The 135548-nt window shown below is 38.0% G+C and overlaps 1 long non-coding RNA gene across 1 annotated transcript; it reads left to right on the top strand.

The window, feature by feature from the left end:
- The first annotated feature begins 13101 nt into the window (after positions 1-13101).
- LOC138921976 (uncharacterized) lies at positions 13102-86567 on the top strand. The gene is made up of 3 exons (XR_011435034.1): positions 13102-13226; positions 33126-33199; positions 86308-86567. It is a non-coding gene; the product is annotated as an uncharacterized lncRNA (long non-coding RNA).
- The last annotated feature ends 48981 nt before the right edge of the window (positions 86568-135548 follow it).

The following is a 135548-nucleotide window of genomic DNA, read 5'->3' on the forward strand; positions in this document are numbered from 1 at the left end:
GCCTGGATTTGGAATGAGGTGGACAGACCCTGAATGCAAGCTCTCGATCCTTATACTACCCTATGCTGGTGGAGCTTGCAGCCTGCCCCTTTTCTCTCTAGTGTGTATTTATATTTTTCGGTAAAAGTAGATTAGAGAATCATAGTTTCTTGGTAGATACCCTCATCCAAAAAAAAGTGCTTTATCAGTTACAGGCTATTTATTGAATATGTGTCCTGAGTTATTGTTAGATGTTATGATGCATATAAAGTGGGGTGTTCGATAAGATTTTTCCCTTGAATAGAACCTGTAAACTTCCGAATTCTTTTTCATTGATCGTCTCATTTGATCCTCGTGAAAGTTAACTGAGGAGAGAATTTAGGACTGAGAAGTTAAGTGAGTTGCCAAAGGTCAAATGGTACATTCATGGCAGAGGCAGAATCTGAGCCTAGATTTCAGCCCTGGGCTTTTCTGATGAATTTTAGAATCTAATGTACAGAGAAGAATTTGAGCACAAAGTGAAAAAAATGCAAAGGGTAAAATTTTATGTATTTCAGGGGCCTGCCCCGTGGCAGAGCGGTTAAGTTCACACGTTCTGCTTCTCGGTTGCCCCGGGTTCACCGGTTCGGATCCCAGGTGCGGACATGGACTGCTTGGCACGCCATACTCTTGTCGGCAATCCCACGTATAAAGTAGAGGAAGATGGGCACGGATGTTAGCTCAGGGCCAGGCTTCCTCAGCAAAACGAGGAGGACTGGCAGTAGTTAGCTCAGGGCTAATCTTCCTCAAAAAAAAAAAAAAAAAAAAAAAATTGCATGTAATTCAGGCCAAAACTTCCTGCAGGTGCAACACAGGAATGAATCGATTAACTCCATGAGTCAAAATCATCTATGTTGATTTAAATTTGCATTTGCCATAGCATATTTTAATTGATTTCCTCCCGAAATTTCTGGTCTATATCTTGGAGGGTAGGTGTTGGGTTTTTAGTAGTACTGATATTTAAATGGGTTCATAAAGACCAAATTTAGTGCTTGAATTACTAATGAACTTAAATATAGAAGAAAGTTTGACAATACTGAAGGAACCAATAATCAAAAATAAATAGTACAGTCCTATTGTGTTATTTGAATCATAAAAGTCTACTCTTTTAGATTAATTACCCCAGAAATCAAAAGAAGAATCTGTTATTAGTGACTTTTATGCCATCCAGTGGACAACACTGTAATTTTCATAAGACTTATTCACTAAAGAAAACAACCCTAATTTCCATGTGCCACCATGTTGATAAATGTTGACTCTAAAAAGAGCATTTAAGTATTTCAGTGCCACCCACCATATAAACACCTATGTCATATGTCGCTTCCACACATATGTCTGTAATGTTGATGGAGAACCAGAGTCAAAATTAAAATGTGAATCTTGCTGACTTCACCACAGTGATCTTCTGTTTCCTTGCAAGGACTTCTCTGAAATCAGAGAAGCAAATCTTCCCATACTTTCCCCACATTTTCCAAATTGCTCGTAGACTTTTGTTCGAACTTGATAGCACACACTTTGCTCCCGCGGACTCCAGGAATCACCCACTCCTTTTTCAGATTTGAGACTCTTCCAGGATATTAGCGGGTTGTGAAATAATTTAGGGGGGTGTAATCAGCATTTAAAAAGTAAAATGGAATATTTTACTTTTGCAGCAGCCTGGGCACATTGATAACCAATAAACAACACCAATCATCGATGATAGAAAGCTGCTTGGCTCATTTTGTTTTTCCCAAAAGGGAAAAAAAAGGAACAAAAGAAAATATGCACAATATAGCAATAGAAAAGAAGGTATAGTGCATTCCACTGGTACATGAAACTTGCTTCAGTTGGACGTGCATGCAAGTGTTGTGTATTGAGTCCCGATGTGAAACGTGTTGCTTACTGTGGTTGTGTCTGTGCCAGTTATTTGCCTTCTGTCTCTCAACTCCAAATCCACCCGCTATACACTGCTCTGTGATGTTGGCCTTGGGATTCTGCTCTGCCAGATTCTGCTGGTTCTCTGTTAGCTTCTGCAAGTAGGAGGCACGAGAGGGAGATGAGAAGGTGGGATGAGGGGAGAAGGAGCTTCCTTTCCGTTTTTCTGCTTCCCTTGGGATGGCTCCAGCAACAGCAGTGGCTTCAGCCTCCAGCTTCTTTCAGCTTCTTTTAGGTCTCCAGCAGCGAGGTGCCAACCAAAATCAGGTGGTGTACTCTTCAAAGATGTGAATGTCAGCTCCTCGGAGCCCCTCCTTCAAGCTCCTGGTTCTAGCAACCCCATCTCTTATTATCTGTTCTCCTCCCCAAGGCGTGGTAGCTAATTCCTGCAGTTATTATCTGTAGATATTGTTTTAGTGCTCCCTTTCTGCTCTATTTGCCTTTCAACACTTGGGTAACCAATTCTTTGTTTCAAATCCTTCTGTTTGAAATACCTAACGTGATTTTCATTTTCTTGTCTAGACTCTGAATGATGCATAGGCAAAAAACAAAAACCAAAACTTTAAAAGCCATTGCTTTGGGCATTGACTGTCAGTCTTACCTCACTCATACAGGCTCTATTGCAGCAGCCTGGGCACACTGATAACCAATAAACAACACCAATCATCGACGATAGAAAGCTGCTTGGCTCATTTTGTTTTTCCCAAAAGGGAAAAAAAAGGAACAAAAGAAAATATGCACAATATAGCACATTTAATTTTAGGGTTTAAGGCATCTCAGTGCTTATCTTGGTGTTGTAGGCATGGATATAAGATTATATCTAGGAAGGGGCTAGACAGGAACTGGCACCAGCTTTCCTGATACTTAGGTTATCCTGGCTGCAAGATGCAGTGCTGTGTTGGAAATTTTGGTGTCTGTAACCTTCTGACCCCTCACCCCCGTGCACACGCAAATTAAGTGATTTGTCATTTACGTTCACCCTGAGCAGTGGTTAATGTTTGGTTATACAAAGTGAGGACACCAAGAGAGGGCTACTGTGTTCCCCTTAGGAAGAGGACCAGGCAGATCTAGAGAAGAGGTCACAAACTGGTGGCCCATGGGTTTCATCTGGCTGGCAAATATACTTTGTTTGACTTACACACTATTTTTTTTAAAATGTGAATTAGTTGCCAAAATGTGGAAAAGATCATATTTCCAGGATCTCTTAACAATTGGAAACTCAGGGAATATGGGTCCTCATTCTCACATGGGGCCAAGTACTTTGTGGGGCATTTGCTGTCTAGTTTGCCATAGTCCCCACCAGGTCTTTATACCTAGACTTTGATTCTTTCCTTTGTGTTGCCTGCCTGGCTCCTGTGGGCATTTGTGTTTTGACTCTTGACCTAGAGGAAGCAACCTAGGGTGGTAGGAGCTAGAGGCAATGTGGCTTCAGAAGGGACGGAGGAGGAGAAGACAAAGATAAAATGGACACAGACTATTTTTTTGCTGAGGAAGATTCACCCTAAGCTAACGTCTGTGCCAGTCTTCCTCTATTTTATATGTGGGTAGCCACTGCAGCATGGTTGATGAGTGGTGTAGGTCCATGCCCACGATCTGAACCAGTGAACCCGGGCTGCTGAAGAGGAGGGCACCACACGTAGCCACTACACCAAGGGATTGACCCCTAAAAGGGACACAGACTTCTTGGATGAGTGAACCAGGAAGTATGAGACAGCTGCCAAGGGAAAGGGTGTTTGGGCAATGTGTGAAGAAGGTAAATGTGCTGTTTATAAAGTTGTGCCATATGATACACCCCCATTCTCCATCTGTCCACAAGAATGTCAATGAAACTACCTCACTAGGGGAGCGTGTTTGTGTGTGTATTGCTTAGTTTTGTGGAGAGATCGTTGACAATGGGCTAAGACTGACACACAGACAGGTGGGACTAGAGGAGAAATGGCTCAGAAAGCCTAGGCACAGGCCAGTTACACCACATCTTCTTAGTGATTTCTTTTTAAGAAATAGGGTTTTTAAAGTCCAACACTATGACTATCTAAACATTTGGTAATAGAAAATTAATGATAATTGATGAGATCCATTAAGTTCCATCAGTCAGAAATATTATTGCCAAGTAACATTTCTCAACTATTGCTTGATGAGGCCACTCTCTTTTCATTAACTCTCCCGTGGTTTTAAACACTACATAGAACCATTCACCCACTTGGTCTCAAGCTATTAAACGTATATTTATTTATGAATAAATAAATAGATAAAATCTATAATCTATCTACATATAACTATAAAACTATACAGAGTTATAAAACTATATATGATTATATTTAACTATATAAAACATAACCTGGCTTTAGTGACATCATGAAGCTTTGTAATTTCTTTCTCAGATTATACATACTTATTGAACTATTCTTAAAAAAAATAAGTAATACTGTAACGTCATTTAAGATCATCTAGAATAAACTTACCAATTTCAGAAGTAATTAGTGTTAAAATTTGGTTATTTTCAACTAACATCATAATCAATGGGGAAAAACTGAAAGCTTTTCCTCTCAGATCTGGAACAAGGTAAGGACACCCACTCTTGTCGCTTCTATTCAACATGGTACTAGAAGTCCTAGCCAGAGCAATTAGACAAGGAAAATAAATAAAAGACATCCAAATCAGAAAGGAAGAGGTAAAATTCTCTCTCTTTGCAGATGACATATCCTATACGTAGAAAACGCTAAAGGCTCCACACGCACACAAAAACGGTTAGAACTAATGAATGGATTCAGTAATGTTGCAGAGAACAAAGTCAGCATACAAAAGTCAGCTGCGTTTCCATACACTGACAATGGATTGTCCAAAAAGGAAATAAAAAAAGCAGTTCATTTATAATAGCACCAAAAAGAATAAAACATGAATACGCTGAAAACTATAAAACGTTGATGAAAGAAATCGAGGAAAACATAAATAAATGAAAAGATATCTCATGTTCATCGATTGGAACATTTACTATTGCTAAAATGTCCATACTGCCTAAAGTGGTCTACAGATTCAAAGCAAAATTTCACTGGCATCTTCATAGAAATAGAAAAAACAATGCTCAAATTTATATGAAACCACAAAAGACCCTGAACAGCCAAAGCGATCTTGAGAGAGAAGAACAAACTTGAAGACATCACACCTCTTGATTTCAAATTATATTACAAAGCTAGTAACCAAAACAACATGGTACTTGGGGGGGAAAAAAGGACTCATAAACCAATGGAGCAGACTAAGAGCCTATAAATAAAACCACACACATATGGTCAAGTAATCTTCAACAAGGGCACCAAGAATAGGGAAAGAGAAGCCTCTTCAATAAATGGCGTTGGGAAAACTGGACAGCCATATGCAAAAGAATGAAATTGCACTTTTATCATACACCAAACATAAAAATCAACTAAAAATGGGTTAAAGACTTAAATGTTAAGTCCTGAAACTGTAAATTCCTAGAAAAAAACAGGGGAAAATCTTCTTGATATTGGTCTTGCAACAGTTCTTGAATATGACACCAAGAGCACAAGCAACAAAAGCAAAAATGGACAAGTGGAACTACATCAAACTAAAATTCTTCTGCAAAGCAAAGGAAACAATCAACAAATGAAAAGGAAAGCTACAGAATGGGAGGAAATGCTTGCAAACCATATATCTGATAAGAGGTTACTATCCAAAATATATAAGGAACCCATACAACTAGATAGCAAAAACCCAAACAACTTAATTTGAAAATGGGCCCAAAAAGACATTTTCTGAAAGAAAACACACAGATGGCCAATATATACCAAAAGGTGCTCAACATCACTAACCATCAGGGAAATACAAATCAAAACCACAATGAGATATCACCTCACACCTGTCAGGAATGGCTTTATCAAAAAGACAAAAGATCACAAGTGTTGGCAGGGATGTGGAGAAAAGGGAACCCTTGTGCACTCTTGGTGGGAATGTAAATTGGTGCAGTCATTATGGAAAACAGTATGGAGGTTCTCCCCCAAATTAAAACTGGAACTACTGTATGATCCAACACTCCCACTTCTGGGTATATATCCTGTGATATTGTGATTTATAATAAGAAATATATACTTGGTTTTGCTCTCCATTCCTGATAGAGACCCTTGGAATTTCCTGTGGTGAGAATTATAGAGGTGTCTTTTGTTATATTAATGAGGTGGCTGTTGGAGAGCACCTAAGGATGGGGGCTAGTTGCTAGTAGAGTCAACCCTGTGATTAGAGGGTTGGAACTTTCAGTCCTACCCTCTGACCACCAGGGAGGGGAGAGGGGCTGAAGGTTGAATCAAGCACCAATGGCCAATGATTTAATCAATCATACCTAAGTAATGAAGCCTCCATAAAAACCCAGAAGCTCAGGGTTTGGAGAACTTCCAGGTTGGTGAACCAGAACACATCCACATGTGGCCATGCTGGGCCCCAAACTCCATGGGGACAAAAGCTCCTTTGTTTGGGTCCCCACTCTATGTATCTCTTCATCTGGCTGTGATTTGTATTCTTGGTAATAAACTGCTAATCTAGTGAGTAAACTGGTTTCCTGAGTTCTGTGAGCTGCTCTAGCAAACTAATTGAACCCAAGGAGGAGGTTCTGGGAATGTCCAACCTATAGCCAGTCGATCAGAAGTGCAATTAACAATCTGGACTTGTGACTGGTGAAGCAGGGGGCAGTCCTATGGGACTGAGCCCTCACACTGTGGAATCTAATGCTATCTCTGGGTAGTGTCAGAACTAAGTTGAATTGCAGGATACCCAGCAATTCTCTAAGTTGGAGAATTGCTTAGTGTGGGGGGAAAAACCCCACGCATTAGAGCTGGTCTCAGAACTGCATAAACAAAGGAAGCGAAATGGGTATCTGGAAGAGATATTTGTACTCTCACGTCATTGCAGCATTATTCACATTAGCCAAGATACGGAAACAACCTAAATGTCCATCCATGGATGAATGGATAAAGAAATTGTGGTAAATCTATATAATGGAATATTATTCAGTCTTAAAGAAAAAAGAAATCCTGCCATTTTCAACCATGTGGACGAGATTTACCTCATCTCTAGTTGTGGGAGGGTTGAGGGAGGATAAGAAGCGTCACACTCTCTTGGCTACAGCAATTGGTCCAGGGCTGGGAAACAAGAAACAAGTCAAACAAACCAGGATCCCAAACTGGTGTTTGTTCAGAGTTCTCTTCCCCTATGACTTGAATGAGGGTGGATATAGCCTCAGGAAGCTCTCTCGGGTAGGACCTACTTGAGAATGGGAGCAATACCACAGAAGCAGATTGGAGAAATGTAGGGTAAGAAACTAGGTCCTGGCACAGGTTTGAACCTTGATCAAGCCTTGTCTGAAGCCAGTTCTATCCCTGAATTGTTCGGTTATATTGTCAATCATTCCCTATCCTGCTCAAGACTGATTGCTTTAATTTTTCATTTTTGTATCTGTAACATAAGGAGTCCTTCTGACACAGTGAGCATATGTGTGTGGTGTGTGTTTTTGTGTGGGTGTGTCTAACAAAACTGCTCCTTTCCTGAATATGAAGTTTATATCCTGCTTTCTCTTTCAATCAACATTATATCATGAATAATTTCTGGTGCCACTAAATAATCCTTAAAAACACGACTTTAAGGGTGTATAATATTGCACAGAATAATGTGCCATCTTTTATTGAAATAGATTTTACTGTTGAGTATTTAGGTGGCCTCACAAGCTTTCAAATATTGGTGTCCATTTCCTCAACCTCTGTCTACAATATTATATAATTCACTTGTCCAAAACGGCCTTCTTCTTGTTTCTGTCTGCTCTTATGAGCCTTGTGCTTTTTCACAGGCCTGAGATAAATCTATCATTTTCTATCCATCAAGTAATCCTCGTTTGCTTACAGTTTTCTTCAAGTGTCACTTTCTGCGAGAAGCCTAACCTTAAAAAATATGACTTGAAACCACTCATTACAGTGTCACTGACAGATGATCAGTCTTTGCCAAATCAACCAAAGAAAATGACTTCTTACTTCAAAGGGAGAAAAGTATACATATCTGGTGAAAACATTCTTCTTGTGTTTCCTCGCAGGGCTGGTGCGTGGTAGGTATTCCCTCAATATAAGACAACGGGGAGTCTGTGATTGCTTATTCTAACTCCTAGGTTGATGACTTCCTCCTTCTAAACTCTCACCATTAGCCCGTTTCTCAAGATCCCTTATTAACTCCAGAGGCAGTTTATTGAAAGTAACAGAGGACCATGGCATCAATTCATTCTCCTCGCAGAGCAGACGCAGAAGACTCCAGAAACCAACTCAGAGCCCTGGAATGTTGCAAATTGGTGCTGTTTCCTTTACAGCCAGAGGTTTCGACTGAAAGATTTGCAGCAGTGGATGGGGTGGGCTGCTTTATTTTGGCAGGCGGCTGCACAGCGTTGGGATAGACGAAGCTCATCATCTGTGCTGCATTTCCTTGCTTTTTACCTTACAAGTTTAGCTCCAGAGGAAGGCAACTGCCGTCCTTGGTCCCCGTGAAGCCCTTTCCTCTCTTCATCATGTTTTTAATTTTCATGTAGACTGCTAAACGTCCTTTTAGTATTTGAATCATTCGTCCCTTTCTAACTGTGTCTAGTTTCTGATTTGTAAAATGGAGATAAAATGCTTCACAGAATGTTTGTGGAAACCAAACGACACAACGCATGTGTAAATGCTTAGAACCGGTGAAACGTTAAAATTTTGTGAGTTAACTTAGGGAACGGAAAGCTATAATGGTTCCGAAGGGTTTTTAAAATTTGTCCTTTATTAAGGCAAAATGATCTAGAATGGACAAATTCATAAAGTGGAATAAAAACTATATTTTATTAAATAATTAGCAAGATTAATTTTAAATGCTGCAAACTACAAATACTCCAGTATAAGTGTGGTTCCACTCTACTGTCCCTCTTATTTAGGTATAAACTGAATGAAATCTCTGTATTGACCAGGTCACATTCTTGATTTATCAAAGGGGTGAATGATCCTCTTCTTGGAACCTATTTTTGGTGGTGGTGTAACATTGTCACTTGCTTGGATGAGTGCCCTCTCAACTTCTTTGTCACAATTATTTAACATTCCTCACATGACTTTCTGAAGAGGTTTCCCTTCTTAGATAATACGCCTAGCAAACCGCCTACGGCTGCTTTCAGGACTTTCCTGCTCCCTGCTCTAGCTCTGGCTAGTTCTACTCAGAGGTAAGCTTGATGAAGGCAGGGCCCTCACTAGTTGGTTTCTTGTGGGATCTCAGTACTTAGAACAGTGCCTGGCACCTAGTAGGTCCTTAGTAAACATTGTTAAAGATTGAATGAATGATTATAGTTGTAATAATAGCAATCGCATCAATGAGTATATTAGATTTAGCTTTCTATTGCTGCTGTAACAAATTACCACACACTTGATGGCTTAAAAGAGTATAAATCCATAATCTTACGGTTCTGTAGACCAGAAGTCCACAAAGGGGCTCCGTGGGCTAAAGTCAAGGTGCTGGCAGACTGTGTTCCTTTCTGGAACCTCTGGGGAGGAATCCATTTCCTTGCTCAATCAAGTTGTGCAGATTTCCGTTCCTTGCATTTATAGGATTGAGGGCCCCATTTCCTTGCTGGCTTTTAGCCAAGGGAAGTCTCAGCTTCTAGAGGCTGCCTGCAATTTTTGGCTCATGGCCCCTTCCTCCATCTTTAGCCAGCAATGGCAATTTGAGTCTGTCTCATGCTTAAAATCTTTCCTTGTTTTTCTGTCGGTGCATCTCTCCGACCTCCTTTTCTGTCGTCCTCTTCTGCTATTAAGTGCCCATGTGATTATACGGGGCCTATCCAGATAACTCAGGACAACATTCTTATTTTGAGGTTGGCTATTTAGTCACCTTGATTCTCTCTGCAACTTCAATTACCTTTTTTTTTTTTTTCCTGAGGAAGATTTGCCCTGAGTTAACATCTGTGACCCACATTCCTTTATTTTGTATGTGAACTGCCACCACAGTGTGGTCACTGATGAATGGTGTAGGTCCGTGCCCAGGAACCAAACCTGGGCTGCCGAAGCAGAGCACACCAAACTTAACCACTAGGCCACCAGGGCTGGCCCTGTAAGTGCCTTTTCTCATGTAACATAACATAGTCACAGGTTCTGGGGGTTAGGATGTGGATCTTTGGGCATCATTATTCATTCCACTACACTGGATTAAGAACTTTTTACTATTATCCCACTTAATATTTGTAACTATTCTATAATGGAAATCATTATTTTTTTATTTGATAGATGATAAAATAAAGGACCAGAGAGTTAAATAACTTGTTCAAGATTATAAAATTAGTAGATGGTAGGCCAGGATTCCAAAATAGTCTATCTGAGTTAATAGCATACATATGAACCTCTACCTAGTCATGTGGTATTCATATGATTATAATGGCAATAATTGCTCTTAGAGTTGTTCAGTGCACAGTATACATAACTGTACATGGTAGTTCTGACTACTGATATATACTGTCTCTGATTTTCCCAGTGTTGTGGTGGTGGAAGTGATGATATCCCTCTTTATTTTCTGGAGGAAAAGAGGAACTCCAGGCTGAAACTAACATGAAAAGTCCTCATTTCCTAAAAGACATTAAACTCCATCACTGACAAACATTCTTTTGTGTGGCTTTACATTTTACTGTTTTACCAAATCATAACAGCTATTATTTAGGTTATACTTGCTGGTAATACAGCACAGTACTCTAGTCAATGGTTCAGTCATAATTTGGGTGTGTTCTTTCTGTGGGACTTTCCTAATTGACCTGTAAAGCAGCTCTAACTGTAGTAGGGGTGTCTCTGGCTTTAAACGTTGTTTTTTCCATGGTAAAATATCCAGTAATTAACTGAGTAGATGTGAAATCCTAATGCAAGCAGTTTCAGACTCGTAACACACTTACAGATGGACAGCTCTTCTTTAAAACCTGCTGAATTAGCTAGGTAGCAACTGAGTACCACGGAGAAATACCGTTCCCATTCATTGTCCCTCCTACCCACTCCTTTCTTCCTCTTTGAGTTGTGTTCAGGAATTCCTCTTCAAGTTCCCTGTTACCAGAATAGGCCATCAATGAGAAATTGTATGACATTTCAGAAACAGTAGTGATTAGCACCAATCAGCCAGAGAGCAGGAACATTCCAGGGCACAATACGGGAGCCTCCCCCCCCCACCCAAGATGTTAGTTCAGCTCTACATTGCAACAATGAGGGAATCAAGGCTGCTTTTCTTTCTTTGCACCCAAGGCCCCGGTGGGCCAGCTCCTTAGATTGGACTGTGCTGCATTTGGGAGGAGTCAGTGGACCCAGGGATGCAAGAGCGAGGGGGAGAGGAGGCATGGGGATCGAGGACGTCACCTACTCCCATGTGGAGGGAGAATGGACAACATTTACTACAACAGTCATCTGCAAGTTGGGGGTGCTTATCCAAGGATTGTGCATGATAATCCCACGGAATATGGGAAGAAAGCATAAGAACTTCTAATTGTATTTATTTTTTAAAATATCATATCTTAAAAAATATTTCTGATTTTTTGGTGCATATAGATATACTAGGGGTTCATTATTATAGAAGCAAGGAATCAAGAAAAGTTTGGAAATGACTGTACTCCAGCTTGGTTTTCAGTTCCTCTTCACCAGTTTCTAAGATATATTTCAATGAAGCAGAGGTTTTCTACTTTGTTTCTTTGAGTCCTAGCATGGGATCACCACAAGAGCAGAGAGGGTGGGTCTCGTTACTCATACTTGTTCAATTAAACAGTTTCTCGCTTCGTTCTTTTGTATATTGTGCTTTTACATAAGATTTATTTTAATAGATGAGTGACACTGATTAAAAAATGTTTATTTAGCACATTGAACAGAGAAGTATGCTAAATTATCAGCAAGTTTAGCCTAAATATAAGCATATTAATATAAGACAATCACAGAATGCATCCATTAATGAGGCAGAGGTTTGCTTTAGTCGAGGATGTAGAAAGCTGTAAAGAATACCACTTCCAACCTCACATCACAATGAGAAAAAGCCAGATAAACTGCAAACTTAGAACTTTTCTGGAAGCCAGAAAACTCTGTAACTGAGGTTACAGACTAATCAGGCAATCTGAAATCTAAAGAGGCACACCTTCCCAACCCCCCAGGAAAGAGAGGATGCCAGAACTGGCTTACCTGTGGTTGGCAAGGCATGGAAAGGAGATGCAAGTGGGTAAGAAGAAATCAGCTCAAATTTTGATGAATTTCTAAAGGTTGAGTGTGGGTTAGCCTAGACACAAGGGCAGTTCACATTCATTGGCAGACTCTTTTTCTTGAACTTTTTCTGGATGCTCCTGAGAAGGATTGGGGGCACGGCAGGGTACCAGAGAGAGACTTTCTTGGTGGTGCAGATTTGGTGGAGGGCATCGGGCATTACTGTGGGAAAAGACATGAAGCCCTTGACCTTGTTTGGACCCTTCTCTCAAAGGGAAAAAACGCCTTAAGCCACTGGGGACCGGGCAGCAAACCTCTATGTTTGACTGACTTTAGCCTCGTTCACAACTGGATCACCATCAAGGAATTTTAGCGTGATATTATCTATTTTTTTAAAAAAAAGTCATAAGAATCTATAGGAAAATTAACAAAAAATAAACTTCTATTCCTGTAACAAAAATTATCCCGTAGGACATTACTAAGTCTTTATAAATTACTTTTTAAAACTTAATGGTAATTTCAACAAGGAAAAAATCTAACAGGAAAAAAATTAAGATTTTCAGAGGAAATTTAGAAAAGAAGATTAATAAGAGAAAACTTACCCTAAGAGATTTTAAAATATACAGTTACAGGAGCTAATGCAATTTAATGTTGACACAAAAGTAGACATCAAAATCAGGAGTCCAAGAGGAAATCTACATATATATTGGAATTCACTGTTTGATGAAGTTGACATTCAAATCAGTCAGGAAGGCTGAAATGGCAAATTAGAGAAAGGAGATAGTTAAAATAAGGGGACAGATATCTACTATAGAGGCTTTTATTTTACATGGTATCCAAACTCATAGCCCAACCCGTGTGATTATTTTGACCTCGTTCCTGGCTCAGTTCTGAGAGTGCAAACAAATACTAGGTTGGCCAAGGGAAGATAAATAGCAAAGTTCTGTTCCCATAGTTTACCTGATTTCCACTAGAATCTAAATTGTGTAGATTGTAGACTCTGAAACATAAGCACCGTAGAGGCAGGGAAAATGTTGGTCTTGTTAGTCATTGTGCGCCTAACTTAGTAGGAACTCAATACTGGTGAGTACTGAATAAATGCCTGGAAATGGTCTGTCTTTTCTCCACTAAGTAGTAGGCCTTACTTTGTGTTTCTTTGTTTCTTTGCGTTTTCAAATTGACTACATTTTCATTAGCAGAGGTCTGATTACTTGCCTTCCATTGTATTTTACTCTTTTCAGTCTATTTGGTCAGTTCCCTAAAGCTGGATGACAGACCAGTGTTATTTGTGATAGACTTTTCACTTGTCTATGATCAAAAAAGGGGAGAGACTATTCTTCACTTATTTTTTCATGTTGGTAAAATGTTGCCAAATATCTTTTTTGGGGAAGGATTGATATATTTTACTTGAAATTATATCCTTTATATTTTTTGTTATCAAAATCATGGTGATAATAGATAGCAATTATTTTTTAAACTCTGACTTAAACATTGGTTAAATGTTGACCGTTATATATAAATCCCAGTTGAAAAGAGAATTGTACTTGAAATGTAACTGCTGAAAGAGAGATTAAAAGCTCAGAGTCTTGAGTCACAAAGCCTTTGCTTCTTGTCCTGATTCTGCCACTTACTAGTTAAATGACATCGTGTCTCAGTTAAACTCCTTCAACTTCTCTTTTAAAGTGAGAATGATAATAGTATTTAGAATAGCACTTTGGTTCAAGAGAAGGAGGAAACAGTGTTGTTTGCCTCTGGAAACATTCTTGTGTTAGACCATAAGCTCCTTTAAAGGCAGCAGCCGTGTCTCTCTGTTCAGCATTATATTATCAGCACTTCCTAAGTTGCTAAATACATATGTGATTTGTTCCCTCTTTTAATTCTGTCAATTTTTGCTTTATACATCTTGAAGATATGTTATTAGATATATACAAATTTATGCTTGTTATAATTTCTTATTCAGTTGATCACTTAATCATTTTGAAATTCTCTCCTTTTCCTCTAGTAATACATCTTGCTTTACATCAACTGTGTCATACACAGCCACGACATTTTGGTCAACGAAGGACCATATATACAATGGTGGTCCCATAAGATTAGTATCATATAGCCTAGGTGTATAGTAGGCTATACCATCTAGGTTTGTGTGAGAACACTCTATGACATTCACACAATGACAAAATTGCCTAATGACACATTTCTCAGAACACGTCCCCATTGTTAAGTTAACATTGTTAAGACAACTGACTATAATAGCACAGCACACCAGGTTTCTTTGTGCTGGATTTTGCATGGCATATCTTTATCCATGATTTTACCTGCAAACTTTCTGAATTAGAGTAAAAGTGTGCCTTCTATTAATAGCATATGATTGGGGCTTATTTTTATACAGTCTTCTGTCTAGATTGTTTAGTCCATTGTCCAGCTAATGTGATTATTAATAGAGTGGAGCACATGTCTCCACTTTGCTATTTGTTTTGTTCGTCCCATCTCTTCTGTTTTCCTTCATTCCTTCTTTCTTCTCTACTTTTGGATTAATAAAATTTTCCATTATCCCATTTTTATTTCTCTATTGGCTGTTTAGTTATAGATTTTTTAAAAATCTTTTGTTGGTTATCCTAAGTATAAAAATATGCATTCTTGACTTACTATAGCCTATATTAAATTAGTACTTCATCAGTTCCTGAAGAATGTAAGATCATTTCCTTACTTCGACTCCATTCACTCCCCTCTTGCCCATTGTGTCATCACATGTTTTATTTCTATCATGTGGTATGGCCTGTACACAAGATTATTATTACTTTTATTTGAAACTGTCCTTATGTGTATGTGTGTGTGATATATATACATGTTTTTTTTTTTTTAGAAATACTCATACCTTTTTTAGTGTTCTTTGTTCCTTCCTGCAGTCTCATGCATCCAACTAGAATAATTTTCCTCCAGCCTGAAAAACTTCTGAAGGATATTTTCACTGGGTATGGAATTCTAGGTTGGCAGCTTTTGTTTTTTTTTTTCTTTCCACAGCTTCAAGATGTCATTCTCTTTTCTTCTGGATTCCCTGGTTTCTGGTGAAAAGTCAGCTTTCAGTCTTATTATTGTTCCTTTAAAGGTTGTGTGTTTTTTTCTATGGCTGTTTTTAAAATTTTCTCTTTGTTCTTGGCTTTCAACAATTTGACCATGAGGTGCCTAGGTGTGGTTTTCTTTGTATTTATCCTGTTTTGGGTTTTGATAAAACTCTTGAATCTCTGGGTTGATGTTTTTCACCAAGTTTGGAAAATTCTTGGATATTATCTTTTCAAATAATGCTTCTGCTCCATTTTATCCTTCTCCATTTTTGTCTCCTTCTGGGATTCTAATTACATGTAAATTCACCATTTTCACTAGATACCAAGTCTCTTTTTATACTCAGCTCTATTTTTCCCAATCTTTTTTCTTTCTATGTTTCAGTTTGGGTATTTTCTATTGATCTATCTTTTGATGCAATTATACCATCTTCCATAGGTCAGTCTGCTGTTAATCAAGGACTTCTTATTTTCAGATATCATATTTTGTAGTTCTAGGGTGCCAATCTGATCCTTTGTAATAAATCCCAATTTCTGTCATTATTCTCCATCTTTTTATCGGTTTTGCCCCTCTTTCTCTTTAATTTCTTTGATATATTAGAACTGATTATTTTAAAGCCCTCGTGAGCTAACTCCCATATCTGAATCATTTAAAGATCTTCTACCATTATGTTTTATTTCATTGATTATCAGTTATACTTATTGGGCTCTCTACAAATCTAGTAATTTTTAATTGTATGACAAACATCATGTGTAGGTATTTTTAGAACCTCTAGATGATATCTTCTACCAATAAGTTTTCCATGTTAGGAAGAGAGTGTTAGGGACTTATTGTCTCATTCCCACCTACATTACACTGAGTTGGAACTGGATAGCAGGTACATATGACTCAGTTTGAATCAGTTTACCTCTCTTTCTCAGGCATGTGCTTCTAAGTCTTTTTATTGAAAGCCTAGCAGGTCTCCACCACTTTGACCTTGAAACACTATGAGACATTCAGTCTGCACTTCAGAGGTCTGAGACTTTGGTCTTTGGCCTCCTGCTTTCCACTGCTTCCAAATTGGGCAAACATATTGAGGAGGAGTCCAGCTGTGTGTTTGAGGCAGGTCGCAAATTCAAGCGGGACTTTGTCTCTTAAACACCATCGTACTACAGGAGATTTCAGTTTGCTTTATAAAAGCTTCCTAGTTCCAGAATTCAGCAAATATACTGTGGGAAAAACTAACCATGTGTTAGGATGTCTGAAATTTCCAATTGTCCCGCCAACCCCACACGACCACTAAAAGCTTTGTTGATTTCTCATTCTCCCAGTGAAGTCCCTCTGTGTGGGCCAAACCCAGTCATCAGCCCATGTCTAGAACTGGCAAATCTTCCACAGAAAATAGTCAGTGACAGACTGCTCATCTTAGAAGGGCTTTCCTTTCTATGGATTATTTAATTCTCCTTGATTTCTCAACTTTCCAAGGACTTTTAAAATAAGCCTGTCTTTTTTTGAACTGTAGCTGGCTTATGAAAGTTATTGTTGTAGAAATAGTGGTCCTCATCACCTACTATTTCCTACTTGGAACCAGAAGACTAAATAAATATGTTTGAATGAGTGAATGAATTTCTCAAAAGGTTGCTGTGAGAAATGCAATGCTATAATACATGCAAATTATATAGCATAATAACATTTATTGATATATTAAATTTATGTTAGTTATTGTTATGATTGACTTATGGTCTTCAACTTTCCAATATGTTGGTCCTAATTTTCATTTTGAGTGTAGACACATTTTTCTCCTTAGGCCTATAAGATCATTTAACTCTGCTTATATCTTGTGTTTTATGGGTCAGAGTAATTTTGTAACATTGCCTAAACTTTGCATAATTTGGAAATGTCTTACTTTCTTAAATCTTCGTTTATCTTTTTCTCTTTGCACCTTGCCATAGAGTTAAGATCGTATCTGCCATGATGTGGTCCCCACACAGGATGGTGGGTCACGTATCACAATGGTTATGGCAACATTTTCTGCATGGAAATCTTTGGCAAAGCTGGTAAATGAAAGGACCTGGTATGTGGCTCTGTTTATTTTTTAGGAGTAAACATACTTTAGAAACATTGAATCTATTGCAGTACTGGATGCAGTCTGAGAGAACAGAAGTGAGGTCAAGCTCTTGACTTGTGGGACATGGTGAAGCCAAGAATTCAAGGGAACAGAACTCAACGTCAGTATTCATGCAGCATTAAAATATTCTTGGTGTACTACCTATGCTGATTATCTTTTGGTTCTGTGACTAGCTTGCCGTAGTCATAGAAGGTTTTTGATTAGCCTGATATCTTTAAAGACTCTTTTCCTCCCAAGCGTCAAAAACAAACAAGAAAAACAAACAAGTAAAAGCCAGGAGATCAATGACTGCATTACTCCTGCTCTCGGTTGGCCTTGTTGCTACATTTTCAATAGCATACAGAAGTTGCAGGCTGCTTATAGTCAGGAATTAGCTATCTGTGATAATTATTTCAAATTATTTAGTGTTATGTTAGGCTTCTTATGAAACCAGCAAACAGTTAGCCATTGATGATTAAGCAGCTAGGAAGTAAAGGTTTTTTTCCTTTTTGCAATTACTGATTATAGCTTTTAGCTGTTTACCCACCCACTGTTAACTGTGCTCTTTAGGCAATATTTTGACTCCCACTAGGTTACTATAGATAATGTTTCCCTAGAGCCTGGGTCACCATGATAGTGGATACATGAGCTGTTTTTCAGGAATTAGATCCCCCTTGTCCACTTCACGCCTGTTGAGACCACCAACTCATCAGCTGGGCCCTTGCAGATGTCTGATAGGTGACTTTTTGATGTCAAGAGGCTAAAAACTCACCCTCTGATTGTGTTTTTGCTGACATTTTGTGAACACGTGTCCTATGAAGACACATGAAGTCTGACTATGCTTGCACGGATCATCAATTACCTCACCTCTCCTCACCTCCAATCATCTATCTCATTTCAGACCACCTTGCCCCCACCCCATAAATATTCCTGAGTCCATATTTTTGGGGAAGTGGGTTTGAAACTCATGCTCTTGCTTCCTCCCATGGCTGCCTTGTGATTAAAACCCTCTCTCTGCTGTAATCTCGTCATCTCAGTGTTTGGATTTCCGGGTGAAAATGAACCTGGCATGATAACGCTTACCCCTTTGGTTGTCAGTAGGGTAGAACAATGACAACATTAAGGAAGTGAGCGAGGGTTTGCTTTCTATCATCTTCAACATTGGATGTGATATGAAAATCTCACTGCACTTTAATTTCTTTCTATGTAAAAGTGGTTTAATATGGCATTCCTACTCTGTAATATGTCACCATCATTTATGAGCATTTGTCTCATACACTGTGCTTTCAACACACTTTATAATCACTAATTGTCCATTCCACACAACACTCCTATGAAATAGGTGAGATGAATTATCTCCACTTTATAGACATGCCAATTGAGACACTAAGAGATTTAGAGGCATGCCTAAAGACATACAGCAAGGCAGAATAGAAAAACAATTCAGAACCCATGAGTTCTTGATGCTCGGTCCCTGCAAGACACTAAGTATTTTATGTACATTTTAAGATCCTGAAACAAAAGAACTTTCTTACGAATGCAATGGCAGAGCAATGCCAGAAAGTTGAGAGGAGGTGGCATCATGTCTGTACTTTGATTTTAAATCTGACTGCACTTCAAGGCAAATGCAAGCTGCAAGTTTTTCATTAAAATATGATTTTGAAAGATTGCATTGATTTTTAAAATGTGCATTGCACTTCTTCTGAATTTTAACATTATCATCTGTAGGTCACAGTAGCCCAACCAGGAAGGAGAATGGAGGGCCTTCACAATTTCAGGTTCAGTGATTAGTATAGAATGTCTCCAACTCAAACTCCAGTTTTGATTTTCCCAAGAAAAAGTCTGTTATGACTGGTCACCCATTCAAGGGAAAAGCCAGAAACCCATTTACTCATTAACAAATGTGCCAGGCCCAGTGCTGGGTCCTAGAGAAACAATTCTTAAGTCAAGGACAGTTAAAAACAAAGAAAATAATGTTCAGAGTGTTTGAAACAATTCATGTTGTGTAAGCACATTAGCTACTTGGCCTATAATCAGTGGTTTCCTTACTTGTTGCATATGCCATGCCCATTCTGGCCTCAATGTGGCAAACAATCCTGTGATTAACTGGCTACAGGAAAAGCAGCAACAGCAACCAACCTAATTTTAAACCCTTTAAATGGCAGCTCAACATTGAAGCACAACAAATACAACTGATCAGAGGGTTTTTCATTAACCACTCTTGATGGGAGGAAATGGTAACTCTTAAGAAAGAATAGAAACCTCTTTGGGCCTAAAGCAGTTTTTCTGCCGTAGATCCCAAGGCTGGGAGGGATGACCACACGGGAGGAGGATGAGCAATTCAAAGCAGGACTTTCTGTGGAAGTGAATCATGCTCAGAGTAACAAGTATTTTTTTCTGCTTTATTGTGTGGGTGCCCTTGAACCAAATAGCAGAGGAGAATGAGTGAGCAAAAACATGGGGCTGGGAGTCAAGGCAGTTGTCCAAGATGGTGCCAATGAGTGACTTGGAGGAACTTCAGAAAGGGTAATATTATGGCTGGGTTTTCTGACTAACTTCCTCAACTCAATTTTGCTAAGAGTCATCATTGGTGATTTTGTACTTGCATCCAAAAGAACGTGAAAAACAATTACAAAATAAGCCAGTTACCCCCTTTCCTTTCTTTTTCCGAGTAATAATAGCTTTCTATCTTTTGATGTACTGATTTAATAAAAAATTCCTTTTTTATAACTCATGTTTTTCTGCTGGCAGCAATTGATTGCATGAAAGACCAAATCTATTCAAACATACACACACAGGCTCAAATACAGAAGTTTTGAAACATTCGGTCATTCTAATGTTATGAAGAATTTTACCTACTTCTTCCTAGCTGCACTGAACACTCAAATTGTTTCTTTTACGTCTTGAAACAACCTGTAAGGAAATATGGTTTAGAGAATTGGTGGATTGGGCTAACCTGTATTTCTTGCTACCTTCTCCTATTCAGTCCCTGCCCTGAACTAACACCAGCCCAGAGGTTTACACTGAACATTTAATCACCTGTAGGTTTCCTCATTCCTTTCAGAAACCTCCCCCCCCCCCCCACCCGCCCAAAAAGAAGAAGAAGAAGACAATTTGGCCAAAGAGCAATAGCCTTTATGCTGTTAGTCTACTGGAGCTGGCCAATGCTCTTAGTCTTAGGAGAGAGTTGTTAAACACCTTCTTCTCCTCTATGGGGGGATAGGGCAGGGGAGTGGAGCTAAGCCTCCCATTTGGTCATCTTCTCCAGGCATCTTGTGGGAAATTTCTATCCTCTAGAGCCAATTAGCTATAGCCTATTGGTTCATCTCATGGTCTTCTTCTCTGCCTTATGAAGATCTAAGGATCCAACACTCATTATTTTCCACTTGACTTTTCTAAGTGGTAAGACTGTCTGGCTAACCCCTTCCTCCATCAGACACCTGGGAAAGGGGTCCCTGACTTTTGCCTAAAAGCTGCAGTAGGTTATCACAGCCATACCTGGACTTTCTTTCTGATGGATGGTGAGATATCCATAGATCAGAATTCATTGTAGATGTTAAAGTTTTGCTGTATAATCATATCTATTGACATAGTAGTGGTTCATGATGTGTTAAATGGAAAAGGTAGATTACAAAACAGTATATATATAGTTTGATTTCATTTTACAACTGTATATGCATTTAAAAAAACCTGGAAGCATGTACAACACTGCATCAGTGGGAAACTTTCAAGAAATAGATTTTGCCTTCCCTTTTCTATTACCATTTTTTAATTTTAATTTTTTATGAGGAAGATTGACCCTGAGGTAACATCTGTTGCCAATTTTCCCCTTTTAGATTGAGGAAGATTATTGCTGAGCTAACATCTGTGCCAGTCTTCCTCTATTGTGTATGTGGGATGCGACCACAGCATGGCTTGATGAGAGATATGTAGGTCTGTGCCCAGGATCTGAACCTGCGAACCCTCGCTTGTTGAAACAGAGCACACAGTTAACAAATATGCCACTCAGCCAGCCCCTTATCATTATTTTTTTAATGTTTTTAATATACATATATAACAGTGTAATAAAATAAAATCAATTTTTTATTATTTCAAAGTATGTTGTAGTGATAAAGAAAGAGAGACATTTATCAAGAAAGTGTATGTGTTCTTCAGTAGCCTAGAAGAAAATGTAGTGTCAATGTAACAACATTTTCCAGATAACAAAGATAATAATAACATATAGCACTTGTACCAGGGACTCTATTAATATTATCACTAACTTTCACAACACTTCTGCAGAACGGATATTATTCTTATTATTCTCCCCATTTTACAGAAAACTAAGGCTCATATGGTCTATGTAACTTGTCCAAGTTATGACTAAGGAGTTGTGAAGCTGAATCTAATATGCCAATTGGTGGAAATGCCTCATCATGCTTGTGATGAGAAGACTACAACTGACATTCATTTTGTAAATAGGTTATCATCATTAATGAGGAGCGCTTGGATGTGAATGGCTAATAAGGTTTATTGCTGTACTATCACCAATCCACTGTATTATATTGTCTTATAGTCTCTGAAAAAATTCCCTAGATGAAGAAGATGCCAAAATGTGCACGCATATAAAATATAAAGCAGACAGAAGGGCATCCTTTCATTCACTTGTAATTCCTGAAATATTATAGGCACTGGCTATGTGCATGAAAACCAAAAGACTTGAAATATGTTTCTATTTAGGCATTTAATTTTGCTGTCCTAGTTTTAGGGGAAAGCCTCAGGAATAGGAGAGCTGGATGGAGAATAATGCGTAGAATAGGGAAAGATAGGTAATTATGACAGCTGAGAAAAAATGGAAAATAAAAGAGGAGAAGTAAGAAGAAAGACAGAAGATTTATGGAAAGCAAAAATGAGTCAGTTTGTTTCTAGACCAACCTTCTGGACTGAATCAATTTATGAAATAGAAATCTTCAAGTTATCTTAGTGAGGAAAAGTCTTGGAACTGACTGTGGAAGATGGAATTGCAGACATGGAAGAATTAATCAACTTGATACGAGGAGAGTCATAAAACAGTGCTGGTAAATGTTTAATAACTGGCTCTCAGGGGGAAAAGCCCTGATTTGTTACCTTGACCATTTCTATGGTGTGACTGCTCCCACCATGGCTAATTTCAAATGACCAATGTTGATGAAAATGTAATTGGGAAGAAATGCACAAAACTGGCCCTTGTGAGTCAATGCCAGCTGGCTCAGGCACACCACTGAATTACTCCATTGAAGAATGAGTCAATAGAATAAGACTGCTAATTTCATACTGTAGGTTTAGTATTTATCATCTCTTGAGATGGGTGTTAGGCTTAAAATTTCCCTTAGCACATCCTTTCTTCATAAAAAGTACACAATAACAATTTAAATAAGATTCTTGGGGACAAATATACAAAATACTTACAAAAAATGTTTTTTAAAGTAACATCAAGAATCCTCAATCGATTTAGAAGTGTTGTTATTTTAAGTTCAACTAAAATACACTAACCTGGAAGATTTAGGTTATTTTCTCAGTTCTACCTGGCCTATTTGTTCGATGTGGGTCTGAGGTTTTACTGAAGAGGAATTATGCACAGGTAACAGAGATGGGATGCAACAAATCACCTGAATTAATTATTGTAGAGTATGTTCACCTTGGCTGATTGTAGCGTATAGTGGGTGTTCAATAAATGATGGCGCCTCTCCTTCCCATTCCCCCAGTATACACACACACGGACGCTTCTTCTCCCCACTTGACTTGTGTCTTCTTCCAACATCTTTCTTGGGATTACAACCCACAGTAAGGATACTTATGCCTGCTCTGGTAGCAGCTCCCCTCGCCCTCCTTCTAAGAACATGTTAATCCTAACAGTTTGTTACTTCCATATAGAGGTTTACAGCATTCCAGCTCTTTTGAACATTTTATCTCATCCTCTCTCATAGTGGACTGGTAAGGTATGTATTTAGTGCATGGAAGATTTATCTCCAGTTCACAAATGAGAAAAAACGAGACTGACAGAGATAATGTAACTTACCCAAGTGTTCATGTGGTGGATATAGCCAATATCTGGGTTTTCAAAATTCTGTCTCTAGTGCTCTTTCCATCACACCTTTATTTTTCTGATAAAGCTGAAAAGTGGAGCACTCATGGCTGCGCAGGCAGCCGCCTGCAAGAGAGTAGCTGGGTGCTAGAAATGATGCATTCCAGAAATATGGCAGAGATGAGTCTGCCTTTCTTTATCGTGACTTAAGTTTGTGTCAGTCTTTTATTTTTGAAATAAGAAGAGTAAAGAATGAGGACGAACAGAATTTTCGAAGGCCTCACTGTTGATCTTTCACCATGTTGGGCAGTGGGTGTAGGCTATGCATTCTGAGATTTCTTAAAACCCTATTGTGTGCCAAGCTTGGACCTGGGAGCCAGGATGCAAGTTGTACAGGAGGGAAATAGTTCCTGCCATCATGGAACAAACTTGGGGATGACCAACCATACCCATGTGAAGCCACTAAATTGGTGCTGTTAGAATAAACGAATTCTTATGGAGTTACAACATTAGGTCATGGACATGATAAATATGCTTTGGGGAGGTACCTGGGAAGATTCCAGGGCAAAGTGGTCTTATGCTGGGAGGTGATCATTTTTAACTTTCTTAATAAGCTTTGTTTAGTAAATAGAGGGGTAGACAAACATTAATTGAGTGCCTAAGTGCCACTATCCCAGTAACTCCCTGCAAAGACCCTGTTATCTCTGTATTAAGGAAGAGGAAATTTGTTACTAAGTGTAACAAGTTGACTTGCCCAAGACTGTACGTGTATTAAGTGGTAAAAGTCAAACCTGAGTATACCTGCCTTTTCCACTATGCCATCCTGTCTCATTTGCCAACTCTTGGTCTTTGGGATTTTAATCGTCTAGCATCTCATCAATATGGAGCATTTGGCATTCTCTAGCCAGGCAGGTCTCTGTGTGCACTACCTCCCCTTCCCGCTCCAGCCCTCTCCATCACATACTGGGTTAATGAGCACGATCCATGAAAGTAAAATAATCCTGCTGCAAGACAGGTAGCAACTGAACCAACCCCTCACACGGTCATGCACACGGACTTCTCCGATGTATATACTATGTTACTTAAGTGTTTCTGACTTGAGTTGGCATCAGTGGCAAGATACACTGTATCAGAAACAAGAAAAAAGAATGGATTTCAGAATGAAATAAACATTTACAAGAAATGAAACCTTTTTACTCATGGTAGTAGCTGGTAGAATTAAAGCTTTCTCCTCTCCACCACGCATGGGTTGGAGACTTAAGGATATTATGGTACTGACCTCTTTATGATGCTGTCTCACATATAGTCCCTATCTTATTTCTCTTGGATATGGTCCACCCATGGCATTACCCTTCTGTCGCAGGGGGAGGTGGTTCCCAGCAGTACTGCCCTGTATTCCATAAATACTCTGCTGACTCCACCTGAATATGTACAAAGGTTATGCATGAATGTTAAGTGTAGGGAATGCCTCTGTAATTGGTGATATTTAAATATATGTTTTGGACACTCGTGGGTGTTCTCTCTCCCTCTCTGTCAAGTATATAGACACACACACACACACACACATCCCTCCTTCTTAAACTCACAAGGCTTCTTTCAAAAAAGAAATAATAAAGAATATCTGTTTTCTGGACAAAACCTTACATTTTTCTTAAGGAGTCTTTCACAAATTATTGATAAGGTTCAGCTTTTAATCGGTATACTTAAATTTGTAAGACAACTTTCAAATTAAAAATGCAACCCAGTTGTAAGCCAAAACTAGAGCCATTTCTTGTTAGTTTCTTGTTATTTACAGGTGTAGTTAAAATATAACTCAACTTGAAAAATGTGCCTGATCCAACTTTGAGTGTGTTATTTGTCTGAAGAGTTAGATTTTGGTAAGTTTTCTGTTTTTCATAAGTTTGGTTTGTTTCTTTTTCACTTAGAAAAGAACCACTAAAGACAAATAATTTGATTCATTATTATTTAGAACTCTTTAAGAGAAATATATGAAACTTCTACGTTAACAGATTGGATAAAAGGTTTAAGTCGTTTATGGTTTTAGCAAACTAGATTTAAATGGCCCAAAGGTTAATTTTAAATGAAAAAGTATTCCCAAAACAGAGTTCAGCCACATAGGTGAGATATGTGGCCAAAAAAATGCATCTAAAGCCATCCATTTAACTATATGATGGTAAATGTCATCATCTAGGCTCAATTAAGGAGTGCCAAGCCCAGATCATCTCAAATTCTACAGAACGGCCAGCACAGCAACTGTTAAGTCCCATGGGGAAAAAGTATGTGTGGGCTCAAACTTTGGACTTAAAAAAAATGAAGTCTCTGATAAAAATGGTTTATTAGAATAATTTGTTAATTAAAATTATTTTATTATTTATCAAAGCAGCTTTGTGCAATCGCATAAAGCAGAGTTTATGTTCTTTCTTCTCTTTTCAAAACAAGGGAATGTTTTGCTTCGTGGGCTGTGTGTTTCAACGTCAGGATATTGGGGTTATATAAATTAATTGTATCTTTGCCGCTCTGACACGAATAGACTCTTTAGGAATAACATGTTGAAGTACCGATGGCTTTTTTCTTTTACCACCCACATTATGTTATGAGTAGCACAAGGTATTTAAATGCTTTGGCACAGAACATGAATAAAGAGCTGATCTTGAAAATACCATTATCATTATTTATTTTGAAATTGACACTCTGCTCTATTTTAAGGCTTACACCCAGTTTTATCTGTGTATTTCAGATAATCCAACACACACATAGGAACCAGCCCCAAATGTCTTTCTTTCTTCACCCCTATCCATGGGTATTTCCATTTAGTTTTCTGAGGAAAAAATAAAAGGTGAAGAAAACATGGATCCAGAAAAAGACATCAACTGAGGAATTTTGTTTATTATAATTGGACAGCTGCTGTTGGCCTAGTAAGGATCATTTTATGTTTTATTTTTATTATGATTGAAGAGATATCACTTTGCCAACCATAATTTTTACAATTCAGCTTTTCAGTCGAAATGAGATGACCTTTAGATTTTCTTCTTTTTTTTCAGCAGATGGTTGTTCCCTAAAAGTGTCATTGTTTGCAGACGATTATACTATTATCTTAAAAGTGACTAATTTGATGTTATATTTAATAGATTCTTCTTTTTAACCTACCTCGGCTGAAACGCACATATTGATTAACTATCTTTAATCTAGTAGTGTGAAAAGTCTTGTGAGGACTCTGAGGGAAGGAATCTGGCCCTCGGTCTTGGAGAGGATGCTATTGATGTCTTTATTTGACAAAGATTTTACTTTTGAATTAAGGAGCTACTTCAAAAATATACTTTATAAAGTCACAAACATGGACTAGGCCTATTGACCTGCTCCAAACTTTGGTTTTGGGACAATGTGGGCACAGCCTAGGTCGATCATCTCTGTGTTCCCATTATCTGGCCCAGAATGAATTTTAAATAGAAATGCTTACATTTTCACTTGTCTCTGTGACTGTTGACATTTTTGGGGAGTCATTCAGATATTGTGGAATGGGTTTGCTACGCACTGAATGTTTGTGTCCCCCTCAAATTGATACGTTGAAATTCTAACCCCCTAGGTGATGGTATTAGGAGGTAGGGCATTTAGGAGGTGATTAGGTCATGAGGGTGGAGCCCTCATAAATGAGATCAGTGCCCTGTTAAGAGAGACCCCAGAGAGCTCCCAGGTCCTGTCTGCCCTGTGAGTACTCGGCAGAAGACGGGCATCTAAGAAACAGAAAGCAGGCACTCAGCACAGACTGAATCTGCCAGCACCTTGATCTTGGACTTCCCAGAATCCAAACCCTGAGAAATAAATTTCTGTTATTTATAAGCCACCCAATCTTTAGTATTTTGTTATAGCAACCCAAATGGACTGAGACAGGGCTAACATACTGAACTTTTAGAAGTTTTCAGTTGTGCAGCTGAGTTTTATCTTGCTACGTCTTGTCAAGCTTAGAACAAAAGCTGACACGAAGAAAGAGCTCCTAACCACGTTGGATGGACGTCTTTCCGGGGTAACTTAGTCGGAAGTCATGGGGATTCCATTTTTACTGACCATATGCTCTTAATTCCTGAAGTGCTAGAGGACACATGTGGCATCTTGTGCGGGACTATTTTGGGATGAGGTCTGGTATAAGAATAATAAACAGAAATAGCACAACAAGTGAATTTTGCCACTGACACATCAATATCTTTGCAAAATAAGTATTTGTGTCTAGAGTAGTTAGAGGAAAGTGAAAATGGAGATTCCATTTATTGGTGGGATTTGTAAAAAGGGATGGGCGCAGTTTTCAAGGTCAATTAGTTGATCTTCCAAGACTATATATGTTAGGAGTTAAAGGTAAAGCTCTTGCTCAATGTGGAGCTTCATTCCATCAAATAAAACGCTAAGATTTTTCTCTCAGGATCACAAAGTGTTTCTAACAGAAGTAAGGCATTAAGTGGTATCTTAGTCTCCTAAAATTAGGTAAGTTCCAAAACACCCAGTTTAGTACACATGGGAGGTTAGAACTCATTGGTTTGTACACTTCTAATCTGAATAGAGTAAGAAAGCCTTTCATTTAGTCATATATTTGCTAATACAGAGTGCCAAAAAGTAGAATAATTGCTGCCCAGCTCCCCTCCAGTACACATTTCCATAATCCTTATGAACTCAACCCTGAGACTTGTGGTTTTTCTCTATTCATCCTTACATTTATGCTCCCAAAGCATTACATTGCATTTTGTTTGTTTGTTTGTTTGGTGAGGAAGTTTGGCCCAGAGCTAATATCTGTTGCCAATCTTCCCCCCCCTTTTTTTGTTTTTCTCTCCAAAGCCCCAATACATAGTTGTATATCCTAGTTGTAGATCATTCTAGTTCTTCTATGTTGGACACCACCACAGTGAGGCTTGATGAGCAGTGTGTAGGTCCGCACCCAGGATCTTAACTGGTGAACACTGGGTCGCCAAAGTGGAGCAGGCGAACTTAAGCACTCGGCCACGGGGCTGGCCCCTACGTTGCATCTTAATTATTTTTCACATTTCTGTTTCCCCCACTAGATAGCGTCCTTTATTTATTTATTTATTTTCTGGGAAAAAGCTTTATTTTTAATTTTTTTCCCAGTTTTATTGAGAAATGATACATATCACTATATAAGTTTAAGGTATATAGCATGATGGTTTGATTTACATATATGCTGAAATGATTACCACAATAGATTTAGTTAATATCTATCATCTCATATAGAGACAATAAAGAGAAATCCTTTATTTTTTTTAGCCTAGTTTGTAGAGTAAAGAGCAGGGCTCTGAAGCCAGACCACCTGGATTCAAATTTCAGCTTCTTCCCTGCCAGTCAGTGTGAGCTGAGTGAGTTACTTCATTTCTGTGACTCAGTGCCCAATTCTGTGACATTTGAAAGACAATATACTCGACTCACAGGGTTGTTATGAGGGTTAAATGGATTAATTTATGAAATTACAACAATGTCTAGGACATAGTAAGTGCTAAATAAATATTAACTGTTCGTGGAACATAGCACTCATTCAACAAATGTTGATTGAATGATTAATTGTCAGTGATATTTGAAAAAGCATCTCTTACTGCGAGGTGGTGCAAACTTTGCTCTGGTTGACACTCATGAGGATGACAAGGTTCACTTGAAGGTGTTTTGAAACTGTGGCTATTTTCTTATTTGACAGTGTGAGCCACGGCCTTTATATATAAAACAAAAATCCTGCCTTGTGCGGGCAGATTGGTTCTTCTTTTGGCATCATCTATAAAGATATCAGATCCTGTTCGGGAGTTACGGTGTTAGCATTGTTGATGAAGCGACCACACTGCGCCGCTGTGCCAAGCATATCCACTGAGCTCATAACTTTATCCTCTGCTACGTCATCGTAACACCTCTAGTCAGGCCAAGTATGTTCAGTTTGGGCCTGGATTTCAGACTAATCAGATTCCTTTCATATCGCAGTGGTGTCAGGGGCAGAAGAAGCTACTCCTAGATTTGACTCAATACAAAGAGGTTAATCTTGAAGATAATGGAGGATGTGTAGTGGGAATTAAAATAAAGAACAGTTAGCACATTTGTTGGCTTGGGTCATGTTTATGCTTTGTTGTCAACTGTTATCCTTTATTTGAAATAAGATCTCCTGCATTTATTTGACTCATAGAGTCTGGCAGAGAGTGATAAGATGTTTAAATTTCTTCAATTATGTCTAAATTTTGGTTTCCTTATATTTCACAGCAGGAATCCACTTTCCAGTCAAGATTTTACAAAATAATTCTTATAATCATCATTGGATCTTAAAGTGATTAATCTTTGCGACCAAACCATAAACTTCAACAAATGCAATGTCTTCATTTTACATCTTAGCTCCTGATGCTTCAAGAAATTATATGTGCTTTGAGAATGGATAAAGTCCCATCTAGAGCTAAATTAACATGGGCTACAATGTATTTTCTTTTTCTTTCCTTTTAAAAAATCTTTAAATGTAGTAGGTGCTTGCTAAATCAAATGAAATCTTAAAAAAAGATTGTAAAATAAAAAAGAGTCTTTCCTCATTCTAATTTCACTCTTCAGAAATTATTACTACTAACATTTGCCATCCCTTTCTGTGCTCATACTAACACACGTACATACACACAGAAATAGGGTGGGTTTTTTTTTTAAAACAAATGAGATCCTATCTTGCATGTCATCCTGCAGTTTGCCCTTTCCACTTTGTAGTACTCAAAGGATCTTTCCAAGTCAGCACATTGAGATGTACACATTCTTTTTAATGTTTACATAGAATTCCATTATATCAATTTACTGTCATCTATTTAACCATCTCTCCTCTTGGACGACATTTAAGTTATCTCTAATTTTTCACTATTACGAACAATGCTACAATAATCATCTCTGTCTCTATCTCTTTACACATTTCTATGTTTATATTTCTGTAGGATAGCAGTGGATTTCTAGGTCATAAATTGCATATTTTGGAAATATTACCAATGCTTTTTCTCTCTCCCTTCTGTCTCTACCATAGTCAAGCGGCTAAGATCTTCTGTGTTCGTTGTCACTGAGGAAGGATGTTCTAATTCCAAAATCAGAGGGGGAGAAAAAGTCTTCAGGGCTTTGGTTTACAAAAGCCCAAATGCTTAGGGGAATGGAGAAAACTGGCAAAGACAAAATGTGTGGGAGACACATCGTAAAAGACCGCAGAACTTCTGTTTTAGGTTAGAGAAAGTTTCTCTAGCTTGGTGGAGAGGGAGGGGGGATGGAAGGGAAGTGAGGACAGTGGAGGCATTTGTAGGTCCTAGCGCAGGCCAGGCCTAGGAAACCTATGTTTCCCAGGTTACAATCTCAGTGAGGAAGCCAGCCCCAGGGAATGAAGGCAGCGGGGTCCCAGAGAAGAAATGCTGTGTGTGGCAGAGGCAAACCTGCCTGCAAACAACCTTGCCTCTATGCCGAGACTCCAGCTAAGCAAGGGAGCAGAAAAATTATTCTCAGGCCCTGAGCATGGTATGAAAGGAGCAGAGAAGGTTGCTGGACAGAAAGGGACCATGCCACTAGGAACAAGGGACATCTCATAAGTGACCTGTCTGGGATAACAGCTGAGGACCAGATGAGCCAGTGACTTCCTGGAGGATGCGCATGTGGACTGACGACTTCGAGGATCACATACTTCTCTCCCTTGTCTCCAAAATCTTGACATGATGTCAAGACTTGGAAATTATGGGGGGAAAGAGCAGTACCCTGAATTGATTAGGACTGAGTTTCTGTGACTCAGCAAAGTATCTGGATTTGGTTGCTGAGATTCTTATCTCAGTATTTGGACATTTATCTCAGGATTTGGGTATTTAAAATGTTTTATAATTGCTGCAATTTTTCCTTCTCTCCAAAAAAGTTTATTTCAATTTACACTCCCATCGACAATATATGACAGTGCCCATTTCTTATATCTGCACCAACACTAGATGCTATCACTCTTTTGAATTTTTTTTTGTTAATTTAAGAGGAGAAAAATGCTATCCTTGTTGTTTTGTTTCCCTGGCCATTGGTGAGCATCTTTTCATGCTTATTGATTATTTAGATTTCTTCTTATGTGAAGTGCTAACGTAGTTCATTTTATTCTTTTGTATTGTTTGATGATGCATTTTATCTTCTACTTAAAGACTAACTACTGGCTAACGATACTTAAGTGATGTTTAGTCTTTAGACATTGCCCCTCAAGCCAAAGGAGAATATATCATTTTCTCCAAAGATAATTACTACTCTATTATAGAATCAGTCCTCTTTAGTACTTCCTATCTCATTAGTCTTAATTGTTTTAATGTCTTAAAGAAAGACATTCTGATTTTCATATAGAAAGAAGTTTAAATGGGGGGGGTAGAAGGGACATCGAGAGATATTTTCAGTTATTTTCAATTTTTTGTGTGTTTCTAATGAAAAATAATATTTCAAAAATACACCATTGATTTCTTAAGTCAGAAGTGCAAGATCATAAGGATTGTGACTGGCTGCTTACTAAGTTACCTTTCTTTAAGTTTCTTCCCAGTGGATTTAAATTTGACTTAAAAACCCATTTACTTATGTTATTTTATTTAAATTCTTCTCCAGGGTGTTCCTTCTCCCCATCTGCTGACAAATCTCTGCTTGATGTTTTGGTGATTCTTTTAAAGTTTAATATGCATCATTGGCCAAATCATGATTCACTGAAATTGTGTACTCCACTGATGTTAACACTTAGAAATGGTTTATTTTAAAGGTGGAGAAACTGATGTTTGGGTGACACTGGCCCGTGGCAGAAGCACCCCAAGTCCGGCTCACTTCTCCTCCCTTCCCTTCTATCCAGTACTCAGCATACGCTGTATTTCTTAGCTCTCTTTCTGTTTAATAGGCTCTGGGAATTAGACAGTTTGAAGAGCGGCTGGCTGTTCAAATAGAGGCCAGGTTGTTAGTCTTTACCATCTGAAAGCGGCTTTGATGGTCTCTGTAAAATGAACTCGTGGACACCCACCACACCGTTGGCATCCCGGGAGCAGTTTCAGCAGAGATCAAAGCCTGTCCGTTGCGTGGAGGCAGTTCCCTGAGGACAGTGTTGAAGCTTCCTGGCAAGCTCTCTTTGCTGGCTTTACAGTGCCACTACCTGTGCCCTGCTTGCTGGAGAGCACCATTACCTGTCCGGGGTCCACGGATTAAAGAGGGCTTTCAGTGTTCAAACCCATTCTCTGGCAGCTGGAATTCCAAGTGTACTTAGAAACTATAACCAACTCTATTAATTTTAAAATGAAGCGAGAATACCACTGCTTTTCTTTCTCCAACACTGTCCCTTTGTCTCTTCTGGGCTGAAGCTGTTCTTTTGGACGTCATTTGCCATGGCTGAAATGATTTAAAATGTTATGCAATGGGGCACCAATGGGCAGCAGGGAACAAAGAGCTCTCTGGTTATCAGAATTGATGTAAGCAAAACTCTCTGCCTAACGCTCAGCAGAAGGGTAAGGACACATATTTATTATTCTAAAATCACTTTTATTCCTCTTGCCAGCAAGATCCCATATTCTTACCTAACCTGGTAAATGCTTGGTGTTTGGCAGAGGAAGCAAGCTTGTTTTTTGGAAGTGACTGTCCTCATATGGGTAAAGACTGGATCCCAAGCACTTCATAAAAGTGCTTTTCATATTTTTGAAAATATCCAATATAAAGTAAAGTTATTAGACATTGTCCTTATCATTCTTAATTCAGAGGACAGGGAGTCTGGAAGGTTCCAACAGGACAGATGCCCCACTTGGTAACTTGGTTTGTCATTTTCTCATAGGAACAAAAGATTCTTTTGGGACAGTCAGACAATGGCATCCTCTCCAGCTACCTGAGAAAACATGTTTCCCTCATGTAAGTCCAAGTTCTTTTCTGCAGGCTCAAAAGCCAAGAAACGTGACTCAAAAACTAATAGTGTGGGCCCCCACAGCTTGGGCAACTAAATCTTCAGACATAACAAACTCTGCTCTAGACTTTCATTTTTTATCAGTCTGGGGACAGGAGGTAGATAAGCAGGGGGAAATCCAAAGATAAAGGAACTCTCCCACGTAGACGCTGCAGGAGGGAATTTTCGAGAGTGACGACTCAGAGTATTGTGGATTTGTGAAGTAAGACCTCTCCTTCATGTGGCTATTGTGACATTCTTGTGGAAAAATGAAAACAGAGCACACTGTGTCTACCACGGCATACTTAACATCGACAAGTGAGGGCTTCAAAGTGCAGTGGAATTGTCTGGGGCAATACACCCTGCAGGTGCGTAGTGAACAGCAGGGTAACGGGGTTACTGGAAACGAATGTAGGAAAACAGAGCTGGCTTTTCGGCTCCTTGCACATCTGCTAGTGCTGAATTCATGGACAGAAAGAGAGAAGGAAGCTGCATTCTGAAACAGGCAAGAAGAATTCCTTGTTAGTCCAGAAGAAAGGATGAAGCAAGTAAAGCATGGATACGATTAGGACAGGACCTCAGCTGGTTGGCTTAACCTGTGTTAGTTCTTTAAACTGCTGATTCCTGGTTCTTCTATTCTCTTAACATGCTTAACTTTTCCAAACCTTTTCAAATATGGTATCTTACCTGATGCCCGTAATAATCCTGTGAGACATATGGGCTAATCATAGTGTCCTCATTTAAAGGGGTGGGGGGGGGGGGGAACTGAGACCCGGAGAAGTAAAAGGATTCACTGATTCCCACTGAGTGAGACCATGTGGCAGAGCCAAGCCTGGACTTTAGGCTTGAAGCCAAGTCCAAAATTCCTTCCATAACCTGTCTCCCCTGGATATGCAGTCTAGCTCTATCAGTCCCCTGAGTTTCAAGCTTCAGTTGACTTCGTTTACTTGAGAAACAAAACAAAACAAAACAAAACAACCCCCACCCCTGCAAACAACCCCAAACTTTAAGTATTTTTTATTACTAGACAAGTAATATGTAGCTATAGGAAAAAAAAAAAAAGGTTAGAAAATACAACTAAGGAAGAAAATAAATATCACCCATAATCCGGGCACATATCGCCACATAGCCCCACTCGTATCCTGCTGCTTTGATTGTGCAAATGCATACATTTAGGCAGGTTTTTACTTTATTTGCTTTTTTTTAATAAAAATGAGATCATTTGGTATAGAATGGACTTTTTTTTATTCACCTACATAATGAGAAAATCTGTCAAAGTCAATATTAAAGACACTTTTAGAATATATACAGTTCCATGACTGCCTACTTTTCCATTCTATGGGCATAAGAATGTATTTAGTTTTACTGCTATATGTTTTCAAGTTTGCTGTACCTTTAACAACACAGCTGTGACTATGCTAGTGATTAAATTGTTGCATACATCTTCACTATTTCCTTAGGATTAATTTCTAGAATTAGAATTGCCAGGTCAAAGAGTATGTATATTTTTACAGTTCCCATCAGGAAGCAATGTATGAAAGGGCCTATTTCTCCCCTCTTGAGCAGCACTGGGTTTTAAAATCAAAAATAGGGCTCCAGGTATTTTATATCGTTGCAGAGGAGTAGGCCTCCAGAACATTATGAAGGAAACGCCAGTCTTCCTTGCAAAGGTACACCATTTATAAGCAAAATAAGTATAACATATTCTTTCTCCATTTTCCAAGCCCCAGAAGATCAGCTACTGTAACAAAACAAGATCCATAGGAGAGGACATTGAGGAAGATTGTACTCAATCCACACTTCAAAGGCTCTAAGAAAAACACAACCAAGGGAAAGTCTAATCCATCAGTGGCCCATGGCCATATACCTTCTCCCGTAATCCCTTCATTTTTTACAAGTTAAGTAGGGTTAAGCCAGGTCAGCACTTGGATAAATGTCCTCTAAGGAAATCCTAAGTACCACATAAAGTGTTGTTCATGATTGTGTAGATGTCAATCCTGTCAAACAAGCTCGTGTAGAACTTTCCAAAATACCTATTTCAGAGTGGAAAATATTCTGTCTTCTGGAATATTGTTGATGAAGAGAGAGTAGGAACTTATCGGGAATGAGTTCTGTTTGGTTTGTTAGATTTCTTGGAAAGCTTGTGAAGATGGCTGCACCTGATGGCTCAGGGTGGTGAATTAACCACCAGAGTTCCTGATCCGGAGGGAAGACCACCCACTTTTACTCAGAAGATGGTTCAAGAAAGTACCAGAGACTTCCAGCTACGATGAACACATTGCACTTTCAGGTTGTCAAGACAGGCAAAATGAACAGCTGATGCAATTATCTAAGTACTTCAAAAAAGAAAAAGAAAAAAGAAAGAAAAAAACTGGAGAAAAGACCTTTTTTAGCAGGAGATTGGAATCTTCAATGAGCTCTCTCCCTGTTCATAAACTCCGCCAATTAATACCCAAACTTTGTCCTGCACCCCTCCCGCTTCTACAGAAAGATGCAAACTGGAAGTGTCACAGAATGAAAGGAGGATGGGAGCACACTGCAAGGAAACAACCTTTTGAGAATCTAAGGGGTCAATTGTGATGGAATCAAATAGAAGGGCTGTTTAGAGATCTGAGGTGCTGCATGTGGCTCTTTTGTGTTTCAAATGTGCTGGTGTGTTTTATAGCACTGTTACATCGTGCAAATCCAATTTGCAATCTCAATGTTGTCAATAAGAACTGTGATCCCTCAGCACTATGAACTGAACCTAAAGTAAGTTTAAAAAAAAAAAATCCACTTCAAGTGTTAGGTTATACCAAAAGTTAAGAAAATATTTTTCTAACAGCTTTCCATTCTTCAGTGGAAAAGTCTCAGGTACTCAATAAGAATTGATGAATCGTAGCAGTTCATTGACAACTGATGGGTTCAAAAAAGCACTTGAAAACAAAATGCAGCAAATAGGTGAGAGCCAATACACGTAGAAAGAAATCTTTTTAACTCTAACAGCCAGTATTATTCATTTAATGATTCTATTGACTTTATACCTACTAAAACTTCTAGGTTGAATTAATAGTCAAAGCAAGTGGAGTTGACTATAATTTCCCAACTGTATTTTTTTAAATCCATGTATACTATGTGATATTTTTAATATGGGGAAATATTTTCTAGCACTTAATTTAGATGATAATGTAGAGTATTGTTCAATAAGTTTTCAGTGAATTAATTAATAAATGAATGAGTGGCAGGTAGGAAAGAACCCCTAGTTTGAGCAAATGTGGATTAACAATGAAATACTCACATTGCACACTTAGTTTTCAATAGACAAAAGAACTGTTTTAAAGATTGGACCCTTTGGAAAAGCTGCCATTAATGCATTCCATGCTTCAGTCAACATTTCTTGAACATCTACTATGTACCACAGACTAACACTAGATGTAGGAAATACGAAGTTGAATAGACAGTTGTCTCTGTCCTCAAGAAGTTTGCTTACTGTTTTCAAGAAATTTTGTAACTTTGATAAGTATTTTCCCCAACACAGAATTTCTCTAGCAGCTGAGAGATTTCACATTTTCTAGTTTAATCTTCTTGCTATCATATTAAGTGAATCCCAGAAAATTAAAGAATTTGCTTTTAAAGGTTGAAAGACTGAGATAAACACTTTTAACAGGGTAATGACACTCTAATTCTCCAATTCATTCTCCAATGGTGTTAGCAATAGACATAAGAGAAATGGATGGTCAACTAGCCTTGGATAGCTTCTTTGAGACAAGATTTGAGGTGCACAGTGTAACCTCAAGCTAGTGTTCTTTGGATCTCATCTAAAATAACCAGGCAACACTATTCTAATCAAATAATCTGGTAGGATCCCTTAGAGATGCTAATCCTTGTTTCCCAGCATAATTCCCAAATGGCTCTGCTAGCCCCCTCAACTCCTCTTAGGAGGATTAGCAGGAACAAGACTCGTTTTCTTTACTTCCTGTCCTCAGCAGCTTGGGGGAGTTGAGTGGGCCTTTAAGGCATATTAGAAATACTAAGTATATAACTTATGCAGAATTTCAAAGTCTGCAACATTTTCTAGGGTAGAAAACTATTAAATAAATGGGATATATTTTATGACACCAGGATTTGTCTTGCTTAACGTCACCATTTCTATTCCTTAGGAGGAAAAAAATGTGGGGAAATAAACTCCTGACAATACGGCAAAGACTATTAGCCTAATGTAAACTGCCGTTACATTTCTTGACTTCTCAACGGATAAGGTGTCCCGAAATAAGTAATGTGATACCTGTGAGCAGGCCTGGCATGTTCAGGACAGCGTCACAGTGTATTCAGGTGTGGGTGGCTCTGCAGACTGGTAACTTCAGAGCCAGCGCCCCTATGGAGGGTCCCACTGACGCTATTACACTTTTGGTGTCTTGCTGGAATAGTAGGTTAGACATGTGAAACTTTGGCCTGTTTTCTTTTTGAAAAATATATTTTTTTAATGCTGCAAATATCGAATTTATTTTCACAAGCAAAATCCTAGGGGAAATGAGGAAATGGGCCATAAATTCCTTTTTTAAGTATCCACTAGTGCCTCTGGGTTCTGTTTATTTTAGGTTTTAGCTTGCAGTAGGCCCTCCAGTCTCTTGCTGTCCCCCAGTTCAGTTGTCGCTGTGCGTTCTACAAAGCAGACATGCCAGTTCTCCAGGAATAAGCTTGAACATTCAGCTGTCAAGGCTGGAAAGACAACAAATATAAGATAACAGGAAGAGGCCAGTCAGACAGTGAAATAAGTCAGGTTCATTTCAGTTGACAGAGAGGGAAATTTTATGCATCAAAGACAATCTAAATGGCTTTATTAGAGAACTAATTTTTTAAAAATTCTTTTTACTTCTGTAATGCCCTTCTCTCCTCGTTCTCTCTGATGGTTTACAATTCGATTTATTTCTCTGCAATACACAATTAACGTAGGATCATAAGGATTTATGTTCCAAGACGTTGTTTTATCTTGTTTTTCATTGTTATTCAATATCTTTTTCTTTTATGCTTAAAAGAACTTTAGTTTTATTTTTTAGGTCAATTCCTTAACTTCAAACAGACAATTCTCTTTCTTGAAAAATGTAATCAATGCTTGTCTTCTGTATCTTTCCTCCCATGTGGAGGACACGTTGGTGTTTAGCGGAGGGGAAGCAGGTGGGTCAAAGGGGTAAAGGGACGCGTCTGTATGGGGACGGATGGCGACTAGATTTTTGGTGTTGAATATGGTGCAGCCTCTACAGAAGTCAAAATATAATCATATCCCCCTGAAATTTCTATAACATTATAAACTAATGTGATCTCGATAAAAAAATAATAACATAATCAATGGCCTTAAGACAAATGCTTTAAGGGTTGATAGTGGAAACTCTAAGGAAGGCGTTAAATCGTATAATGACAGCATATTTGTCATTTAAAGTCACTGTGGAACAAGCAGAGCCCATTTTGTATAGAAACCTCATACTGTTGACACTAATAATGGTTCCCTATAAAGAGTTACCTTGTAACTACCTCCGAATTACTCTTTACAAGGTTTTTGCCCAGAGCTGTTAGGGCATTTAACTTGATATCCATCCCCCTCCAAACGTTCCCAATGTTCCCAAATGTTCTTTGCCCACTGGTCCACCTGCTTCCGTCACACTACTCATTGCAAGCAAGACTGTACCTTCTGTCTCCTTTGAACAGAGCCCCACACTTTTCATATCCCACATATCTTCTCATGCGCCTTTTCTTTCAGTGCACCACACCTTTCAGACAAACTGCACAATGTTCTGTTCTTGCTTTCATTGCACTCTTACCCTAAGTCTTCTCCAAGATTCACTTTGATTTCAACCACTTGTGACTTTCTTCCCTGGTAGGGGAACATCTGAGGTCTTCTTTCTCTAAGAAGGGTGGTAGCAATTACTCCTGACAGGAAACATCAATGACTTTGAATACTTTGTTTCATTACTTATAAATAGATAACTTGTTTATTTAAAACAACTCTTTGTTTGAAGTGTAACATACTATTTTACTTAATTTTTTGCCATACTCCTCAGCACCACACGGAAGAAAAGTGAGGTAGAATCAGATGATCTGGTTAAAACTAGTTGTGAGATGCCAATTAGGGGTGGATGGTGAGTGTGGAAGATGCCATTCCTGGGGTTAGATACTGGTCACTGTATTTGAGGTTGAGAGTGACACTTCCCATCCCAGTTAAGTGAGGGCAGGAACCATCTTGAAGAGTGAGGGGTCCATCATGGTGACAACAGACCTCATTGAATAATTCTCCCTGGTGTAAATCTATGATCTCTCCCTTTGGTAATAGGAGAGTTGTTCAGTTTTCCAGGCCTTTCTGATCCAGCTGTCAAGGAGGAGATATAATGGTGGGTCACGGAGTGGAAGGAAGGAGGCTGAGCTTACCCACTCTACTGGCAAAAGGATATGACTGCCACATACACCTTCAGTTATATACCCCAGGGGACCTCGTAAACGTGGAGCAAGAGGTAGAAAACGTACCACAAGGGAGCCATGGGTTGGGTGCAGCAACAGGGTAAGAAATCATGAGGAAAATGGAAATGGGAATCACTGGATAAAGAAGGAGGGAAGCAAGGATAGAGAGAATGTACTCCTGGAAATAAAGCCTGAAATGCACACCCATATACAAGGTGAGCTACTGTACATTTCATTGTAAGCTTTCTAGAACCAAGGCAAAAAGGAACCTCGCTGGTTATCCAGATGTTTCAACTGAATTAAAAGTGAGATATACACCCTTAGTTTGTTCTCAGGAGTCTATTTGCATGAGTTGATTTTTTTAAGAAATAGAGGTAGGTAGAAGGAGGAGGATTTGATGGGTACCTGGGTGAGAATAGGGTGGTAAACAGGATATGACTGCCTCTAGTTTTAGCTGGTCCTTGTTTTGGTAACTACGGGAATCAGCACAGTCAAATGAAGGAACACCTTATATGAGCTAATTTATGAGGACTGAAAGGAGCGCATCATTATTTTCTAGTTGGGATGTGTAATAGGACGTGATCCAAGACAGACTAGAATTCTCCAGCAGGAGTGGTAGAGTGATGAAGGGCATGTGGGATCACAGCAAATATGGCAGATATCGTGTGGCCGTGGTTAACGTTTTGTGGACAAGTGGATTTCAGATAAGCCCGGGTTGGAGGCAAGCATCCAGAGAGCTTGTGCTCTTTGTTCCATATACCTGAGACATCTATGGGGCTTCTCAGAAAAATTTGAGGGTGGGAGAACATTGTAGGAGAATGAATCGTTGAAGGAGTAAATGTAGAGGCTATAGAGGCGGTAAGAATTGTGTGTTGCCTCCAAAATCCTGTTAGTACCCAGAGGCTGTAGGATCAGAAGATATTTGGGTTACACACGGTTTGCAATGTCTGTGAGATAAAACACAGCAGATGCTCAGGAGATTGACAACTCTTCTTGGGTCATAGATCACACAGGAGTTTCTGCCTCAGGTCATCAGAAAGACATACCATCATGATAGATATTTGTTGGTTCAATTTTTGCATCATTCCCTTTACTCTTTTCCAATAATACTAATTTCTGATTACAGATCTGCTTGCTTCTAAGAAAAATGATTCCACCTCTGGGTCTAAGGTGAAGCAGATGACCTAGGCTAATTTAATCATAGATTATAATAATTAGTTACAGTTTGGGCATGTATTTTAAGCTATCTAATTTAAGCCAGCCATACAGATTAAATCTCGTTTCTTTTCCTGGAAGTGTTGGCACGTTGATGCTATGGTTGAAGAAATTAAAAGGAAGTTTGTCACTGTGGGTGCAGTTGCAGCCATTTTTGGACGATGAGATAAGCCGTTTTAGGATGAATTCCTATGCAGAAAGACAGAAAGAAAAAGATCTTGGATACATAATTGAGTAGCTCAATCAAGGTGTACCTGAAGCCTACCCTCTCTCTGGTATTTTTAGTTACGTGGTTCAGTGAATCCTCCCTTATAGTTTAAACACATTTAGTGAAGTTTTCTGCCACTTAAAAATTTTTTTTTCCATTGCAGTAACATTGGATTATAACATTACATAACTTTCAGGTATACATTGTAATATATTTTGAATTCTCTGTAGATTACATCATGTTCACCATCCAAAGACTAATTATAATCCATCACCACACACATGTGCCTAATCACCCCTTTTGCCCTCCTCCCTCCCCCTTTCCCGTCTGGTAACCACTAATCCAATCTCTGTTGCTATGTGTTCGTCCTTGGTTTTATCTTCTACTTATGAGTGAGATCATACAGTATTTGACTTTCTCCCTCTGACTTATTTCGCATAGCATAATACCCTCAAGGTCCATCCACGTTGTCACAAATGGCTGGATTTCATCATTTCTTATGGCTGAGTAGTGTTCCATTAGGTATATATATCACATCTTCTTTATCCATTTGTCCCTTGATGGGCACCTACGTTGCTTCCAAGTCTTAACTCTTGTGAATAAGGCTGCAAAGAACATAGGGGTGCATGTATCTTTATGCATTTGTGTTTTCAAGTTCTTTGGATAAATACCTGGCAGTAGGATAGCTGGCTTATATGGTAGATCTATCCTTAATTTACTGAGGAAACTCCATACTGCTTTCCATAGTGGCTGCACCAGTTTTCACTCCCACAAGGAGTGTACAAGGATTCCTTTCTCTCCACGTCCTCTCCAACACTTGTTTCCTGTCTTGTTAATTATAGCCATTCTGATGAAAGTGAGGTGATATCTCATTGTAGTTTTGATTTGCATTTCCCTGATAGTTAATGATGTTGAACATCTTTTCATGTGCCTGTTGGCCATCTGTATATCTTCTTTGGAGAAATGTCTGTTCAGATCTTTTGCCCATCTTTTAATTGGGTTGTTAGTTTTTTTGTTGTTGAGATGTATGACTTTGTATACTTTGGATATTAACTCCTTATCTGATATATGGTTTGCAAATATCTCCTCTGCTACTTATTACTGAAAGTATTCTCACTAGTAAAGGTGTAAAGTACTGACCAGCATCTCCAATAATATTCTTAACACGGTGTAAAACTATTCTATTTCCTTAAACAGACAAGGAAAATTCCGGTGTTGCCACAGAACTGGACAAAATTGATAAAGGTGACTAGGCCTTCCCTTGAAGGCACCATAACTACACTGAACCCCATAAACCAAATTCATTTGTATGTCAGGCTACTCCATTTCACACGCTAAGCAACTGGGGAGTAGAGAACATACCTACTTACTTTGCCTTAAGTCATATTGAATATAGAATTATTTGTAAAATAAACATTTAATGGTATTGGTATCATTTAACATTTAATTTCTTTTCCTAACAGTAATAAGGTAACTGGTAATTGACACACTACCAATTTTCTTGGAAAATAAAATAAGGAAAAGAGATTCTTTGGCGTAGAAAGCTCTTGGAGTTAATGACAGGGTCAGACAGTTCAGTAGCATTCAATAAATATTTTCTAAGGCCAACTCTATGCCAGATATGGAGATAGGTGCCTAAGACCCAAAATGAATCGTTGTGGTTCCGGTTCTCATGGTGCTTACAGTTTATGCCTGAGAAGGCAAATGAGTTTTGTTGTCTCACATGTTAACTTTGATAAATTGGTCATGGTTACCTGCAGACTCATGTTGAGAAAAAGGCTCAGCTTGTGTTTGGATTCAATCAGAAGATGTTCTGGATCCAGGTGCACCTGAGAATGTGCTACTTCTGTAACCTACTAATAATGTCTGCTATGGGCACAAGAATGGCGAATGGGGGAACAAGTGCATCTATTTGCTATCTCTGGCTAAGTGTGTGAATTCAGGTGTCAATTCCAAGTTCCATATGCTTTCAACTAAATCACTCCAAGAATAAAGCTTCATATCTCATGTTCTAATGGTCCTATTCTCAAAAACATTACGCTTTGGCTATAAAAATATGTTTGCACCCAAGACCTAAAGATTCCAGGAACGATTTTGAAGAAAATTGTGAAACAAACTGCAATAAAATAAGAAAATTCTCTTGGGAAAAAAACCCTCAAATAACAGTATACATGCTCTTTTCTTTGTTTAGTTTTATAGGGAAACTGTTGGAATTTATGAGTAAGATGCTTGTGTTCTCCAGTGACCTCTGAAAATGATGGGCCTGTGTAGATATGAGAAATGTGGCACAGCAAACACAGAATTTTGTTGGACCTGATGATTTCGTACACTATGGTTTTTGCAAGGCAGTTTGCTGAATCCAGATTTCTGAAGAAGATCACATTTTCTCTAGTGGGACACGGCCCAAGAAAGCAGTTTAAAATGGTTAGTGTGGATCAAGAAAAGAAAGGGTATTTTCGTATTCTCATGTCTCTAATTTAATTCCAAAATGCAAGTCCAGTACCCCCAGCACAGTTAAATGCTTTTTGTAGCATGATGAAGGGAGTAGGAGGGAATTCAACCTGCCAGAGCCACACAGATTTATACCTCATAATAGCTACCAATGCGCCGCAGTAAAATTTTACGTTTCAGCTAAATTACTAATGACTTTCAGGCCTGTGCCAGAAATTTTAGAGGAGGCTTATAAAGGGAGATGAGAGAATGCACAGTCAAGCATTCTTAAGAGTGGTGTGTGTGTGTGTCCGTGTGTGTGCATAGGCGTGTGTTTTTCATTTGGGATTATGGGACACGTGCTCATCATTTTTTGCCATCTTGATTAAATGTAATTAGGTTCTGGCAAGCCACCGTGCCCCTCTCTGGACGCCGCGCTTTCTTGCATTTTCACATGGGTTATCCGCAGGAGGTTAGAGCAGGAGGTTATTTTGTTTGCCTTATGCTTTTACTCCAGGGGTGGCCGCATTTTTTTGACGTATTGGGCTTCACAGTGATTTACAGATTAAGGCTCTGGCCTGTACCAGGGCCAGCGGGGCTGCTGCTCTCTCTCGCTGACACATCTCACTGCTTGGAACCGGTGGCTCCTTGCTTACCCTCTCATTATAGTGCTTAGCCCACATTTCCTTTTGGCACAGAACACTTGGTTATTTTGACGATGTGCAGGATTTGCCTCCTGCCTCTACCCCCTGCTGACTTGTGAAAATGACCACAGAAGAGGGAAGCAGGTGATGGGAGGGAGCGGCTGGGCTCCCGCCCCACCCCCACCCTGGGCCCCTGACAATTTCTCCTGAAGCAGGAAAGTCTTGAGAAGAAGCCTCAGAGCGGCAGGTTTGCCTAGCTGATGGTCGTGTAGTGCATCCCGGCCCTGACTCTCCATCTTAATTTTTTTTTTTTTTTTGGATGCAGGGTCTTTAGAGAGCACAAGTAACTCACAGCCCCCTGGAGAGAGAAGGGGCCCTCCTTGGCTTTTTCTGCTGCTAAGGACACTGACCACTTCTTTCCTGATCTCAGGACCCTTTGACAATGTGGGTTCCTTTCACTTTGACAACGCATCTGTGTGGGTGATTACAAATGTGCAAAACATGAAAATTAAAATATAGTTAAAACGATCTATCCTAAGATCAAGAGCCAAAGCTCCCAGTTCTTCTGTATAACAAAAAGCCACAAAACCCAGTGTTCATATAGATGGATTTATCCCTTGATTTTCATACTTTAGTTTTTACTCAGAATTGCCAACATATAATGCTACTTTGATTTTATTTTTTCTTATTTTTTTTCACAACCTCAAATTTTTATATTGGCCTAATAAGAATCATTTTTTTTTGGAGTGTTTCAGATTCTCATCCTTTGTGCTTTATATTTATTTGTTTGTTTGCTTTACTGACTCATTTTCACTTATTTCCATGGTATCTTTATACTTTTAAAATGAAGGGAGTCCCACCTTAAGTTATTACCATGCAAAACTTCCCCGCAGTAATGGACACATTTCTGGTGTGGACGAGAGTCCGGTGATATATACAAGTTTCTGAAGAATTGATTTCTACAGGAGTTTGTATTATTGACTTGAGATGGATTTGAAAGTTATTAAACCTGATAACTTGTTAATGTATTTAAATAATCATTGTTCTTTTGATATTTTGAATTTTCTTCAAAAATGCTTTCTTAGGGGCTGGTTCGGTGGCATAGTGGTTCAGTTCACGTGATCCACTTTGGTGGCCCAGGGCTCTCAGGTTTGGATCCAGGGCACGGACCTATACCACTAATCAAGTCATGCTGTGGTGGTGTCCCACATACAAAAATAGAGAAAGATTGACACAGATGTTAGCTCAGAGACAATCTTTCTGACCAAAAAAAGAAAAAAAAAAACCCCACTTTTAAGAAGGGCCCCATATCCTCTCTAACTATGCTCCTATATTTTACAAATGAGGAAACTGAGATTTAAGTAGGTCAACGTGCTTCTTAACCAGCTCTTTAAATGACCATGTCTAGGGCTAGAACCCAGCCCTATGAAGCTCAGTCCGCTTTCCACTTCACCATACTTGGCCATAATTAAATCCTGCAGCTGGCCTGACAAGTCAGGTAAATCAGGAATGCAAAGAAGATACCTTCATTTTAAATATAATTTAATTTTGATAGGAGGCAAGAAGAAGAAGGAGAATCTGCTTCTCCCTAACATATTTTCAGGCTAACGTTAAAGGATTTATTTCTAAATCTGGGTCCGTCTCAGCCTGTGTTCTCTTTGCTCTAGTGTTCCCTTTCTAACTCCTTGGAGGCAGCACGAGAATTGTAGCATCTCCCACCAAGTCTGTCAGACAACTCTGTGTTTACCCCACTGCTATGGAACCAGGACTCTGTCTTGTCGAGGCTAATGGCTCAGTGGGGCTAACTTACTGGGCTGTGGGTCTGCTCATGAAGTTTACTCAGCTGGTTTCGCTTTGGCAGGGGGCCTCTGAGACTTTCGTCAAAACCACCACCTCGGCTGCTCTGGGTTTCTTTTGAAACATCCACAGACTTGGCCCAGAGTGGAGCACTGAGTGGTACCAGGGTGTTCAGAGTCTTCCAAAGACTCCCAGAAAATACCAGCTTATGGAACTGATGGCCAGGAAAGATGTTTAATTCTGAGTTTGGCACTTAAGATGAGGCTATCGCCTCTCTGAATATTAAACCTTCCAAAAGGTAGCCAAGCGTGACTTGTACTTTTCACATCAATTTTCTGTGAGGAAGAAGGTGGACTTGTGACTCTTGGAAACTCATCAGAGTGACTTGGCAGCATTGGAAACTATGGGCTATGCAGAGGTCACCCAGCATCTTGTGGAGCGAGGGTTCCTGTTCATTATTCGGGTGCCGTGATGTCCATGGCACAGGAATTCACAAGAATCTTCTTTCTTTTCCTTTATTCTTTAATAGTATGGGCTTCTTTTTCATGGAGCACTATTAGTGGCAGCTCATTTTCACAGCTATTATTTTATTATTCCATTTTTACCATTTTAAGACCATGAAGTACATAGAGAAAAGATAGAAAAATCAAGACTCAGAATCTACAATCAGGGACAACAATCACCTCAGCTCTGATTCCTAGTCCAGCTTTCCTTCTATCATTTTATCTTGCTGTTCATGGAATGGAGCATGGGGAATGGCTGTGTCTGAGATGGATTTATGCCCTGAGCACATGATCTTTGATAGAGGTGTGGTAGAGCTTGCCAAGGATACTTTTGTGCAATATGCAAAGTGTTCTTGTAAGGCTATTTCATCTCTTGTCAGTTGCCTTTTTCAGTATTAAAGTAAAATAAACTAAAATAAAGGCAAATTATAATTTTTTAACCTTTAAAAACATCAGTTTGAGTCTTCAGATGATATATTCGTTTCCTAGGGCTGCCACAACGAATTACCACAAACTTGGTAGCTTAAAACAACAGAAATTTATTCTCTCACAGTTATGGAGGCTAGAAGTCCAAAATCAAGGTGTCAGCAGGGCTGTGCTCCCTCTGAAGGCTCTAGGGGAGAATCCCTCCTTGCCTCTTCCAGCGTCTAGAGACTGAGGGCATTCCTTGGCTGATGGTAGCATAACCCCAATCTCTGCCTCCATCATCAAGCGGACTTCTTCCTTAAGTGTTTGTGTCTTCCTAAGTGTTTTCCCTTCTTTTCTCTTATAAGGACTTGTCATTGGACTTAGAGCCCCCCCAATCCAGTATGATCTCATCTCGAGATCCTTAACTTAATTACAACTGCAAAGATCCCTGTCCCAGCTAGTGTCACCTTTACAAGTTTTTTGGGTTAGGACATAGACTTATCATTTTGGAGTTCACCACTCAAACTACTACAGATGATTAAGAAAAAATGCTTTATATTTGTATGGTGTGGGGTGAAAAATTTTGAGTCAGTGTAATTAGATGCAGATAATAGCATATGGTAAGATTATGCAGTTCAGATTGCATTGATGTTTCAAGTGAGAGAATTTTTCTTAAGGAAAATGATCTGACCTTCTATGGCATGAGTGGATAGAGATGAGGATATGAAGGAAGTAGGGAAAAGAGGGAGGCTAGGACAGAGCAACACGCTCAAGTGTGTTTTGCCCTGGAAGGGTTCTGTTTCCACATTCCTCACTGGCAAGAAGGATCCTTCACTCCTTGGGGTTTCTTGAATATTCTGTTCCAATAAAGAAGTCATTTGACAGAATTTTAGGTCAGTGGACAATCGTACTTATCCCAGAGTTCCAGGAGAAAAATCTTTTTCCCCTGTGGATCTGGGCAGTTGTCACAGGGGAACCATAAAGATAATAAAGACTTCCAGCTGAAAGCTGCTGGGAAGTAAGACAGAGTCTTCTCTCGTAGGTAACACACAATAATAGGAACTCTAGCAAAACCAGAGAATAGAGTCGGTATTTTTAGAACAGTCTTAACTCTAGTGTTCATATGGCTGGCTCTTCTTATCCTTTCACAACTCATCTCCTCAAAGATGCCTTCTCCAAAAAACCTTTCTGAAGGAAAAAAATAGCCTATTTTTCCTCTCAACTCCTCATTTGTTTCCTTTATGACACATCACAACTTGTAATAGTTCCTTTTCTTGTTTTGGATCTGTCCCCTCTCTGAGACTGTAAGTTCCACTGATGACAGGCTTTGGGTCTGTCTTGTTCATCACTGAATCCCCCAGGGCCTTTGTAAATGTCTGACTCATAGTACTTTATGAATAAGTATTTGTGGACTAATGAACAAGTGAGCTGGTGAATGAAATGGGCTGCCTATTGGTAAGCTGAGACAGGGGCAAGAGAATATCTTGGGCTGAAATCAATTCAATGTATGATGTAAAGGAAGTTAGAGAATGTGAGGATCTGGGGAGAGGATAGTGATAAAAATTTTTCATCAATTTCTTCCTTCTTACTACCACCAGTTTCCTTGCTACAATTTCCCATAAATAATAGTATAATATTAAAATTAAAAAGACTCTTAGAGAGTTTTAAATTTAAGAGAAATACCAGAAGCACAATAAATAAAACCAAAAGTAATTAATGGGTTATGAGTTAAAGCTACTGAAAATATTATATATATTCACTGGAGTCAAATTTCCTGTTAGGAATGATAATAGGAGAAAGAGCAGACTTTGATGTCTTGCCAAAAGCCACCAGTATGGTGATCCCAGTTACTGTGATGTGGGCACCTGGCCTACAGATTTCAGAATTCTGTGTGGTTTCCCTCAACCAAATTTCTGAAGGAGCCAGCAGAAAGGGGTAGGGGTGGGAAATGTGTTATCTATAAAAGTAAACCACAAAAATAATTTCCAAGTGCCACTAAAGGCCTCAATTTAGGCTGTAAAGCCAAGACATTTAGAACAAACTATTGTAACTTCTCACAAGTGTGGTAACACACATGCCAACAGCATGCTGGATGAGGGGGAGTGTGGAATATGTCAACATGGGTGGGGAAGGGTGAGAAGCAGTGGGGGTTGGGTGGGGAAGTGAGCTTCATGGATTTTAAGATTATTCTATCCTTTTGGGAATTTTACCTCTGACTCTCAAAATTAACCTCACTCAATAATTTGACATTTATTGTGATCTCCTCATTGTATTATTCAAAAATATCTGTGAGTGAAAGGATGTATTTGCTGTGGAGTAGAATACTTAGAAACTTTGATAAACCACATCAAAATCTGATTTCCCTCTGAACACAACTAAACCGTTTACTTACTAACGGTTAGGAAGACGCAGTCTTCTTTCTCTCATAGTTCTTCTAAATTAAGAATTAGTCGTAAAAGCTGCACCCAGAGACGTATTTACCCCAGATTCAAAAGTGGTGTGTCAAGGCATAAAGATACTTGCACCCATATGTTCATTGCGGCATTATACACAATAGCCAAGACTTGGAAGCAACCTAGGTGCCCATCAAGGGACGAATGGATAAAGAAGATGTGGTATTTATACACGATGGACTACTACTCAGCCATAAGATATGACGAAATCCAGCCATTTGTGACAACATGGATGGACCTTGAGGGTATTATGCTGAGTGAAATAAGTCAGAGGGAGAAAGTCAAATACCATATGATCTCACTCATAAGTAGAAGATAAAAACGACGAAAAAAAAAACCCAACACATAGCATTGGAGATTGGACTGGTGGTTACCATTGGGGAAGGGGGGAGGGGGGAGGGCAAAAGGGATGATTAGGGTCACATGTGAGGGGAGGCACTATAATTAGTGTTCGGGTGGTGAACATGATGTAATGTATCCAGAATTTGAAATATGATGTACATCCAAAAAAATAAAAAATAAAAAAAAAACAGTGGTGTGTCTGCAACGGTAGATTCATAAACAGATTGTTCCATTCCATTAGAACAAGATCAGCATTTCATTTTTTTTTTTAATTCCTCTATTGCGCAGTGGTAGAAGTAGCCAAGAAGTTTTTCCCATAAGCTGCTGCCTATGTAGGGTCTAACAAGATGCTTCTGGATTGAAGGGGGTGGGGCAGGGAAAGAAACAATCAAAAGTGGGCTTGACAGCAGAGACATTTCATTAACTTACATACCAAATTCCCTGGTAGGTAGCTTGAGAGTTGATTTTTTTAATCACCTTTCCCCTCTGCCTGCCCTCCTCAGCCTCTGGGTCCCAGGATGGCTACAGCAATTCTGAGCATTGTGTCTTCACCCAGCAGTGTCAAATGTACCTGGGGAAGAAGACGTGCTCTTTCCTTCGCTTCCTTTTAAGAAGAAAGTAAACTATTTTCATGTGGCCCCCAGGTGACTTATCCTTATACTTTATTGGTCAGATTTAAAACCTGTGCCAAGTCCCAAACCAATCACTGGCAAGGGGGGGGGGTGGAATTACCTTGACTGGATTCATCCAAATTTACCTCCCTGAGGATGAGTGGGCCCCAGCCTCCCCTGAAGCACAGGGTTGCCTGATAGATGATCAAATTGAGAGAAAATATCTGCTGGGGAGGCAACCAATGGTGTTTGCCACACAGGGGAAAATACTTAGACAAGGCTTTAATCAAGAGTTCCTTTGTATGAGCATCAGATTTGGCCATGTTTTTCTTCTTGCACTTTCCTTATGTCCTTGTCCTAAATGAGCTAAAAAGAAATCACATTCTGTGAGTGAAGCCAACCATCTCTCTAGACCAGCGGTCTGCAGAATTTTCCTGTGAAGAATTTTAGGCTTTGCAAGCCGCGTCCAGTCTCTGCCACTGCAGGTGTTGCTCCCTTCTCCTCTTCTCCTTCCTCCTTCTCCTCCTCTCTTTACTCCTCCTTCTTCCTTCCCCTCTCTCCCTCTTACCCTCCCCTTTCTGTTTCTTTTTTCCTTCTTCTTCCTTCAACCATCTAAAAGTATTCAAAATCCTTAGCTTGTGGCCTGCACGAAAAAAGGCTGGGACCATCTGGCCCGAGAGCTTTACTTTGCAGACCTCTGCTCTAGACAGAAGATGCAGAACAAGGGGTTAGACAACCAATGTATTAAAAGCTAGCATTTTTATGGACGTGAGTGCAGTCAGTGAGATCATCTAGACCCAATTAAATGAACTTGGAAAGAGGAAAGAGTGGAAGGAGGCCCCACACAGACAGTTTGGTTTGCTTTAGAGTGAGAGAGGCCTTTGTGGCACAGGCAGAGCAGCAGTGGAAGAAAAAGGCAGATGCTGTGTTGAAGCCAAGGGATGTTTGGCTCTCGTGACTGTGCGACCCACTGGTTTTCCTAGGTTTGGGAAGCCTGGGAAATCTGAGGTGTACCTTAGCTTTGGAAATCTCAGATTTCCCCCCCAAATTTCCATTTTATTGCTAAGAGTAAGTGTAACAGAGAAGAACTCAAGTTCTTCATTATTAATTGAAGTATGTCTTATTCACACCTCCACTTCCAATTTCACATTAAGTTTTCAGCTACTTCTTAATAAAGATTAATCACTTAGCTAATATTTTTTCAATTTTGTTTTGGTTTTTTCACTGGAAAGGAAACATGAAAAAAACTGTCTCATTAGTATATATGAGGCCACAAATATGTATGATCTAAATCTAGCAGTTAAAGGCAATTAGCATGTTTCAATAACACACTTTATAACACACAAAAAAATTAATGAAGGGGCTGGCCCCGTGGCCAAGTGATTAAGTTCACATGCTCCACTGCAGGCGGCCCACTGTTTCGTTGGTTCGAATCCTGGGCGCAGACATGGTACCACTCATCAAACCACGCTGAGGCAGCATCCCACATGCCACAACTAGAAGGACCCACAACGAAGAATATACAACTATGACTGGGGGGCCTTTGGGGAGAAAAAGGAAAAAATAAAATAAAAAGAAAATTAATGAATACATTTTATATAGGAGAGAAATATCTTTAAGTCTTGAATGCTATCTTTTAGGTGTAGCCTTCCTGTTTTAATTAAAAGAGGACTAAAGGGGCTGACCTGGGGATGTAGCAGTTAAGTTCAGTGCTCTACTTTAGCCACCCAGGGTTCGTGGGTTCAGATCCAGGCTTGGACCTATGTACCTCTTGTCAAGCCATGCTGTGGCAGGAGTCCCACATACAAAGTAGAACAAGATGGGCACAGATGTTAGCTCAAGGCCAATCTTCCTCAGCAAAAAGAGGAGGATTGGTGGCAGATGTTAACTCAGGGCTAATCTTCCTCAAAAAAAGAAAAAGAGGACTAGAGGTTTAAGACACTAAATCTAATAACACTGCCAATCCACTGTCACTTTTAATTTGACCTAATTCCTTCTCTTATCTAACATTATGCCAGGCAAGTAGGGGGTAACACCAATCTTAAAAAGGACCTGAGTCCTATTTACTCAGTTGAAATGAAAGATCTGGAATGTGCCATGCAATGGAGTTTCAGGGAGGGATGTGGGAACTGGGAAGAAGCTGGCTCACGATTTGGCAAGTAGGAGGAATGGGATGGAGAAAAACAGGGGTAATTGTGGGTTGCCCCTAAGTCAATGGGAAAACTGCATGGGGAATTTGGAACCCTCTAAATTCGTTCCAGTGGTGATTAGGGGAAGAAATTAAAAGATCCTGTGAACCATCCTTATTTGCATGACAAAAATGGTATCTAATGAGTTGTAATAAATTCCAGATATTGAGAAATGAACTTTAAAATTAGCCTCTTAAGTGGGGAAAACTTGCTTCAAGTCTTCTACTAACAGCTGAAGTTTTTACAGGAAGCTCAGTTGTGATTATCAGGATCATTTTTTGTATGGCCTGATTGCCAACTACTCGTAACTTGATGTCAACCTGGAAAGGGTATGGGGGGCTGAAGATTTTTCTTATTTGTTTGAGGTTTATGGAGAATTTCGTTTAAGGAAGAAAAATAATTATAAATTCCACTATTTACAAATTTCCTATTATTCTTCACTTTGGGGTCATTATATTTGCAAAACAAGTTGTATCTGAAGAATTACTGAGGTCAGTACATAGAACGGAAATGTTATAAAGTTAATTATATAAAGGAATAAGAGTAATATCCTTCCTGAAAAGATAAAAATAAATGAAATTTGGGGATCAAAGGTGAATCTATGTGATGTATTGAATCTACATTAAACAGATCACGTGGCGACAGATCCCCAATGTTCCAGGTCACCACCTCTGCCCCTCCATAGGTACGGGCTGGATTTATACAGTTGGTAGATAATGCGCTGGGCGTAGGTGCTGTTTACACATGAAGACTCCTCTGTGGTTTCAGGCTGTTGACTCTCTGCATCACTGTTTGTGTTGTTATGTCTTGGCTTTTGTTTATTCTCCGTGCCCCTCCCCTCCCCCATACCATCTGATTGATGGGCCCTTTGCCTTGTTTCTTTGGGCCACATTACTTAACATGCAAGGCTAATAAAAAGTTTTGGTCTTACTGTTTCTCCTGCTTGTCCACTTGAGAATACTTTGTCCTTGGGGTTTCTCCCCAACTCCTCCTGGCTGGGAAGAGGTTCCTGTGCATCCTGGAACTTCGTGCTGCCATGTACTCAGCAGGCTGAGAGCCCCATTTTGCTGGTACCCAGAAAGAGTAGAGAGGAACCAAGCTTCCTGCCGTTCTGTCTGTTCTGTCTCCCAAACACTAGCACAACAGACTGTTTAGTTATCTGCAATTATATTTTATCCTAAATTATCAGGGCAATTTCCTAAAGGAGTTACAATAAAGGGGTAAAGAGATTAAAGTTGTAGTTCACTTGGACTTTCTGTTTAATTTCATAAGAACTGTTCATAAAGATTGAGACCCACACAAGGAGGGCATCCTGTGAATAATATTCATACCCCTTGGAATATTGGCACCCTTCATCCCACCTCCATCACCTTCTTTGTTTTCTCATCCTAAAATCTCTCGTCTCTCCTTTGTGAAATGCCACCCCTCTACCAGGAGAGCTCTTGGGTTGGATACAGTCAGTCTCACGTAGCACGCTAGGCTTCAGTGGTGGATGGGGAACAATGGTACTTATTATAATTCAATCTTGCTGGCAACAGTGATGAGGATTAGTTTCTGTCCCTGGGTGATGATGGACGAGGGTCCTCCAATTTGTTTCTTCTTTTATAGTTCTGCCAGAGTGAGCTGTAGGCCTATTGGTTCTTTGTCTAAGGGATATTTCTTTTGAGAGATGTAGAAATAAGGCCCAGAGAGGTTTAATAACTTATCCAAGGTCAGATGGCTAATAAATGTGCTGACGCAGGAGGCTCGCTCCAGAACCCACCGTATCCTCTTCTACTTCATACTGGCTGCTTTTCACTGCATCATAATGACATTGATTCTTGTAAATTTACCTTAGGAATAATTGACTTAGGGTAGAATTTTCTTCTCTGTTTTGATAAGAGGAAAAAATCCACGGCGAAATATTAGCGACAAACTAGTGTTATCTTGCATTATCGCATGAGACTACAACAGAGGATATACTAAAATTGTCAGAATAATGTAGTATTAGTCACATAAAAAGAAGCAGTATACCCCCTGTATTTATTTCCTAAATTTTTTGTTTTCACAATGTTTAGATTTTTTTTCCAGAAAAAGTCAATTTGCTGCATTATCTTGGACTTATCTATCAAGCAAAGATAAATATTTAGAAGAAACAGTTGTGAATGAATGTTGGCATTCTGCAGGGTCCTTAGGTTATCTATACCCAAATTTCTATAGCAAGCAGTTCCAACACACCCAGAGGATAATGCACAGGAGAAGTGGTATATTTCCAAGCAGGAACGCAGGTCTTTAGGCCTCGCCACAACCTACAGTGAAGGGATAGAGTCTCCCAGCAGTCAGAATTTTCTGGCTGCCAGCTGACCTCTTTGTTTAGATAGATTAACTTGTCTGTCATTATTTTGTAGAAAACACGTTTCCTAGACTAAAAGTTATAGTTCTTATTGAAGAGGGTAAATTATTAGTCTTTCCGTGAAGACTACACACATATAGCCCTCTAAGAATTCTCAATATTTTATTCCTTTGCATGTCTTCTGGCTTGAGCGTGTGTGTGCATGTGTGAGAGAGAGAGAAAGTATATATGAGTGTGTGAATATGTGACAAGTATGTGAATGTGTGTAGAAGTGTGGATGTGTGAGCATGCATGTGTATAACTGTATGTGTGAGTAGGTATGTGAGTGAGTGTGTGTATCAGCCAGAATCAAGAGAATGTAGCCATACTTAGACCAACATCTCAAGGACCTAAGGCAGAGATAGCTGGAAGACATTGAAGTACGTTTCAGGAAAATTCAATTCTTTATCAGTATCTTTTTATAAGTTGAGGAAATGAAATTCTACTGGAAAAACATCATTTCATTTCTCTACTGGCTATGAAAATAAAATTGAATGGCTTGTCCCATATGCAACCAACTGTCCCATGATGGTAGCTCAAGAAGCCACATATTTAATACCTACTGTGTGCCATGCAGTGGGTATAGAAAAATGAATGAGTAGTTCCTGCCTATGAAAGCTAAAGTCTACTGGGGGCCAGAATTACATGAATAAATAACTTTAATACAAAGCGATAAGTGAAATGACATCAACATAATCACGGGATTGTGAGCTTATAAATAACCATCCTCAGCTAGTCTAAAGTTGAAGGCTATGTTTCTGGAACTTCCCGAAGAAGCTTGATGCCAGGCTTGTGTTTTACTGGAGAAGTGGTAAATTTCTATGGACATTCAGTCCTCATTAGAGCCTTGCTTTTAATAACTTGATTTGTAAGAATGCTCATTGCTAAGCTTCTTTCTCAGCTGCACTGTGCAGAAGAGTTTGTCCCACATTTTTCCTGCATTCTAATCTTGCTGTGGTTGGAGGATACAACCACATAGCTAGTCTTTAGATATACGTGATATGATAATGTCGTTTTAAAAAAATCAGCTTTGAAAATGGGAATCCTTAGTAAGTGCAAATAAGGTCATCTTCATAATGCAAGTCAAGATTCTTGCTCTATGATTAAGACTAGGAAAGTCGCTAAATGACTTGTCCAAGGCCACACAGTAAGTGGGTGGCCAAGTCAGCTTTAGAAATGAGAAATTCCTAATTCCTGGTGGGGTATACTACCAGGCCACACATGAGTGTAAGAGCTAAGTGATATTTATGACTGGTGATGATGGAAACCTCAAGAGAGCTGGATGATCCTTCAAAAGAGTGGATATTTCTCTGTACTTATTTATACCTCCTGGGATTGAAAATTGGGATGGCTATTCCACAATAACCATCTGCTGGCTTCACTTTTGCAAACAGCATTTTTTTTCCAGTGTCGCTAAACATCTCTGTGAAAGCTGTATCAGAAAGCACTGCAGTGTGTGACACTTTCAAAACTTCAGGAAATGTTTAGATTATTTCCAGTTTGTAATTATAGCAAGAGAGTCTGTTTGGGGAGATCTGAAACAGTGACTCAAAAAGAGCCCAGGGCTTTGAGAAGAGACTCAGGGTCGTGTTCTGGCTCCGACCCTCAGTAACAGTGTAGGTCGTATACCTCCCACGGAACCTCAGTTTCCTCTTCTGTAAAATGTAGGGATTAGACTAGGAAGTGTCTGATTTCAGTGTTAAAAATTCTTTGCTTTGTCTTATTAGATTACTGCTGATCACTTCTGGACAAGCCATAGCTCCCCTTAGCCCGCTCGCAATCAATAAAACTTCTTGTTTCAATGTTATAATGTTAATTTAGAGAGATTCACTGCTACTTCCTGATTAGAAGAACTCATGTCTACATAACTATTCTTATTATTAGGAAATGATTCCTTAAACTGTAGGTGTGTATCCTAGTTGTAACTAGTGTGCTTAATGTTTGTTTTTCTTTATATTACTTTTATGTCGTGCTTTGACCAGTGTGCACTGACTCAGGGTGTACAGTATAAGTAGAAATTAGGATAGAGTCATTGTGACTTTCCCAGAGAAATACTTGTCAATGGGAATTAAAAAAAAAAAACCTACAATGCTCACTGCTATATGAGACAATGATATAGAATAAAGTGGAAAACTTTTAAACACACTATCCACTTGTCAAGACTTAAGCCAGAAATTGTAGAAGAGTGGTACCTAGTAAGGTAAAATTGTGATATATCATAGGTATAATAAAAAGTTGTAGAGTCCACAGATTTTGCAATGTTCTTATTTTAGGGGAATGGGTGAAAAAGGAACCAGGATGAGCTAAGTACTGATATCCTTGGTATCCCATTTAATCCTTACCACAATGCCATGAGGCATAGATTACCTCATTTAATGCTTAAAACAACTCTAAGAGGTTTATATCATAATATGCGTTCAACAGAGAGAAGGCTGAGACTCAGGGAGACTAAGAGATTTACCCACGATCATACAGTTGATTGGTAATGAAGAAAGCATTCAAACTTGAGTTTGTCTGACTTCAAAGCTCTAGCTCCTTCTAGTAACTTCCTCACCTCACTCTAAGTCCCTTGCCCATCAACTTTAGGAGGCTGTGGTAAATGTGAGTTAAAATCCAATTAGGTTATTTAAGCCCATTTTCTCCTCCTATTTAGAAGCCTGCCTGTTCTGCTTCTTCTGTCAAGGCTCAGTGTCCCTCAGATTGCTAGGCTGCGAAAGGACCACCCCTGATATGTTGACAAGAAATAAGCTTCTAATCTGCAACACTTCTTTATATGGCTTGTCAGCTCAGAGCTCCTACCAAAGAAGGATTTCACAACAGGCCTGGCCACCTTATCACATTCCAAGCAGAGTTCAGGCTTTCGTGGGCTGCCAGACTTGGAAACCCTTTATAGCGACAAGTTATTTGCTCTCTATTTTAATGCCACCAGTACTTACTCCGTTTCCCTTTTGTTCTCTCTGCTTCAAAGAAGTCATATTATCTTATATCATACCCCAGAGGTCATTTTGCTTTGGGTTACAATAGAAAATAAAGCCAAATATCCAGCAGTTTATTGTTCTAGCTCACCCTTATGCATACACAGACAACATGGATATGAACTTGGTCATTTTAGGTGGCATGCCATCGGGCTAACTATGAAAAGAATTTTTCATTTGGTTTATGTCTGAAGTCTGTTTTGTGAAATTTGGGTGAATTTTGTGTCTCAGCTTGAACGAAAGGCCACCAGTTTCGTTCTTCCCTCCTGTTCCGCGGAGGGTTGCTGCTTCTCCTGTAAGCATGCGTGCCTGAAAAAGATTAAGATGGTCTGCAGGGGTGGGAGACTTTTCATCAGAATTTATTACTGTTCGAAGCCTCTGTAAAGGCTCTCATTTAACACTGGCCTTTGTATTTCCAGCCATGAAAATTGTTCACACCATGACCAATCTGATACATTGTCAGTGTTCTTCATGGAATATTCCAAACGAGACCACAGTGAACCAATTCCTTGGTGGGAGGAAAGGGAGAAGATATTGGGGCGGTCAAAAAACTAAAGTTTGCTTTAATACTTTGCAGCATTTTCCAAGCAGGTCACAGCTCCCTTAGGCAAGGACTGATGGAAACTCTGTTTTGACAGTTAAAAGAATACCTTAGATAGATGCTCCCCCACCATGTGCATTCTTACAATGAGCCACATTTTCAGTTAGACCCCAGGAAAACAGTGGGTCTAAAATGTACAGTCTTTTGTCTCTATTGAAAACCCGACACCTGCCAATTACAAGAGCCAATCTAATTTGTTATATTTGTATTTTTCTTTCATTTAGCACAAATCTTTCTTAGCATCCAGCAAAGCTGTGTTCTAAGAAAAGAGAATTGTATACGCTCGCACTCCCTCTATAATTCTTTGATTTAAAACATCTCGATGTGCATTAAACACACACCCACATCTCACAATTGTAGTCAATAGTATTCAAATCAGCTCCAAATACAAAAAGAAAGAAGGCAGGGGAAAAAAACTTCTTAACAAGGGATAATAAATCTAAAGAGGAACTGGTTGCACATTAGTCTTAAAACATAATTTCTGTAAATTAGTGTTAAATGAACAAAAGCTTACAGGTTAGAATCTGCAACTGAGTCTTGTGTAGACTGACACTTGGAATATATAGTCAATTTCTGTAATTGTACTGAGACCACATTTCTAATGACTCCAACGCTAACAATAAAACCTTGAAAAAATCTGCATTCTAAAAGCGCTCACTGTAAATCACGCACTAAAGGGGGTGATGAGAACAGGAACTGGAATGTAGGGGTGGGGAGAACAGAGGCATCACCCTTAACAGGAGTGTCTGAAGAACGTGCCCATCTAGTTTGCATCTTGGGCCCTGATCCCATGTTTATAAGATCCTTTGGGGATCACTTTTGATCTAGTCTCCCAGCACCTTAAAAGAAATTTGTTTCTATTACGTCAGTTGCACTGGGAGTTGGTTAGTTCCTTCCGATAAAGGGCCTTGGCTGCTTTGGGTGATTAACTTCGTAAAAATCTTCTCTGGCCCTCACTGCCTCTAATCAGCTTGCTGACTCTTACCCATTAAAAGAAAATCAGTCTAAGTTATTCTATCAGCTTCTTTCCCCTGTAACAGCATTTGTGCTCCTGCATCCAGTGGAGTCTATGGCTCCACGGGGCTTGGGCTGCGCTTTGTGATGTTTTTTTGCCCAGCACCTAGCCCAGTATCTGACACAGAATAACTTGAAATGAGTGCAGAATTTTCCAACCTTTTGCTGTGAATTGCTAAACTGCTTTCTGGCAAGGTAATCAAAAATGGCAACAAAACTTGGTATTATCATCAAAAGAACCCCCAAAACTCGCTCATATAAAGAGGGTAGGAGACAAATAATATCTCATTATTTCCATATACCAGGGTTGCATTTTTTTTTACATATTTATTGGCAATTTACTCTTCTTTTTTTGTGTGTGAATTTTCTATCCTTATACTTAGTCTCTGTTTCTATTGCGTCGTTTGTCCTTTTGATTCATAAGAACTCTTACTTCATTAAGAATTTTAAACTTTTACAGCATGAAATATTTCAAATACGTTTTCCATTGTATGTAGCTTTGTTTTGTTTGCTATTCGACTATCTGATGCTTGTTCACTCTGAATGGATTGGACAATAGCTTGTCCCGTGTCTCTTGCTTCATGGAAAATGGCCGATGTGGCTCCCCTCACCTTCGATAGGTTAGATGGATCTAATCCTACTGTCGCCTGTAAGGCAGCAATTACAGAATTGTACAACTCAAAATCTCAAAGTGAAATGTTGCACTTGTTCTCCTATCCTTAACATGTTTTGCAATATACCACCCATTCACAAAAATACTTTCTTTAAATGAATCTCAGAGGAGAAAATACTAAACAAATTATGGTTTACTAACTTTTTTTTTCTGGCATTATTACCACCAGTTTACAAAAACAAACCTACCTTCGTTTTAGGAAGCAAATTTCTTCACGTTCAACATTTTAGGGCCTTTTTAATTTAGTTAATATCAGAAACCATATGGTGTCTACAATGAGAATGTATTTCTCCTGATCTAGCATCCTGATTCAGTTGCCATGTCACAGGTCTCGGGTGTCTAGAACTCTCTGGTAACCTCTCAAATATTATTCACTTGGATGGACTTAGTGTTAGGAGCCTTGATGTCAAACACCGTTAACGTCTGCCAAAGCCTCAATCATAGAATTCTAGGCAGACAAAGAAGCTTTTCTCTGGGTTATTTCTCAAATGGAAAGGAAAATGTCTACATCTAATATTTATTACCACGATCTATAATTTTTAGTGTCAGTGTATAAGTTGACTTTATGGGCCATTGCGTTGTTAATACTGACCACGAATCCAGCATTATTCCTGTCTAAGAAGGCTTTCTATCTTCAACTTTGATATAATAATTTTAGACCTTTGATATTGTTGTCCATGAATTTTAACATATACACAATCAGTATATCAAAATTAGAGGGACAAAAAGGTGTGGTGCTGGCTTCTTCTCAACTGCTATCTTTAATCTTATGAGATACAAAATATTTGTAGTGCTCTCCTTAAGTTCTCTTTTAGGTATACCATTAGCTTTATTACATTTGTAGAAGAAAGAACACATTTCTATACTTGTCTAAATCAAATTGAATCTGGAATGGTATCCTTCTACTAGGGTCAGAAGAAAATCTACTCTCACACATTTTAGTGGGTTCCTCTTAAGTATCTTGGTAGGGAAACTAGATATTACACCATCTGGAGACATGGGAAAGGCTCTTGTTTTTGATGGACCGGAGCCAACTGTATCAGTTTTCCTTGTACATGGCTGGCATGGTCCAGCAAAGTCATGTAGTTCTTGCTTCAAGGTCAAGCTCAGGCCCTGAGATTCATAAGCCAAGCTTTTAGGGATGAGCCTTGCGAGGCTCAGCAAAGCCTAGGGATGTGATGTCTCTTCACGAGAGGCAGTGCAAGAGGGAAGCGGTGGGGGCTGAGGGGCGAGGGAAGTTATTATATATGTATGTGAAGAAGTGAAGAAGAGCGAGAGTGATACTTATGAAGAAGAGGGGGAGTGGCACACGGTGGGCATGGATGGTTGGTAAGGCTGTGGAAAGGAGTTTGGATTTTATTCTGAGTGACTGCGAAGACACTAGAAAGTTTAAAGCAAAGAAATATATCTAATTTGTGAAGCAACGAAATATGATCTAATTTGTGTTTTAAAAGACCACTTCTAGACCACATCTTAACACAATTAAAAATATGAATCTATAAATATGTTTGCACAAAGATGATCATTGTGACGTTGGTAATAGCCAAAAAAAAATTAGAAACAATCTAAATCTTTATCAATAATGAAGTGGTTAATGAATTATAACATATCCACATCATGGAATACTCTGTACTTATTAACAATAACAAAGCAAGAAGATTACCCAATCTGGAAAGGTATTAATTGTGAATTACAGAAGAAAAAAGTGAGTTTCAGCCCAATATGTAGAGCAGAATTTTATTTTGTTAAAAAAATATGTACTTGTATCATTGAACACATTTTTTAAAACAGGGGAAATGCACACTGAATTATCGTGGTTATCTCATTGCAAATACGGGTCATGCATAATTTACAAATAATGACACAAAATTGGCGAAATTTTACTCAAGTTTAAGGTTGTCTAATGATCTTGCCCAATATTTCCATCCCTAAGTTCTCCTTGTTTTCAATCACCCAAGGTGAAAAAAAGGAAAGGAATTGTTTTTTAAAGTTCCTTGTCATTAGAATTATTTAGAACTTATCCTGAGATGTAGGTCCTAGTTTTTGTCCAATTACCTAATTACTCAGGCATTCCTTCAGAGGACGTTCAAGATATATTAGAAGATGTCTTCCCGAAGCATTAGTTAGCAGCTGTTTTTTGCAAGTCAGTGTCTCTAAAGCTCCTCTCTGACCTGAGGAGCAAGCCGGTTTCTCGTGGGATTACTGCTTCTCTTTGCTTTATCTCACTTAAAAAATAATTAAGAAAAACATCAGATTTTCTCCAGTGCACATTGATATGTTATTAGCTTTTGACAGAGATTTGCTGAAGACCTAATGCAGCAATTTCCATGTGCCTCCCAGCTTCTTATTAATTGTAGTGGGCACATTATGGGTTTTGGCTGCTCAGTATCCAACATTCTTCCTGGTTTACGAGGATGCTCCGTTTTGTGAATCCTGGTGGGAGGTCGAATCCTTAACCCCCTCTGCTGAGAAATTCCGAAGCCATTGTGCGTGAGTATGAATGTCTGCAACTCCACTTACAAGCCATGTGAGCACAGGACGCTACTTAAGGCTTGTGCCTCAGCTTCCTCATGCATAAACTGGAGGTAATAGTAACTCTTCCTTCATAGAGCTGGTGGGAGTCTCAGCTGAGTTAATAATAAAGTACCTGACACATGGTAAGTGCTACACTGGAAAATAAACATAGCTCAATATGATGAGAAGTCTAGATGGTACGCCAGAGTCAGGTTGAACTGAGGGGGCAGGTGGTGACTTAATTTCATCCTCACAGAGGCCCAGGTAGGACACCTGGTTCGAATGTTTGTTTCGTTGGTTGGATTTCAGACTTTAAAAATTAATTTTAATTTTTATTAAATTTATATATGCACGTGGTTTAAATATTCCTGTTCTACATTTCATAATAGTATGAAAAAGCACAGTGTTCTGCCCACTTTGCCTCCTTATTTCCCACTCCCCAATGGCAACCTCTTTCAAGTCTTTTGTTAAAAAGTGTGCTTAGATTATTATTTCTTGAAGTTTCAATTTGAGGTATAGCCACCATGGAAAATGAGAATTTAGCTCTTTTTTTTTTTTTTTACCAGCCCTTCTCCTCACAACTCCCACATCTTCTCATTCTCCAAATGTAGTTATGCTTTTGACTTAGATCAATATTATGTGTGTTCATTATTATGACCATGTAAATATTTTCAGAGCTGAGCAATTGTATATACTGTGACTACATTCTTCTCCATCTCTCCCTCTCTTCCTCTTCCTTGAAAAATTTTTTTGTCCCAGAGTTAATAAATATCATAGTGTTTTATTTGCTTACTTTTCTATATGCTTATCACTAATTCATCCTCAAATTCTTCCCAATTTTCTGAACCTCCTCTCAATCTATTCAAACATTACAATTCTTTCAGCTTCCTCTTTTGACCGGCTCTCATCAGAATAGGCGGGCCTATCCATGAACAGCTCTCATGCAGGGATTTCCTTCACATCATTCTGGGGGTTCTCTTCCACCCTCTCTGAAGTTTGACCTCCAGATTCCTGGATTTTTTATCTTCTTTCTTATTTGCACTATCATTGTGATGCAGCCACAGTAACTTCCTAAGACAACGTGCATGGAAAGAAGTAGAAAGTACTACGTATCTGAAACTTTCTTTCCCATGCCTCACAATTAAAATAGACAGTTTAGCAGTATACAGAATAATTTCTCCCATACTTTTGAAACATTGCTCCTTTGACTTCTTGCTTCCCATGTTGCTTTGAAAAATGTTGAGTCTTTCTGATTTCTGATACTTTGTATGTGACCTATTCCATACCCCCGTGCCCCAATCTCCAGCATGGAAGATATTAAGATCTCCCCTTTGTCTCTAATGTTCTCAAAGTACTTTGATGCAAGTCTATTTTTATCCATTTACTGAGTAGACAATGGTCTGTTTGAGTTGGGAATCTGATGTCTTTCAATTCTAGGAAATTTTCTTGAATTATTTCTTTGATGATTTCCCCTTCTTGATTTTCTCTGTTCTTTCTTTCTGAAACTCATATTTTCACTTATTGGACCTCTGGACCCATCTCTTGAATTTGTTACCTCTTCTTTTCTCTATTCCACCTACTTACTTCAAGTTATACTTGCATATTTTTAGGTATAATTTACATACAATAAAATTCATCCTTTTAAAGTATATAGAGTTAGAAGAGTTTTGACAAATGTATGCAATCAGGTAACTACTACCTAACATACAATTTGTTTTGTTCTGCCTTTTTCCACTTAGCATAATGCATATATCAGTAGTCCATTCTTTTTTATTACTAAATAGTACTATTCCATTGTATAGAATACCACACTTTATCTATTTGTCAGCTGATAGATATTACAGTTATTCCCATTTTTAGCTAGTGTAAATGAAGCTGCTGTGAACATTGACATGCAAGCCTTTCAATTAACATATATTTTAATTTATTTTGAGTAAATACCAAGGAGTGGAAATGGTGGGTCATATGCTAAGAATATATTTACCTACTAAACTATTTTCCAAAGTGACTGGACCACTTTGCATTCTCATCACCATGACAAATCCTGTTGCTCCTCATGCTCACCACTCCTGTACTGTCATTCTTTTCAATTTTAGCCATGGTAGAGGGTGAATATTGAAATCTCATTAAAAAAAATTTTTTCTGATGACTAATAATGTTGAGCATCTTTTCATGACAATTTGCATATTTCTTTTTGCGAATTGTCTGTTCAAATATTTTGCCCATTTCTTCTATTGGGTTATTTGTTTTGTTATTATTGAATCATATGAGCTCTTTATATATACAAGTCTTATATCAGATATGAGTTTTGCAAATATTTTCTCCGAGATTGTAGCTTATCTTTTAATTTTCTTAACAGTAGCTTACATAAAGCAGAAATTTTACATTTTTATAAAGTCCAATTTATAAATGTTTTCTTTTATGATTTGTGGGATTTTCCGTGTCCAATCTAGGAAAATTTTACCAAATCCAAATTCACATAGATTTTCTCCTCAGTTTTTCCTAGAATTTTTCTAGTTTTAGTCATTATGTCTGGTCTATGATCATTTCAAGTTAATTGTTGTATAGAACATGAAGTAATGGTTGAGGGTCACTTTTTTGCTTATGAATACTCAGATGTTCCAGCATCATTTGATGAAAAGACTTTCATTTCCTCACTGAATTACTTTGACACTGTTCTCCAATATCATTTGCATATGCATGTATGTCTGTTCCTTTGACCTTTATGTCTATTCTTACACCAATACCACACTATCTTGATTAATATAGCTTTATAGTAAATCTTGAAATCAGGTAGTGTGAGTGCTTCAACTTTTTCAAAATTGTTTTGGGTCTTCTAGGCATTTGCATTTTTATATAAATTTCAGATTCAACTTATGAATTTCTACAAAAAAAGTAGGCGGGATTTTGATTGGAATTGTGTAAAATCTGTAGATTAATATGGGGGAAATGATGTCTTAATAATATTGAGTCTTCTGATCTATTAACGTGATGTACTGAGCATTTTTATGACGACTAGGATGCTAAATTTTGTCAAATGCTTTCCCTGCATCTATTAAGATGATCATATTGCTTTTGTTAGTTTATTTATATAGTGAATAATATAGATTGATTTTTAAATGTTGGACCATCTTTGAATTCCTAGGTTAAATATCACTTGACCATGATATACTGTTCTTATATATTGGTGGACTTGATTTGCTAATATTTTGTTAAGGATTTTTGCATCTATGTTTCTGAGGAATATCGGACTCTAGTTTTCTTTTCCCATGATATCTTTCTCTGGTTTTGGTGTCTGGGTATGCTGCCTGCAAAGAATGAGCTGGGAAGTGTTCCCAACTTCTATTTTCTGAAAGAATTTGTATAGAATTTGTATTATTTCTTCATTAAGTGTTTGGCAGAATTGTCCAGAGAAGCCATATGGCTCTTTAACGTTTTTTGTGGGTAGGTTTTTAAAACAAATTCGATTTCTTTAATAGATACTCAGGTTTAACTCTTTTTTATTGAGTGAACTTTGATAGTTTATGTCTTTCAAAAATTTGTTCATTTTACTTACATTGTTAAAATTAGTCAATAAATTATTTATAATATTCTTTTCTAACTTCTGCAGAACCTGTAGAGTTGTTCCATCTCTCATTCCTCATTTCGATAAATGATGTCTTCTCTGTATGTTTCCTGATCAGTCTGGCTAGAGGTTTACCAATGTTACTGAACTTTTCAAAGGATCTTTTTTTGGTTTTATTGATTTTTCCTAACGTTTGTCTATTTTCTATTTCATTGACTTATGCTCTTATCTCTATTATTTCCTTCCTTCTGTTTACTTTGTTTTCAGTTGGCTCTTATTTTTCTAGTTTCTTAAGATGGAAACTTAGGGTTTTAGGCTTTTCTTCTTTTCTGATATAGGCATTAAAAGTAGACATTTTCCTCTAGTCTATTGGCTGTTTTAGTTGCATTTCATCTATTTTGATATATTATGCTTTCATTTTCATTCAGTTCAAAATATAGTCTAATTTGTTTCTTCTTCAATCGAAAGTTATTTTGAAGCTTAACTTCTGAATATTTGGAGATTTTTCATATTTTTAAAAAATTACTGATTTCTGATTTAATTCTATTGATATCAGATACCACACTTTGTAGAATTTTATTTTAAAATATGTTGTGATTTGTTCTGTGGCCCAGAGTATGGTCTATCTTGGTGAATATTCCATTTGCATTTAAAAAGAATGTGTATTCTATATAGATTTTGGTTGGAGTGTTCCATAATTCTTAGCTTAATAGTGTTGTTCAAGTCTTTTATATGCTTATTGATATTTTTGTTTACTTGTTTTATCAATTACTGAGACAAGGGTATAATTGTGGGTTTATTTAGCCTTTTAGTTCTATCAAATTTTTTCTTCATGTATTTTGAAATCTTGTTATTAGGTGCATATATGTTTAAGATTATGCCTTCTTGATAAATTGACCCAAATGCCCTTTTTCCATAGTAATATTCCCTTGGAATATTAATATTAATAATAAATAGGAAGCCTATTTATTTGATATTAATAGAGCAAATAAGCTTTCTTTTGATTATTCTTTGCGTAGTATTTTCCCCTATCTTTTTCCTTTTAACCTTTGTTTGTATATTTAAAGTGGGTTTTGTTAGACAGCATATAGTTAGACATCTGCCTTTCAGCTAGACTGTCTCTTAAAGACATAGGCTTTATTTAGGTGATCTTTTTGTGGCCCTCAGCATGTAGCATAATATTTCTCAATGTGTGAATGTGACTTGAAGGAATGGAGTGGCAGCAAGTGGAGAATCACAGTGGACAGACATGTTGAGCCATACAGCATTATAGAGCATATGTATGAGTTGGTCTAATTTTCCCTTTCCATGAAAATTTACACGTTAGGCATTCAGTTATGGCCAGTGCATATTTAGGAATAACTAATGGAGAGAGTTCATTTGGCTTTGAACATTGATAACTTGCTTCCTATCCAGTTAAAATGGTTTTCATTACTTATTTTTTTCTCAATTGTTTAAAACAGTTTAAAAATTTTTTTTCTCAATTTCAGCTGCCAAAGATTGTTAGAAATAAGAAATTTAATTTATTTCTGGACCTTGCAAGAAAATCTCCTTTATTATTTTATAGTGGGAAATGGGAAGAAATTATGCTTTAATACCTTAAAAAATACAAGAGAAAACATATGAAATGCACAGAAATATAATATTTGGAATTATTTTTACCCACCCTTTTTTTCTTGATTAAATAAAATTAGTTAAATGCCTTTTAGAGTTATGATGGCTCTAAGAAATGTGTTCTATATAATCTCCTTATCTCTTTTTAGTAAATCACTAAGAATTATAAATTATCTGAGTTTCTTAAAAGGCAGAAATAATTTCAGAAGTCATCCAATAATTCTAAATTTAAAGCAATTAACATAATTAATAGCATATCCTATAATTAAGGCAATTAAACACAAACATAATTTGCTAGATTTTCACATGATTTCAAATTGATTTTTGAAAACTTAAGTTGCTGACGTGCAATGTTAAGAAAAGTACTATGAGCCTGGGCGTGTGCTGGCGCACATAGATGTTAACTACACATTTGTGTGTAGCCAACAGCCAGGTTGAGGTGTTCTTACCAGAGAAAATTATCTATAGTCAAGCTGTGTCCCAAGAAGCTACACAGGGTAGCAAGTATGATATTAGGAAATTGTAGCAAAGTCCAGCATCTAGCCCTTAGATTGTCAGGCTTTGCAAACTGATTTTGTGGACTCTCGGAGAGCTGACCCTCCTCTTTAGAGGAGATTCATGAGACTCATTTCAAACTAGGAGGCTGTTAAATTAATTTGCAATGTCAGTGAAAGTCACAGGAATCACAGTACTCTTAGTCCATTTTCTTCCTTTCTTCCAAATTTTATTAAAAACCAAATTATAACCTCAAGCCACTTTACATTGAGAAATTACTCTTGCATGGACCAGAAATACTATAAATCAGATCAAAATTTCTGGTAATATGACAGGTTGAGCTGGCATGAACACTCCCTCTCATTTCATTTATTTGATGAAATAGAACAGCAACCAAAGTAATACACGACCTAGCCCAAAAGAAAGAGAAATCTCCAGATGCCAGAAATAAATAAGGAATTCAGTGCCAGAAGAGAAAACATGGGAGCAGACACTGTGAAGAACCAAGGCATCCTGCTCAAATATTTATATAAAAACTGGTCTGGGACCAAGGTGATCCCAGCAGATAGAGAGACAAAGCTACTCCACAGAAACACTTTCACAACACGTGGTGCACAGAACTCCCACCTGAAAAGAAAAAAAAGTCTCCTGAATATAGGCCTGCAATAAAAAGTCACAAAATACTTGAGGAAACAAACCTTTGTGAAAAAGAGTTAATGGGAGAATAGACTCCAAAATTATTGCATATAAAACAAAGAGATAAAGTAAGGAATGGAAAAAGATAAGAACTTGGCAAAAATTAAATAGTTGGAAAGTATCAAGTATCTGTGAAAATATTAAACATTAGAAACTCAGACTCTGCTGATGGGAGGTTAAAACTGTACAGCTACTTTGGAAACAATTCAGTATTGCCTAATCAACTTTACAGATACATACCCACAACTCAGGAGTCAGTGTCTAGGGAGATACTCTAAATGAACTCCTGTGTTTGTTTACTAGAAGGTAAATATAAGAATGCTCTTCATAAGAACAATTCAGGGGCCAGCCCGGTGGCGCAGCGGGTGAGTTTGCACGTTCCGATTCTCCGCGGCCCGGGGTTCGCCGGTTTGGATCCCTGGTGTGGACATGGCAACGCTTGGCAAGCCATGCTGTGGTAGGAGTCCCACGTATAAAGTAGAGGAAGATGGGCATGGATGTTAGCTCAGGGCCAGTCTTCCTCAGCAAAAAGAGGAGGATTGGCAGTAGTTAGCTCAGGGCTAATCATCCTCAAAAAAAAAAAAAAAAAAGAACAATTCAACTACCCATTACGAGTAGAATGGTCAAATAGACTGTGAACATACAATATAAAATTCCACGGTAACAAAAATGAATGAGCAACATATATGAATTTTAAAAACATAATTGAGGAGGAAATAAACAGGTCACAGAAGAATACACAAAGATCCTGTATATGCGTTTTAAAATAGAAAAACCCCATCTATTTCTACCTTATCACCTCATGTGCAAATTCTTGCTAAAATGCTTGGCTGAACTTAACAATGGTCTCCAACTATAGACAAGAGAACACACTAGTTATCTCAGGACTCCAGAAGTTCAAGGTGAAAGGTTACCAGAGTGGAATGGCTAAAGCCACAGTTGCAGACATGACCATCTGTTCAAGATACGAGGAAAATTCTAGAACTGATTTCTGGAAGTACATGTCCATCAACTGATACAGCATCAGCAGAAATCAGCCAAACTTTGGCTTTTCTGTTACTCACTCATTAAAACAAAAGCAAAATCCAGCCTCCAATCTGAGCAATTTCACAGTGTTTGGTTAACGTGAACTGTATAGTTAAACAGTAATACAAAGCGGTTAGATGAAAATTTTGATCAATGTGAAAAACCAAGGCTATGGTTTTTGTTTTATAAGCTAACTTACGATGGTATTTTCAGATTTTACACTTTTTGCCTTAATAATAAAACAAATTTTTACTAATTATGTGATATGTTTGTGCCTGTTTTCATCAGAAATTTAGCTTATGGGATGAATGGAATTCTAACAGTCTGTCAATTGAATTCTTTCTCTTTGCCTAACAAGCAGCAAGACTCACACTTTTGAAACAATTAGGAAGTAATCATCACATTTCCTCATTTCTAAGACACTATTGAAATGTAAAGTGAAACTTTGACTTAATAACAGCTTTTCAAAAGTAACCACTTTTTCACATAAAATTGTCCATGTATGGTAAGAAGTATCTCCATCTGAGAAACATTGTGTGAGAAAAACGTGCATTTTGTTTATTTATTTATCTTCCTGCCGCATTTCGCCCACCCTGCTGCCTCCCCCACCTTTGGCAGCCAAAAATGAGCATCGTAGAGTTGAGCTCTATCAGTTTTTGCTTCATGCATTTTGAGGTTCTGTTGTTCACTATGTACAAATTTAGGATCCTATCTTCCTTGGATTGAACCTTTTATCATTATGCAATCTCTCTTTTTGTCTCTAATAATTTTCTTTGCTCTGAAGTCTACTTTATTGATAAAAATATAGCCACTCCTCAGGGCCTGCCTTGTGGCTGAATGGTGAAGTTCACATGCTCTGCTTCAGCAGCCCAGGGTTTCACCAGTTTGGATCCGGGGTGCAGACCTAGCACTGCTCATCAAGCCCTGCTGAGGTGGCGTCCCACATAGCAGAGCCAGAAGGACCTACAATTAGAATATATAACTCTGTACTGAGAGGGTTTGTGGAGAAGAAAACAAAAAGAAGATTGGCAACAGATGTTAGCTCAGGGCCAATCTTTAAAAAAAAAAAGATTAAAAAAATATATAGCAACTGCTGCTTTTTTTTTTTTTACCTTTTATTTATTTATTTTTGCTGAGGAAGATTCGCCCTGAGCTAACATCTGTTGCCAATCTTCCTGCTTTTTTGCTTGAGAAAGACTAGCCCTGTGCTAACATCCAAGCCAATCTTCCTCTATTTTTTGGGTCACCACCACAGCATGGCTGACAAATGGTGTATGACCATGCCTGGGATTTGAACCTGCAAACCTAGGCCACCAAAGCAGAACATGCTGAACTTAACCACTCCGCCATGGGGCCAGCCCCTGCTTTTTCAAAATTATGTTTGCACGGCACATTTTCTTCCATTTTTTTACTTCCAATGTATCCATGTTGCTGAATTTGAAGTGAGTTTCTTGTTAACAGCATGTACATGGATCAATTTATTTAATCCATACTGACAATCTTTAACTGATGTATTTAGACCACTTACCTTTAAGGTAATTCTTAATATGTTAGCACTTAAGTCAGACATTTCATTATTTGTTTTCTATTTGTTTCTTTTGGTTTGTTCCTCTGTTTCTCTCTTTTCGTCTTCTTGTGGGCTACTTGAAAATTTTTAAAAATTCCACCTTGATTTATTTACAGTGTTTTGGGGTCTATCTCTTTGTATAGTTTTCACAATGGTTGCCCTTGGTATTAAAATACACATACGTGACTTATCGTAGTCTACTGGTATGAACACTTTACCACTTCAAGTGAAGAGTGAAAACTTCACTTCCATTTAGGTCCTTTTACCTTCCCCACTTTAAAATATCTTTGTCTTAAGTACGAGACGGTGTTATAATTTTTAATTGAAATACCAACTGTGATTTATAAAATTCACGAGGAAAAGCATAGTCTATTGTATGTACCATAGAGATTTCTGCTCTTTGCATTGCTCCTTCTTTCCTGATGCTCTAAGATTCCTTCTTTTATCTTTTCCTTTCTGTCTAAAGAAAGTCTTTACCCAATTTTTCATGGTAGGTCTGCTGGCAATAAATTCCTTCAGTTTTCATTTCTTTGAGAATGTCCCTATTTCTCTGTACTGAAGGACAGTTTCACTGGGTATGATTTTTGAGGGTGACAGTTTGCTTTCAGCATTTAAAAATCATATACCACTTCTTTCTGGGCCTCCTTAGTTTCAGATGAGAAATCCTCTGTAATTTAAATTTGTGTTCCTTTACAGGTAATGTATTTCTGTCTGAATGTTTCTGAGATTTTTTGTTTGTTTTTAGTCTATAAAAGTTTAATTATGATGTGTCTTGGCATGGATTTCTTTGGGTTTATCCTCTTTGATGATTGCCCAGCTTCTTGGATCTATAAGTTTCTGTCTTTTGGTAAATTGCGGAAGTTCTCAGTAATTATTTCTTCAAGTACTCTTTCGCCTTTACCCTTGTTTCTGTCCACAGGTCTCTAAGGCTCTGTGCATTTCTTCCGGTCTCTTTTCTTTCTGTTGTTCAGACTGGGTCAATTCTATTGTTTTGTGCTTGAGTTTACTGATTCTCTCTTCTGTTATCTCTACCTTATTATTTAGTCTATCCAGTGAGTTTTTCATTTCTGTTGTATTTTTTCAGTTCTATTTTTCCATTTTGTTCTTTTTTATAACTTCTCTTTCTTTGCTGAGATTTTTATATTTTTTCATTTGTTTCAAGAGAATTTGAAATCAATTGTTGAAGTATTATTATGATAGCTCCTTTAAAAATCCTTGTCAAATAATTCCAACATGAGATTCATCTCATGTTGGTGTCAGTTGATTGTCATTTCTCATTCAACTTGTGATTTTCTTGGTTCTTTGTATGAGATAATTTTCCACTCCATCTTTGACATTTTTTTCTATTATGTTAGGAGACTCTGGTCTCATTGAAATCTTTTATTTTAGCTGGCAGTCACCCTGTTTAGGGTTAGCTTGTGGGTCTTGACCTACACTTGTGGACTTGAACTCCACTGAAAGGTTAATTTTCAGAGTCTTTACAATGTTACTTTGGTCTGATTGGTTTATCTGGTGACACTGGAGCTCCCACTGTTCCCTGCTGGCACTGCCTGAAGGGGTAAAGGATTTCTCCAGGCCTGGCCCCTAGATGTCTCACAGTGGATAAGGGTGTGGTGGGGTCCCCCATCTGTACCGCTGGGATACCCTGATGTCTTTGGATGGGAGAGGAGGAACTTGGATCCACAGGCACAAAGAAGCTTCCTGGACTGCACTACTTTCTGTAGCTGTGTCCCTCTTGCTAATGTTTCCCTCCTGCCTTGGTGTCTCTAAGTGGGGAGGGGAATTTTGGGCCTAGTGAGAGAGGAAAAGCCTTCTCCTGGCTGCTTATTGTTGGCAAGGATCCCAACCAACCCCCTTGCTGGTTGTGTTGGTCTCACCTGATGATATCAGAGGATGTCTCATTCAGTCTAGGGAAGTAATTAGCCTACATGAGTCACCTTCTGTTGCTAGGTGAGTGTTTAGAAGATGGTCCGGGTGGTGTTCTTTTGTGGGGTGGTGGCACATATGACACTCTTTTGCTGTGTAGTTCCTCCAGTCCTGTGGTCCTAAACAAACCCACTTTCTTGCTACCAGCTTTCAGAATCCTTCCTTGGTTGTCTCTTATTCCATTTCCTGGGTGTATAGTTGTGCTTAGCAAGAAGGAATAGGGAAAAACAACTCTACACTATCTTGTCCAGACCGGAAGTCAACTGCACTTGTTGAAACAATAATTTTTAAAATATTAACATTTGACTCCTTCTAGAACCTGTTAATTACAAAGATGCAAATGTACTTTTTTTTGAGCCATTCAGAAGTAAACAGTTTGATGTCTTCAGGATGTGGGCTTCCACACATATTGGGTCAGAATTATGTAAAGCATTCTAAGGGTTAAGTAACTGACCTTGAACCTTACCTGAAACCTGCATAGAAATTCCCCCATTCTTTTACTTGCCTTCCTGGTTACATTTCTTTATTATTCTTTACTATATTTAATATCAACACATTTCATTTTTATCCATCTTCCTGTTTCTACTCTACTATTCATGCTTTATAATTTGTGCAGTCTTTGTTTTTATGATATGGTTTCTGGTTGGACACTAGGCCACGCTCAGCTCCCTTATCCTTGTAGCATCAGGGCATTTGACTACTGCAGGGAGGGCGTCAAAGTGGGCAATAGAGATGGGAGGAATGAGGGCTGCTTGATGAACTCAGATTTATTCTAGGGACCCCAACAATATTTTGCCCACCAGAGCATCAAGAATCTTAGCTCATTGCAAAGATATCACTCAATATTGCTTTATCATGGACTTTAGACAATTTGACTGGAAAAATATAAACCATGACATGGAGAAGAAAGACTTTGGGAAATTGTATAGAGAATGAGGATTATAGAGAGACTGAAAACTCAATGCAGATATAAAGGGATTAGAAGAATAGGTGGTGCATCCTGGCAAATTAAAAGTTTGTGGGACTGCTGCTATCCTCTGCCAATCTTTTACAAACTAGGAAATTCTATCATTAGCCCTTCTGCTCTTTTGCCTTTGTTTGCTTTTTGGTTTAATATAAGCTCCTCTCCCTGGCCCTGGAAAGACATTATATCAAGTTATATATGCTCTACACAATTGCTTTTGTCCTGAGTTGCAAAAGGGTATTATTAACTAAGTAATCTGTTTGGTTTTGTTGCCAGATGTTGCTCTCCTGAGTAGATATTTCTATAGAAAATGCACAGAATAAGAGACAGTGTACTAATATTGAATTATGACCTTACATATATTCAAAATGATGACAGCCAACATGTATAGGGTATGGTACCAAATTGCTTTAAAATCCATTTAAATCATGAAATGTTTCCTTCATGGGAAGGATTGGTCGTTGATTTGAAGTCACATTAACTAGGATGGAGTAAAGAGAACCCTTTGTAAGCCAAGTGCATGAATTCAATTCAACAAATGCCACCATCTTCAAATAACACTTATTAAGTACACAAGTGTTTGAGGTCTGCACTCTGTTTATTAATAGAAAAAAAGACGTGTGTTCTAAAGAAGATGTGAGGTGTTCCCGTGCTTTTGTCATTTAAGTGATACGCATGTGAGGTGTAAATGAAATTTTATTGATAAAACACTTCTTCGTTCATTTACTTCATATGAGATTTTATACCCATCTGATCCTTTTCCTCCACAAGTCAGAATACAGTGAGGCTGGAAACACAAACGTGCATAAAAACCCCGCCGGCTGGGCCTATGTGGTGTTCCCAGGCACACTGAACAGGCTGTTTACAATGAGCAGCCATTTGGAAAGCAGAGCAGAGGCTCTCACTATATCTCACAGAATGGCCCCAATTGCCCCAAGCCATGCCTGTGTTGCTCACACAGTACACTCTTTATAAGCCCAGAGACGGAATTTCAATGAGGAACACTGAGGTATGTTTTTCCAAAAGTGGCATCTGGCTCAAGGATTGGTTACGTGAATGGCCCAGCAGCTGGTTATACCTGTGGTTTCTGCTAATTAGTCTGAGGTTGTGCTGGCTGCCTCCTTGGGCTTCAGAATACATCCAACCTTTCGTCATCATCACAACTCTAAAGATGGCCTAAATGTGTGTGTGTGGTAAAGTCCAGGGGCCTTTGAACTCGATGCGGATACCTGTCTTATTGTGGACAGAGTGGATATTTATTCCCTGGCCTACACTTATCCACTAATGATGGGTCAAGTCATTTGGATTTCAAATACAGTAATAATTAATCCTGAGGAAGTTTAGCCTAAGTACAGGTTTCCTTTCCCTTAGAACTGACTGTTTCTCCCCAAAGCGGGCAAATGTTTTCTTAAAAAATTAAAAATACTTCTATATCCATCTGTCTCTGTCATGCTTCTTCTTTCTGTATTTATCTCTGTGGATACAGAACTGCTCTGGACATTTGAGGGATGTATATGTTTGCATATGGGTGCATGTATATTTATAAACAGGGTTTTACTATAAGGGGAAAAAAAGATTCCTGGTAGAACTGTGGCCGGAAGGGCCCACTTCCTGCAGTAAAGGCCTCTGGACCACACAGAGAACAGCCCCATCCAGTCCTCCTCATTTCTCTCCTCTGTTCTGGAGAGAACCAATGTAGCAATTGTCTCTCAAGCAATGGGCAAAATATAACCAAAGTATAACCATACCCTTTTGTCTCTGTTTCTGGTGGCCTCTGTGCATCCGAGAGCTTGGTGCACGGCCAGAGAAATATTATCTGGAAGAAAGAGCACAGAATCAGAAATCTGAAGACATGGTTATATTTCCAGGTCTATCCTTGGACAAAGAGATGCTTGTGGATAAATCCTTTCAATTTCTCTGCTCCCCATTTTCCCTGTTCATATAAAATGGTGAGAAGTCAGTCATATTTGTGGGCATCTTGTCTCACAGAATCTATTTGACTCTACTATGAAATTTCCTCAGATAAAAATCTGGGCAAAGAATTCAGCAAATGTAAATAATTTATAAAGTTCTATCCAGAAGAAATTCTTAAACACTTAAAATTGAGGGGCCAATTGTGGTTAGAAGGCTATATCAGATTGTATCAAAACTGGATCTGTCAAGAGAACACAGAAAATTTGGCTAATGATGTCATAACATTGGTGGCTTAGTCATATAGTTCCCAAACCCAATGAAAACTCATGCATTTTGCAGCATCCCTTCCTCTGTCTTTTCTTTACCATCCTTTATGGCCAGCTATATACACTGAAATTCCTTAGCAAGAAAAAACAAAACAAACAAAAAAACCCTCGTTTTTCCTTCTTTCTTGGAACCTTCCATCCACTCCGACTTTGATTATTTGCCCACTTACTTTTATTGTGTCAGTCAGCCTCAGTTTTAGTCCTACACCAATCCTGAAGAAGAACTCAACACGTTTTTGCAATTCACACCCCCCACATTCATCCCAAAGCATTAGTGAGCCACGTAGAATTTACCAAATATTTCACTGCTGAAATAGATGAGGACGTTTACACAGCCTCTCCTCCCCACAGACACACAATAAATAACCTAACAAGCCACAATTAGACATTTTTTTTCCCCAGTAAAATCTATTTCACCCCTGACTCAGGCATTTATCTCTTTCCACCCAAATTTCTGTCCTTGCTCCCCTACCATTATTCTTCTCCCTCAAGAAGGCGGTACCAGCCTGAGGCTCCCTTCAGCCATGCAGTAGCTTATCACATCTCTTTTCCAGAAATTCCATTCAGGTGTGTGCTGGAGTCTCTGGGATGGCCTGTGAGCATCTCTTCCCAACTCTGCGTTCAGCAATGTGATGTTGATAGCTTGAAATTAGCTGTGGTGGGAAACCAGGGAAATTGGCAAATGCTACATATCGAGGCTTCCTCTCCCCCTCCCCATTTTTTCCCAGAAAGCCAGTTGTTAAACATCCATCAACACACAACTGGGTGACGTGCAAAGCTTTTAATGACAGGTGCAGCACAGGCGCTGAAAAATCAAAATGAAGAGAGTCATCTTTGCCCCATAAATGCATCCAGCTGAATAGCAGTCCAGTTTTCAACAAAGCAGGTGTCTCCTTGCAAAAGAACGTTCCTCCCAATTTCTTAGTAGTTAAATGGGTCTCCACACATCTTCCAGAATTGCTTTATTAGAATGCCAGGGAAGAAATTTTGTCATATACATGCTTCAAAAATTTAGAGGGATTATTTAAAATCGACATAATGAAAGAAATTTAACAACATCTTACTAAGATTTTTTTAAATGTTTTCATTTTTTCTGTAGGGAAGAGATTTGTTCTTTGAGAAAATAGTCTTTTATTAAATAATGCTTTATATTTACAAGTTTTATATTGAATATCATCTATTTGTTAAAAGGACTGCTGCATTCCAATTAAGATAATAAGTTAAAGGTAATAAGGAAACTGCCAAATTCAATTAAAATTACAATTTTAGAAGTATTAAAATGTGAAAAGTAATATGTTTCTTATAATTCAGGAAATATAGCATAATTGGGTTGAAGCAGGCAAACGTAGAGAGATGGGCAAATTGAGACAGACGTTGAGACTGGAAGAAAGCTGAGCAGTCCACGCTGCTGACGTGGAGGTGGTCTACCTGATCTCCTTGTAGGTTTCTTTCTATTTCCAGGAAAAGAGTTGGACAAAAGTAATCTTTTACCTAAGTAGGTGAGAAAGTGTATAGAGGAAATGTTTTCTGATAAGAGAATCAGCATTTCTAATTGGAGTAGAAGAAAAGAGGATTTGATGGAAGAATAAGACTGGTTTTCTGAGTCAAGCAATTTAGGAAGCCAATTGAACTTAAAATTACAAGAATGGGGTGACACAATGTAGCACTTTAAAAAGAGATCCAAAAAGGAATTGAAAGTTGTACCGAACAGTTGGGACAGAACGGTACCAAAATGAATCGAGTCGCTTTTAAAATCTTTACTAAGCACAGATCACCTTTAAAATGTACAGGTTTTAATGTTATTATGTTCGGTTATTTTAGTTGAGTCTAGTTTTTAAATTTAAAAAATGATACACATTTGGTGTTGCTCTCAGAGTGTGCAGTTATGGTTGTGTGACTGTCTTGGTCCATTCAGGCTGCTATAACAAAGTATCACAGACTAGGTAGCTTATAAACGACAGAAATTTATTTCTCACATTCTGGAGGCTGGGAAGTTCAAGATTGAGGCTCTAGCTTGGTTATGTTCTCTGGTGAGGGCCCTCTTCCTGGTTCATAGCTGAGCCCTTCCCACTGCGACCTCACATGGTGGAGGGGGAGGGAGCTCTCTGGGGCCTCTTTTATAATGGCACTAATCCCATTCATGAGGGCACCACCCTCATGATCTAAGCACCTCCCAAAGGCTCCACCTCCTAATACCCTCATCTTTGGGGGCTAGGATTCAACACAAGACCTGGTCCATCGTATTCTGGCATCTTTATCTGGTAGGTCACAACCTCCTATTGTTGTAAGTAAGGAGAATGAGACCCCAAATTGTAAACTGACCCCCTCAAAACCACACCACCAGTTAGTGCAGGGCTGGGATAGGGCCTTGGCCTCCTTCTTTGTCGTCTACTGCTTTAGCATCTTTAGGGAGAGCAGGTGATCCCCAGGGCTGCTCCAGGTCTGTACACGTCCTCACATGCTTCCACATTCTGGTTTATTCTGTCAACAAGGAGCTGTCACAGGAGTGATCTAGTCACTCTGGGCTTTGCTGGGGTGAAAGTGACCCACAGCCTCTCTGGATCCACTGAATTTACTCAGGTGGTGCATGTTCAACCCAAACTTATAGCGTAGGAAGGAGACAGTGATTCAGTCAGCTTTAAGCAGCAACAGAGTTAAGCCTGATTGAAGGAACAATTTGAACGGAAAACATGGGAGACCACAGTAACTGAATCTCTTTTCTTTTCTTTTCTTTCTTTTCTTTTCTCTTTTCCTCTCTCTCTCTTTCTTTCTTTCCTTCTTTCTGGATAGCCCTCCATAGAAAATACCTAGTTTCTCCTTGCATGCTAAGAATGTGCAGGAATAGGTTTCAATATAGTTTAAAGAGGTTTAAAAGGAACCATATGATCAGTATATGCAAGGTGGACGTTGACAGTCAATCAATATAGCCTAGCGACCAGCGAGAATCCATGACACCATGTTTTCCACACCTTTGAATTTCACAAAACAGCAAATAACAAAGAAAGAACAAACAAAAATAATGAATGTGAGAGAGAAGGGGAAAAAAAGGAAAGCAGAGAGGGAAGAAAGAAGGAAGGAAAAGAAAGGAATAACAAGGTTTTCTTCTTTATGTTTAACAAAATAATGACATAAAGGAAAATTTCCCATCAATTCATCACCATCATTTTTCAGATGAAAGAACACCAAAAAAGTAGGAGGGTAAAAGTATACAAAGTTAGGCTATAGGTAGCTTTTATAAAGCATACATTTAACTTCAGGGGAAAAATAATTATTCTCTTGCTCTTTGTTTTGTCCTGATTTTTGCTACAGACTGGTGGAATACTTCAACACAGACTGATGCTTGTTAGTGGACTGGCTTTTAGAAATCTCAGACAACCTGGAATGTTAGGAGCAAAGTCCTTGACTCTGAAGGATGGTGACCCTTAGGGACTAGAAGAACCAAAGGAATGTTCTTAGGGTGCTGAGTCCAAAGGGTCTTTAAATGTAAGAGGGAATATGAAGGGAAATTGACCCTGATATAATGTAAAGCAACGTGCAGCGTCTCATGGGGCAGAGTCCTTATGCTGGTAAAGCCACAGGCAGAATCATTGCTCTTGCAGTAAACTCGCAGGCAGTCAGAGAGCCCTGTAGCTGGTTGGCTGAGCCAGCGTGGGGACCAGGATGAAGGTAAGTTGTGTTGTGAAGGGGGCATAATGAGGAATCAGGACTGAAACCCCAGCTCTCTCTCGAGAGATGCACATAGTCCACACCCCTGTAACACATGCATAATATCTGTGTTAATATATTTTGACGTGCATTTCCTCATATAATTATTTTCATTGAGTATACTCATTTGTCTTAAGCTCCACTTTTCTAACACTCCTGGGACTGTCTGCAACATGGACAGTAACTCTTTCTACAGAGTTATTGTAATATACTTAGTAGCATACAACAACATTAATTCTGGGAATTAGTCATGTGAATCTAGCTAATTCCATTTTTCCTGTCATTTAACTTTCTCAATTTACGGGTGTCCATTAACGTAAAATGCTTGATTATGAACTGTCTTTCTCTTTGGATAGTGGATGATTTCACCCTAAAACGTGGTAGGTCATTCTGCCTACTCATTAGAATCTTCTGTCACCGCACTGGAGGCTGATTGCCCTGTTTGCATACGGATTAACTTCTCTGAGCCCAACTCAGGTTTTGCTGTCAGCATTCATAACTGATTTCTCTGAGTGGAACAGACGTTATCTCTATACACATGCCTGACTTAACTATTTAGTAAACTTTCCTATAGTGTATCCACAGTGCTATTTTAGTTCTTCTCAATTAATGTTTCTAAACTGTTTTCTAATGCCAAGTTGTAAATAATCCTGGACTAGTCCAAACCCCAAATACTGGACTAAGATGAACTCAGATAACCACTGAGTATGTGAGAGCCTTCCAGATAATTGGTATACTAATTTCTGTTTCTGATTTCCAAGCAAACTTTTGGAAGTGAAGTATTTAAGGACAATGACATTTTGCCTTGCTATTTCTTATCATATTTCCATAGCGAACAGCCCCAGGATACTAGCTGATAACCTTGGATTTCATTGAACTGGAGGAAGCAGAATCAAGTTGTATAAACCCTCTGCTGAAAATTGCCATTTCATACTCATTTTCTTCAGAATCTTAATTAATTGTTGTGATGGTAGAACCCAGATAGAGAGACCATCTTGCTGTAGAATCTCTAGCTTCCAGCTGGCAAGCATTTGCATTCCATGGCATCCTTTCAGAGAGACCATACTTTCTTTACTACTAACTTCTTGCCTAATTTGTTGCACAAAGCTGAGGGAACTCACCAAAATTCCCTTTTACATCTATCCATTCTCAAGAATGTTTTCTACCTTTTACTTATATCCAGTCTACTTCCTTGCCTAGAAGTGGTGAACTTACATGGAGATTCAAAAGTTGCAAAATATCAATGGGCCCAATATACTTCTTGAAAAACTCAGTGACTCAGGCTGATGAAAGAGCTCGGGACCACCAGCCTAAGCCAGATGGGCCCTGGGGATTCAGAGACACTCCAGTCACATCAGTCTATGACCGTTAACAACTAGACAACTGATGCATTCTGTACCAACAGCTGGAGCTTCTGGGAGGTCTTTAACCATAGCCCTGAGCAAAGGGCATTGAGGTAATCTGGGATGGAGGTCACCAACGGATGGAAAACTGTGGTGGGATTCTCACTGGTGAGGAGGGAGAAGAGGTTACAGCCTTTTTGCCAAATCCTCTGTGGCTGGATTCAGTGCCCAAGTGATGATTTCCATTGCGAATGCAGTCTAACATTGGTGGTATCTGTCTTTGGGAGAAAAACAAGTTCTGATACTGAGTACCACTCTTTAGTCAAGAGACACAGCCAAAATGTGTTCTCGGGGTCTGATTTCACATAATTGTGATGGGAATTTTCTTATCTGGAATAATTATTTCAAGAACAAAAATGCCTTTGTGAAATTAAATGAATGTGAAACTTAAAGCATTGGAATCATCCTGGAGGTAGGAGGGCCTGTGTTCTTCTTTTTCAAAATTTTCATGTTGAAAGAGAAGATGGGCAGCTTCTTAATCTAATTAAGAAAAATGAAATATAAAATGAAACCAACGTTTTCTTCTTCCACCCCTCCGACCTGCACGTTTTCCTTTGAGGTTTTAGTTCTAATTAGCTGGTAACTCGACTCACACAAAAGCTGGTTCAAAATGCACTTCAGAGCTCCACTCTACATGATCATCTGCAGCAAAAAGCCATGGCCACAGACTTTGGACATTGTGCTGGCACTAACCGAAGTTTATAGGGTCATACTCTTCAGGGTCTACCTTCCCCAAAAAGCAGGGAGAACAGATGTGTGAAAGAACAAACACATCCAGCTCTGCCTAACATTGTACAAATGCACACAAAGTATTTGCAGCTTATATAAGCAGTGATATAAGTGAATTTTGCTTTGTGGTTTGGAAATATTTGTGGCTCTGACAGTAATGAAGGGAGACATATGAATTACATATTAAGCAACGATCTCTTCTACTCATCTCTGATGTGCATGTAACATGGTCCATGCCGTTGACAGCCGAGAAAGCTGAATAGAACATTCATATCCAGAGCAATAGGCTAATGCGTGCAAGAACTGGCCGTATGACCAAAGCCATCCTGGGGTCAGGCTCAATAACAGTCTGCTATGTGAACAGCAGAATATGAGAATTCGTTTTGAGAAGGCTCACCTCCCATTTGGACGCAGATGGCTTGGAAAATGTACCTAGAACAAAAGTTTCAGCCATGTTCTCCTCCCCTATCCTCCCTGCTAAGATGATGCCAGTGAGATGGGTAGATTTTTGCCTAGTCAGATTATTGCTCTTTAAGCTGATACTAATTTTTGTTGGTTTTACTGGATTCCATATATCAGAAGGATTCTTAAGTTGTCAAACACACGTGTGCTTGCACACACATTTTTATTGCACTAGAATTAATAAAGTGTGGCAAGTAATGAAACACTTTACATTCCTTTTTGTTATAAAAATGGGTAAAGTCACCGTAATATGTTTCTTACAATGGTTGAATACCCAACTAGATTTTGAGAATAAATGAATTGTGTTTACTGAGCCCCAAATATTCTTTTCTTTCGGTCTTTCCCTCTGAGTTTACGTTCAAATCCTGACAATTGTTCTGAAGTGATATTGCCAGGATAGCTGTAGAAAAACCTAGAAATAGACTTGTTGTTGGTTTGCCAGATTCAAGGCTCATCTCTTCATTCTTACCAGAACTTGTGGTCCTTAGGACTTATTTTGATTGTCGCTTACCTTCCTAGCATAAAAGTGGTTCTAATGTGCCTTTTTAAAATAAAATTTAAACTGTTGCTTTTTGTGTTTAAAAGCTCTTCTACTTGGCTTCTCCCCAACCTGTTCCAAAGGTTCCTTTCACTACCCATGCCATTGTTTCTGTCTGTTATTACTTAATAGGAATCCTCATTTCCTGTAGAATGCGGCAGATCTCATGTCTAGCCCTCTGACAGCTTATAGATCTAATTAAATTCAATAAACACGTATTAAGTACCTATTTCCAGGCTCTATGCCAGGCTCTATCTGCTCATTTTGAACCAAATTACACACTGTTTTTATTTATTTATTTTTTTACATTTCCTCTTGGTATGCCATCTAGCCAACCGGAAAGAAATCCTGCTCCCTGAGGGTGTGAGCCTGGTCATACACCTCTCGTGGCAAGCCCCGTGAGTGCTTCAAAAAGGCATGCGGGCACACTTCTTGGTTGATTTATTTACACTGTCTTTCCAGAGAAGTCTCCTGTATACCATGTAATTCTCCAGTTCTCTAATCCTTCCCACCACCCTGACTACACGGAGCTTAGAGCTGCATCCCAGTAGAGCTGAAATGTATGAATCCTATTTCTTCCATTTATCCTGCTCTGTGCATTTGATCGTAAGCTCCTTCAAGGTGGAAGCTATCTCCCCGGCCTTCTTTGTCAATCCCCACAGCTCTTTCTCTGCTATAGCAAAATTTCCATATAGTATATTTTCCATATGTACACTTGTCTGCTATAGCAACCTTTCTGTAAATTCTGGTTTCCTTAAAGTGAGAGGCTGATGAGGAATGGAGAACCACACACCTTTCCTGTCTCCCTCTTGTCCATCTGTTCCTGGCTGGGGTGTGAGTGCTTGCTGCCCAACTTGCCTTTGCCCATCTGCCGAAATGAGAGAGAATGCAGTGCTTTCATTCACTTAAGTAGGAAAGAGATATTCAGATGAAATTGAATAGTATTTGGTCAGGTGTCTAAAGTTGGTGTTTGGGGGAAAAAGCATGAGAATACTTCGTCTTCACATTTAGCCTCCTCATTATATACTATATTAATTATGCAGGTGATTCAAGGCTCAATTCAATGGATATTTTTCAGGTGCGCCAATTAGGAGTAGAAATAGGAGCCTGGGGCACTTCCCATGACATTCAATATTCAACATTTAACACCCAGCATAGCAAGACAGGGCCGTCACTCACCGAAGGTGTTTGGCTCCAGTTATAACCCTAATAGACATTTGAATGCTTGGAAACTTTAGAAAATGTGTCATGCCTTAGGTACCTTCCCCCATGCCAAATAAAACAATATTAAGTGTTTAAAAAGATGTTATCAATAGCATATTTTTTTCTGACAAAAAATTGCTATGAGAAAATAGGGAAAACAAATGGGTAATTATCTTGGAAAAATAGGATCATAGTGTACATACTGTTTTGTGATTTTTGTTTTTGTTTCTTACTTTTGTACTTTTTTGTTTAATTTATGTTATTAAATATTTTTCTATACCAGTATACTCCAAAGTGAGTTCTGTTTTACATGAGTTGTTAGTAAATATTACATATTTAAAAAAGGTAAAGAGTTTCATGATGAGAAATTTCAGCAATTCTTGTTAAATAGGGTTTCTGCTGTAGGACTTTTTAGAGCCTTTAATGAATTAATGTCCATTGTGATTCTTAAAAATAAGGGATGTAGCATAGAATTTCTCTACATTATTTTACCAAGGACGTTGTTTATGTGTTATGTATGTGTGTACACGTGTGTGTATTTATGTAATTTTTGTGGAACAAGTGTTCTCCTGAACACACTCTGTGAACAGTAGAAGACACAGAACTATGACCAATCTTGGGACATAACTTGGAAAATTCATTAAAACATGCTACAAAAATTCCTGCTTTGAGCTTGTTTCTTGTGTGTATCTGTATATATGAGCTTCTTTATTAGCTGGTGAGAGATTTGACTACAGAACCATTAATTTGGCATGTCACCTGCTTACATCTGATGGAACTAATGCTCTGTGCAACCTAATTTGTTACAAATAATGAGCTGGGGCTACATGATCCTTATTCATGCCACAATTGATGCTGGTCTTCCATACCTAACAATGTATTCAGAATATAGCATCCCTGTTTGCCCCACTAAAGATATAATATGATCCACATTAGTTTATTTTCCAATACTATTTTTGTGTTTCATAAAAATACATTGACAAGAAAATAAGCTATTAATCAATACTGTGTAAAATTTCAGTCTAGAATTTCCTATGAAATTTAAGTGGAAATGCTCCTTTGTGGGAGAAAAATAGCAACAGCCTGAATTTCTAGCAGGGATTCACCTCCACTCCACTAGTCCATTTTTTCTTTGACTTTGTGCCCTGTCTATGATTTTGTTCCACCCAGCCAGCATCTTTGTTTGGCTTCTCACAAGCCTATTTGTCTCCTGCTCCCACAGTTGTATATGTCCTGTGGTTTCCCATTTGCTCTGTGTTTAAATGAAAAATGTATATAGTTTCTCTCTCGAGTTAAGTTATGCTTATCAGCGTTTTGCAAAAAACAGTTTGAAGACAAATATGCAGCAAATGACCCACTTGGTGCTGCTGATATGGTTTCTTTAAAAAGCAGAGGTTTCGAAAACAGCTTATCCATCAATAGCTCCGATGGCACATTGTGGTTCCTTTGCACAAACATATCCCCTTTCTCTCCCAACCCTATCACCACAAAAGATAATTTACTTGCCATGTTGGCTGTTTTCCTTTTGATTTTAAGACTCTTCCCTTTCCTATTCTGTTTATCATAGGTACTGCTGGGAAACTTCTAGAAATGTACAACTCAACGATGGGTGGCGTGCTTCATGTTAGGACCATAAGAGGAAAATGAATGAAACAATGGTTTGGACATCGTTCTCAAGCAGAATGTAAGGGTGGCTGATCCTCTGAACTTAAACTTAGGTCTCCTGATGAAAATATATTGCTCCAATGAATTTTTGGTAAATGACTTATAAATGTTTGTAAACTATCATATTCGTTTGAAATAAATGCTGAGACAGTTGGTGACATCCTCCATATGGTGATCTTTTAAAAAAATACTTCTTTGTGTTCTTACCTGCATAATTTATCCATTTATTGGTATATAATTTTTTTGTAGTGATGCAAATATTTTGTCTTCATTCACCCTTCACCCACGAAGCACTATGATATGTTGGATGCTATGCTGTAAAGTTGGGATGGTCCACTACATGGACTTACCCAGAAGTTCATTATACTCTACAGAGAATCACACCTTGACAAATATCATCAGTGACACACATTTGCTAATTAGTAACTATGTGCAAAGGATTGTGCTGGGCATTGAAGGAAGATGTAAGATTGGAGCCCTGCTTTCCAGCAGGTGGGATGAAGTTGGAGAAACAGGCTCAACTTGTAAGGAGGGAACTATGCAAGTGTCACCTGAGTGGCCCAGCCAGGTATTCGGCAAAGGTTACCTGACTTGAGTTTTGAGGGAAAGAGGGAAATATTTAAATAAGTGAAGAAAAGCAATGAGTACGTTTTAGTCAAGGATACCAGTTTGATAATTGTTATCTTTGTAACTTTGGAAAGATCAGTTTGTCTGGAACAACTGTCTTTTACTTCAGTGATAGTCTTAATGTTTTCAAATTGCTTTCCATTATTCTAGGAGTTTTTAATCATTGGGAGAACTCTTGATGAAAGTTGTGGACCCTTTTCCCGGAAGCTGCTCATGAGTGTTGAGTTTCCAAGGTTTCAGCAACCCGTCAAAGGCCATTGTTAACACCATAATTCCTACATTTCCTGGGAATGACTGTGACCAAGATGCGTTACATATCTATATACATATTATCTCATTGAATCATCACAACATTCCTGTGAAGCCGACACCATTGCCATCCCTGTTTCATGGGAAACTAAAGAATAGATAAAGTAGATTGCCTGAAGTCACTCAACTAGTAAGACTCAGACTTGGGATTCAAACATCTTGGTCAATTGTCCATTCTATGTCTCCCTTTTCTTTCTTTCTGTGACTTGCCAACTTACTTCCCCAACCAACTCAGGCTCAACTTGTTATGGTCTCTTTATCTTGGGTCTGGCTACTGTTTACTTTAAGTAATGGCAAACAAACACTTCACTTCCTTGGAGGTAGTTATCGACCAGACAGCTCCGTCAACCTGCCTGTTTACAGAAATCAGATGTGTGTTTGTGTTGGCACATGAATGACAGTGTGTGAGAATTTAAGTACCTCTTCCTAGGGTGGCATTAAATAGAACAAGATTGCTCTTGTAACTTGAATGATAAAGAACACAAGATATGATACTGAAAGGAAGCTTTAGCATTTTTGTATGGGAGCTAAGGACTAAGATGCAAAGTTGAAAAGTCAGTTCCAGGCTTGGTTCCAATTATCCAAAGTACTGTGAGTATCAGTTATGAGGAAGGTATCAGTTATTAGGATGTCTAGGGACATGAACTTGTTGGAGAAGCTGCTGTAAGGAAAAAGGATGTTGTAGAGAAAAAAAAAAATTCCCAAGCTCCCTAACATGTCACCCTGGGGCACCAGTGAGAAGCCTGTGAGAGATTTTACTGCCCCTGTCAGCACCTCTGTGGGGCCTTTTCCGCGTCATGTTCTACCATTTTTCCTAGAGGCAGCTGATTTTAGGCTGAAAATTACCATCATGTAAGTTCAGCCAAGTAGAAGTTGCATCCAAGTCATGCCAGCCCCACCCTGACAGGACTGTGGGTGAGTCAGGCTTTCCCTGGGATTCAGGGAACCTTCTGTGAATCCAGAGAAAATCCCTCAGGAAGTCACGCCTAACCATAAAGGCTGCCGAGCCAGCGTGAATCTATCACAGGAGAGGAAAAACACTATCTCCCCCAGGATGAATAAGGGGTCTGTTCCCTTACCACCACATCTCTGAAGTGCCACCCAGAGCCATTCCTCGGTGGTGAAATGACCCACTTTCAGCCAGGCTGCAGGCTCGCTGGGAGACTCTGCCTCTCTTCAGAAGACTCAGGCAACACGGTCCAGCTTCTTTATTTCCTTGACTGAAGTCACTCCCATTAGCTTCTGCAACATGAAGGAATGGAAATGTCTTTGATGGGTCTGCCATCACACAAACCCAGCATCTCTGCCGTCTCTAACCACTCTGTCTTGTGCCAGCGAGAGGCACTCCTATGTAGTAGAGCCTTGCCTATCTGGAGGATCAATTGGCATTTCAGGCAAGAGTGATGGAAAAAGGACAGGGAGTAGCCAAAAGGAAATATCATTCTTAGAACACATAGGGCATGGAGACCATTTTGGTGGTTTGCCAGTAATTGTTAAGCAAAATATAAAATAAAATGAAAATATGGAAAACACTAAGATAAATAATATTGCATATATTTCTTTACTGCACAATTTCTTTATTTCTCTGTCGTTTGTATGTTCATATTTGTTATGAATCTCCAAGAGGGGAGTATAATGGGCAATCTTTCCCAAATGTTCTTGGTCATGGAATACCTTTTAGGTGAAACATCCCACAACATTTGTTTAAGTGCAAATGTCCAGAGGCTACCATGGTATCACCACGAAACAAAACATTTGACGTTCACAATTAGAACTCTGAATATATAGAGAAGAGTCTGTTTTGTCCATAAAATAGTCTTTATGATGGTGAACTAAACTGTTAAGAATAACTCAAAATTATTTTTTTTGAAAAATAGGGCATTTGCAGATACGGTTGGCGAATATGCCTATTGGATATGTAAACATACTATAAAGCACTAATAATTAAATCTGTGTAGAGCTGGCTCAAGAATTGTTTAAAATAAATAACAGAGGAAAAATAGATACACTCTATAATACATGAGTAGTTATTACTAATTTTTAAAAAGAGGCATGTCAAGTCCATTGAGAATAAGTTAATTATGCAAAAATATTAGTGCTGCCGGAGATTGGTGACCTATTTAGAAAAAAGAAATCAATTTAGATTCTTACTGCTTCTACATGTTAAAGTAAGTTCCAGATCAATAAAAATGGTAATTAATATAAACAAAGAGAACCATGAAAACTGAAAGAAAGTAGAAACAAATATCTGTTTAATCTCTCAATAGATGGGAGAGGACTTGAAAGCATTCAAAATATCATGAAAAACAAAATGATATGTTTGAATATCTAAAAATTAGAAGCCTTGTGTGTCCAAAAGCCCAAAAATCAAAGGTGATCAATAAACTGGGAAGTATTGGAAACCAATGATTAAATATTACTATACAAAATATCTAGAGGGAAATATATTCAGACTCAAATGATCATATGGAGAACAAATAGAGATAATTATTTCATAATGGAAGAAATATCAATGCTACTGAACATTTTTAAAGATGTTCAACTTCATTAAATATTATAATTTTAGAGATTAAAAATCACATTTGCTAATCAGATTAGCAAGAAAACCACATTCAATGTATATGAGAGTGTGGTAAAATATTCAAATTTCTAGGAAGGTAATTAACTAATATGAATTAATTTGAGGAATGCTTATAGCCCATGTGGTTTAGTATTTATTGCTTTACTACTTACAATAGAGAAATATGTTAAAATTGAGGAGTTTGGCATTATCTTTAAGCTGATAAATACATTTTCTTTGAGTCTTGATGCTACTGGACAGTACCCTTCCTTTATAATCTATTTTTAACTATAACTTTAGCCAAGCAGAGAAACCTTCTAGTAGAAAAGAAATGAGATCTTGATGACCTCTTATTTTGCTTCAAAGATATAAAACAGGATTTATAGAACCAGAGTAGTACCATTGAGGCTGCCTTATTTTAAAAATGTCGAAAAAGCCACAAGTGCTGGGAACTGCAGGAGTTATAAAGGAGAAGCCAGATTGGTGACTTTACCTCATAAAAACTATAATTGTAATAAAAAAAGAAGGAAGCATCATTTCTAATAAAATTATTAAAATTCAGTGTGTGAAAGGTTAATCTGGTAATTTGCATAATTTATTGAGGTGGACAGACAATTCCCCAGCATGAAGAAGAAATAGAAGATTATTGTATTCCTATTTCCTTCAAAATCCAGTTTGCAAAAGCAAACTAACTTACATATTTACTACGATAAATTTTCCACTTGACTTTAAATACAGAAGTGGCATTTAGTTGATAAAATATAAATACACTTTTACAATCTATAGCAATTTATAAAATCTATGAATATCTTGTTAGACTAAAAGCTTTTAAAACAGAGAAAAGACATGCGTATATTGAGGCTCTTCCTCTCATATGCGGAGGCTCACATATATGGAAGCTATATGGTATGATGATTAAGACCACCTGCCTCTGATTCAGATAACGAGGTTTCCATGCCAGCTCTGTCACTTGAAGAGTTTCCCAAGCCCTCACATTCTCTGTAAAATGGGAATAAATAACACTACCTACTTGAAATGTTATTAATGAAATGACACACGTAAAGTGGCATAGTTCCTATCACTTTCTGGGGGCTCAGTGAATGGTGACTATTATTAAAAATCCTTTGCATATAAAGTGTCTTTGTGTATGCTGGGTTGTGTGTGTGTAGTCAAGTAATAAGAAGTTATAGTAAAAAAGAACACTCACTGTAATTTTCTAGGATAATACATATCAATATAATTTATCTGTCAGAAACAAAGAGGGAATTGAAAACCAGAGTGATAAGTAAGATAACTATCGTAGGGCTTAAAGAGAGGCTGTCAGCCTAGGTAAAATGAGTTCATTTACCTCAAGTCCTGGTAAAGCAAGGATTTGGAATTTACACTTATATAAAAACCTGGATGCTCAAAGTCTGAACCCTCAGGGAAAAACTGGGTTAAAACATCCCTCCGTTGACAGAAGGAGATTACGAAGAAACGTGTTTGTTTCTGACTATATTATTGCCGGGGACAAGTCTCTCCTGAGAATCCCTTCCCATGGGCTTACTTATATCAGACCTGGGTTCAGTGTTCAAATTGCATTACTTGCATAATTTGTGCCACTAAAGCAAAAGAATTAACACTGAAATTAGTCCCAAGCTGGAGATGTCCCTGGCTTGCCTCAAGGAAGCTAATTCAAAATAATTCTGGAGTCACATGCCCTTAACCCAAGCCACAGAAGATTCTGCTGGGTAGAGCTCCACTCAAGATAAGCTCACAATCCAAAGTTATAAGACATATGAAGAAAACTTCATTACTATAAGCAAGAATTGGAGGGCACATCAAACTGTGGGACTAAATTCTTGAAAGCTTCAGAAAATACAATGTTGATAGTGTTTTGTAGAATAAGTATGTTTAAAATAAAGTCATACAAGTAGGAAGCAAAAACAAAAGAAAAGAACAAGGCAGTACGAAAAAAGGAAAAAGAACCTATGGTAAAGAACCAAAAAGAATGTCTAGAGATGAAAAACACAAGAATTGTTATAAAAATACTAAATGTTTGGGTTAAAGGCATATTAAACAGAACTGAGGAGAAAATTTATAAACTGAAAGATAGTTGTAAGGAATTTCCTAAGAATGCAGTACAGAAAAAGAAATAAAAGATAAGAAAGAAGATTGTGGTCCTGGAAATTGAATTTCAGCATATAACCAGTAGAAGTACCCTAAAGTCAGAATAGGAAAAATTGCAAGGTGAAGGGTGGGAACAATATTCAAAGAGATAAAGACAAAAACTTTCCAGATTTGGTTAAATATATGAAATCCAAGATTAAGGAGATACAGTAAGTCCTAGCCATGACAGAAAAAAAAAATGTACTCTCTTCCTAGATACATTGTAGGAAACCTGCAGAACACTAAAGGCAAAGATGGTGAAGCGAACAGAGAAATAGGATGCAGTTCTTAGGGAAAGCTGGCAAAGCATACTTTTCCTAGGTTAGGGGGTCATCTGAGTTACAAAGTCAACGATCTCTGATATGCATCTATGGGAACAGAGTACTTGTTCTGGAGCTTCCCTGGATCCTGTTTGGTCTGAATGAGAAGGCTGAACGAGATATTGACTTTCACAAATAATCCCTATTTGTGAAAGTCAATATAGCAGCAAGTTAGGGATAGGAGAGAGATTATACATTGTGCACTACCCTGCAGTGCTGATCTCAGTCAGTTGGGAAAAACTCCTCTCACACAGAAACTCTATGTCACAGAAGAACACTTGCTGGCCTGGATACCTCGCTGATCCCTTGACAGTACAAATCTACAAGTGGAGATAAGCAACAATAGAAGGGAAACAGCCCAGTTTCTAAACAAACATACCGAAAGAAAACAGAAAAATAAACTGGATAAAAATAAAATGCATATGAAGAACACTTACCAGAAAAATGTTGCCAGTAATAATGGTAAAGTAGAAGCAGCATTAGAAAGAATATGCATTATCCAAAGCAAAATATGAAGCTTGGAGGATGGGATTGAGAGTTTTAAGCAAAATAAAATGGAAATGAATAAAAAGTTAAAAAACAACAGTAAAAAAAAAATCATACAGGTGGTAAAGACAAACAAAGGAGATCCAACATTCAAATAATTGGTTCCCTTAAAGAAAAAAACTGCAAAAATAATAGAGAAAACTGTTTAATGATATAGGTTAAGAAAGCCCTTCCAAAGTAATGGGAAAACTCGAAGTGCATATTGAAAAGGCACACTATGTTGAAGGAAGAATTATCATGGAACTTCAAAGATAAATTAAGAACTTGATGAAAAGGCAAAAAGTTTGAGTCATCTCTAAGAGGAAAATTCATCTCAGAGTTATCCATAGCGCGTTTCATTCCTAGAATTCAGTAGAGAAAATGCCTGTAATATCTGCAAGGAAAGAAAACGTGACTCAATAATTTCTATCTAGTCACTGTTGTTCAAGAGAAAAGGCAATATAAACGCATTTTGAACATATTAAAAGTCAGTTAATATAGTTTCTACGAGCCCTTCTTGGAGAAACTATTACATATAAATTTAACTAACTCAAGATATATATACTTAATATAATTAAGGAAAATATGTAGATTATGCTTACAGAACATAACGTAAACTTTATACATCCTGAAAATGTAGAAATAATGGTCAGGAGGGGAGAAAGAAGGTGGAATGGTGTAATTATACTGATTTATTTTTCTTTTGTAGTTAGGGATAAAAGATGATTTAAAATTGATCATTGAAGCAGTTGAAGTATATTTAAAGGTATTAGATAAAGAATAAGAAAAAATATGACTATATATAAATAAATAAAAGTATACAAATATAGTATAATCAGGAGACAAAGGTGAGAGAAGAGAAGGAAGAGCAAAGGGGAAATGACTATTTTTATCAATGCTAATAGTAGGGAGTCAAAGATACTATGGAAATGAAGAATAAAGTTTTAGTTACAAAAGTAACAACAAGAAGGAAAATGAAAACCTTCTGAGTTATCAAGAAAAACAATGAGAATATAAATATTATTCCACATATGATGGCAGAACTAAAGATTAAACATATCTGTGATCTCAATAATGCTAATTTATTTTAAAAAAATACTGGATGACAACATCAACCCAGCTTTATGCTATATACAGTACTAATGTTTAAAAACTGTTAATTTAAAGTTAAAAGTAAAATGATGGACAAAGAAATACCAGGCATCTAAAAACCAGGAATTATAATATTTAAAAAGTTTACTTTAGGTAAAAATTATTTTTTTTTTTACTCCTTTAAAAGCATTCTAATGGACTCATTTGTTGTTCTTATCCTTTTAGTTTATGAGCAAATTAATTCTCATCTTTAGTGTGACCCTATGCAAGGCAAAAACAATGTGTAGATGAAAAAAAATCTTCCATTGCACTTCCAGTTCCATTCAAAAGTACAGTTCGGTTGTGAACATCATAAAATAAACGCGTGTCTGAATCTACTCTCCTTTAATCTGGAGCTCACTATGTGGTCTAATTTAGGCTTCTCTATCTGGTTTACTTAGACTGGGCAGCAAAAAGAGCGCTAGATTTAGTGTCAGGAGACTTAGATAGTTGTTGTGTCTTTAGTCTTTTCTTTGAATGAGTTTTGGCAAGTTTTCTGGTCTTTATAAACCTCAATTCCCTTATCTGAAACTCGGGAATTAGATCAGTGTGATAGTTAGTCTAGATGTTGCTGTGAAGGTATTTTGTTAGATGTGGTAGCATATGCAATCAGTTGACTTTAAGTAAAGAGATTACCCTTGATAATGTGGATGGGCCTCATCCAATCAGTTGAAGGCCCTTAAGAGCAAAAATTGAGGTTTCCTGGAGAAGAAGAAATTCTGCCTCAAGACTGCAGCTTCAATTCCTGCTTGAGTTTCCAAACTGCCCTACAGATTTTGGACTTTCTAGGCCCCGAAATTGCATAATTGCATTAGCCTGTTTCTTAGAAACGTCTTTTGATACATATGTACATATTAATACATGTGTGCATGCACACACACACACATTATTGGTTCTATTTCTTTGGAAAACTCTGACTGATACAATGAGATAAAGAATATAAAAATTTTAGATTATAGTGCACATGTGTCTTAAACAGGCCAGGCTATTCATGCACCTGTGCTGTTCTTTCCCAGATACCTACGTCATACTCTCAGCTCTTCCAGGTCTGTGGTCAAACATCACCTTCTCAGTGAGACCTTAGGGAGATCTTTACTTAAAATCGTGACCCACCGTCAGCCCCTTCTAACCTCCTTCCTTTCTTTGTTTTGTCTCTAACACTCGTTACTCTCTAACATACTATGTATTTTACTTACTATTTGTTGGTTTTGGTCTGTTTCCCCACCAGAATGGAAGATCCATGGACCATTAAACAATCACTCTAAATGAGTTTCTGTCACCAGCTTGTCTCTTCAACTTTGTCATCCAGGGTCTGAGGTGTGAATCTGAGACCTAAACCTGACTTCTCTATATAAAACGCTTCAAAGTTGAGGACTGCCTGTACCACCACTGCCCAGTAGAACTTTCGGGGCTGATGGAAATGGTCTATAATCTGCACTCTCCATGCTAGCTACTACCTCATGTGGCCAATCAGCACATGAAATGTGACCGGTGCATTTGAAGAACTAAATTTTTGTTTTCTGAAATATTACTTCATTTAAATTCAAACAGTCACGTGTGACTAGCGGACGAGAGCATTGGAAGCACAGGCCTATGCCATAAACTTCAAGCCCTCCACCTTGACCACTGCCTGATTTCTTCAGCACCATTTCTCTTTGCCCACACCTCACACCTTATACAACAGAAAAACTGCCCTGCATAAAGTTCTCCAAACACATTATGTGAGTTGTCAACTTGGTGTATTTGCTTATGTGGTCCTCACAGACCTCTGTGCTCCAAGCTCACCTCTCCATCAACTGGCTAAGTCCTCATTATTAACAATTCAACTCAGGAAACATTCCCCCAGGGCCATCCCAGCTGGATTAGGTGCCCGGCCTCCACACTCTCATAATTGGCAGTGTGTAGATCTATGATTTTATTTTTAGTATTAGACCCTATTTATCTGTTAATGTCTCTGTCTTCCCCTCTAGATATTGATTTCCTTAAGGTCAGGCCCTATTTCTGTTCCTATGTGAGTTCCTAGCTCCATTCCTGGCTCATAGTTTATGCCCGATAGATCTTTGTTGAATAAATGAAGTAAGGAAGGAATGCATTGGACTGAGTACTATATTAGAGTGCCTTGGCCTAACAGACATGCTAATTCCCACAACTCCTCATGCTCCGTATGTGAATCTGGAAAAGCTGACGTGGAGCAAAGGTCAGGTAGATGGGAAGCTGTTTCATACTGTGGCCAACCTTCTTCTCTTTGCTTCCTTTATCAGGAGGAAGATGGATTCCCAGAGGATTGAAGCCAACTCAAGACCAAGAAAATTTTATACTTGTCTGGCCCTTGTTATCATTAGTGGCAAAAAGGGCAGATTTCAAGCATTTTTTATGATCCTTTTCTGCTTTCTTCCCTCCCTGTTCCTTTCCATACTTGAGGTTGTTGTTTTGGAAAGAAGGAATCTGAGCAGTGGCCACAGCACAGTCATTCTGCTTGATTCAGGTTTTCAGAGGTTTACAGATATTGTATATAGTCCATCTGTGACTTGGGAGAGTTCTGAGAATGACATGACTCTGGGTGAAGAAAACAAATATCTTTGCATAAGTAAGCTATCTCTGGTTCTTCAAATTATACAGAATAGTGCAAATTCATAACATAAGAACTGCGCCTAATTCTTGTTTCGTACTAGGTTGTGCATTTACTGTCGATAGTCATGATGTACCTAAAAACACACCCATAGTGTATCTAGTCAAAGAGTTAAAACAAGAGTGGGGGGAGGGGTCTATGGAGAGGTGGGTAAGAGGAAAAGGCAATAAATCTCAGGCCCGTGGGATTTGGACAACAAACTGCACTGGCAAATCTAACAACTGCCAGCTGTGGAATGTGTCAGCATAATATCATACTAACTGTTACCTGGTAGGTTGTCAGAATTCTAAGAAATGTGAAGATCAAAAATGTTGCAACTGGGAGGTATTCCAAATGCCTTTCAATGTATATCTGCTGAAACAAGGAGGCTATTAAAATGCTCTTTAAAAAGTCTCATTAAAGTAATAATCCAATAAAAGGAGTGTATAATCTGAGAGCTTTGAGGCCAATAGTAAGTGAGTGCCAACATAGCTTACTGACTTTATTGGAGGTTTTTCATCTTCTGTTTTCCTCTTTGTGTGCTGAGCAGTGAGTTTTGCTTCTCCAGTGAGCAATGCAACATAACCATTCTACCATGGCAAAACTAACATACGTATGTATCTGCACAAATAAATACAAACCTATGACAATTACTAACTTTTGTAGAAAATGGAGATTATCTGTAACAATAGCAGGTGACAAACAAAAGGGAGATCTTGATTTATTGTTCCACTGGATATCAGTATTGTGCCCTTAAAATAATCAAATCAGTTTCATATTCCAGCAGAAATGTTACAGACACATTAAAAAAATTACATAAACTTTCAATTATAAAACTATTTAAGAATTGAATGGCATGACACATAAATAGCTGAGAGAAAAACTTGACCTCTTGAGTTTAGAACATTTAAAAAATCTTATCCAAGTTTTCCTTAATTTCATTAACCAACTAAGTTCTCTGTCAAATTTATTGTTTTAGTAGAAATATATGGTGGTATTTTAAATCTTTAGTACCTTCTGGATGAACTAAACTTGTATATTCTATTTACTTTTCTCATCTTACCGTGTTGGGCAATATACTAAGGCTCTTTTATTTATTTCTCCTCACCACTGTATTACACAAAGGTTTTATCTCTACATCTGAAAACCTAGATGTTTGAAATAGGGAGCCCTTTCATTGGTTTCTTCACTCATTGTTTTCTTATTGTGCAAACACACTTAGTCATACAATCATTCATTCATTTATTTAATAAATTGACCACTTGTTATGTATCAGACTGTGTGTTAAAAACTGGCGATATAACAGAGAACGAGACGGAATTGAAATTTATGCTGGCTCCTACTCTAAAATTGCCAATGGCTCCATGTTTTTTTAGAGGAAGAATTTAAACTCTTCTTATTGAAGGGCCATATAAATTAGCTCTTCCTTACAGTTCCACTTTTACCTCTCACCTTTCCCTAACATAAATTCCTCATTACTTCACCTCCAGTCATTTCACGCTCATTCTCTCTTTTACATTTTTTCTAATTTTATTTGCTCTGCTAGAAATGCAGAAAATTCCTCCCATATCCATTTGAAACCAACCTGCTTTTCAAGGGCAAGTCCTCTTTCTCCCATGAGTTCTTTCTGGTTTATACCAGCTGAGATTTAATCTTTCTCTCCTATTTAACATATCCACTTGGCTGACGAAAAAGCATCTCACACTGAATAAGTCCCATATTAAAACTTTTGATTATCTGATTTTCCTTCTCAGTAAATGGTACTGTCATCCATCTAGGTGATTAACCCAAACCCTAGGAAGTACCCCTGAACCCTACCTTTCCTTCAGCAAGTCATATCATCTTTGCCTCCAAAATATAGTTCAAACCTAATCTCTGTCTCCGTCTTCATTTCAACTTGAGACGAACCACCTTTGCCTCCCCAGCTTAGGGTCAGAGTCTCTCCATCACTGCTTCTGCGTCCACTTTTACTTGGTTATTGTGTACATACAATTCTTTGTCTTGGCAGCAGCCAGGATGATTTCCTTTAAAACGTATTTCAGATCCTGTTACTCTATGCTTAAAACCTCCTGATGTTTCTCCATGGCACTTGGAACAAAATCCTGGCTTAAATGGTCCTGCTTTCCTCTGCCCTTTTATGACTCAGCAATTCGATCCTTCTCTCTGTCCTCAGTCATAGCAAACTTGCTCCTGCCTTGGCCACGTCTGCCCTAAGGTCTTTGCACTAACTCTACCTTCCGCCAGACAGCTGCTTCTCCTCGGTCTTCCTGTGGGCACTCTCCTTCTTGTTGCACAGCTGAAATGTTTCTTCCTTAGAGACAACTCTCCTTGCCCCAAACCTAAATTCATTCCCTACCTCTCTTTTTAATAGTCATCACAGAAGCTGTTATTACTAGACATTTCCTTATGAATTCATCTGTTTATTGTCTATCTACCCTCAACTAGAATGGAAGCTTCATAAGAAAAGAGACTTTGTCTGATTTGTTCATGGTTCTTTCCTTGGCACTGGACCAGCCTTGACCATGGCTCTCAGTGATCCATGAATAAATACATGAGTCTATAGAGCACACACTTGAATGCCGAGCAAGTTGCAGGACTTCATTTTCTAATTGTGTCCCATGTATCTTTACTCTTTCCTTAACACAAATTTAAGCTCCTCAACCCAATAGACTACATTTTGGTCTTTCATTTACATGGCATATAATAGCGTTGGATTAAACCAAGTCCTTTATAAATGTTACTTAATTTCTACTTAAAATGGTTTGATTAAATGTGACTATACGCTTCCCTACGATTTTGGCTGCACTGTTAGGATAGTTATTACTGGAACTTTACCTTCTGTCCAGGACAGGGCCCACAGACCAAAGGAGAAATTGATTAGGAAATAACTACTTACTCGGCTGTTCTTTTCTTTTCAGGTAACAGGCAAGCTAATGACTTAAAGCTTAAAATGTTCAGTCTGGGAAGTTCAGAGTGATTTCATTCTATTGTTTTTGTAGGGTTGTCAGATTTAGCAAATAAAAATTCAGGATGCCCAATTAAAACTGAATTTCAGATAAACAAGGAATGGTTCTTAAGGTAAGTATGTTGATGCAATGTTTCAAATACTTATAGTAAAAATAATTATTTGTTATTTATCTGAAATTTAAATTTGACTGGGCATCCTGCATTTTATCTCACAACCCTATTTTGACATTTTTGATAGACTTCCCAGATCCTTGCCTTGTGTTAGTTGTGTGATGGTGATAATATAAACATCTTCGGAACTAGTATTTACTCTTTCAGGCCACTAATACGCTCTTTTTGAAAGTGAAATATAATGGACATATAACATTGTGTAAGTTTCAGATGTAAAACATGTTGAGTTGATACATTTATATATTGCAACATGATTACCACCATAGGGTTAGCTAACACCTCTATCACTCCCAACAAATGGCTGCCTTGTGGATGAAGAGTATCTATGTAATATCAAAGAATAACTGTCACTTCATGGATGCTTAATTGATAAAGAGTATCTATGTGGTATCAAAGAATAATTGTCGCTTCCAGGAGTTCTAGACCACAAACCAGAACTAACAAAACTAACAAATGGAGGACATGTGTCTCCTTTGACGTGTAAACCATTATTGAGCACTCTCTTCCTGATTTCTACTTGTATCGGGGCCTTAGGACTAGGGACCAGGGTAATCTATTTACTCCAGTTTGTGACTTCAGCTTGTGGGCTCACTTACACTGAAGTCCCAGAATGGAGTAAATGACATTCTAGGATAGTTTCTTTTGGATGACATTTGTCCTCCTCTTTGTTTTGTCCCTTCAATTACTGTACTTGCACTTCAGCACTGTTCTTGTTGGTCATGTTTTTCTGAAATTAGGAATAAATCAAAGGCAAGTGTCAGCATTTTTCTCTTACATGAAAATTTTTGAGGAGGAAAATAAAAATGTGCTCCAAGAAGTGTACATTTTCTATGTCTCTTATTCAGTTGAAGGTCAGACTTAAGAAATACATAAACCCTTCAAAATCCCCACTGGGAAACGGTGACGCCTTGAATTTGTACGATTCATGCATCCACGTTCTGCCGGTTCTTCTGTCTTTGCTATTGCTGCCCACTGGCATGCCGGAATCTCACATGAGCTGTTAAAGCTGAACTCACTCAGTTCTGAGCTTTTGTCAACTGGAGAATCATGAGGAGCAAAATATAAAATTTATCTCCATTTTACGCAGAAATTTTATGCTAGAATGTGAAGCTACAGAGTTGGAAGAGTAGTTATTTCCTTCAAGGAATCGCAAATTTTCTGATTATTGTCACAATTATACAATGACAGCCTTCAGAAAACCATAGAGTTCAGTCAACGAACGTCTTTTGTTGAAAGAAAAAGCTGAGTACTTCAGAGGTTAGTCTGGGGTTCTAATTCTTTCCAATCTATGGTACTGTTAAAGTTCCCTTGGAAGGGATGTTAAAGTGACCTGAGATTGGTGAAGACATTTTTTCACATTGATCTAATTTTTGAGATAGTAATCTTTATAATAGGAGTTGTATGTGAGGCAAAAGAGAGAGATGATAACAATGCCAATGTTTTAAGTGAAATCACAGCCCTGTAATTCTATTTCATTAATGCTGTTTTCTGTTGCATTAATGATGATTTTATTTGGTGATTTGTTTTGAGTATATCACAGTGTTTTAAGTATTTCCTCAATATATGTTGCAAAGAATTCCTTAGAAACTTAATTTTTTCCTTAAGCATTTGGTTTTAAAGCCTTTCTACTTTCTTAATTGCCTGCCCCCACTCCTTCACCCCATTATAATTTGTAGACATCTTAATATTTCTAATTATCTCTCCTATCTACACAGGCAATTCAGCCTCATTAAAGTCATTCATTAATTCACAAAATATCCATTAAATGCTTACTGTTCACGAAGTACTAGCTGATGTGATACTATGGGAAACGAAGGTTCCGGTACAGCTATAAGTGATTGTATTGGGTATTGCAGGAAATGCAAAGATCAGCAACATATAACAGTGCTAACACAACTCAGAAGTGGAAGGGCTTAAGTCCATTATAATTAAATCGTAAGTAAATCTTAATCTAGTTTCTCTACTATCGTGGAAAGAACTCTGGAATACACCTAACATTTTTTCTATTTGTTGTCATTGTAACCTCAATCTAGTCAATTATTCTGAACCTCAGTTTTCTCATCTATAAAACAAGAGAGAGGATACATCGAGATTAAGGTTGAATACTCCAAAGATCAAGTGGGTTTGTCTTTGTAGTTATGAATCATGAGTAGTACTAAATGGCAGCAGTTCAGGGGAATGGATGTAAGGCTGAGAATTGGTAGGAAATTAGTCATCAAACACTTTACAATGCCTCTGAGAGAATTCATATGCTGTGTGCCTTAATTTTCTATTGCTATATAACAAATTACCACAAACTTAGTGACTTAAAATAAAACAAATTTATTATCTCACAGTTTCCCAAAGTCAGGAGTCTGGGCACAAGGTAGCTGGGTCTTCTGCTCAGGGTCTCACTGGGTTGAAATCAAGGTGGCAGTCTAGGCTGTGATTTCATTTGAGGCTCAGCGTCCTCTTCCAAGCTCATTCAGATTTCAGAAGACTTCAGTTCCTGGCAACTGGAGAACTCAGGTCCCTATTTTCTTGCAGGCTGTCAGACAGGGGTCACTCCGTGCTCTTAGAGGCCATCCGTCATTCCACGCATATGGCCCTCTCTGTAACGTGGCAGTTTGCTCCTTCAGGGCCAGCAGGAGAAACTCTTGCGCTTTGAATCTCTTCCTTCAGGAAGGGCCCAGTCCCTCCTCAGGGCTCACCTGATTAGGTTAGGCCTACCCAGGATCTCCCTTTTGTTTACTGAAAGTCACCTGATTTCTTAATTACATCTGTAAAATCTTCTCACCTTTGCTATATAAGGTAGCTTAATTATGGGAGTGAAACCCATCCTATCCACAGTTTTTATCACAGTCAAGGGGAGGGGAGTATATAGTGTGTGTACACAAGGAGGTGGGAATCTCAGAATTCTGTCTACCATTCTCTGCATAGGAATTGATGCTGGCAAGTAAGAACCTCATAGAAAACTGAGAATTCTAACATGAAATGGATGAGGCTGCTATTCAGCACTTGTAAGTGCGGAAACAACTTCCTCTCATAAGTGAGCTCAAATAAATAGAGACGACAAATTTTTCACTTGAGTAGTGGAATAGATGGAAAAGGTAAAGTCAAGTAGAGAAGGAAATGAGTTCAGGAAGAGATAATCTCTTATACTAATGAGCTTTACAATTAACTCTCCTGTTAAATCAAAATCACTCAATCCAGTATATATAAAAATAAAAATGGATTAAGGAAGACTCAGACCCCTCCAGTGCAATCTTGTAAGTCTCCTAGTTTCTAACACTGTGTATTTTATTTCTAATAACATTTTAAGTATTTCTCATAAGCAAGAAATTGAGTTCAGTGCTTCAGAGAATAGTGTTGTCCACACATTCTAAATAAATTTAAAGAATGTAAACCAAATAAGTGTTTTCTGAGGAAAGGGTTTAGTTCCAGGAGAAGAATATACAAAGACACAGTTGGTTAATAACTGAATTGTTCAACAACTGTTTCCATGTTGGCGAAACTGATTTTGTACTTTACTAAGGAATCCTAACTGGTGATAAAATGATACACATATATTTTTCTTTCAGATGAATTCAAATTTTACCTCTTTGTTCTTTACCTACATCTCTCTATGGCTTCTTTACCTCTTTCGTTTTTCTTTGGAGGTCAATGTCAGGAAGGGAGAAAAAGGATAGAGCAGCAGTCTGAGACTCTAGAGCAAACACAGAGATAAATGAGTCTACTCTTTCACCAGAGCACTGAACTAAAAACTAGTAGCTTTACAGAAAAACAGTAGCTGCCTTCCATCTTGGGTGGTTTTGCCTGGGTGATACATCACATTTATGATGGGATGTGTCGTAGTTCATTAACTTGCCTATCCTATTATGTTTGGTTACAATGGGACGCTACTCAAAAACAACATGTTTGAAATTGAAGACAGATGGCAGAGTAAAGGGCTAAAGAGTTTAATGTGATCATTTACTATTTTCTTTTTTATTGTGCTTTTCTCTCTATTTATTATAAGTGCCACATAAGAAAACTTACACTTTTTGAAAGTAGTGTCATTTCTTTAGAAAATAAGCAACAGGAGTCACAAGGCAGGGCAAGGACAAATTGATATTCTGCTAGTACCATCAGCTGGAAGCAATATTTGCCTTTGGCAATGCAGTTTACCACTATATTTGCACAGATTTATGATTGTAGAAAAATAAAATGAAAGAAATTTATTTTAGTTCTTTTTCTGCGAGGAATTTGTGTGACTAAACCATCTGACTCTGAAAAGGAGGTTCCTGAAATGGTTCCTTATTCATGATGATGGTAGTAAATGTTGTAGGAAATCAGTCCAAAAATAACATCCAGTCAAAGTAAAAGTATATGAGACAACAGTGTTCTGACTTTTAACAAATGATATCCTCATCGACTTTGATCTAGCAGCTTGGGGTTTACAAAGGCACCAGGTCTGTTTCTTCAAGGCTTGTATTCATCTCAATTCCTTAGAGCCCAGAGCAAAGGCAGAAATTGATTCTTGGTGAAACTCCCTTCTTCTAAACACACACAGGTACCTCCACATATTTTAGAGTTTATTTCTAGAACTTTTAATCAGCACCAGAACTTCTGACATTAAACAGCTCTTGAGACACAATTCTAAGCACTGGTGTGGAGATGAGTATACCCAAGTTTTGCCAAGCTATTCATATGATAATGTTTCAGAGGCAAACTGATTTGCGAACATGAGCAGAAGGAGCAAAATGAAAAATAACGCTCGGGAGGTGTTTTATATGCCTGGTTGTAGGAACAAAGTCTGCTCTTTCCTACATTGTTTCTTATGGGGTTTTGTTTAGGGGAAAAGCAATTTATTCGGGTACATAGATATATAACTACATTCATTTTGTTTTCTAAATGAGAAAGTGATAACTTTTAAAATTGTAATGAGAACTTTTGAATATTAATAGCCTGTATGTGGATGTGTTATTGCTGGAGAGGAATAGCTACACAGGGTGAGGGCAAACAGCAAATTTTCTTTCTGTTTACATTTCAATTCCCCAAGATAATTGTTTAGCTAAGATGTTTAGCCTTGATTGTGGGTCATTAGGGGTCACTAATAAAAGACTCTGTTTGGATTTTCCAAGTTTGTTTGAATCTGTATACATTTTTTTCCAGGAATCCAAGTTACATCAATACTTGTATGTTGACTCAAGTGATGATGGCATGAAATGGCATTTAAACTATTGATCACATTTAAAATTTGTGTAAACACAAAGACAATTGATACATTGATTAACATTGATAGCAGATATTTGCTGCATGCATGTAAAAAGAGAACTGCTGTATTTTGCTATTTAGATGTGTAGCATGTCACTTGTCCATGAGGGGTGTACATGTGGTATGCTGACCTGCCAGGGTATATGATGTAGTACAATGTTTTTGTCCACTTTTATTATTTATCATTGAGCAAGTAATATAAATTTATTTTTTGAAAAAGTACTTGCTGTAGATTAAAAATTTTTTGAATCAACCATAATCCCATTACACTGAGATACCAATTGTTGGTTAAAATTTAACGTATAATCTCCACAGTATGTTAAATCTTTTTTTAGGAAACCAAGGCTATGTTCTTTAGCTTGTGTGTAATGAGAAAAAATGAAAAGAAACATACTCAATGTCCAGGAATCTGGTAATGATACATGTTGTTATGTGTAAATACATATGTATCTATATGCATAAGACTTATTTAAATGGTATCAGACTATATGTATTGTTTTGGACTTATTTTCAATTAGTAATATATTATGAATTGCTCCTCATATTAACAAATACAAATACACATTAACATTTGATTTAGCATGGAAAGTCTCACATTAAATGGATGTATCAAAGTATGTCTAACCAATTCCTTATAGCTGGGCATTGAAGATCTTTCTTTTTATTTATTTTTTTCCTATTGCAACCAAGTGAAAGAGCAGAGATATGAGTTTTTGAAGAAAAGCTTTAAAGTTTGTGGCATATGGGTGCTAAGTTTATAGATTAGGGGAAGATCACTTTCATGGATTATAAACAGAGAATCTCATGAAGAGGCTAGAGGAGGGGAAGCAGAGGAAAATGACACCATAAGGTGCCAAGCATAGCTTTAGGTACTGTATAAGCGTTCTTGTTAATCCTAGGCATTATCATCATTTTATAAATGTGTCAACCACAGTATAGTAGAGGTTAAGGAACTTGCCCAAGGTTGCCACAGCATTGTAATGAGATTCCAAAACTCATCATCGTGTCTTCTTATTGGTGCACACACCCATAGCTGAGCACCGACTTACAGAGGGGTCACCATATACCTCCCAGTTTATATGATGGTTTGAAAAGTTCTCATGTAAATTAAACTTTGAAGATTAAATTCTATTTTAAATAGCAGGATATTTATATAATATATGTGTATATATAATTATGTAAACTATATAATTTCTGGAATATATTTTAAGTAACAGGACACTACTGCACACTTTAGAGGTCCTTTCAGTGGTTCCCCCTTCGTAAAGTAAGTATCCTTTTGCAGTGTAAATAATTCATTCTTTTCTGTTTTTCAAATTCATTCTGTCTTTGTACCCATTAGTTTGTTTTAAATTGGGACACGTTTGTCAGTCTTACTCTATGGTTGATAATCTCTGTTTCAGATAATTATTAAATCTGGAAGTCTCCTTGAAGTTTGGAGAAATGAAATTTCATTCTATATAGTGGAGGTTAGAGGCAGAGAATTCAAAGGGACATTCACTGCGCCTGTGCCTGGAGATGAGAGACTCGGTTCCCCGTGCCGATGTAGTCATCAATCAGCAACAAAAGCTAGGAAAAGTTAACAGTTTCTCTCGACTCAGTTTCTGCCTGTGAAATAAAATCTCATGTGGTGTTGTAGGCAAAGAGAAAGGGTAAATGTAGAGAATTGATATATTTAAAGAACTCGTGTCAGGCATTGCAGTAAGTTCTTTATACCTTTGATACTAAATTGAATATTTTCCAATGCTTATAGTACTGGTTAAGAGTGTTGTCTGGATATAATGGAACCAGAAAGATGGTGTTGAATCAATGACTGATTAGAGACAGGAAGTAAGCAAACACACAGTATGGAAAAAGAAGTCAAGATCAGCCGTCTCGTGTTGAAGAGAGGAATGGGCAGGACCAATCACCAAAATCTGGAGAGATTTAGTTGACCTTGGATTTGACTCCCAAACTGACTTGTTACATTTCTCAGGACTACTCCAATTAAGTCTCCGATTGAAAGGGATTAAGGAACTGCCCCATGGGTTTAGATACAAGTGAACAGTAGGAGAATCTTGAGTGGCACTTAGATAAGGAGGTGGAATCCAGTGATAACTTTCTGTGCATGTCTAAATGTGGCCTGATAAGAACCTGGGGAGGAGGACCAGGATAAGAGATTAGTGACAAAAGAACTTTGTAGGGTGGCGGACAAAAGGACAAGTGGAATTCAGTGATGACTTCTCGTGAAAAGTAAAAGCCAACATGCTTGAACAAAGCTGAGAAAAATCCTGAAAGAAGAAATAGATTAATGAAGAGGATGAGAGGAGTGAGTTTGGGGCCAGGGTTATCAGTAACTGAGAAGAGATGGGGTGGAGACAGGTGGAAAGGTTGTGCTCTTGGATGGTTGGGGGAAGGAAAAGAGAATCGTCATTAGGTTTGGAAATGATGGAGAAAGAAAGTTGACGCTTTCAGGAATTTGAAAGTGATGACAAATCCATATGGTTTGTAGGTGAGTGAGAATGTCTGGCAGCAGCTGCCAAAAGTAGCCGGGGAGAATGGCAGTTTCCGAAATGTCTGGTTGAATGTTCAGAGTTTGCTTAGTAGGAGCAGGTAGGAGATAGTCCTTCTGAGAGTCCAGCTAGAGTAAGAGAGTCAAGAATGTGAAATAGAAAGCATGAGAAGGAGGAGTCATTCCTGGAGACTTTGTTGATAGTGTAGGAAAAGTTTCCAGGTAGAATAATTAATCCTACGTACCTGTACTACCGTAATCACCATTTCTATTCACTCACCTACCCCTGAAGCAAGTTTTTATTAGATTCCCATTTATGTTCTAGGCCTTGTGCTGTGTGCTAGAGAAAAAGATCATTAAGAAATAGTTTCTGTCCTTAAGGGACTTATGGTTAACAGAAAGATAAAGACTGTACCAGTGAAGGACAAAAAAAACAATTCTTGTATAATTGCAGAAGTTTATAAAGAGTTCAGCGAGGCCAAAGGGGAGTGCGGTCCACCCTCCTCAGGGTCGGTGTCTCAGCAGGGCTCCGTAGAGAAGGTCACCCACAGGCTGGGTTGTGAGATGAGGGGTGCTCTGCAGCCGGTGGGGGAGGGATGGTGGTTCCCAGCAAAGGGAACAACTTATACAAAGTCCTAGAGGGAGGCGCAAACAGCCCTGCCTTCTCAGGGCCCTGCGGGCAGCTCAGAGGGGGGATGATAGTCAAGGCAGAGCAAAGCCTGCAGCTCAGTCCCATTCACCTAAAATGGTATGCTGCCATTGCCGCCACACTGCCTGCTAAGACAATTTTGGCAATACTGACTTGTCTCTCCAATCCATAGGAAAGTCTAATTTACACATGTGGAGAACACACACACATCATCTCTGAAAGGAAGAGGCCTACATGTTCAGATGGGGAACTGTCTCAAGGATCATAAAACAATCCTTTCTCGACTTCAGTCGTATAACAAAGTGCAGGAAATAGAGATTCAGTTATATCACTTCTGAGTAAAGACTGTCCCCAAAGAGGCTAAGACCGTAGTTTCCCACCCAGCCATGAGATCTTACAATATGTCTTATTCATCCTTCAATCCCAGTAATCTCAGAACCCTGCACACAGTAGGAATTTAATAAATGTTGTTGAATGAATGAAAGAAGCCATAATCATAGTAGTGAAGCCCCGAAGGGAAGAGGGGAAAACCAGAAAGCCATCTAGTCACAATATAATAGTAATAATGATCATGTTAATAATAATAATGTTAATAATAAATAATAATAGCTGCAATTTAATGAGCGCCTGCTCAATATTATCAGATAGTAAGCACTGGTCATAGCTTCTTTTATTTAATCCTTCCCAAAGCATAATGAAGTAAGAAATATCATCTCTACAAATGAAGACACAGGCTTAGACATGTTTAGGAAATTATTCAGGATCACCTAGGCTGTTGGGGGTGGAGCCAGGCTGGAATTCAAAGTCTGTCTAGCTCCACATGCTACGTCCCTAACTATCACACCGTAATAGCTATGGCAGCATCCTGGAATGGAAGGAGGCCTTGGCAGCTCAGTGATTCTCACCCAGCAGTATTCGTGTTACCAGTGAGATGCAGAGACAGTCTGGTCTGCAGTTTTCCTAACAACTGCCAAGAAAGCCTCTCCTTCACTCCATGGTGCCACTGCCTGGGTGTCACGCTAACTCCAGCTGATCCTACCTGTCCACCAATGACCCATGCCTACTCAGGGGCAGTGACCTGGACCATGAGTGCTTCTCCTATTCCGCGTGTCTCCTTCCCCACCAGCATATGTCTTAATTACGTTCTATGTGTTATTGTGGTTGGGCCTCTGCCCATTTCCCGGCATACGGCTCATTGCATAACACCACACAGGCTGTAATGGAGCTCACTCACGAAAACTAGGTATTGTTTCAAGAAGAAAGCAACCCTCCTGCATTATGTCTGGCAGGGAGAGGCCCTTCCTGTCCTCCCTTTCTCCCTTCCTTCTTCCTTCTCCTCCTTCTTTCTTCTCTTTTTCTTACTTGATGGATAAAAATTAATAAAAAATGGTTTTGCTTCTCTCCTCTGCACAAATCTCATCTCAAATTAAAAGTGATTGTACAAAGCTACGAAAGGTTGAAACCCAGTTATCTAGTCCAGCTTCTGTCCTGATTCAGATGTGTTATCCATAGCATGCCTTCTCAGGCTCATGCCTTATTCATCCTGTTCTTCAAAATTTCTTGGGACAGGATGCCCACTACTTTCTGTGGCAGCCTAATCTAGCTCTCCTCAACCATTAAAAGTAGGACGATCACACAATTTATCATGAAAACAGATACATTTGAAAGTAAAAGAAGGGATGCACTGAAATTAATTAAGTTATATTATTTTTGAAATGTTTTATCGATTAACACATTGGTCTTAGTAAATTGGTGGACCCCAAAAACAGTTGTTTTCAAAAACTATTGTGAAAAATATTTTTAAAAAAAATAAAAACATCACATCTGTATAAATTGAAGCACTATTGTAAATGTCATCATATTGATTATTATTTTTTTAAACATCGCATAGTCTGAACAATTTTTATTTTTATGTATTCTCATATTAGTCCATTTCTTAGCTGTATCTATCCTAAAAATGTGTCACTGACATTTTTCATAGGAATGTATTATTTTCAATATAATCTTAATATTTAAAAAATTTTAAGTAAAGTTGTCTTCATTCTCCTTCAAAGTTACATTTTGTAGTGAATGCATTTGAAATTACTGACATTGTCAATTGACTATTCTCTATATATCATGATTTTTATAATTGAGAAATACATGCATACGTACACTGAGGTGACTGGTAACCTCAGAGCAAATTCTACTAAAGGAAATTCTCAACTCGAAGTTTTTTTCTGAATTGAAATGTGTGAATATTTTCACAGGTGCTCTGTTTTTGCCTCCTTAAGGGTATTTTTCTTTGATATATGTAAGTTCTATTTACAATTCTTTAAAATATTTCACCCAATTTAGATGCTGTAATATTGTAGGCCTTTCAGTTTCTTTCTTTTCTCATTTAGGATAGAAATTTATCCAACAAGAGTAGGAGCTTGATCAAATGATTAGCCCACAATTTGAGGTATTTTACAATGAAATCTTGTACAGAATGGTTTAATTTGTTCTGTTGCTTCCTTGCTTTTATAGGGATCAATTTCAATGTCTTCTGGTTTGCAAGCTTTGTTTTCAATTATCGCAATTTTCTTAAAGCTTCACAAGCTTTTCCAAAACTTTCATTTGTTGAATACTTTGATTAGAGATTTTAATCGATTGAAAAAGTTTAGAGGAGTTACTTACAAAAAGGCCCCTGCTATTAAGGCTATTTAGGTAATTTACAAAATACTTCTTTAGAGGCTTGATATTTCTAGTGCTGGATTGATGACCAGCAGCAAAGAGAAAAAGTACATGTTACCATGTTAAATGAATTTCTTTTATTCAACATAAGCTTCATCAAAACATTTTTGTAGTATTATTACTCAATCTGCATATGAAAGTATTTATAAATTTTAGCTACTAGAGATTCCCTTTCTATTATAGGCTATCCCAGCTTACTTAGGATGCAATTATGAATTATTTGTTTGGTATAACCAGTTGCAAATGTATTTCTGCTTCACAGCTTCCTTAATTTGGAAAGAATATTACTTACCACAATAATCTGCCCCTTCTAAATTTGTACTTATATTACCATTGCATTTTTCCATTTATGAATTGGGTACTTCAAGCTATAATTCACTTAACTGATTTTCCAGTTGAAGCATGTGCTTTTTACTGATATAAAACTGATCTCATTTAAATATTTTCAAGTTCTTCTACTGCTAATGAAGTCAACACTAACTTTTGGTAATGCATAAAAAACCCCTTAGAGTGGAAAATAAGTGAAATTTGTTTATAAAAATAATCGTTTGACTAAATGAAACGTCAAGCTTGAAAGAATGATATATTAAATGCACCTTCTGCCACTGTTCATGACAAATTATTATCTGAAAATAACTAGTAACTTAGAAAGCATTAGCATTGACTTATATGTTACTTAAACTCTTTACTTTTGATCTAGAAAATAGCAGTTTCACGTAATTCAACCTGATTAGACATTAATGCATTTTCAGCAGATTTGTATCTGCTGGTTTTCATGTGATCAAGGATGTCACTAGGACTTCTATGTGGGTGATACCAGTCAATAAATTTTGTGAAATAGTAATCAGAACTTAAATATTCATTAAACATATGGTTTATTTTTCTTTTCAGCAAATTGCTGTCGAAAAAGTTTATTGCAAAACAAAATAGAATTAACAAACTAAATTAGCTAAATAGTGGAAGATTAACACCATACAAAGTGCTGACAAAACCACTGTAACTAGAATGTTCCAATTATTTGCTTCATGTTCTTTGGTAGAACAGCTCGGCCTTTGTTTCCTGAGCATACTTAGCACACCTATCTGACACTTTTCCACACTCTCCTCTGGGCTTGCTAACTGGTGGCCTGGCAGCTTTGTATACCTTGTAAGCCAAGCACAGGTAGAGGCATGGCAGGATGGTACACCAAGCAGCCTACGGGGACAGGAGCCTCCCCTGCTGGTCTCTTCACCCTCTGAGGCTGGATGAAGTTTGCTGCCCTCAGTTGTTTGGGTCCCAAGATACTGATTTTGTTATTGAGCTTTCTGCATGCTGTTCTATAAAGGGAAGTGTTAACTATATTAAAGCTGGGAAACGAGAGGGTTAAGAGAGAGGGTCACTGTTGGTCACCTTTCAGATTTAACTATATGTTAAAAGTGAGAACTCTGTTCAGTTCCATTCACCTCACAAGTAGTGGACGAGTCCATGGCAGAAGCTGGAAATACAAAATAAAAGTAGGCTAAACTGATCCTGTATTATTTTAACACAATTAGTAATAATAATGGTACTTTGCTTAAAAAAAAATAAGAGAAATCCAGGACAAATGCTAAACTAGAAAGGACACTGGCTTAAAAGCATAAAGCAGGAATTGCCCCATTAAACCAGAATATACGGTCATCCTAATCAGAGTGTTACTCACTCGTCCATTCCACAAATATTTACTTAGCATCCATGAAGTGAATGCACTTTGTTAAGAAATGAGAGTATACAGAAGAAAATAAACTGTCTCTGATGAAAAGGTGCTTGTGATTTCAAGGGGTTAGTCGTACTGAAACCTGCCTCCCTGTGGTGTCCATTCCATCCTTGGACCGATATCACCAGCCTCACCCCCTCTGTCTACAGCATCATAGTCCTCAATCCCTGGAAGAGTCCTCTCAGCTTCTCCACTCCAGGAGTTTTCAATTGCTTATGTGCATGCACGTCATCTGGAAACTTCTTTAAAAAGCATATCCTTCCCCCAACTGGCCCTCAAGATTCCGATCCTCTCATTCACAGGTGGAGACGAGAAATCTGTATTTTAGAAAGCATCTCAAGTGATTCTGACTCAGGTATCAGTCAAGCCCACTTTCAGAAATGGGATCTAATCCTTCTCGGGTCTGAGATAAATATGTTGACTTTCTTTCACTGTTCCTCAAATATTCTGTCTTCTGTGTTAGGATTATTTGATGGCCATTTTTTGATATGCTCTGATTTGTCACCATTTTCTTTAGATTGTGGTAGCTGGATTAAATGTAATCCCTCAAGGCAGCATGAAGAAGGCATTTGCATCCAGAGGAACCAGCGCAGTCTGTGATTCAGGCACTATGTTCCCTTCGGAGCAGCCTAATGGTCTTTTTATACATCACATCACATTTTTGGTTAATATTGCCCTTGTAGCCATCTATGAATAAGCATCAAGCTATATCTTTCCTATCTTGTACCAAAACACTTGAGTACGATTATCTAGGCAATGGAATATTTATTTAAGCAAATTCCACAGTAAGTCCTGCTTTCTTTCTCAAAACTCTGAAATATAAAGTCAGTCTGATATGCTCTGTTTCTCTGTTATCCCTCCTTCCCTCCCTCCCATCCCCTCTCCTTCCAACAGAGGTTATTCCTGGCAAAGTTTCCACAAGGGAGTATGATACCACCTGAGAAGCAAAACAGACCCAGATACAAATCATTCTACTCAAGTCTTGGAGTAGCCTTCAAAGAAAAACAAATTCCATACCAGCCAGAACCTGAGTGGGGGCCAAGAACTGCCAACATATTTGGAAGGCCAAACCCCTGCAGAAATACGGTCCCTAACCACTTTCTAGAGAGACCATCAGTTGAAAATGAAAGTGAGTCAGAATTTTGTTACTTACAAACCCATCACTAAATGCAGTGTTCATGATTTTACACCTATAGCAGACCTTACTCATCTACATGAAAATAACACCAAACAAGACTAATAATACCAAAAAAAAGGCTAATTCAGAGCCATACGGGTTTCCCATATATTTAATGCTGACAAAAATTCTTCAATTCCCACTCACAGACATGCATAATAAGAATTTAAAACACGCAGTATGTTTGAATGAAGTAGAGCTATCAAGTGAAACAGAATAGTTTGTGGACTGTCAGAATCAATACAACATTTTTCTTATATATTTGTGAGTATGTCACTTTATAATTAAACCAAAGTCAGCCCATTGCTCTAATGCCTTCGATTTAAATTGAGAACATTAGCACGTCCCACGGGGAGAAGAAGCAAAATCATAAATGAGGTCCTGGTTTTCTTGAATACACAACTGTATGAACAGGGGAAGGGAAAGGCTATCCTCATAGAGGCAGCGATGCCAAAGTCGTTCCCCTGAGCATTAACATTAAAAAAAATTCAGTTACACTACTTTCTTTTTAACCTACACTGCCTCTGTGAAGATAACCTTAAACAAGTCGAGAACAACATTGCCAAATGTTCAAAGCTATCCTCAGGGTTTTGCCTGGTCTTTTTCACAAGGAAAAAGTAGGCTGGTTTTGAGCCCTTTGGCAGGCTCAAAATTAGATTCGGGAAAAGAAAAGATATTTTATTTTTATTTTCTGGAAATAATGAATAGTAAATAGGTGCCCTTGGTTGTTTGATTTCTGCTTTCAGACTATCTTATTGGTAAATTTTATATTTAGCCTCTGGAGGAAATAGTTCCTAACAGTAAGACATATTTTAGTGTCAAAATGCTTGGAGAGTGGAGGTGATATCCATAAAGGGAAGCCTCCAAATGACAAAGTGCCCTGTAATATTTCTGAAAACATGGCATGCCCACTCTGTTCCCATAGGCATACCCAGTCACCCTTCTAGGACGTATTCAACAATGAAGGCTCTTTTCATTGTCCAACACCGCAGATTTTGTTGTTAAGGGAGCCAGACAGGGCATGTGGGAACCATCTAGTTCAGCATTCTCATAGAAAAGAGAGGTCCAGAGACTTGCTTAAGAGCACGTGGTAATTAGTCCCAGAATGATAAAAACGCAAAAGAACTTTTTGAGTATTTTGGGTAGACTATACACTGAATTATGGTTCACAATATCGATTTTTTTTCATCTGCAAGAGAAAGAAGATCATTAGCCCCTTATCTGAGCTGGGTCCCCCAGCATTAATGTATGTGTTTATGAGACCCTTGCTCTGCCAGGGGGCAGAACCAGAGAAGCAAGATACTCATGAAACACTCTCTTTGGAAAGCCCAGAAAACCACCTCCTCTACATTCTACTTCAGTGATCAGCAAATATCACTGACTGTGGCCTCAGCAAACTTCTGAAATCACTGGAAACTTCTTGGCCTATTCTTTTGTGTTTAATGAGACCACTCTTCACTCAGTTAATGCTCCAGGTCTGAAAGCTGAGTCATCCTGGTCTGTTGCTCTTCTGTGACCAGCCACATTCCAACAGGACCAAGTCTTCATGATCAACAGATATCGCCCTCCTTCCCTACCCCTGAGATGGCCTTAGGTTCTTGCCTTCTCTTACTGTTCTATTGTAAGAGATTTTTTTTTGTTTAAACTGGGCCTCACTTGTCTCCATGCCTCCATTTACTGTCCAACATACCTCCAGAGAAACCTTTCTAAAATGTAGGTCTAATTCTCACTGTCTACCTGCTCAGAGTGCTTCAGTAACTTCCCTATTGTTTACAGAAATAAGTCCAAACTCAGCATGGCGTAGCATGCGAATTCTCTATGATCCAGCCTCAGCTAATCTCTCTGATCGCTCATTTGTTTTGTGGCTAATACCTTTTCTTCGCCCTGCTCCATGCCCCATACCATACTGATATCCACGCCTAAAACTGTTTCCCTCATTTTATGCCTTTGCTAATATTGCTCTCTCTGCCTGTAATACCCTTTCCTTCCTTGGCATCTTGTCCAAATAGCAAACATCCATTCACCTCCCACATCAACAGTCTTCTCTAGAAGCCTTTGCTGCGGTCTTCTCACCTAGATGCTACCATGCTCTACCATCCGATCCACAACACTTTAGTCACATATGCATTCTCCTTTCCCACAGCAGTTTTTTATTTTATTTCTGTGGCAAAATACATGACAGATGCACTTCACGTGTATGACATTTCATGGGCATGTCTAGAATTAGATCCAAGGGCTGTTGCCTTGCTCCTTTCTGTTCTACTTAAAACAGTATATAAAAATCTATGTTGAAGAGTATGTTTCTAACAGGGAGATCCTTAAAACAAAATAATTGAGAGGCTCCAGTACTTTGCAGTAAAAGTACAATTCACCCCACTGATAATCTCTAAAAACCAGTGTTTTGAAATGCTCCAATGGGGTCTTTGCCTTCTCCATTTTTGTAATGTCAGTCTAGTATAGGACCTAGCACAATGAATGAATAAATAAATGTTTGAATAATAATGAATAATGAATAAATGAACAAACAAGTGATAATGAATAATGAATAAATGTTGACTGAGTCAATAGATGAATGAGCTATAAATTGAAGGTTTCAACGTGAACATGTGGAATTTTCAACTTTTGGCAGGAGACATGATTCCATATAAGGCTCATATAAATTAATCCATAATGACTGAACTATACTAATGAAAATTACTTTTTTATTTTACTTTCCTTGGATGTGTGCATTACAATGACAAAATACATCAATTATTTAACTATTTATGTCCCTTCTTTATAGATTACCAGCCACAAGACACTGCATCAAAAATGAGTAAAGGGGCTGGCCCAGTGGCGCAGCTGTTAAGTGCACACATTCCGCTTTGGCAGCCTCGGGTTCACCGGTTCAGATCCCGGGTTTGGATCCCAGGTGTGGACATGGCACCGCTTGGTAAGCCATGCTGTGGCAGGTGTCCTATGTATAAAGTAGAGGAAGATGGGCACGGATGTTAGTTGGGGCCAGTCTTCCTCAGCAAAAAGAGGAGGATTGGCAGCAGATGTTAGCTCAGGGCTGGTCTTCCTCAAAAAGAAAAAATAAGTCAAATGTACAAATCAAGAAGATAAAAGTAAAAGGAATTGTTTCTATTTCCAATTAAATAACAATTCTTTAATCTCACTTCATTATTCCCTTTTTAATTCAATTCTATCAAATACAAACGCAAACATCATTTATTAGGGCAAAGTTGTGGGAGAAGTTGAAACTTTGAAAGTGCGTATAGGTTATAGGTTGTAAGAAGGGTGGAGAAATGAAAACAGATTCAACCTTGGGGAGATGATACTAGAAGCCAAAAGTAAAAAGAGGCAATTCTGTGAGCAAATCACAACGAATACTTTTATCAGACAGCATTTTGTGTGTCACTAACCAGTTTAAAATTTAGTGGCTTAAAACAACTATTGTTTTAATGCACTGATTTTCAGGTCAGCGATTTGGGCTGGGTTCAGCTAATGGTCTGCTGCTCCAGGCCAGGCTCAACTCATCTCAGCCAGGATTCGTTCAGGTGTCTGGGATTGGCTAAGGGCCAACTGTAGGTTAGGGCATCTCGGTTCTCTTCCAAACGGTCTCTTGTCATCCAGCCGGACTGCTCAGGCTCGTTCTCATGTCATGGAAGGCTTCCAAAGGCAAGAGTGAAAACAAGGTCTCTTGAGGTCTAGGCTTGAAGTGACTCCAGTCGCTTCTTCTGCTTTCTGTTGGCCAAAGCAAGAGACAAGGACAAATCTGAAGGGAGGAGATATAGACCACTCTTGATGGAATGAGTTGTAAGGTAACATGGCAAAGGAGAATGCCCTCAGGAATGCAAACAATCTGTGGTCCTTTTCACATTTTATCAGAGGCCTGAAGTTGCATTTTGATGGATTTGATAAGAACAGTTCCAACCTGAAGCTAAGCAGAAGACATCAATTCCAGGCAGAAAAGGGATTTGTTCTTTCACAGATCAAAATCTGCAACATTCTCTGCTTTGAACTGGAACATAGAAGGTAAAATTGAAAAAGAAAAGAAAGAAATTGAAACAAATAATTTATTAGGGAAAGAAACCTGGGGAGAGAGGTTTACTTCTTTATTTCCAATCCGTATGTCCTTAATTGCTTTTTTGCTCCTTTGTTGTGTGAGCTTTCGTGACCTTCAGTACAACATTAGAATAGAAGTGCAGAGCAGAGAATCCAGTTTTATTCTTGATCTTAAGGTGAAAACATTTGGTCTTTCATCATTAAGTATAATACTGGCTGTAGGTATTTCATGGATGCACTTTACTAAGTTAGAAGTTTTCTTATATTGCTACTTCGTCAAGAATTTTTTTTATCATTAATGGATATTGAATATTGCCAATGTTTTTCTACATCAATTGAGACAATCACATGCCTTTTTCCTTTAATCTATTAATGTGGTGAATGGCATTGGTTGACTTTCATAAACCCCTCCAACCTTGCTTTTCTGGAATAAACTGCTCTCTGTCATGATGTGTTATCTTTTTACATACTATTGGATTTGATTTGCTGATATTTTCTTAAGTGTTTCTGCATCTAATTTCATGAGGGATAGTATTAGTCTGCAATTTACTTGTAATGTCTTTGTTTGGTTTTGGTACCAATTTTGATAAAAATAAGTTGAGAAAAGTTCCTCTCAACTCTACTTTATAAAATAATTTACGTAAAATAAGCATTATTTCTTCACTAAATATTTGCTATAATTCACCAGTGGAGCCAACTGAGCCTTTAGTACTCGTTGAGGGGAGGTTTTTAATTACAGTTTTAATAGCCGTAGGGCTATTCAGGTTTTTATTTCTTCTTTGGTCAGTTTTCATAATTTGTCTATTTTGAGGAATGTGTTCATTTTTTATCAAAGTTTACAAGTTATTTGGCATATATTTGTTTTAATAATGTCTTATTATAATTTTAATATCTATAGGTTCTGTAGTGATGGTCCCTTTTCATTCCTAATATTGGTAATTTGTATCTTTTCTATCATTTTTTTTCTGTTAATCTATCTAGACGTTTATGAATTTTATTAATCTTTTCCAAGATCTGGGTTTTGGTTTCATCAAGTTTTTTCTATTGTTTGTTCACTGTCTGTTTCACTGATTAACACACTACTATTTCGTTTCTTCTCCTAACTTTGAGTGCAATTTGCATTGCTTTCTCTAGTTTTTTAAGGTGAAAACTATAAAGATCACTGATTTTAGACATTTATTATTTTCTAATATAAGCATTTAAAATTATAAATTTCCTTCTAAGCATTGTTTTAGCTTCAATCCACAAATTTTAATGCTCTGTGATTTTACCTGAATTCAGTTGAAAATATTTTGTAATATCCCGTGTGATTTCTTCGTTGACCCATGGATTGTTTTAAATTGTGGTGTTTAATTTTCAAATATTTGGGGATTTAAAAATGTTTCATTCTTGATTTCTAATTTAATTGCTTTGATGTTAACAAACATATTCTATATGACTATAATTCTTTTAGATTTATTGAAACTTATTTTATTGCCCAACATGTAGTTTGCAAATGTTCCATATATCCTTGGAAATGATATATGCATTCTGCTAATGTTGAGGGGGATGTCCTCTAAAAGACAATTAGGTCGAATTGGTTTATAGTGTTATTTATGTCAATAAACTTTTGCTGATTTTATTTTTACTTATTCTATCAATTACTCAGAGAGTATTTTTGCTTTTGCTTCGTGTATTTTGAGCCTCTGTTCCTGGGTGTATGCACATTTGAAATTGTTATGTCTTTTTTATCGTTACAAAATATCCTTCTCGTAGTATTTCTTGTTCTGAAGTTAACTTTGTCAGCTATTACTATAGCTACTCCAACTTTCTTTAATTATTGTTAGCATGATATATGTTTTAAATCATTTTGCTTGTGACCTATATATGTCTGTGTAGTTAAAAGTGTGTTTCTTCTGGACAGAATTCAGTTAAGTCTTGCTTAAAAAAAAAATCCAGTCTGTTAATCTCCACCTTTCACTTGGAGAGTTTAGATCATTTATATTTACTGTTATTATTTATAGGATTCCATTTAAATCTATCATCTTGATATTTGCTTTTTATTTGTCTAGCTATTCTTTCTTTCTTTATTTCCTCATTTCCTGCCTTTTTTTGGATAGTTACCTGTTTTTCAGTAATCATATCATTTCCACTTTTGTGTTTGTTTTTTTTTTTAAAGATTGACACCTGGGCTAACAACTGTTGCCAATCCTTTTTTTTTTTTTTTTTTCTGCTTTATCTCCCCAACCCCACCCTGTATATAGTGTATATCTTAGTTGCAGGTCCTTCTAGTTGTGGGATGTGGGACGCCACCTCAACGTGGCCTGACGAACGGTGCCATGTCCGCGCCCAGGATCCAAACCTTGAGCCGCCGCAGTGGAGCATGCGAACTTAACCACTCAGTCATGGAGCCGGCCCCTCCACTTTTGTATTTTAAACTAAATCTGTTTAATTTTTTAGTAGTTGTTCTAAAGTTTAGAATATACATCTTTAACTTATCACACCCACCTTCAAATGATACAATACCACTTAAATATAAAGTAATAACCTTAAAACAGCACTTCCATTTCCCCTCCTGAGCTTTGTTTTATTTTTATCATGTATTTTATTTTCTACATGTTATAAAACACCATAAATATTGTCATTGTTTTTACTTTACTCTGTCAATTATATTTTAAAGGAATTTAGGAAAGATGAAAAAGTCTTGAATATTTAATCACACGTTTACCATTTCTGGCTCTTTTCATTCCTTGATGTAGACATAAGTTTCCATCTGTTATCATTTTCCTTTTACCAGAAAAACTCTCCTTAACATTTCTTGTAGAGCAGGTCTGCTGGCAACAAAGTTTCATAACTTTTGTTTTCCTGATTTTACTTGCATTTTAGAAGGCTATTTCTAGCATAACAATTTTTACCCTCATTATTTCAACATTGGAAAGATTTCTGCCTTGCACAGTTTAATTCAAGATCTCTGTGGTCTTCATCTTTGTTCCTTTTTATGTGATGTGATTTTTTTTTTTCTGACTGCTTTTCCCTTTATCGCTTGTTTTCAGCAATTTGATTATGATATGCCTAGATGTAGTTTTCTTTTTTGTTTATCCTGCACAGGATTTATTGAGCTTTTTAGAATTGTGGATTTGTGGTTTTCATTCAGAAAATTTTCAACTACTCCTCAAAAAGTTTTTTCACCTCCTCCTCTGCCCCACTTTTCAAGATTACCATTACATGTGTGTAAGACTACTTGATACTTCTCCACAGGTTACTTCCACAGGTTGTGCTTTAGCTTGAACAGTTTCTATTGAAATGTGTTTAAGTTCATTGATGTTTAATCTACACAAATATTTGGTGAGGATGATTGGCCCTGACGTAACATCTGTCGCCAATCTTCCTCTTTTTTTTTTTTTCGCTTGAGGAAGATTGTCGCTGAGCTAACATTTGTGCCAATATTCCTCTATTTTGTATGTGGGCTGCTTCCACAGCATGGCTTGATTAGTAGTGTGTAGATATGCACCCAGGATTCAAACCAGTGAAGCCCAGGCCGACAAAGAAGAGGGCATGAACCTAACCACTACACCACTGGGCCGGCCTCTAGAGATTATATTTTTAAGGTCCTTATCTGCTAATTCCATCATCTCTGTGATTTCTAGTCTTTTTTTCAAACTGATTTTTCTCCTGAATGTGGATCATATTTTCCTGTTGTTTTCTCCTCAGCCCCACATCTAGAAATCTTTTCATTGGATTCTAGACATTGTCAATGCTATATTGGTGAGTATATGGGTTATGCTGTCTTCTTTTAAAGAATGTTGGATTTTGTTCTGGAGGGCAGTTTAATTACTGGTGGGACATCGCAATCATTTCAAGGCCTGTTTTTAAGCTTAACAGGGCTACTCTAGTGCTGGTTTAGGCTTCCTACTTAAGCATGACATTTCTGGGATCTCTACTGAATTTCTCAAGTGTTAAAGAAATCTCTCCACTCTGGATATTTGTACATGAATGTCTCCCTGTATGGAAATTCTTCATCTTAAAAATCTGTGGTCCTTCTTTGCCCAGACACACTGAGTTTCACACTAGGTATATCTTGCTTAGTATTCAGCCAAAGGCCTAAGAGGAACCTTAAGGAGAGTTCTTGTTCTCTTCCTTGGGCTTCTTCCTCCTTCCTAATACTCTGCTCCTCGTATCCCAGTCGTCTCAGGCACTCTGAACTCCCAGCTTTGTCTCCTCAAGCCAGCAATACGCTTATGCTCTGCTTGAGGTCCCTCTCTTCACACCATGATCCAATGTACCTTCAAGCAGAGAGCCAGGGCAAGCAGAGGGGGCTTGGTTTGGTTCCCTTCTTTCAGGGGTCACTGTACTGTACTTTGTGCTATCTCAACATCTGTGAACAATTGTTCCATATTTTCTTTCCAGTTTTCTAGCTGTTGATGCCAGGGAGATAACTCCAGGCCTTGCTACTCTATCATGATCAGATCTTTATTTAAACTAGATTTTCAGTGAAACTTCCTAGGAAGTTTGGCACATTTTTTCTTTGCAGACAATAAGAGTTTCTACAGAAATAAACTACTTATTAAAATATATTTCTGACACAATAATGCTCACAATGAGATCTTACATATAGAGTTGACATAGCATTTTAGAAAAGCTGGTGAATCCTGGAACTATGTATAGAATTCTTCTCTTCTATTTTCAGATTTTCTCTGAATCTGTTACTTTGGTTGTGATGTGATTCTATTAGTCTCAAGAGAATTATTTACTAGGGTCATCTTTCGCTCTACTAAATGTGGCAATCCTTCTTTAGAGGTTTCCCTTCCCACCTCCAATTATCTCCATCTGCCAAATTTTAATATTCTCCCCTTACCAGTTTCTCATGAACTGATAACACTTTTACTTAACACTCTTGCCTCCTCCATTCTTCACAGCACCTTTTCTTCATTTGACTTCTGTGACACCACACTCTACTGATATTGCTTACTGACCACTTCTCGGTGCTTTCTGTGGGCTCATTCTCTTCCCAAACTTCAAAGCATTACTCAGAGCTCAGTCCTATGTGCTCTTTTCTTCTGCCTCTGTTCATTTCCTAGATGATCTCGACCATTGCCATGCCTTTAGTACCATTTAAAAGGCTATGAGTCTCAAAGATACATTGCCAATATCTCTTCTGAGCTTCATATCATTATATGCAATTCTTTTGAAAATCACCATTTGGATTACTACATTTAGAAAATAAATACGCCCCAAATTTCACCATTATTATTCTTCTACAAATCTGCTCTTCATCCAATTGTTTCAACCCACCTGCTCAAGCCATCAACACAAGAACCATCCTTCACACTACCTCCTCCCTCATTTTCCTCAGCCATGAGCTAGTTCTGCTGATTTACCTCCAAAACCTATCAACATTTTCTTTACCTCTCTCCATCTCTACTGCTGCCCCTCTTCCTGTCCTCTTTCAACTCACCCATCACCTTTAATCTGTTCTCCAATCACTAGTTTCAGTGATCTAATTTTTTAAAATACACACATTTTAAGGATAAAATATATTATATACGTATTTTAGGATTTACATTTTCTTTATTTTTTCCTTGCTTCACAAATAGTTTATATCTTTTAATTAATTACTTAATTAATTTTTTAGTGCCATAACGTTGGTTTATAACGTTATGTAAATTTCAGGTGTATATCATTATATTTTGATTTCTGGTTAGATTATATCAAGTTTACCACCCAGAGACTAGTTACAGTCCATTACCACACACATGTGCCTAATCATCCCTTTTGCCCTCCTCTCTCTCCACTTCCCCTCTGGTAACCACCAATCCAATCTCTGTTGCTATGTGTTTGTTTGTCATTGTTTTTATCTTCTACTTATGAATGAGATCATATGGTATCTGAATGTCTCCCTCTGACTTCTTAAAATATATTTAAAAATATAAAATATAAACACAAGTCATGGCCCTCCTTAAAAACCTTTCATAATTACACTTAGGTTATAAAACAAAATTCATGGTGTTTTACACAAAATTTCAGCCACTTAGGGCTATGTTCAACTTAAGAATTTTGCAAATGCTTTGCATTATCTTCACTGTGTTAATTTCTATTTATCTTCCACATCTCAGCTTAAGTGAGACTTCCTAAAAAATACCATCTATATTGCTCAAGGTTCTCTGGACAAAAAGAACCAATAGGATGTGTGTATTTATATATATGCATTTATATAAATATACATATATGAGATATATAACTAGCTAACTAGCTAGCTAGAGAGAGATTGATTTATTATAAAGAATTGGCTCACGTGGCTGTACAGACTGACAAGTCCCAAGATCATCAATCACCAAGCTGGAGACCTAGAAGAACCAATAGTATAGTTCTGATGCAAATGTGGGCAGGCTGGGGACCCAGAAAGAGCCTATGTTTCAGTTAGAGTCAGAAGGCAAGAAAAAACTGATGTCCCCAATAGAAGGCAATCAGGCAGGAAGAGTTTTCTTTTACTTGACCTTTTTGTTTATTCATACCTTCAACTGATTGGATGAGGCCCATCCACATTAGAGAGAGCAATGTGCCTTATTCATTTAGTCTACCAATTCAAACATTAATCTCATCCAGAAATACCCTCACAGACACACCCAGAATGATGTTTCACCAGATCTTTAGGCACCCCGTGGCTCAGTCAAGATGAAAAATAAAATTAACCATCACGCTATCTATGACCTACAAAATTAAATAAGACCTCTGTGCCCTGTTTGTTTGCTTCATTGTACATATTACCACTTTACTTATTTACTTGTTTGTTTATATGTTTGTTAAATGTATATCTATAAGCTGTGTGAGGGCAGATCACCTTATTGTTTTATTTACCATGGCACACTTATTGCCTAACACAGCACTTAAATATCTCTAAGATTAAAATTTTAAACAGTGTTTAGGTCACATTTAATATGGATGCTCACATTTAATTTAAATGTAACATTAAATTATGTTACCTGCTTTTGTACATTATACCAGAATACAAACATCTACTTGTTATTTATTTATTTGTTTTTTTTGCTTCAGGAAGATTGTCCCTTAGCTAACATCTGTGCCAATATTCTTTTGTTTTGTATGTGGGTCTCTGCCACAGCATGGCTGGCAGGTGGTGTAGGTTCACACCCAGGATCCTAACCTGTGAACCCGGGCCACCAAAGCGGAGCATGCCAAATTTAACCACTATGCCACAGGGTTGGCCTCTCTAGTTGTTATTTTTGATAAATTCTATGCTAACAAATGAATTCATAAAGTCAAGTTTTTTTTAATTTATTTGTCTCTTTGAACTCCTATAGCTGCAGTAAATTTTAAAAGTCCTAAATCAAGTATGTAAATGCACTTTTAAAAACTATAAAATTTTGTATATGATATTGTCATTAGCATTATTCTCTAAGAGGAAAGGAAAGATTTTTATGTAGAGTATTCAAATATAGGTGGAGAAAATGGCATATGGTTAGAATCTTGGATGCCCAAAGGAAGGGCATCAAAGGAACCCAAGGACTTCATTATTGTCTTAAGAACATCAGCATACAATGTGGTCCCGTCTCTATCAACACATTGGCACTAACCATAGAGCTGCAACCTGTGGTTTGCCTGAACGACTCAAGATTGTGGGAGCAGCAACACCAGTGCTCTTGGTTGCTGACTGCAGCCTCCATTATATGGGCACACTGTGGCCACCAGAGCCGACCAGAGTTTGAAGGGCTGATCCATTCAGTGTCAGCAGTTTTCCAAGGAACCAGATCAGAAACTTTGGCTTCTCTCCTGGCTTAATATTTAGCAGACCTTAACAAAAATGTGTGTGTGCAAGTGTGTGTGTGTGCTGCAGATGTATGTGAAATATCTTGAACAAATAAGTTTTTGACTTAAAAAAAATTAAAGAGAAAAACATGGTCTGAATAACCTTGATTTTTTTCGTTTCAAAGGCATTTCTGTACCTTGGCCCATGTCAACCCCAGTGAATATGACCTGATCACAGGCACAGTCAATTTTTTCCAAAAATGTTTTGGATTTTTCAGACTCGATATTGATAACTGAAACTGAGCAGAGAGACATTAGCATCTGGTTTTGATGAATGTGGTCTGCTTGTACTTTAGAGGAAAAGCGTTCAGGAAAAGACTGGAAATTCCTGCTTAGGAAATCAAAGTCCAATACAGTTTTTCAATAGCTGATACTTGTATGTTACAAGTGACCTTGGAGACTTTATTCTACCAGTTCCACATATTTTTTAGATTATAGAATTATAGCGTTATGCTTCATTTTAGGATATATTTAGGTTTTTGTTCTAGGAGTTTTTTTTTTGTATACTTGTTTACTTTTCTGCCATATATGTGTGTAAAGATAACATCTTGCTTAGAGAAAAATCAGATACTCCTATTTTTAAAATAAGATGAATTGGTTCTCTCAACCACAGAAAAAATACTTGCTACCAAAAGCAAAATGATTTCTATTATTTCTTATTAAACTGGCAGAAAGACATCATGCCCCAGCACAATATATTGAGGGATTTACCAGAATGTAACATCCTCTGGTAGACTATAATTTTCTAAGGATAATAACCATGTCTTTCCTATTATTATATATTCCAAAATCTATCTATCTCCAGGGCCTTGTAGATTGCAGATGCTGGAATCAAATCAGAAAAATCAATGAATGTGTGCTTCTTGAAGTGCCTGAGTTTTAGAAATTTAATTACAAATATATTGAATAATCATTTTAATAAGATAATTGTTTTAATTTCTGAGGGCTTATATTCAGTGCTGCAGTGATCAAGTCCTTGATTTTCTCCCTTTCCTCTGTTATCTTGCCTAAAATCAATACTATCAGAGAAGAAAAAGGCAAAAGAGAATAAAAGCCAATGTTTAATCTTATATGTATTACTTCTTCTGAAATAGTCTCGTTAAAGGCTGTTTTGAGAAAGCAATTAAAGCCAGTGGCTCAAATGAGGCTTGGGGATTATCAATAGACATCATTTATCAGTGTTGTCCCTGTTATACATCAAAAGAGATACTCAAGAGAGTGTTTACCAGAGACTGTGTGTGTTGGCTGTGCTAAGGAAATTACTATCTCCAGCACGAGGAAGAGTAAAATCATGTGTGGATGCAAAATACCTACCTGCTTTATGATTTAAACATTTATCTTTCTATTTTTCTAGTGAATGCCATGGGATAATTTGAATCTGTGTAAAATATTGTGGTTCCAATGTTGAGCGCTGTAATAAAATGACCTTTTCTCTGTATTTCCACTAATTGGCTTTTAAGATGCTTTTGATGTGGCTGAGAAGGTCAAAGATCAATGAGTGGCTTGTTAGTCTAAATGGTTTATTTTATCAGAAAAAAACCCACAAGCTATTGAAAAAAAATAGAATTTTGAGAGAAATCCACAGTCTATTTGCCTTTGGCAGGCTCCACAGTTTTTCTTTGGCTTCTCCAAGCATGGGACGGCCTAACAGGGGATTATCAAGTAGACTGAGGAAATAACAAAGTTTTGTGCTGCAGTAAATATTTGTAAAGCAAAACTTTGGAAAAATCCATGATACATTTTCTGTTACTAATTTAAGAAATCCAGGGTATTTCTGAAGTCATATGGTATCAAATTGCCTTAAGAAACGTGGGTCACACTGTCATTAGACAATTGCTATTTCAAGAAACTAATCAAATTTATGCTGAGAGAAAAGGTGAATGGAGAATAAAACAGCAGAACATTGAAATAAAATTTCATCCAATCTGTAACTTTAAAAATATTCAATCTTAAATATAATGATGTTGCCCCATGGAGGAAATAACTATTATGATCTGACCTCTTAGGATATTATGCTTAAATTTCTATAAAAATGAAGGACACAGTTTTTGTTATTGCTAAGAACCAACTCATATGTAAACAACTGATTAAATTCACTGAAATCTGTGCTCGTTATGTTTAAAGGACAGAGATAGGCAGGGTTCTGCGTGCTTAGTAGTTTGTGCTTAAATTAAGCAATAATCGTGTAGTTTCAGGCCATGTAGCGGGAGACTAATGACTGATTAAAAATAATTTTTGGCCTAAAGCAAGGCATTGGGTCATTAACCCTTAATGATCATTTATCCAAAAGAAATGCTCTAGGCTGAGGTCCTTAAATAACACACAGAGTTTGAAAGGTATGTTTGACAGCAGGTGATGTTTTAATGGTTACAGCCAACCAAGAGAAATTTACCTGGTCATATGGAGTTTCATGTCCTAGGTTCTTGCACAAAAAGAACCGGCAAAATTGCTGTGGAGTCACTATAATGGCAATATCCCAATTAGGTAAAATTTTATTTCCTTTCCTATTTATTTATTTCATTAAAAAAATTTATTCCATTTGTTTATTTATTTATTTTCATTTGTTTATTCACTTATTTAATACATATTGAGCACCTGCTCAATGACTGGAACTTCATTGGATGCTGGGAAAAATGATGCTCTCAAGATATTTACAGTCTAGCTGGGGGGAGACATGTAAAATGGCAATTTGTATACAGTGTTATGATAGAGAATTTACAGGCTGCTTTTAGAGCAAATGTGAGGGCAGGTAACCCAGCACGGGGAGGAGTTAGGGAGGGTGTGAAGTCTAAAACTAAAGTAATAGGATAATTAAGAGTTAACTGTGCTAATCTGGTTTTGAGGGCAAGGTGAAAGATATTCTAGTTAGGTGAGAAACTACGAGAGACAGAGACGGATAGAGAGAGAGAGACCGAGAGAAGAGAGAGAGAGAAGGCTCAAAGAAGCTAGAGAGGAAATATTTTAACCTACTAGATTATGATTACCACTAGGCTATTTTAACTTCATAAGTTTGTTCTGTAGTGTGATGGACAAATTGTTTCTTATGCCAATGTGTTTAAATACTTGCAGTAGTTGTGAACTTTAAAATAGATCTGACAGTTCTATGGTAGTTAATCTAAAATAGATTTGGAGAAAACCCTGGTGGATCTTCACACTTAGCATTGCGTGCATCTACCCATCCTCCAAACCCATTCTTCTGGCCTTGGGCTGGGAAATCTTGCCTTTTTCTTTTAGCTCAAAGACAGACTAGATAATCTTTTGCTTAATATGTGTAATAGTCATTAATTTATCACAAGTTGTGAGCATTTTATTTTAGTTTACACCAGGAAGTCTAATTTAGGCTTAGCAGTTCATTAAGACAATTCTTTTCTGATTATTTGGCTGTCCTTCTCACAGTAGAACTTGCCTTTTATTTATTTTATAACTATTTTCTTTATGAGATAATGGAAAAAGAAATTAGGAAAGCAAAGGGTAGACGAATGTGGATGATAATCCTTCAGATAGACTAAATTAAATTTCCAGATACCTAGGACCACAATGCTCTCACCTCTAACAAAATACTATCTTCAGGGCAAATGTTGCTTCCTCCCTGGGTTTGTCCAAGTGGAAAAGTGAAGGAATTTGTAAAGAGCCAAGCTCTCTGTTTCACATTTCTTAAAATTTTAGACCAATGACAACTTGCTTCAATTCCGTCTTTTCTATTTCCTCCTTAAGTAAATATTTTTAAAAAAATGCATGAGTAACTGCACACGACAATGTTACATTAAATACACAGGCCACAGAAGTGTATTCATTATGATGTTGGTTATATTCCTACATCCACGTCCTAACAATGGGCCTACAGGTGATTTGACATCACTTTAAAAATACTTCTCTGTGTATCCAAATTTTTCTGCAATGAAAATGTATTTTGTTTATAGCCTGAAGAATAATTATTTTTATATTAACACACTTCTCTCCTGATATTTGTTTTATTCTAAAATCCTACTGACAATACTTATTTCTTATCTCTTTCTGTGGAATAGTAGCTGATTCATATTCCCAAAATGAATACTGAAAGTTTACTCAAGTTCAAGAAAATTCTGATAGTCTTCATCAATTTTTATTTGGAAAAAAAATTCTATTGCTAAAAACAGCTATTCTGGATTTAGGTAATTCCTCTGGTAACATGTTATCTAGAATAGGTATTTTGTAACGTTTCTTTCTTTCTTTGAGTAGAAGAATCCTTTGTCAAATGAAATCTTCTAGTGACCTTCAGTGTATACAACAGGTCAAAGTACAGTCACATGGTCGAAGGGGCAGAGTTTTCTCTCCTGACCTCCTTCCCTTCTCTACTCCAGTCCCACCTGCAGACGCTCTCAGCAGCCTTGTTTGAAAGCCCCTGATTGTGAATAAGCCATAACTTGCTCCAGGAGGTTTTGAGGTTAGAAATTTTAACCTGAATCATGCAACCCAAAGAATTTTTTAAAATTTCAAAATTTGGATATTCTCAGAATTATTGTTTCTCTTGGCTTCCTCTGGTTCCTTGTAAACAATTTTGGGAGACAAATCTTCTGCAATCAGAAAGCTGATAGATTTATTCGCCGCTGGTTGAGATTGAAAGAATATCTTTTCAAATACCTTCAGAAAGTACTACGTTGTGTCTACAAGTGTTGTGTGTACCTCTGGATGCAAATCTCTAAAAAGGGTGAGCTCCAGGATCAGAGCCAGGAATGAGAAGGATCGAGATCAGTCATGTTTCCCTCCTGACAGCGTGTGCCTTTGCTGCTGTCACTTCTGCTCTCCAGAATCAGGTGAGAGAAGCTAATAATGAGTCACTTCTGAAAGACAGTAGGCAACCCAAGCTTAAAGGATATTGTGTGATCTTACTTTTCAGTATCCAACAGAGGAGAATTTGACTTAAGGTAATTCTGGTCATGGGCACACTGGGTGAAGACAGAACCTGTAAGTATTTGAACCATGTTTTCAGCAAGATGCCTATCACAGCTCCAGGGCTCCTTGGAGGCAAGAAGTGCTCTTTAGGAAACTCTGTAATTCCCATACAGGGGCTACTAAACATATTTCTTGAATCGATGAGTGGATTAATGTGCACAATGTAAAGAGTACAGTCTATTAATCTTTTAATAAACCCATATGGTTAAGTTAGTCTTCAAAACTTTCTTTCTCTCTCTCATATATTTATATATGTATAAAATAGAAACTGATTTTTTTTTGACCAAGGTCAAGGAACTCATATACCTAATCTTGGTTTGGAAAGGCCAATCGCCTGAATTTGATATGGCAAGTCATATTTGCCTATCCTTAAAATAAATGCCTATTTATTGTATAAATACCTATAGATTACCACCAAATCTAAGGCTCCCTGGCACTCTGTTAAAATAACTTAGACTTAATGAATTACAATCGTTGCAGAACTTAAATCGTAAGGAGACTTTTGTACAACTGTATTTCCTAAAACAGTAATATTGTTAGACTTAAGTAATGTTGTTAAGACTGTATTACATACTTCAGGAATCCATGAAGGAAGACTATCCGTGGAGAAAACCAAGGACATTTCTTTCAATTAAAAACAAATTGAACTGATATCCTAAAATAAAATATTTAAAACCTGCACCCCAAGTAGATTATAACTTGCAGGTAAATACACAGGGTTATGTCGGTTATATGTCCTTGCCTATAGAAATGATGCTATAAAAGTTGCCTGCCATCCTTTCCTGTAAACAGTTGCTTGATAGGAAGGTGATTACTGTGAATAATTTTTAAAGAATATTCTTAGCATTTCAGAAAGAGCTGACATCTGAATAACCATTAAATTTGTGTGTGAGTAGGAATGAGTGCTCCTCCAGATGACTGTCGTGTCATCTGTTTTGCTTACTGCTGCATCGTGCTACAGCAAGTGGAACCATGAAAGAGTTAATGCTTATCCAAAAGAGCCTTTATTCCCACAGAAGAAATAACCAATGGGGGAAAATCTAGCTGCCTGAGTAATGGGAAAAATACACAGGGGCCACAAAATCTTCAAGATCAGACGTTGCAGCATCTGTTAACTAATGCAAAATGACAGGGAACTTCTGTGAAAGTGTATGTGGAGAATATAAATAGTGGGATACTGTAATTCATTACAATTACATTGTGTAGAATAAAAATGAAAGGAATTCTTCTTGACTGAAAGCTCGGAACGGTCCTATATCAATTTTAATAAGGAGAAATTCTGACTGTTTCAAGACCTACCCATAAATCAGAAAAAGGAACTGACACCAGTCTGGCTGCATACGGTCTAAAATATAATACACAGACTCCTTTCTATGTCAGCCCAAGAGCACAGAGCGAGCCAGCAGCACCCAAATACCGAAGCAGTACAGTTTGCTTGTGCGCGGATGATTGAAAAACTTTGTTTTCCACTGAATCATAGTTTCCCACAGCAGCGGACTGTCACTCAAAACAATGCAAATATCTTACGATCTCTTTTGGTCAGAGATTAGAATGTGGGGAACCGTAGTGTTTTAGTAGAGTCGCTGGCCAGTTCTGATAAAAAGTTAGTCATTAGAGCAAATTAAAGAAAGAAAATCCTTCAGGGGCTGTAATGACTTTGTGCTCTAATTCTGCAGGCATTGGGAGGTCAAAGACATACCTTCCCCTACAACCATATATGGCTCGAGGGCCATTGGGCACTTTTTTTTTAAGATGAATATTCTGGTATGAGCATGCTCCTAGAATCCAGTGACGTTCTTACTCAGGGTGGTCTGTAAATATTCTAAATCTTTGCTTACTATATAAAATTACAAGAAAGTGTTATCTTGCATCACTCATAAGCACTAGATTCCTTAAGCTATGCAAACCCTAGTAAGAAATTATTCTCTAAAAAAAAATAAGATGGTTCTCTTTTTGTTCCCTGCTTTTAGCTAGGAACTATCTTTTGGCTCTCTATTTTCTGATTTATATAAAAGGTGTAAAATAGTACGCTTATAAGTCAAGTATATCACTCAGGTTTTGCTTTAAAATACATAGAAAGATTAGTTTTCTCCATGCAGTTTTGTCTGTCTCTCTCCATTTCTTTACTTTTCTCTCTGCATTCACGCTGTGTTTGCCTCTCTCTGACAGGGCGATTTCTCTCACTTTACCTACTTTCTGATCTTTCATCTGAACCACCCTGAGAGCATGAGCAGAATCCCAGATGAAGAATGGAAAAGATGAAAAGACACTTAAAATATAGCCCAGTTATCCAGGAAAAAAGGACAATATAGCTGGGGGGAGAAATGGACCTATTTTAAAGTAAATATATAAATGAGTGAAAACTGAAATTTTGTCAGAGCTTTATTATCAGCTAAGTTGGTATTTTGTTTTCGTTTTTTATCCCCCCGTCCTGTGGTGCAATGAATTGTATTGCTTTTAACTTGATGAAGAGATAGAAACCACAATGTTGAATTAATATTGGCACACGTCCCAGCTGGATCATACTGTTAATATCATGTGGCCATCTCTTAGAATTCCCTCTCAAATTAATATTATCTGGTGACCAAATGTTGAGAACTGGACCAATAGCTGTACACTCTTTCAGCTTCTAAGGCATAAAAATCATTTCCCTGCTTATGGCTCTGATTTGGGGAAAGGCAAAAGTTGTGCATTTTGCTTTAACACATGTAATGTTGTTTTGCCAAATCAGACGTCTTTCCTCATGGGATGAGATTATAATGGCACGGCAAAGTAGTTCTCTTGAAACCTTCTAAAACAGATTATGTTCTTAAAAAACTTGATTCTTGACTTTGCATGTTTTAGTACTGCATTCCATTAAACCTGTGTTTGAAGTTGCTAGGATTTGCTAAAATATTTGATAATGCCTAAGCAGATAAGAGATTATATGCTTTATGTATATAGTGGAAGGATTTGTTCCAGCTTGGATACAGGGTATTAATTGGCCACCTACAGTGAGCAGTGTTTAATAATTTGCCCTTACCCACCCCAGGCCTCACTCCTTTCTTGCTGCTTTTTGGGCAGAAGAGCATGTAAGTATTCTCTGAACTAAATTTGCTAACTTTCTGGAACACATTTAAACAATGTGTGCTACTTGTGTCATATTACATTAACTTCACTTCTAATGACAAGTTGTATATATCTGTAATAAATAGCCCCTCAGGGATCAGATCAAGATTAAGGGAGAGAGAGTACACTGCTGTAGTTAAGAAATTTACAATATCTCAGTAAATGCTTGCAAAGAAACGTGTGCATCAGAAGAGCTGGTTAACAGCACTGGTGGGCACTGATGATTGTAGGATATTAAACTCTCCAGTGGAAAGTTACAATCACTTGGGTTAAATTCTTTAAAAGTAACCTTTAAACTCTATACTGTTTGATACTATATTGTCCACCATGTCATAGAATGTTTGCAACAGAGAATTTCCAGTTTTAAACAGACCAACTTGGGCACAGGGCAATGGTGGTAGTTGGAGGAGGGGTGATACTGGCAGGAAAAATCTCAGCAGTGGTTATGAAGTTGAGAAGAAAACCTTATTTAAATTAAAAAAACTACCCCTGGCGTGCTCATTTCAAATCAAAGTATATTTAATTAATTGGACTAACACAGAGAAGAAAAAATAGAAATATATATGGGTAGAGCACAGTCGAGCTGAGCAATTGTGTCTGATTAACCAGGGTAGGTGCAGTTATACTGGTAGTAGACCATGCAGAGAATCTGCAAGACTGGTGCCTTCACTGATGTGAGGTTAAAATTGTCCGCAACGAGCGGGCAATCCTGAGTTTAGGGCCTGCTCAAACTCACCTGCAGACACCGAGACCTGCTAGCACAGGATTTTAAATTTAGTCCTTTCCCCCTTCAAATTTGTTTAGTCCTGTTCCAGATTTGAGCTTAAACGTTGAGTCACCTCTGGATGGTTAGTATTTGAATGACACTCAGCAAATCTTGCTTGAGGTCTGGACAGTTTTCATTCATTTCTATGGCAAGTAGTTGGCAGCGATACCCTGTGAAACCAGAATGCTTAACTACAATCTCGTCTTTCAGGAAGTTCTGAGAGAAGCGATTTTCATCAGTCTCCTTCCGAATTGAGTCATTTCTGGAAGGAGGTGAACAGGAGGAAGCAGGTGAAGAATTGGAGCAGCTCCCGGCCTTTGCTGAGGCTTCTCTTCATTGTGAGCTCTTGCCTGCTGTTTAGTTTGAAGTGAACTGAACATCAAATACACTCACACAAAAATTCAAAAATGAAATTAAATGCCTTTAAGATCCTGTGACTGTGGCCAGCGTGCCTCAGCAATGATGGGAGCTATCGCAGTCTTTTATTCTTTAGCCCCATCTCACACATAGACAGGCTCCGCTGGTTTATTACAATACCACAAGGGACCCAGGGATACCTAAGAACTTTGGGCAGGCTTTTGAGTATCTTGAAGGTGTCCACAAGGGAAAGTCAAATACCCAAGGAAAGTCTTGAGGCATTCCAGGAAGGCAGTGCCTAGTCAAGCTGCTGCTTGCCACGGCAGGGATGTTCTTACCTAACAGTGACTGGGTGAAGGGCGGTTCTTGCTCCTAAGAGGTCCCATTTCTATCCACCTCGACCTTTCAGTCTTACTCTCGCTGTGCCTCCTGATAGGCTGTCAGGAACCAGGAAACCCATCTAATCTCTGCTCCAGAGTTCTTTCTCTGGCTCAAGGGACATTTCAGAGAGACAACAACAAAAACTTTACCTTTGAGAAACTATGCCCTGCCTAATATTCGCCATGCCTAAGTGACAGCTGCAATAGTCTTAATGGATTTAAGTTTTGGGAAAGAAAAGCTGGAACATTAGTAGCCTTTCCCCTCTGCTTTTCTCCCTTTCCCAAGTCTCCCTGTTGCCATGAACCATCGCCCACAATCCGCTAGAAAGAGTTGAGAGAAGGGATGGAGAGAACTGATGGAGGACAAAAAGAATAAAAGAGTTAATGC

This window comes from Equus caballus, chromosome 2 (assembly GCF_041296265.1).
Source record: "Equus caballus isolate H_3958 breed thoroughbred chromosome 2, TB-T2T, whole genome shotgun sequence".
In the NCBI taxonomy this organism is placed as follows: Eukaryota; Metazoa; Chordata; class Mammalia; order Perissodactyla; family Equidae; genus Equus; species Equus caballus.